This window comes from Prunus mume, linkage group LG1 (genome assembly GCF_029339155.1).
Source record: "Prunus mume cultivar Tortuosa linkage group LG1, ASM2933915v1, whole genome shotgun sequence".
Taxonomy (NCBI): domain Eukaryota; kingdom Viridiplantae; phylum Streptophyta; class Magnoliopsida; order Rosales; family Rosaceae; genus Prunus; species Prunus mume.
In genome coordinates, this window is record NC_142698.1 from 27,686,037 (window position 1) to 27,827,542 (window position 141,506).

The following is a 141,506-nucleotide window of genomic DNA, read 5'->3' on the forward strand; positions in this document are numbered from 1 at the left end:
AGATTGTGGGTCTCACACATGTCGCTGGCAGTGCCGGTGTGTGAGACACTTCCCATACGTGTCGCTGGCGTGCCGGCGTATGGGAAGAGTATGTATATTGCTTAGTATTATCACACACGTCGTTGGCGGTGCGGTGGGGTGATGATACTTGTCTGCGCGCATAGGACTTGTTATGAGATTTGTGAGCTACACGTGTCGTTGGCAGTGGCGTGTGAGCTATGGAGTTCCGTCCCCCGGTTGGACTACTCATCCCTGGATGCGGGTTAGTGCTCGAAATTCATGTACCAGCTAAACAATCCCCCGGTTGGATTGTTTTCCCGGTACATTAGTATGGAGAGAAGTATATATTATATTATAGTTATATATATATATATAAGTGTTTACGGGTTGATGAGAGTTGCATATCTTTGGGAATGGACTTGTGATTTGAGATTTGGAGATTTATTGGACTTTGGGATAATGTGTTTTGAGTATTTGGTTTCTGAATTGTGAAACTGCATGCTAGAGCATTACTTTTACATGGTGGGGTTATTATGTTGTTTTAAAATGCAAACTTTATTTTTGTCCACTCACATATTTCTATTTTGCGCCCCCAGGCAGTAGTTGCTCTTGGAAGCGCTCGAGCAGATTGCGAGCTCCGAACATTTCATCCGTATAGATAGGACTTGTGCAAATTCCTTCTACTCAACTGTTTGTTATAAACAAATTCTGTTAGATGCTCTGTTATTGCCCGTGTTAGGTTGTTACTTGAGGCCGGATGCCACTTTACTTTGGATTGTTGTATGTTGAAAGCATGCTGGCAGTTGAGATTTATATTATGTAAATTATGCAGGTTGAATGTTGTTGGGTTTGAGCATTTTACAGGGGAGATTCTGCCAAAATTTTGGTAGGATGTCTTGGGTTTTACTAAGTGGGCCCGGCATCGGCATGATGTCGGCACAAGACGGGGTCCGCTCGGTTTGGGGAAATTCTGGGACGGGTCTGTCAAATTGACCCACAGAAAATGACTGAATAGTCACATGCACTCCTTGCTGCCAAAGTAGGGCAAGACCCCTTGATCTTCCTTTGTAACTTACACAAAACACCCCGCCACCCCTAACTGTTGTTGAATCATTGCCATGTGTCATGTATTCTTTTTTGTTTCAAATAAATAGACCACACAAGCTTTCTTTGCTCTGATCAAAGCATTCAGAGCTCAGAGTGTCCATGGTGAACCTAAACCACGAACATTCCAACAGAGGATCGCCATTTCTAGTGATAGGCCCTTAACTAGGGACCCATTACGAATTCCCCAGTATTGCCAAATCGTTTAGTAGACTGTACAACCCCTTATTGTTCTACACTACCCCTTCTTAGGATGTGTCTGGACGAGCTCCCTTATAGGAACCCCTTTCTTTTGCTCAAACTGCTAGTTATGGTGGATAGAAGAAATCATGTAACCCAAAATCCAGACCTAACTTACCACCCTTCAAAGTGGATTCAGCTTCCCCACTCAAAGAATCACACAGACTCCTTGAACATGGACTCCTAGCTAGCTTGAAGCATAGCTTGAATGAGACCTCACTCAAATTGGCATTCACTGCTTCCAACCTAGTACGATACCACCATTAAGCTGTAGCCACCTCCAATCTACGTTTCTCATTTCACTGTGGAGACATCACCACCCTTCAGCCGCAGCCGCAGCCACCTTCATGGAAGGGGTGGCCGCATCAAGAGAATCAAAAATCACCATATGAGATCTACTAAGCCCAATAATATTAGGAAAAGGTTCATGAACTTTTGGTCTTAGGGTAGTATCACTCCCAAGTCCATAGCTAACCGTCTTTAAACCATTCTCTTTTTGTATACTGTATACATCATTCACCACAGTTTTTCAACGTCCATATTGTTCCTCCACCACCGTTCCTTGCTTTTTTAAGTTCACAATTATCCCTTACATGGTCGAAAAAGCCACAGAATCGACAAGAATAAGGCAACTGTTTATATTCAATCTCATACTACTTGGCTGGCTCATCCGTTGCAAGATGTAGGGTAATACAACTTTTGAGCAACACAAGCACCTGTAGCACGACCCAAATCCTGAGAAAATTGCGCAGAAAATCACCATTCAACCCCTAATCAATCATAACAAAACTTCCAAGAAAGTTCACAATCTTCTCCCCAATAGCTGGCGTCATAAAAATGGGAGGAATACACTGAACCTTAATCCAGAACCCTTGTTGTACTAGTTGAACCAACATTGGATCGACACATCCATTTGTTGGTGTCAATAGCAAGAGAGCCCAATCAAACGTCCACGACAACCCCTTAAAATCTTCCTTCTATCAAACTCGATTTAAAGTAGAAGAGTAGACACTTTGAATCCTCCAAAGGGATTGCTGTAAAACTCTCCTTTGTGTGCCATATAGTTCGCATAGTACCAAGGAGCACATCTTTGTGAAAAGGGTTTACTCGAGAGCAACCTTCCCACAAGCAAGAATCGCTCGGCTCTGAGATGTTCGAGTTCCTCCACCCCCAACAACCTCCACCGTCTAAGACTCCAATAGCGCAAGGCTATTAGAGAAGTTATTCACAATATTATCCATGGATTCCATCACTCACTCCAAACTGCGCAGACTCCAATATAAAAAATGAAAAGGCCAAGGCAGGAGACCACTAGTAGTCACCACCCCCCCACACATACAAGAGAGGACCTTTAGGTGACCAACCGTACCTCACAAGGAAGAGACGGCGCACCAACTGTGGAGAGAAAAAGACGAAACCCTAACCTAAGGGGACTAATGAAGCTAATTGTTGATTTTGGAACGAAGCACTCAATTCCTATTAGTTTATTATTTTCAGATCAATTTATCTTTATTTTGGCCATAGAAATTGTGTCAAATAACTTAATTTAGACACAAGCTAGGTCACTTGTTGTCTTTTAAATAAAAATATACTGTAATCTTTGTTTACAATTACAATAATGGTTAGTCTTGTAATTTAAACCAAAACGATGGATGAAAAGTTCCAACTTCAAACTATGGAGGTTCCAAGTCGTGTGCCCTTAATTATTATTAATTCATGATAAATATGTATGTATGTTAAGTATGGTGTATAAAACATTTATAATAATAATAATAATAAAAAAAGAGTCAGCTTTAAGTCTTTAAACCGAGCAAGCAATGCAAAAAATCACAAAATAACTTTTTCAGTCCAAATGGAAATTCATTAAAGAAGAACAATACAATGGAAAGGATCAAAATAATGGACAATTAACTAAACTACACAATAAATAAAAGCGTATGCTCCTAACTAACAAGTAACAAAAAGAGGCAAGCTAGCAACATCAAAATCAAATTCTTTAAAAGTGTGCTCCACTCATCTTCTCTTCTATCTTCTTCCTTCTTCTTCCATCTAGCAACCTTGGACCATAAATAAAATAAATATTACCAAAAAAAATATTTGAAGAACGAAAGAAAGAAAATGAAAAATGAAAAAACATACTTAGATAGTGGTATTCGAACACCGACACAACTAGGTTCCAGAGACAGCATGGAATAACGAACAATAGATGCTTTATTAGGAATTCTTTATTTGTGTCCCAAAATTATGGTGTCTTTATCCTCAAAATCACTAGTTGTGGCAAAAGAAAATTAAAGATCGTGCACATCGGTGCCCAAAAGTATCTTGCAACTTTTGCTCATAATATTATCCAAATAAAAATTAGAATCCCCCACAGTATTCCATTATAGGGAAGATTACAGCATATCACTCACCACACAAACATTATGGTAAGGCTAATAAAAAGGGAAACAATGACAAAGATGGGACAACAGGAGCAATGATGGGCTCACAATGAGAATCTTAGGAGGATACGTTTCAAACTCTTGTTTTGCATACTAGCTCAGGTTAATTCCCACAACAAATAAGACACTCACTAAGGCTACTAAAATGATGAGTGTGAGCAATATTAACTTATCTTCTATAGATGAATAGTTATAACACTAAGCAATGAGAGAAATATGAACAAGAATGTGGGGAATGTGAGTGGGAGAGGGCTCCTAATTAACAAGCAACAAAAAAAGACAAGCGAGTAACATCAAAATCAAATTCTTCAAAAGTGTGCTTGACTCATTTTCCCTTCTTTCTTCTTCCTTCTTCTTCCATCTAGCAACCTTGGATCATAAATAAAAATAATAATATTCGAAGGAGGAAAGAAAGAAAATGAAAAATGAAAATACATATCTGGCTCGAGTTAGTTCTCACAACAAATAAGCACTTGCTAAGCCCACTAACACGACGAGTGTGAGCGGTAATAACTTCTCTTCTATAGAGGAATAGTTATAACTCTAAGCAATGAGAGAAATATGAACAAGAACGTGGGGAATGTGGGGGCTGTGGGTGGGTGGGGGCTCCTAACTAAAAAGAAACAAAAAAAAGGTAAGCGAGCAACATCAAAATCAAATTCCTCAAAAGTGTTATCCACTCATCTTCCCTTTTTTCTTCTTCATTCTTCTTCCATCTAGCAACCTTGGACCATAAATAAAATAAACATTACAAAAAAATAATATATGAAGAAGGAAAAAGGAAAATGAAAAATGGAAATACATACCTGACTCGGGTTAATTCTCATAACAAATAAGACGCTCGCTAAAGCCACTAACACGACGAGTGTGAGCGGTAATACATTCTATTCTATAAAGGAATAGTTATAACGCTAAGCAATGAGAAAAATATGAACAAGAATATGGGGGCTGTGGGTGAGTGAGGGCTCCTAACTAAAAAGCAACTAAAAGAGGTAAGCGAGCAACATCAAAATTAAATTCTTCAAAAGTGTGCTCTACTCATCTTCTCTTTTTTCTTCTTCCTTCTTCTTCCATCTAGCAACTTTAGACCATAAATAAAATAAACATTACAAAAAAAATAATATTTGAAGAAGGAAAAAAGAAAAATGGAAATACATATCTGGCTCGGGTTAATTCCCACAACAAATAAGATACTTGCTAAGCCCACTAACACGGCAAGTGTGATCTGTAATAACTTCTCTTCTATAAAGGAATAATTATAGCGCTAAGCAATAAGAAAAATATGAACAAGAATGTAGGGAATATGGGTGGGTGGATGGGGGCTCCAAACTAACAAGCAATAAAAAGAGGCAATCTAGGAACATCAAAATTAAATTCTTCAAAGCAGTTCTATACACCCTATGTCATGCTTCAAATTCCCAGCTTCGGTGTGTAGAGATATAAATGGGGAGATGGCACGTTTCTGGTGGAAAAATGGAGAAGAGGGATCAAAGATTCATTGGAAGGCTTGGGAGAGCTTATGTAAATCAAAGGACGAGGGAGGCTTGGGTTTTAGACATTTCTCTTCTTTCAACATTGCCTTACTAGCTAAACAAAGTTGGAGAATCCTCCAAAATCCAAATGCAAGCTGGGTGAGAATTTTGAAAGCTCGTTATTACCCGGATTGTGATTTCCTAAAGGCCAAAAAAGGTTCGCGTGCCTCCTGGGCGTGGTCTAGCCTCCTTGAAGGAAGGGATGCTTTGATCAAAGATTCTCGCTGCCAGATTTTTGATGGGAAAAATACGAATATTTGGAAAGACATTTGGCTTCCCCTCCCCATGATGGGATTATCAAAGTTAGGCAAATTGTTCCCCCATCAGCCCCTCAGCAAGTTTATGAGATTATGGAAAAGGAGACACATTCTTGGAAGCTAGAGTTGATTAAGCCGTATGTACAACCTCGCACTTTGGAGATTATTCGATGTTGTACAATTGCGAATACTGAGAGACAGGACAGAGTGGTGTGGCCCTGGACAACTAATGGTGCCTACTCAAAATCAGGATACAGAAGAATTCATTCCCGGTGTTCATATCTAATCCATGCAACAGGTTCGACATCCCACTCAATTCCAAAAGAGGTCTGGGTGTGCATATGGAAGATTGAATCTTTGCCAAAAATTAAAATGTTCCTCTGGAGGGTATTATCTAATGCTATATCTACCCGTTGGAATCTCTATAGAAGAAAAATTCTTGACTCCCCGGTGTGTCCAATTTGTGGGATGGAGGAAGAAACAATTGAGCACCTTTGTTCTTATGTCCCTGGACTAATGTTGTGTGGTTTGGCGCCCCTTTGAACTACAAAGTTGATTTGAGGGGTTTCTCTTCTGTTGATAGATGGCTTAAGGGAGTAATTAATTTTCAAGGTGTAAGCAAGCGGGAAGTTCAGTTTCTGCTTACTAGTATTAGCTTCATTTGCTGGGAGATATGGAAGACTAGATGCAATTTTATCTTTAAGAGCAACCACATTGATCCCCGGCTCACTATTGATCGAGCAATGCAAAACTGTAGGGAGTTTTTAGATGCTAAGGTCAAATCTCATGTACCTTTTGGGGATGCTTCAGTTGTTCCAAACATTCTTGCCCAAGGGTGGAGGCCTCCAATGTCTAATTATGTGAAAATTAATTTTGATGGAGCATGGAAAAAGGACTCATTTGGCAAGTTGCTAGAGATGCTATCGGATCCTTTTGTGGTGGTTTGGCGGTTCCATTGCAACTGGCTCTGGTCGCAGAGGCTGCTGCTGGCCTTTGTGCTCTCAAGTTTGCTCTTAATCATAATTTCACCAACATTATCCTTGAGACAGATTCGAAGATTTTGGTGGAAGGAGTTAGAGGTGGAGGAAAAAATGGTGTTTGGGCTATCCAACCACTTCTGGATGAGTTTAAGAAGATCTCTGTGTGTTTTAGATCGGTTCTTTGGAGCTGGGTGCCAAGGAATTTGAACCGCGCAGCGCACATGGCTGCAGCTTGGAATCAGAGCGGAGCAACTGGAAAGTTGGGCTGTCAGGCCACCTCCGTCTCTTGTGGGAGTTTTACTATCTGATGGCCTCCCTTGTCCTCCAGGGAGGTTTTCATAAATTATTGTTTATTTAGTTTTGCTCTTTTGTGACTTAGGCTATTTGTCTCGGCTCTCTGTTTGGAGCTTAGTTTAGCCTTTGTCTTGTTTGTTGTATTTTGTTGGCGCTGTTTAGGCGTTTTGTTAATGAAGATCTTATTCAGACCAAAAAAAAAAAAAAAACTCATGTTCCCTTCTTTCTTCTTGATTCTTTTTTCATCTAGCAACCTTGGACTATAAATAAAATAAACATTACCAAAAATTAATATTGGAAGGAAAGAAAGAAAATAAAAATTGGAAATACATACCTGACTCGGGTTAATTCCTTCAACAAATAACCTTTTTGGTCCAAATGGAAATTCATTAAACAAGAACAATACAATGGAAAGAACCAAAATAATGGACAATTAACTAAACTAAACAACAAATAAAAGCATATGCTCATAACTAACAAGTAACAAAAAGAGACAAGCTAGCAACATCAAAATCAAATTCTTTTAAAGTGTGTTCCACTCATGTTCCCTTCTTTCTTCTTTCATCTAGCAACCTTGGACTATAAATAAAATAAATAATAACAAAAATTAATATTGGAAGGAAAAAGAAAAAGAAAAATGGAAATACATACCTGGCTCGGGTTAATTTCTAAAACAAATAACTTCTTTTGTCCAAATGGAAATTCATTAAACAAGAACAATACAATGGAAAGGACAAAAATAATGGACAATTAACTAAACTAAACAATAAATAAAAGCATATGCTTCTAACTACCAAGTAACTAAAAGAGGCAAACTAGCAACATCAAAATCAAATTCTTTAAAAGTGTGCTCCACTCGTCATCCTTTATTTCTTCTTCCTTCTTCTTCCACCTAGCAACATTGGACCATAAATAAAATAAATATTACAAAAAAAAATATTTGAAGAAGAAAAGAAAGAAAATGAAAATTGAAAAAACATACCTAGCTAGTGGTATTCGAACCTCGACACAACTATGTTCCAGAGACCGCATGGAATAACGAACAATGGATGCTCTATTAGGAATTCTTTATTTGTGTCCCAAAATTGTGGTGTCATTTATCCTCAAAATACCAGTTGTGGCAAAAGAAAATTAAAGATCGTGCACTTCGGTGCCCAAAAGTATCTTGCAACTTTTGCTCATAATATTATCCAAATAAAAATTAGAATCCCCTATAGTATCCCATTATAGGGAAGATTACGGCATATCACTTACCACACAACCATTATGGTAAGGCTAACAAAAAGGGAAACAATAACGAAAGATGGGACAACAGGAGCAATGATGGACTCACAATGAGAACCTTGGGAGGATACGTTTCAAACTCTGCTTTTGCGTACTAGCTCGGGTTAATTCTCAAAACAAATAAGATACTCGCTAAGGCTATTAACACGATGAGTGTGAGCGGTATTAACTTCCCTTCTATAGATGAATAGTTATAACACTAAGCAATGAGAGAAATATGAACAAGAATGTGGGGAATGTGGGTGGGTGGGGGCTTCCTAACTAGCAAGCAACAAAAAGCTACAAGCGAGCAACATCAAAATCAAATTCTTCAAAAGTGTGCTCCACTCATTTTCCCTTCTTCCTTCTTCTTCCATCTAGCAACCTTGGATCATAAATAAAAATAATAATATTCGAAGAAGGAAAGAAAGAAAATAAAAAATGGAAATACATACCTGGCACGGGTTAATTCCATAACAAATAAGACACTCGTTAAAGCCACTAACAAGACGAGTGTGAGCGGTAATAACTTCTCTTTTATAGAGGAATAGTTATAACGCTAAGCAATTAGAGAAATATGAACAAGAATGTGGGGAATGTGGGGTTGTGGGTGGGTTAGGGCTCCTAACTAAAAAGAAACGAAAAAAAGAAGGTAAGTGAGCAACATCAAAATCAAATTCCTCAAAAGTGTCCACTCATCTTCCATTTTTTCTTCTTAATTCTTCTTCCATCTAACAACCTTGGACCACAAATAAAATAAACATTACAAAAAAATAATATATGAAGAAGGAAAGAAGGAAAATGAAAAATGGAAATACATACCTGGTTCGGGTTAATTCCCATAACAAATAAGACACTCGCTAAGGCAACTAACACGACGAGTGTGAGCGGTAATAACGTCTATTCAATAGAAGAATAGTTATAACGCTAAGCAATGAGAGAAATATGAACAAGAATGTGGGGAATGTGGGGGATGTGGGTGAGTGAGGGCTTCTAACTAAAAAGCAACAAATAGAGGTAAGTGAGCAACATCAAAATTAAATTCTTCAAAAGTGTGCTCCACTCATCTTCTCTTTTTTCTTCTTCCTTCTTCCATCTAACAACCTTGGACCATAAATAAAATAAACATTACAAAAAATATATATATATTTGAAGAATGAAAGAAGGAAAATGAAAAATGAAAATACATACCTGGATCAGGTTAATTCCCACAACAAATAAGATACTTGCTAAGCCCACTTAACACGGCAAGTGTGAGAGGTAATAACTTCTTTTTTATAGAGGAATAGTTATAGTGCTAAGCAAATAAGAAAAATATAAACAAGAATGTAGGGAATATGGGTGGGTGAGAGCTCCTAACTAATAAGCAACAAAAAGAGGCAAGCTAGGAACATCAAAATCAAATTCTTCAAAAGTGTGTTTCCACTCATGTTCCCTTCTTTCTTTTTCATTCTTCTTCCATCTAGCAACCTTAGACTGTAAATAAAATAAACATTACCAAAAATTAATATTGGAAGGAAAGAAAGAAAATAAAAGATGGAAATACATACCTGGCTCGGGTTAATTCCTTCAACAAATAATTTTTTTGGTCCAAATGGAAATTCATTAAACAAGAACAATACAATGGAAAGGACCAAAATAATGGACAATTAACTAAACTAAACAATAAATAAAAGCATATGCTCCTAACTAACAAGTAACAAAAAGAGGCAAGCTAGCAACATTAAAATCAAATTCTTTAAAAGTGTGTTTCACTCATGTTCCCTTCTTTTTCTTTCTTCTTCTTTCATCTAGCAACCTTGGACTATAAATAAAATAAACATGACTAAAAATTAATATTGGAATTTGGAAGGAAAGAAAGAAAATGAAAAATGAAAATACATACATTGCTCGGGTTAATTTCTACAACAAATAACTTTTTTTGTCCAAATGGAAATTCATTAAACAAGAACAATACAATGGAAATGACCAATATAATGGACAATTAACTAAACTAAACAATAAATAAAAGCATATACTCATAACTAACAAGTAACAAAACGAGGCAAGCTAGCAACCTTGGACCATAAATAAAATAAATATTACTAAGAAAAATATTTGAAGAAGGAAAAAAAGAAAATGAAAAATGAAAATACATACCTAGCTAGTGATATTCGAACCTCGACACGACTAGGTTCCAGAGACAACATGGAATAACGAACAATACATACTCTATTAGAAATTCTTTATTTGTGTCCTGAAATTGTGGTGGCTTTATTCTCAAAATCACTAGTTGTGGCAAAAGAAAATTAAAGATCGGGCACATCGATGTCCAAAGTATCTTGGAACTTTTGCTCATAATATTATCCAAATAAAAATTAGAATCTCTCACAGTATCCCATTGTAGGGAAGATTATGGCATATCACTAGTAGTACCCACCACACAAACATTATTGTAAGGCTAAGAAAAAGGGAAACAATGATGAAGATGGGACGATAGGGGCAATGATGGGGCTCACAATGAGAATCTTGGGAGGATACATTTTCAAACTCTGGTATTGCGTACTAGCTCAGGTTAATTCCCATAACAAATAAGACACTCGCTAAGGCTACTAACACGATGAGTGTGAGCGGTAATAACTTCTCTTCTATAGATGAATAGTTATAATGCTAAGCAATGAGAGAAATATGAACAAGAATGTGGGGAAGGTGGGGATTGTGGGTGGGTGGGGGCTCATAACTAATAAGCAACAAAACGAGGCAAGCGAGCAACATCAAAATCAAATTCTTCAAAAGTGTGCTCCACTCATTTTCCCTTATTTCTTCTTCCTTCTTCTTCCATCTAGCAACCTTAGATCATAAATATAATAAATATTGTCAAAAAAATAATATTTGAAGAAGGAAAGAAAGAAAATGAAAAATAAAATACATACTTGGCTCGAGTTAATTCCCACAACAAATAAGACACTTGCTAAGCCCACTAACACGGCAAGTGTGAGCGGTAATAACTTCTCTTCTATAGAGGAATAGTTATAGCGCTAAACAATGAGATAAATATGAACAAGATTGTGGGGAATGTGGGGACTGTTGTAGGTTGGGGGCTCTTGATTAAAAAGCAAACAAAAAGAGGCAAGCGAGCAACATCAAAATCAAATTCTTCAAAAGTGTGCTCCACTCATCTTTCCTTCTTTCTTCTTCCTTCTTCTTCCATCTAACACTCTTGGACCACAAATAAAATGAACATTACCAAAAAATAATATTTGAAGAAAGAAAGAAAGAAAATGAAAAATAGAAATATATATCTAGCTCAGGTTAATTCCCATAACAAATAAGACACTCACTAAGGCCACTAACACAACGAGTGTGAGCGGTAATAACTTCTCTTCTATAGAGAAATAGTTATAACGCTAAGCAATGAGAAAAATATGAACAAGAATGTGTGGAATGTGGGTGGGTGGAGGCTCCTAACTAACAAGCAACAACAAAAAGAGGCAAGCTATCAACATTATAATCAAATTCTTCAAAAGTGTGCTCCACTCATGTTCCTTTCTTTCTTTTTTCTTATTCTTCCATATAGTAACCTTGTACCATAAATAAAATAAACATTACCATAAATAAAATAAACAATACCAACAAGAGGATACTGCTAAAATATGAAAACTATGAGAGAATTTTGTTTGTGGGAATTTTCTATGTATTCTTCTCCTTGTAGGAGGTCATATTTATAATACAACAAAACCTGAATGGGCAAGTAAATAATAAATTCCTAAATCTATTTACAGTAGGAAATCAGGAATTAAAGTAAATCAATTACAAATAAAATAGGAATCCTTGGTGTGTAAGGAAAGTAAGTCAATGTCCACAAGTCACCCAACAGATCTAGTAATTTGAACCTCTTCATCAAGACCTTATGAGTTTATCAATATCCCACCGACCTCCCTAAAGAAGCGAGATACATGACAATTCAAATAAGAGATAGAAGCCTTACCATGGTGCTTAAGCAAAGGCTCATCATTCAACCATTTATCTTGCCAAAACTTCACTTGATCTCCATTGCCAATTCTCCACCCTATACCCTTCACTAACAGATCAACACCATGAAGGATACCTCTCCATGTAGAAGAAGAGTCAAGCCTTAAAATCAATGAAGGATCCATGATGTCCTTACCTTGTAGATATTTAGCCTCATAAATTTTAGCCCACAATCCGCAGTCTTTATTATGAAGCCTCCACCCAATCTTGGCCAACAAGCTCTGATTCATATGAGTTGTTAGCTTAAAACCTAAACCACATTTGCTCTTGGGTCTTATAGGCCAAATTCCATTGGCATAAATGGATTTTGTTTTTCTTTTCACTGCCTCCCTAGAAGAAGTTACAATTAAGCTTATCAAGCTTCTCACAAACACTTGCAGGCAATTTAGTCGTTTGCATAGTATAAATTTGGATAGAAGCAATAACCTCCTTAATAAGAGTGGCTCACCCAGCTAGAGAAAGAAGTTTCCCTTTCCATCCAATAAGTCTTCTATGTACTTAGTCAAGAAGCCCATTAAAGGTAGCTTTCTTAGGCCTAGAGTGTAACAGAGGCATGCCCAGATATTTGCCCAGATTATCAGTAAAAAATGGACCCATAAATATTACTGATTTCCTGAGCAATCTCCTTACAAGTATTAAGAGAGCATAAAATAGCAGATTTATCAAAGTTAACGACTTGTCCCGACACTTGGCAAAAACCTCCAAACAGTCTTTCATGATCTTTGCTTGTTGGAGACTAGCTTCAGCAAAAAGAACAAGTCGTCAGCGAAAAAGAGATGGGAAGCAACTAGCCTAGACTGAGAAGATTTCACAAGCTTCCATACACCCATGTTAACAGTATCAAATATAATGTGGGATAATTTCCTAATACATAGTACAAACAAGTAGGGTGAAAGAGGATCCCCTTGCCTTATGTCATTCTTTGGCACAAAAGTCTCAGTGATCTCCCCGTTAATACAAATATGATAGTGGACAGACTGGACACAGCTCATTACCAATTGAAGAAGCATGTGAGGTAACCCGACCTCACCAAGTACTTGCTCAATGAAGTCCTAATTGAGCCTATTATAAGCCTTTGACAGATCGATTTTCCAAGCAATGAAACCTTTTTTGCCTTTGGAAATTTTGAATTTATACATAAGCTCTTGAGCAATTAGAATATTATCGTGATATGTCGACCTGGGACAAAACTAACTTGGTTGGGACTAATGAGGCTAGATAAAACAAGTCTCAGTCGAGCAACAATCACTTTAGAGATAACTTAATAAAGTGTGGAACATAAGCTAATGGGCCTAAACTGAAATATACTATGAGGATTCTCCACTTTAGAAACAAGGGTAATTAAAGTATTATTGAGCTTTGCCTGGTAACCTACAATGGAAAGCATACAACACCAAACTAAAAATACCATTACCACATTGAGTCCATTGAGTCTAATAGAAACATGCAGGAAAGCTATCTATTCCATGAGCCTTCAAGCCACCAATCTGAAAGAGATTTTCCTTCACTTCCTCTAGTTAAACATGATTACTAAGAGAGACCATATCTGCAGCATAGATGCTAGGAAAGAGCTGAGGCAAAGAGTTCGAAAAGGACTTGCAGAGGCATTGAAAAAAAGGTTCATGAAATACTCTACCGCTAGAGCTTATATACCTTCAGATGCAGGACCCGCCCGAATTTCAAACCGGGCGGACTCGTTTGGTGCCGACATCATACTGATCATGGGCCCACTTACTAAAACCCAAGACATTCTACCAAAATTTTGGCAGAGTCTCCCCTGTAACATGCTCAAACCAACCATAAACAACCTGCAATAATTTACATCAATATACAATCCAACTGCCAGCATGCTTTTAACATACTACAATCCAACACAAAATGGCCTCCGGCCTCAAGTAGTAGCCTAACATGGGCAATAACAGAGCGTCTACAGAATTTATTTACAACAAACAGGGGAGTAGAAAGAATTTATACAGACCCTATTAATGCGACAAGTTCGGAGCTCGTGACTTGCTCGAATGCCTTGGAGCTACTCATCGGGGGCGAAAAAAGAAGATGTGAGGGATGAAATAAAGTTTCACTTTAAAACAACATAGTAACCCCACCATGTAAAAATAATGCTCTAGCATGCAGTTTCACAATTCAGAAACCAAAACTCAAACACAAAAATCCCAAAGTCCAAAACATCTCCACATCTCAAGCTCACAACTCATTCCCAAAATATATGGAACTCTCAACACCCGTAAATACCCATATATAAATATACATATAGCTAGGACTCTAGTATAGTATATATATATACTCCACTCCAAACTAATGTACCGGGGAGACAATCCAACCGGGGGATTGTTGGCTGGTACGCAGGATTTTCGAACCAGAACCCGCGTCCGAGGATGAGTAGTCCAACCGGGGGACGGAACTCCATAGCTCACACGCGCACGCGCCAACGACACGTGTAGCTCACAAATCTCATAACAAGTCCTACGCGCGCAGACAGTATCATCACCCCACCGCACTGCCAACGACATGTGTGATGATACTCAAGCAATATACATACTCTCCCATACGCCGGCACTGCCAACGACACGTATGGAAAGTGTCTCACACACCGCACTGCAACGCCATGTGTGAGACCCGTAATCTCATGGCCTTCCCACCCCACCGGCACTGCCAACGACGTGTGTGGGAAGCCTAGTAACTAGGGAATGGTACTCACCTACCATACTCATATCTCACAACCAACCATCAAACTCCTATCTTTCCACAATCTCACCACAACAACCTCTCATACTCTATACATAGACAATATAGATAGCCATCCCAAAATCCATATCAACATAATCATCATACTCAAATATATATGTCTATACTCAAAAATATATAGCCAAGACATATAAACATATTCAAATCATCAACCAAAGACTTATTAAATCAAAGTCACCATCATTTAAAGTATATGCACAAAACTTTCATAATTAAAACCATGCATATGCTTAAAACAAAGTCCACTCACAAGTAATCCCAAGCTGCCCGGCCCTGTGAGGGTCCCTGCAGTGATCAACCGAAGTACCTATTCCAAGATACAATTCCTTGATTAACATCACGTACTTCCAAAACGGAAATTCACGAAAGGAAATACTTAAATCCCCAAGTTCCCGGTGCGCTCACGTCCAAAGGAACATCCTAGGTCCTTACATGATTGAAATCGCTTCCCAATCGCACGGTGATCGCGATTTCGCTAAACTTCACATTATTGAATCGAACATCCGGGGCTCCAATTCACGATCCGCGAATTCCTACAGGTTTCTAAGAGTACCTAAATCAACATACTTCAATTTGGAAACGATCCAACGGTCGAACTTATCGAACCCTGATAACGCACAATATGCGTAAATCCGTTCGATAGTCAAACGATATCCAAATTGAGATCCGCGAAATCCTACGCACTCGTGACAGCCTAAGGATCTCAACAGGACGAAAAACAACTTCACCCACCTTGCCCACGCGCGCCACACGCGGCACGGCGTGGGTGTGAGAGATTTCCACGGAAAATCTCCAAACCAACGCTCACCCTTCCAATCCTAGATACTACTCAAGAGTGGAGCAACTTTTTCAACTACGGCAACATCCAATTGGACGGCAAGTGGCGAATTTCAAATTGAAATCCGCCAAAACCTAGGTTCCCAATTCCGGTTCCAAACTTCAATTTCGATCCAATCCTAACCCAAAATCAGCTAGAACACGTAAGAAAGAGAAGAAACCTCACCTTGCCGGCCCGAAATGGTGGTGGAGGTGAGAAATCGAGCGCTGGAAGTTCCAACACCCGCCACGACTCGCATTTTCCGGCGAGTCCCGAGGGTTTCTGTGGGCCGGCCGGGAAGAGAGAGGGAGAAGTTGCGGTTCGAACGGACCGGTCTCGCTGGACGGGTGGTCGGAGGTGGCGGTGTGTGGTGGTTTCCGATCGGTGAACAGTGACGGGAGGAGAAAATCGCAAGGAGAAGAAGAAGACGCGGGAGGAAGAGAGAGAAAGTGAGGGTAAATGTGAAAAATCAGATTTTTACCCCAACTTACTTCGAAATAATTACGGTTCTGCCACCGAACAAGTTTTGATCGCCAAAGCTTCGTTAAATCTCCGATTCAGGCTCACTTTGTCTACGGTTTCGTCTCAGTACCACCTACGCAACCACACCACTCACGGTCCCAAAATCTTCCCGGATAAGAAAGTGACCAAAATCACCCTTAACCCAGGAATAATTAAATATTTTCCCTTAATTAAATTAAATAGGAAAATAAACGGGGTCGGGGTGTTACATTCTACCTCCTTATAGAAATTTCGTCCCCAAATTCACATACCATTGTCAATGGAAGAGATAAGGATACTTGGCCCATCGCTTCTTGGGTTCCCAAGTAGCTTCTTCAATGCTTGGCTTCTCCACAAAACTTTCACTACGGGATGGATCTAGAACGCAACTTCTCTTTCCTATCCAAGATCTGTACTGGTTGTTCCTCATACGTCAAATCTTCTTCCAATTCCACAGGTTGGTATTCTAATACATGGGAAGGATCTGGCATGTATTTCCGGAGCATAGATACATGGAATACATCATGAACTTGAGACAGTTCTGGAGGTAAGGCTAGTCCAGAAGCCACAGGTCCAGCTCCGTGATCTCATAGGGTCCAATGTAACGAGGGCTTAACTTCCCACGTTTCCCAAATCTCATCACGCCCTTCCATGGAGATAACTCAGGAACACCTAATCCCCGATGTAAACTCAAGATCCTTGGACCTCGTTATCTGCATAACTCTTCCGGTCTTGTGCAATTTTCAACTTCTCTTTTATAATCTTCACCTTCTCATTTGTTACTCGGATACTATCCACTTTTTCCAGTTTCTTGTCACCCACTTCATTCCAACAAATAGGAGTCCTGCGCCTCCCGATAACGCCTCATAAGGAGCCATTCCAATACTCGAATGATAGCTGTTATTATACGCAAACTCCACCAAGGCAAGGTGAACATCCCATGCATCTTTAAATCTGTAACACAGGACCTCAACATGTCCTCCGTAGTCTGGATAGTCCTTTCCGATTGTCCATCGGTTTGTGGGTGAAAAGTCTGAATTGCAATCTAGTACCCATAGCTTCTTGCAAACACCTCCAAAATCGAGAAGTGAATCTAGGATCCCTGTCCGATACAATGGATACAGGTGCTCCATGCAATCTGACAATCTCGTCCACAAAAAGTTTTGCCAACCTTGTTAAAGGATAGGTCTCCTTGATGGGTAGGAAATGAGCAGACTTGGTAAGTCTATCCACTATCACCCAAATTCCATCATGACCCTTTGAAGTACGTGGAAGCTTAAAAACAAAATCCATAGTAATACGCTCCCACTTCCATTCAGGAATCTGAAGTGGTTGCATGAGTCCCGATGGCTTCTGTAAGCTCTGCCTTCACTTGTTGACATATCAAACATCCGCTCACATATTTAGCAATGTCCCCTTCATATGCGGCCATGAATAATATGCCCGTGAAGCGTCCGTACATCTTCGACTACCCGGATGCATGGTGTAAGTGGCAGTTGAGCTTTTCCATGATTTCTTTCAACTCAACATTCTTACAGTACACATAAACAAGCTCCTTTACCAAGGCTCCGTCTCCCCTTATAGCATAATCCTTCCGCGTTCCATTCTCTACTTCTCCCCTTATCCTACAGAGTATAGGATCTTCCAACTGGCCTGCAATTACCCGTTCCACCATAATGGGTCTCACATGCAAGCTAGCAAGGATTCCACCTTGTTGAGTCATCTCCATTTCTACTCCATCTTTCCGTAGTTCCACCAACAACGGAAGATAGGCCGCCTTAATATGGGCTAAGTTCACGAGTCTTCCTACTCAATGCATCTGCAACCACATTAGCTCGGCCGGGTGGTACTCAATCGCATAATCATAATCCTTGATCAATTCCAACCAGCCCTTGTCTCAAATTCGTTCCTTCGGGTAAAGAAATACTTGAGGCTCTTATGATCCGTGAAAATCGAGGTCTCACCATACAAATAATGTCGCCAAATCTTCAGAGCAAACACTACTGGGCAAGTTCCAAGTCATGGATCGATAATTTCGCCATGCTTTTGAGTTGCCTCGAGGCATAAGCAATCACCCGGTCATGTTGCATCAAACACATCCCAATCCCTGTAAAGATGCATCACAGAGATCACAAAGCCCCGAGTTATCGGGAAGAGCCAAAACAAAGTGTGGTCAACCGCTTTCAACTCTGAAAACTCGTCGCACTCTTCCGTCCACTCAAATGCAACGCCCTTCCTTGTCAACGCGAGGGTGTCGCGTATCAAGAAAACCCTTCCACAAATCGACGATAGTAACTCGCTAACCCCGAAAACTTGACTTCAGTTACACTTGTGGGTTGTACCCAATTCACAATAGCCTCAATCTTCTGTGGGTCCACATAAATTCCTTCCGTTGAGATTACATGTCCAAGGAACACCACTCTATCCAGCCAAACTGACACTTGCTAAATTTGGCATAGAGTTGCTTCCTTCTTAAAGTCCTCAATACCAACCTCGGTGCTTTTATGCCCTTCCAAAGTCTTAGAATAAACCAAGATATCATCTATGAACACAATCACAAAGTGATCCAAATAAGGTCGAAACACTCTGTTCATGAGATCCATAAATGCTTTGCTGGAGCATTCGTCAATCCGAACGGCATCACCAGAAATTCATAATGTCCATACCGCGTTCTGAATGCGGTCTTGGGACATCCTCTTCTCGATCCTCAACTGATGGTATCAGACCTCAGATCAATCTTAGAGAAATACTTGGCATCCTTCAACCGATCAAACAAATCATCAATCCGCGGCAAAGGATAATTACGCATCGTCACCTTATTCAACCGCTAATCAATACATAACCTCATGGTCCCATCCTTCTTCCTCACAAACAACAGGTGCACCCATGGGGATACACTAGGTCGGATGAAACCATATCCACTAATTCCTGGCAATCAATCTTCAACTCCGGAGTTCAGCTGGTGCCATCCTATAAGGAGTTAGATAGATAGGATTGGTGCCCGGAAGAAGTTCAATAGTGAACTCAATTTCCCTTTCGGAGGTAACCCGGAAGATCATCCGGAAAGACATCAGGAAACTCACTAACAACAGGAATATCTTCCAGATTCAAGGTGATCTCTCGTGTCGATGATATGAGCTAGAAATCCTTCACACCCTTTCTCGAGTAATCTCTTAGTGTAATAGCAGAGATAAGGCAAGTAGGGAGAATTCTACGTTCCCCGGAAAATTACTTTAGGCTGTCTCGACTTAATGTCACTTCCTTCCAGGTAGCAATCCACGGACGCATGATGCTTCTCTAGCCAATCCATCCCGGATGATATCCAAATCCACCAATTCTAAAGGGATCAAATTGGCTTCCAACCATGCATCTTCTACTTGAACATAGCATTCTCTGAATACCTCTAAACATGACTTCGTGGGTAGAGAAATACTAAAACTTCTGCATGGGTGTCGGCCTCACACCGACATAGGGTACGAAATTGTGTGCTACGAAAGAATGTGTGGCCCCCGGGTCAATTAAAACACGAGCAAGATAGCCGAAAATAGGGATCATACCGTAATCACATCCGAGGGCTCGTGCCTCCCGGGTCATAGAAAACACCCTAGCACGAGTGGTAGAACGCCAGCCGACCCTTGAATTTCTGCCACTTCTTCCCGAGAAGATGACGGTGCCACATGGAAGATCCCCGCTGCAGAGGAAGTAGCACCACTCGACTGGCGATCTTGACCCATAGTACCGCCTCGCTGGGCTCCGATCCTCGTGACCGGTACATCACCGGTAAAGGGCAAAACCTCTTGGTATGCCTGCCGCTCCACAAAAATAGCATCGGGCCGCCGCTGCTTGGTTTACCCTTGAATGGAATGGGGCAATCTTTGCAAAATGCCCCACCTGTCCGCAATCGAACATGTCAACCAGCTCGAGGGAGTCCTAGTGCTGATGCAGGCCGCTTCTCAAAATCGAGTCCATGCCGACGAGTACCGGATCTCCCACTACGTAATCGGATCTCGCCCACCCGACCATCCACCACTAGCGAGCTGAACTAGATCCTCCTCTCTTGATGGACTCGACTTGGGCCACCCAAACCTGCGCATCTCTCCGCGCCTTCCTCGCACTCCAAGGCACATGTCCTAGATACTGCTGCCAGCTTTGAGCTAAAGCTCATGTTAGGATACGTGCTAGCGAACTACGCATCAATCTCCACCATAGACCGCCTTCAAAACGCTCGCACCGGTCCTCTTGAGCTCACCAATTCCGTGCAAACCTCGATAGCTCATTAAACTTGTGCTCATATTCGCCACCGACATAGACCCTTGCTTCAGTATATAAGAACTCATTTTTTTGGCATAGCGATAGGAAGGTGGATAGAACGATCGTAAAAGATCCTTTGAATTCCTCCTGTAATTGCACTGGATTCCCATAGCCCTCTTTGCAGCCTTTCCACCGCTGATAGGCATTCCTTTAATGTAAAGGTAGCTAAACGGACCTATCTTCATCAGACACTCCAGACTCTAAAATCCGCTCCACATCAAGAATCCAAAGACTCACGCAGGATCTCGACCACCCATGAACTCTTTGGCTCCGAGCTCTTTCACCCTTTTAATTTCCGAACTTTCAGACTACGCCTCCCCCGCAAAGCAAGATAGTCATGGTGCGGGTGAATTGACTCAAGACATGGCGCAAGTCCAGGGCATTCTCTCCGGCAGGTGGAGATGGTGGAGGAGATGGAACGGAGGTGAAGGAGGTGGTGACGGAGATGGTGGTGGAGGATTTGGGCCCCATCTTTGACCACGACCTCGTGTTCTCGGTCGGCTGTTGCCATGGTTCTACACAAAGAAACCATCGAATCATTAGATCAACAATGCAGCAAAAGTGCAAGTGTCGAAGGAAAATGAACCTAATGCTCGATACCAAGCTGCCGACAGGACCCGCCTCGAATTTCAAACCGGGCGGACTCTGTAGTGCCGACATCATACGATGCAGGCCCACTTACTAAAACCCAAGACATTCTACCAAAATTTTGGCGTAGTCTCCTAACATGCTCAAACCAACCATAAACAACCCGCAATAATTTACATCAATATACAATCCAACCACATGCTTTTAACATACTACAATCCAACACAAAATGGCCTCCCTCAAGTAGTAGCCTAACATGGGCAATATGAGGCGTCTGAATTTATTTACAACAAACAGGGAGTAGAAAGAATTTATACAGACTTATTAACAGACGACAAGTTCGAGCTCGTGACTTGCTCGAATGCCTTCAGAGCGACTACATCTGGGGCGCAAAAGAAAGATGTGAGTGGACAGAAATAAAGTTTCACTTTAAAACAACATAGTAACCCACCATGTAAAAATAATGCTCTAGCATGCAGTTTCCACAATTGAAACCAAAACTCAAACACAAAAATCCCAAAGTCCAAAACATCTCCACATCTCAAGCTCACAACTCATTCCCAAAATATATGGAACTCTCAACACCCGTAAATACCCATATATAAATATACATATAGCTAGGACTCTAGTATAGTATATATATATACTCCACTCCAAACTAATGTACCGGGGAGACAATCCAACTGGGATTGTTGGGTGTACGCAGGATTTTCGAACCAGTAACCAGCGTCCAGGATGAGTAGTCCAACCGGGACGGAACTCCATAGCTCACACGCCGGCACGCCAACGACACGTGTAGCTCACAAATCTCATAACAAGTCCTACAGCGAGCAGATATCATCACCCCACCGGCACCGCCAACGACATGTGTGATGATACTCAAGCAATATACATACTTCCCATACGCAAACGCGCCAACGACACGTATGGAAAGTGTCTCACACACCGCACTCGCCAACGCCATGTGTGAGACCCGTAATCTCATGGCCTTCCCACCCCACCGGCACTGCCAACGACGTGTGTGGGAAGCCTAGTAACTAGGGAATGGTACTCACCTACCATACTTATATCTCACAACCAACCATCAAACTCCTATCTTTCCACAATCTCACCACAACAACCTCTCATACTCTATACATAGACAATATAGATAGCCATCCCAAAATCCATATCAACATAATCATCATACTCAAATATATATGTCTATACTCAAAAATATATAGCCAAGACATATAAACATATTCAAATCATCAACCAAAGACTTATTAAATCAAAGTCACCATCATTTAAAGTATATGCACAAAACTTTCATAATTAAAACCATGCATATGCTTAAAACAAAGTCCACTCACAAGTAATCCCAAGCTGCCCGGCCCCGTGAGGGTCCCGCCTGCAGAGTGATCAACCAAGTACCTATTCCAAGATACAATTCCTTGATTAACATCACGTACTTCCAAAACGGAAATTCACGAAAGGAAATACTTAAATCCCCAAGTTCCCGGTGCGCTCACGTCCAAAGGAACATCCTAGGGTCCTAAGCATGATTGAATCGCTTCCCAATCGCACGGTGATCGCGATTTCCCTAAACTTCACATTATTGAATCGGAACATCCGGGGCTCCAATTCACGATCCGCGAATTCCTACAGGTTTCTAAGAGTACCTAAATCAACATACTTCAATTTGGAAACGATCCAACGGTCAGAACTTATCGAACCCGGATAACGCACAATATGCGAAATCCGTTCGATAGTCAAACGATATCCAAATTGAGATCCGAAATCCTACGCACTCGTGACAGCCTAAGGATCTCAACAGGACGAAAAACAACTTCACCCACCTTGCCCACGCGCCGCCACACGCGCCGGCAGCGCGCGGGTGTGTAGAGAGATTTCCGGCGACGGAAAATCTCCAAACCAACGTCACCCTTCCAATCCTAGATACTACTCGAAGAGTGGAGCAACTTTTTCAACTACGGCAACATCCAATTCGGACGGCAAGTGGCCGGAATTTCAAATTGAAATCCGGCCAAAACCTAGGTTCCCAATTCGGTTCCAAACTTCAATTTCGATCCAATCCTAACCCAAAATCAGCTAGAACACGTAAGAAAGAGAAGAAACCTCACCTTGCCGGTCTGAAATGGTGGTGGAGGTGAGAAATCGAGCGGCTGGAAGTTCCACAATTCGCCACGATTCGCATTTTCCGGCGAGTCCCGAGGGTTTCTGTACGTTGGCCGGGAAGAGAGAGGAGAAGTTCGAACGGACCGTCTCGTCGGACGGGGTGGTCGGAGGTGGCGGCTGTGTGGTGGTTTTCCGATCGGTGAACAAAGTGACGGGAGGAGAAAATCGCAAGGAGAAGAAGAAGACGCGGGAGGAAGAGAGAGAAAGTGAGGGTAAATGTGAAAAATCAGATTTTTACCCCAACTTACTTCGAAATAATTACGGTTCTGCCACCGAACAAGTTTTGATCGCCAAAGCTTCGTTAAATCTCCGATTCAGCCTATCACTGTCTACGGTTTCGTCTCGGTACCACCTACGCAACCACACCACCCACGGTCCCAAAATCTTCCCGGATAAGAAAGTGACCAAAATCACCCTTAACCCAGGAATAATTAAATATTTTCCCTTAATTAAATTAAATAGGAAAATAAATGGGGTCGGGGTGTTACATTCAGATTCCTCAACCCATGCACCATCATCCTTTTAAGTCTTTGAATTCTATTTCTTCTTCTTTGGATCACAGTAGTGAGGTGAATTTTTTTTGTATTTCTATCACCTTCTTGGAGCCACCCCAGCCTAGACTTTTGTTTCCAAAATAATGCCTCTTGATCAAGAAGAGTATTGAATTCTTCAATAAGAGACAACTCAAGCTTACTGAGAAAAATATTAGATCCTTGACAAAGAGCTTTTTGAATACCTTCAAGTCTAGCCAACAATCTTGCCTTCCTTTGCTTCAAATGGCCAAAAAGAGTAGAATTCCATTATTGAATAGGCTCTACCAGCCTATATGTTTTATCCAAAGCATAACCAGTAGAACTCCCCCAAACCTTAGCCGCCAACTCAGGGAATAAAGCATGCTGTAACCATATGGCCTCAAAGCGAAAGGGCCTCTTCAGAGGGTCAAGTGCTAACAAAGAGTTGAGATAAATCTTAATTGGAGCATGATCAGATTTTGTCCTAGGTAGATGTCTCACATGAGCCTCATTGAACATTCTTCTCCAACTAAGATTACAAATTGCTCTATCCAGTCTTTCGAAAACTTGTTGGTTGGTCCAAGTAAACTTAGGGCCAGAGAATCCTAAGTCCACCATATCATTACCATCAAACCAATTTTTAAAACCTCGGACCCTCAAAGTAGAAGCACCTCCGAACTTATCCTCAATACTCAACATTTCATTGAAATCCCCAGCCAGTAGCCAAGGTAAGTTGTGGCTTCTAGCCACAAAACTCATATAATCCCACAACTGAGCCCTCTTACTTCCACAGGGACTCGCATAGACTGCAGTGAAAAGCTAAGGGGCTCGCTTTAGGCGACAAACACAAGCAGAGATAGACTTATCATAAGTCCCTACAATCTCCACTTTAACCTTATGCTGATCCCATAGCATCCACAGACCACTAAAAAAACCCACAGCATCAACAATCTCAAAATTAGAAAAGCCTAATTTTTTTACAACGGACATAGCTTTCTCACCACTAATACGAGGCTCATAAATGAAAAGGATATCCATATGATGAGTACGAATTAGATTATCAACATTAGACTTGAAACTGGCGCACGCAGCACATCTCACATTCCAACAAACAATATTCATAAATTCAGGTAGAATTATAGCGAAACCCAAGGCCTAAGCCCTTAAAGCCCAAGATTCATCCCTCCAATAACGGTGGAGGTATTGCCATTACTTTTCTACTAGAGGAATTGTCATGACCTTCAGATAGGTCCATGCTTTCATCTCATTCATAGCCAGATTAGCAGGAGCAGAAATAGTTAACTCACCGTTCTCTCCCTCGGGCTCATAATGATCATCCTTGGTACAATCAGATTCAGGAATATCAAGGGGTTGATGGCCAAAGATGTACACCCCTTTTGATATTGTAGATCTTGACCATTCACCCAATTATTAATTTGCGTTGGGACGGAGTTAGTAGCCCCAACCGTTCTTCCACTAAGTATAATCTTCCCCTTTCCCTTTGAAGCACCAATGGTATCCTTTAAAACTGAGATAGATTTCCTTGAATTGTTATCATCTCTAGAAGTCACTTTCATATTAAGATTAGAAATATTATTCCAAGCATTTCTCTCCACAGATTTAGTGGACTTAGACTTAGTCCAGACCTTGGGGCCCAACTCCACTTTCTCATGAACATGATTAGCTGGTCTACTATTGATCTGAATATTACCGAGCCTGAAATCTGCTGCATTATTCCCCAACTCCTCATTGACTTGAGCTAAGGCATTAAATCGAGACCCTCATAATCTATGTTATACCAATTATCATTAATCTGAACAAACGCATCCAAAGGCCTAGTTAAATCCAACTCCACACATAAGCCGGCAAATTTACCACGATTTTGAGAGGTGGTAAGAGCATCAATTAGCTATTGAAATATTTTTATATTATATTTTATTCAAAACACCAACATATATAGCCGTTGGTTGACAAAAATACTCCACACACACACACCAGACCAGATGGCTCTCCAACATTGCAAATTGAAATGAATATATATGGATAAGCATTAGGAATATAGTACCTTTGTTTTCTTCGATACTTGTCTAGAACCTTTGTGTAAAAATTCTAACTAGCTAATATATGCATATGCAGCTTTACATTTTCCTTGTAATTACATTCTTTCCTCTCTATAGCTAAACTCTGAAACTTTCCTTCTATGTGAAAAGCTTTTCAATTAAGGGCATACTCACGCAAGATATATATATATATATATATAATAAACCTACATGTTTGACAAGATCATTTGCCTATATATATAATAAACCTACATGTTTCGACCAACCGAGGCCGAAATAGATTGCAAAATAGTAAACTAGACTATAAACCCTACGAGCAACAGCAAAATGAAATTCATCGTCTTCGAGCAAACACCCTTCATCGAACTCGGGTACTCATATTATCAAATGTACTTGCATCTTGCTCATTTACGCATAACCATCAAGGAACTATGATTTGTTTGTAAAGAAAATTATAATTCGACTTAAAAGAATATAATTCAGTGTATAACCTAATCTATACCTATACCTATACCTATAGGTTGATATTATTTTTTTATTTATAAATAATATCAAATTACAAATTACTGAGATGGAAAATCAATCCTAATGATATAATTTATCTACAATGCCATGCCCCCAATATCAAATTTTGATTGAATAAAAGAAAGACTTCTTCTTGTAGCTGCCCTGATTTGCAACCTTCGATGTAAAGCCATATATCTTGTCGTTGAGAATGAATTTTGGGATACAATAATAATCATGGTTTGGTTTCGCTAAACCGAATTAGAGTCATGTCATCAAGATGATTAAGGCGGCAGGTTCCGAGAAGATACTCCGGAGGTGTATTTGCCTGTGCAGGCAAGAAACATTGAGAGTCAAGCATGTAAATGGAAGCAGTCAGTCATCAAAGAAAGTCGTTTCTTGTAATGACAGTACACCAACATTCGTAATAAACCAAGATTTGTCATATTACGAATAATCTAACCAAGATCTGCCTACCTTTAGTAAAGATATTTCGTTTCTTGTGCAAATTATATCACTTTCATAGTCTGCTGGGAATTTTTTTACCCTTTTTTTACCTGAAGTGAATAGACACATCAAGATCACTATTCTTGTTAGATGTGTGGCTCTACGATCGTGTTCGGGAATTATTTTTGGAAGATCCACAGATTGATTTTTACCCCCTCATGTTTTTGGTAAACACCTTTAAATTGTTATAAGACATTTTGTATTCAAATGTGTGGAGGTTCCCAACTTGTGTCCATTAATTCATCAGAAATACGCATAAACATTTTAAACAAAAAACAGACCAAGAAAGTGCAAAAAAGCACAATACAAAGGGACCAAATGGAATTTCATTAAACAAAGAGACCAGCAGAACGAATACAGAGGACCACAGATTGCAAAATAGCTAAATAAACTAGAAAATAAAGATATAAACCCTACAAGCAGCAAGGCAGGCAAGCTCCCCACTGATCTTCTCTTCTTTTTCTTCTTCTTCTTCGATCCAATACCCTAGGACACTGCCAGACACAGCCATCAGAGAAGTGGTTTACCCCTAAACCCAAACTACTGGACGCAGGCACAGGGACAGGTGAGGAGCATCCCAAAAATGCCCCAGAAAATGAGCAGAATCCCCCAAAGGACTGCGAAGTATGGATTTTGGTGGGTAATAATTTCCGGAACCCCCCACATAAAAGTTAACCCTAGTAGAGAATAACTATAGACTGATGGGAAGCTGACATAAATGAGGACTGCTAAGCTGGCGTGTACAAAAAATGCGAGGGTGAGAGGCGATAGCCTCATTTCTTCGGGCTGAGGCGGTGGTGCCATAGTAAGTAGACTGGCTATGAAGAGGAAGATCTTCCTCCAGATGAGAAATGAAAAGGAATGCGGGCGTGGGTCGGTGGGGTATCTTTTCTTTTATAGTAGAGTTTAGCTAGCTAGGGTTTCTATTTTCTTAAATGTTGATGCCAGCTAGCTAGCTAGGGTTTAAGGGAAAGGCAGATACCTTTGATTTGGGCACCCCCCCCCAAAAAAAAAAAGAAAAAGAAAAAGAAAACAAGCTTTACAAGAGTAGACATATCTCAGACCGCTAGCTGAAAAGACTGAAAAAACCTCATTCAATTATAATGTTTGCTTTAATTAGGTGTAAACCATATATAATTCGATCAACGCGCACAAACTTAGAGGCACAACTTGTAAGTAATAAAATTCATGAAAGAAATACTATAGAGTTTATTTCCAACTTTATTTTTTGGGTTCATATGTATCTGATTATGTGACTGAAGAACCAAATTAAGGGTGGCCCGACTGCCTTGACTTGAGATAATTTATTTAAAGGGTTTTAAGTTTGAGACTTTGAATTGACATAATTCAGTTAGGATTTTAAAAGGAGGACTGAAATTTTCAGAAAAAAAGAAGAGGATTGCTCAGCTAGCTAGGATTTTGAATGTGGATTGTATTTTCATTGTCTCAACGTCTCTCTTTTACATAGTGTATATTTTTCCTATACAAGAAGTCTCTAGAATAAGAATAAAGAATGCAAAAATGGATAAGCATTAGGAATATACCTTTGTTTTCTTCGATACCTCTCTAGAACCTTTGTGTAAAAACCCTAGTATATGTATATGCATCTTTGCCATTTCTTGTAATAAGAATACACCCACATTCTTTCCTCTCAAAACTCTGAAACTTTCCTTTTATGTGAAAAGCTTTCAATTAAGGCCTAAACCTACATGTTTGATCAGATTTGCCTATATTTTTTCTCTACATTATGTTACCAATATTTGTAAGTTATTCATAATTAATAAAAGTCATATTATTAATTAGTACTGTATATATAGCCTAGGCCTGAGCATAGGATTGATTTGGAGCGGTCGAGGGCTCTTTCATTAACCAAAATAAAGCCTTTTAGACCAATTTCTCTTCCATTAACCAACCATTAGAATCTTTAACTATTCGGATCAATTAACCGCTTATTCGATTTGGATTAATTCAGTAAGCGGTACTGCCATTTAACAATAACTCTTGAGAATAAAAATATTTATTACTAATGCTAGTTCAAAAACTCCAACTCAACATTTAAGAAAATGTCCAATAGACAAAGATGTCCACCCCTATATAGCCTATAGGTTTGGCACTTTACCTACATTTTTACTAATTCTTTTCCATATATTATATAAGTATGTAAACTGATTTACCTCTATTTAATATTGACATCATTTTCCCTAAGGTTTCATATTTAACAACATAGATAGAGAACCATTATTTTCTACAATGAGCATAGGAAATACCGAGGCAGCCGCCTGAAACGTGTCTCCTCTTGTATTCTTTTACAATTGAATTAAATAAAAAGGCTTGCTTTTTCTTAAACCTGTAGTAAAGATATTTCGTTTCTTGTGTAAATTCTATCACTTTCATGGTCTGCTGGGTTTGTTTTCTTTCTTTTTTTACCTGTGAAGTGAATAGACACATCATGATCACTATTTTGTTAGATTGATTTTACCTCCTCATCATGTTTTTGGTAAACACCTTTAAATTCTTATGGTGGTGGTAGTGATCACTTGTTTTCTTCTTTACAGAGTCCAACTATGGAGGTTCCCAACTTGTGTTGTGTCCATTAATTCATGAGAAATTTGCATAAACATTTTAAACAAAAAACCGAGCAAGAAAATAAAATAGCAGCGCAAAAAAGCACAATACAAAGGTACGTACCAAATGGAATTTCATTAAACAAAGACCTGCAGAACCAGTACAAAGGACCAACATATATTGAAAAATAGCTAAATAACTAGATAATAAAAGACATAAACCCTACAAGCAGCGAGCCAGGCAAGGTAGCAACAGCACCAAGTCCGTACCAAACTAATGGACGAAAGAAAAAGAAAAAAGAAAAAGAAAAGACATAGCTAGCACAGAGAACTTCTTTACCCCCAAAATTAATGGACGCAAGGGCAGGGACAGGGATAGGTGAGGAGCATCACTATAGAGCCCAATAGAAAGATCAGACCCCCCCAGATTATTAGTAAGTATGGATTTTGCTGGGTAATAATTACCGAAACCCCGCACAAAATAGCTAACCCTATTAGAGAATAACTATAGACTGATGGGAAGGTGAAAAAAAGGACGGCGGCTACCACCAAAAATGCGAGGGTGAAACGCGTTAGCCTCACTTGTTCTTCGTTATTAGGCGGCGATGGTGGTGCTACTTGGTTATCGTTATCGTTGGCCATAGTGTAAAGTAGACTGGCTAGGGAGAAGGAAGGGAGAAATGATAAATGGAACAGGAAATGTGGGTGGGTGGGTGGATGGGTGGGTGGGGTGGCGGCTTCTTTTATAGTAGAGTTCACCTAGCTAGGGTTTCTATTTTCTTAAATGTTGACGCCAGCTAGCTAGCTAGGGTTTAAGAGGAAGGCAGCTACCTTTCATTTGACCCAAAAAAAATAAAAAATGTTAGCTTTTATCAGGTGTAAAACATAATTCGATCAACATGCAAACTTAGAGGCACAAACTTGTAAGTAATAAATTCATGAAAGAAATAGTATAGAATTTAATTCAAACTTAATTGTTTTATTCATATACATATATGGATCAGATCAAAGGACACATTTTTGAGACGTGATATATTGCATCCCACACTGACCATTTTTCTTTTTTTCTTTTACCCTGTAGTAAAGTGGACGCATGCTCGGCTCTGCTGCAGGTGGCAGGTGGCAGGGGCAGGGAGGCAGGCAGGGTCACAGACTCACAGTATCGCAGGCTAAGTGGCATGTGCAGAATATATAGACGATCTGCAGACTGCAGGGTGGCAGGATTGACTGTGGTACGTGGCTTGCATGTCAATTGGAATTTGTATTCATTTTATAAGGCTGGCTCTCTCCTTGATAAGTTGGGAGTTGGTTGGCTGTTGGAGTTAGAACTTGGAAAATCTATTAGGTTGATATTTTTTATTTATTAATTTTTAAAAGACTAACTATTATATATGTGCGTAAACTGATTTACCTCTATTTAATATACATATATATATTTACATTATTTTACCTAATGATGATAATTATAGGAAATACTCAAGGGAGCAGCCTGAAACGGATTCCTTTACACACAAAAAACCGAGTAAGAAAGTTTAAAAGAAGCACTACTAGAAGAAAGGGACCAAATGGAATTTCATTCATTAATAAAAGAGACCAGCAGAAGAGTACAAAGGACCAATAGACTGCAAAATAGTAAACTAGACAATAAACCCTACGAGCAACAGCAAAATGAAATTCATCAAAAGTCTTCGATCCAACACCTTCAAACTAGACAATAAACCCTACGAGCAACAGCAGGGACAGGACATTAGCATTTCAGCAGTGCCCCATAGAAGGAGCAGAGCCCCCCAAATGATTCCACAGTAGGGATGTAAGTAGTTGAGAACCAAAACCCCCGAGAGAAACACTAACAATAGTGCGGAATAAGTATAGATTGATGGAAAGGTTACAAAACAGAGGGTTACTAAAGTTAAGAAGACCATAAATGCGAGGGATACCCTCACTTTTTCTTGGTTGGCCATAACGAGTAAATAGACGAGGAAGAGAAGAAAGTAGACTGGTTAGCTAGGAAGAGGAAAATGGAAGAGGAGGAAGCCTAAACAAGGAGAGAAATGAATTTATAGTAGAGTTGACCTAGCTAGGGTTTCTATTTTCTTAAATGTTGATGCCAGCTGGCTAGGGTTTAAGAGAAAGGCAACCTAGCTTTGCCCCAAAAAAACCAAGAAGCAAGCATTACAAGAGGAGACATGTTTCAGACCGCTAGGGTAGCTGCTTTGAGTCGTATATATATCTTATGATACAGAGACTAGTTGGGATTTGGCAATATATAGCTTTCCCAATTTTTCCGTAAATATTGAATTGAATGTATAGCAGCTAGGGTTTTCTTTTACAGAATTTTCTCTCTTACATTAATTTCATTTTTTATTTAGTAGTCGTTTTTTATTTGTGGAAAAAGAAGAATAGTCTAGAATTCAAAATAAATGGATAAGACTTTGGGTCTCTTGAGCTCTATGACCTAGCTAGGTTTAATTATGTTTTCACAAAACCATGAAATCAGAAGCTATAAAAGCTTTTTGTTGCCTTCTTGGATTGTGTAGTAAAAAGTTGATATCATGATATCCAATGATCCTCCTAGGTATTTTCTTTTATTTGACCTGTAAAGTGGACGCATGCACTGCACTTGGCAGGCACCAGTAAAACGACATCTGCTCGGCTGCGGGGGGGCAGGATGCTCTGCAGACTGTAGCTGACATTTTGTGTGCAGAATTGATCATATGTTGATATTTTTCATTTATTACTTTTTAAAAGACTTCTCACTATTGAACCACCAGACTGATCATGGGCAGAAATTGATAACAACTAAAAATGATTTTAAGTTTCATATCCATTGAGCAGGATGACAATCTTCTCTCACTGAAATTAGAATGAAAACAAACTAACTGAATCGAAGAATTAATGAACACTAATGAGAAAAAGAAAAAAGCCATCTTTACAAAGGTGGAAAATCAATCCTAATGATATCTACAGTCATCATGCCTTGTTCCCAATATCAAATTTTGATTGAATAAAAGAATGACTTCTACTTGTAGCTCTAGCTGCCCTGATTTCCAATTTATGTTTTATATATGTTCAATTCAACAATATGGCCACCTTCCATGTCAAGCTATATCTTGTCGTTGAACTTGAGAATGAATTGGGTTACAAAAATAATCATGATGGTTTCGCTAAAACCGACTTAGAGGCATCAAGATGATTAAGGCGGCAGGTTCCGAGAAGATACTCCGGCAGTTCTTCTGGTGTATTTGCCTGGGCAAGAAACATTGAGAGTCAAGCATGTAAATGGAACCAGTCAGTCATCAAAGAAAGTTGATTATTCTAAAGCAAGATGATTTTTTTTTTTTTTTTTTTTTGTTACTTCACTTTTTAGCAAACTCATCATTTTGAATATGAGCTTTTTGCTCACACAAGATATTAATGTGCAAAGGGATATCTTTGGAAATGAAACAAACTGGAGTATTAATTGTTACAATGTGATGAACTAGATGCTTACCTGTATCAAAAATGCCATCTCAATGACCAGATTGTTTAGGTACCCAAGGACAAGACTAACCACGCCCCTTGCAACGGTGGATGACCCAATGTCAATACCAAGCTGAATGATAGCCAAATATTTCAGAATTAGTTATACAATGAAAAATCTACACAAAAAGGGGAGATGTAAACATTTAAACCCCATCCCCCACACACCCCAAGTAAAAGAAAGAGCCCCTCTTGCATCATTCTATATCCAGGGGGATTAATATGTGGGGTAATTTCAAGAATCCAAGTAACAATTTTTAATGTACATCCATAACAATATCTTCAAATTTACATACCTCCAAGTAGTTCTTCCCATGGAAATAATTAATTTCAAGTGCTTGACCAATGAGGCACGCTTTCTTTCCCACACTCTGCTTAACTAACCATGAACCCTGGGGACAGAAGAATCATCTCATGAACACATAATATCATAATCAGGAACTTTTATGAAGAATGAAAGTACACTGTTTTTTAAGTAAAGATAAAACTAAGATGAATGGCGGTGCATTTGTTTCACAGATCAAAAGATTTTATGTCAGATTCAAGATCATTCCCTACGACTAAATGATTGAACACATAACTTAAAAGATATAAACAATTTACGTAGACAGGAATAAATGGGATGATTAATGTTAATATCCTGGTTTCAGGTTGACAATAAACAAGCAACAAATCAAACTTTGAAAGAAAAAAAAAGTACTTGGGAAAAGATAGGATGCATATTCCTATTCAGCAGAAATATAGTTAAACAGAAACAGAGGGAGGGGAGGGGTTGAGGGTGTGGAGAGAGAGAGAGAGAGGTTAAATATTGTGTTTTCTGAACAACACCCACCAGTAAAAGTTGCATCTTTTTCAGGTAGTGTTACAAGTTGTGTGTTTTGTGTGCATTTTCACAAAGATGAGGAGATAAAGAATGAGTGTTCCATTCCAACTGGATTGCAACAATCATTACATATACTAACCTTAGATATATATGGTATGAGCTTAAACCTTGAATTTCTATATGCATCATCCCCCTTGATAAAACTCTCTAACAATGGTGCATCTTCAACTGGAGAATTCATCATATAGTATAGCACTAGGCTATACGTGGTTGAACCTGGGACCTGATTCACATAGATAATGTGGTAATTATTGACAAGCAATAACATGCAAAAACTAGTAGAAAAGTCACGGAAGACTGGATTCACCTGAATGTTCACAATGAAGAAGAATTCTCGCCCACCCTGAGCTGCATATTTCTGCAGAACAAAAGCTTGTAAAATTTTGGAAATTAAAGCCATCTTTGTGCTAATTCAATGATATCAATAAACCTCATATGTGATAGGTGGCCAGTAAAAATCTTAGTGATAAGGAAATCAAATTTCAGTTAATTAATGACCTGAACAATGCTCCCTGGACGGCCTCCAAGATCATCTTCACGCTTGTCAGATCTTAGCCAATCCGCAGCCACCATTTGCATCAATGTGCCCTTTGCCTTAACCTGAAAAATGGGGAGGAAACAAAAGCAACAAAAAGAGAAAGTAAGGACAGGAACACAACTACAACTCCAACTGTTCTTGAAGTATCAATAACATTCAAGAAGATTAAGAAAAAGAACATGTAAAGAGATCAGGATTAGAAATTCCTAGCAACTATTATAGGAAATTATTTTTAAGGAAACTGTATCTCTATTGGGGAAGGTGGTGGCAAAACACTAGTTTCACATTTACAATGAGCTAGAAAAGATACTGATATTGGAAAAAATTATGACAATGGACACATAAAAACCAGTTATCACAAAACAACACAATCAGGATTCCAAGAACATGACATCCGAAATGAGCGATTAAAATTTCAAAGGATACACAATCCCGTGCTTGACAGCAAAATATTGTGTAATCTCAATCTTTGGGTACAATGAGCACAATTGGAACATGTAACAAACTTTTTTTTTCTAAAAGTACTCATGCTAGACAACAATATCACTAAGACATTTCTGTTCAAACCTTCTTATTGTCTTCCAGATAATTTTTTCCCCGAATTAGAAAAGTAGAAGGATCTGATGCAGTCCAACTGCAGGCCAAATTACAAGTTGAATCTTTTGGAAGAGTGGAACCGTAGTAGCATGACATACTGTCTTCCCTTGCCATCTCTTGGAGGTCCACATAGCCCCTCTTCTGAACTGCAGCACATAATCACTAGCCATCATTAAATCATAACTACATCAAGAATACCAGTTAGAAAGCCATAAATATTATTAAACATCCTACTAACCTGCAAGATCATGCAATCTTTTCACAAAACCGGCAGCTGTTGATAACTTTGGATGATGCATGTCCTGCAACTCAAACAGTGTAAACAGAGCCAAGTTAGAAACTGTTAGATTATAAGATAATTGTTGGTCCACATCCTAACCGCTAAAGAAAACTAACAAACTTTATCATGGTACCAAAGCAGAAGATCCTGAGTTCAAAGTCCTGTAATTGCAACCTCCCAAAATAAGTTCAATGCCACATGTGAAGAGTAGTGGCAGAATATATAATAATTGTGCGTCCACATCCTAAAGACTTAAATTTTGGGAATAGAAGTAAACCAACCAACTTTTTAAAATATAAATAAATAAATAAAAGGCTACAATGTTAAAACTTTTAGTAGTTAAACAAAAAAAGACATGAGCAATAAATTACAAAATTGTAGTTAAGCAGGTCAAAATTTCTGGTACAAGTGCAATGCCAATGCGTAGTGGGCTGAAGTATGTGAAACTGTGTAAAGAGGAACCCAATAAAAGTTTAGCCAAGCTAAAACATTGAAAGAATGAATACACAAACAACTGCATACACTCGCATGAGATTTACACAAACAAATACATGCATGTGAGAGGGAGAGAAAAGGGGGGTAAGGGGGGGGGGTTGTGTTGAAACCACAAGAACCACCCAGTAACTAGAAAAATTCTTGGAGTGTCTACTGTAAATTATATTATGCAACCACCTAACGGAGCACAAAAGTGAAATAATTTTCAATATATAAGACAAATTTAATCTCACATCATTACCTGTGAGTACATTTCAGAGCCAAAATCAGGAGTCCAGTCAGTTTCTGATTGATCGCTGTATGGTGGTTCTGGAACATCAAAGAATTCATCTGAAGCATCATTCAGGCTTATAAGACTAGCATGTTCAGAAGGTGATTTTTCCACTTCTTCAGCTATATTTTCCTTAGTCCTCTCATTCCCCGTTAGTGTTGGAACATCAGCCTCACCATCCCCTTCACTCTGATGCAACCTAAAATTTCTCCTTAGTTCTCCAGATGAAAATTCTGAGGAAGAATAATTTCCTAGTTTTGCTCTGAACAATTCTCGTAGTGCTGCAAGTACAGAAATGAAAAGTAAAAATAAATTCTTTTGATTGACCAAGTAGATGTCAAAATAATGTGAAGAAAAAAAAAACATAGAAAGCCCTATCAATCAACAGTATAAGACTACCAGCAACTCTCCCTAGCATTTTGATGGTCATAGATCGAGCTGAAGAAGTTTGTAGATAAGATTTCCAGAATTTCCAATCAATCGCAAGCATGTGCTTCACAACTGATTGTTTCCCTTGGTTCACAGGCGATATAACATATCCTCCACCTGCAAGAGAGTGATAAATTCCTCAAAATCTTCTATTATTAACTTTCAACTTATGCACCTCCCACAGTAGAGATGCAATAAGCTATAACCACTAGAATTAACGATTAAATGTTAAACAGGCAGTTCCATGCATTTACTTTAACAGGCAGTGCAAGGAAAATATAGTTGTGCCAACTTTGGAGGCATCACAACCATGAAAATTGTATGCCATGCCACCAATGTTCTAATACTACCATGCTGATGCTGCATCAAGTCCAACACATGCACACACACACATGCAATTACATAGAACGAATTAATACACCGATGCACTTTACTCATATTATCAAAGGTCCAAGCTACAGAAACTATCCTATATTAAACTCTTCTTGTAAGGTCTAGGAGATTTATAAAAATTTCAATTTCTAAGCATACATTACTTTTAAGGCAGGCACGGACGTAGCCTTTCTGAGGTGGACACTTCTTATGAAACACAGAATGGTACAGAATAACTGTGACAGAAGAAACCAAAGGAAGTCAGTTTGTGCATCAATACATTTGCTATTAAATGCAAATATAAAAAACAAAAAATTGCCTCCATTTCAATACTACCATATGTTCCGTCATCTTCTCTTCTCCAATAACGCCGCAACAAGAGATCTCTCCGCTTCATTCCCCTGCAAAATGTGATACAATATAAGACAACCATACAAAAGAGATTTAGACAACTGCCACAGAACATAATTCGAAATCAAAATAGGCCAGGGCCTGACCATGGTAACCAATCGCTATATAACTGCTTGTGAATGATATCAGTATGACCATCAAGGTGTTCGACCACATTGCCCTTATAGAAACAAAAGTCCCATCTACAACAGAATTTGTCAAAGTTAATTTTAGTTACAAGCAAGCTTCATACATGACAATTTAGATAATTGTGGATGCAAGTGTAATGCAGATATGCATCAACAGGAGCAAATACAAGACAAAAGGCAGAATGCAGGTAATATAGAAGGCTAAGGAGTTACGATGTAGCCTAGACACTTTCTGCTATTACCATACTTATGGTTGAATTCAATTAAAAAATTTGAACTTCCATATTAGGTTTGTATTGGGGTTTCCATATATGGATTTGTATGGCCTCAATAAATAGACCTCATTGTCATTGCACTGGACAGTTTTTTAGCATTGGCAATTTCAAACAATTATTGTTTCAATTTGATCTCTATCTTCCTAGGATTTCTTCTATTTAGCTTAACTTTTTCATCCTTCTACTCCCAGAGTCTACATAAAGTTCTCAGCAAACTTACTCTGATCTCGAGGGACCAAGGGACATAAGTGTCTGGAAAATGGCTTCGGAAGTTCCATCAACCACACCCACAGCCATGATCGCAGGATGATCATCCCACTGCTCATGATAGGAACATAGTCAATAATATGAATGCCTTTCTTACAACCAATTAGATGGTCAAAATTAAACCTACCAACCTTCCCATGAGAATCCCTATCTTTGGCTTCTTTAAATAGTCGTAGACCTGCATAATAGCAACAAAGTTCAACATGCGGTTTCATAACCTCCTCAAAATGCACAAGGTAGGAATAACTCTCACCATTCTGACAACCAAAGATTGTCCAAGGTGAAGGAGCAATTACATCGGATGTCACAGCATCTGTTTGTGTAGAAGAACAAAGACTCCAGTCTATAGAATTGATTCGACTTCTCCTACTAGAACCACCTAATCTGCGTGCATGAATACTTTTAAGTACCCATACAATAATAGAAACAAGAATAAAGAATCATATCAGAGCCACAAACATAAACCATAACCCACAACCAGTATATTACCCAAGCTGCCAAGCATTATTAAACAAAGTTACTTCCAAATTAAAAAAAAATCACGCCAATATACCTAAAGGACTGCCATATGTTATTGGAACAATCCACAAAATTATCCCCAAGATCTGGACCACCCTGCACATATGCATAGGCATTAAATTCATATTTAGCATAACCGTCCGGAATAGATTGAGAAAACTGAGCATTTTAGACCTTTAAAGCCACTTCCTGAAAGGAATGAATCCATCTTGCTGCTTCTTCTGGACTGCTTGCTCCCAACTATGAAAATAAAGTTACATTATTTTGACATTAACCTGTAACAGAAACAAATTTTTGAGGAAATAGTTACCACACCTTAAGTTGATCGTTGTGATTTGACGTATTATACAGTGTGAATATGAAGAATACCTACAAGTTGCACAAACAACAGTTACTAAATACATATCACAGCCACTAAAATCAGAAAACATGAATAAACTGGCACATTGCTGAAGTAGGACACTCTATAACAATTCAATACTTTTCTTTGAATGCTCTCACGTCCATTGTCTGTCACTCGAATGCAAGAGTCTATGATAGCGCTTCTTACAGGATCCTGATACACAGAAAAGGAGGAAAACATTAAGGTTCTGATTTGTACTTATACCTACCTAATAGCGTTGTAATCTGTAAAATAAAGTGACAGAAACAAAGTTGCCACTCAGAATGTTTGTAAGCCAGATAATTACTCAAGGTTCCTCATTCAGCTTGTGTTAAAATAGAATAATCAAAGACACTAGTTATTCATGTTTCTTGAATTAATTATGGACATAACTTGTGCTAAAGAACAAAAGATGATGGATAATAAATGAAAAACTAAAAAAAAAAAAAAAAATGAAAAGGACAGTATAAAACCATAATACATAATTTTTTGCACAAATTTCTAAAAGTAGGATTCAAACGGCCAATTTCAAACAAGGACATCTCCAACTTCTGCAAGCCATGGTCATTGAAAAAAGCATTTACAAGGAAAGAAAAAGGAAAAAGCAACTGAGCCAACCACAAAAGTGACACATTTACCTTAGACAAGGTCCTGCAAGATTCTATAGATCTTTCTTCTCGCTTTAGGATTTTCAGTCCAATCTTTTACAGGAAGATATTTTCCTCGTAATTAAAAACAAAACTTATATAGGTTTTTTTTTTCTAAATATATCCATAGTTACAAATGAGATGTAAAAAAATTTGTGAGGGGACCAAAGGGAAACTAGCAATCCTACTAGTTACCACATCAAACAAGCTGTAATTAACCCACAAGGTAACATTTGGAAAACTGAAATGTAGATTCAATATATGCCATCCTCAAAAGCTTCTTCGTTAAAGTAGTTAATGGAATAAGAAACTCAAATAATCACTATCATCCTCACAGTTTGAAGCCCTCCCAAGATGTACATACATTTTAACACTCTTCAACTATCTCGGATGCTCATATAATCAACTGCGCAAGCATCTTGCTCATTCTAAAGCAGTTTTCGGTATGTGTACACACTATAGGCACACGTACACACTATAGGCACACGCACACACACATTCGAAACAACAATTTGGAGGGAAGTTTTCCCACTATCAATACAAAGATAATGATCCAATGGAAATTAAAGAAAAATGCAGATCATTCTTCAACAAAAGTGAGAAAGATACATCATTTTGATGGATCAATAAAAAAAACTTCCAAACAATGCATCCCAGAAACTCAATAAGCAAACCTCTGATACCATTTTACTAATATAATTACCATATAAGAAATCAAATAAATTCTCAAACCCCAAAACTCACCCAATTACTTCAAAAAGGGGGAAAGAAAAACAGACTTCCAAATAAATTTCATCAGTGATTTACTGTTTTTAGTTATTTATTTTTCCGGAAAGCAGCATTAGCTCATTGAAATGAACAAAAATGGAAAGGCAGTAGAGCATGAACCTCATTGTTAGAAACAGGAACTGATTTGAAGCTTTTGAGAAGGTGACCTTCAAGAACAAAGTAGCGTTTGCGCGAGTACTGTAGCCCAATCCGATTAGAACGAACGAGATAAAGCCAACCCTCCATTCTTTGATCAGTTTGCGACATACCTATTTCACAAAACCTCTATTATCAACAAACCCACTTCTGTAATTCGCTCACTTCTCAGTACCTCAACATCCATGCATAGCTGGGCCCCGATTATATGTGTGGCTCGTACCCCTTGGTTCCTTCTAATGGCAGAGTGGAAATAAAGATTGAAACGCGGGCGGATGAGATAGCGGAATGGCGATCCTCTGAACTCAACCCACCCAGCTATTGAATACAGAGAATCATGGCGTTCATCTTTGGAATTGTAGGTGGGATTCCCTCCCTCTCTCTCTGTTTCTCTCTGTTAAAGCAACTGAATGAGTGCATATAAGAGACAAAGATTGCCAGGTAAATAATACTATGCCGAAATTACTGTTTTACCCTTGAGTTGAATGGACTTTGAACCCATCATTCGTAAATTAAAAATTAACTGACTCTGATACTTTTCTTGTGTATCAGATTAGTGTATAAAATATAAAGATGTCAAATGTTGAAACATCAAACATAATCAGCTATGGGGGCAAAAAGTTTTTATTACTACTAGAAAGAGTACGTCGGAGTAAAGCCTTACTCCGATAACTATTCTTGACTAGAGTATCATCAACTGCTCCTTAACATCTCATGAAACATAGAATTTCTTTGCTCGCAATAAAGGGTTTTCTCACACCGCCATTCAAGTTTCCATTAAATTACATCATTGATTTACCATAAACACACCGTTTTGGACCGCCTCCCTTAATTCTCCTAAACTTCACAATTGATTACGAACTTATATTTTTTTAAAGAGGTTTCTTAAAATTTATGTACTCCTTTTATATTTCACATTGGCAAAATTTATTTTTAGGGGAATGCTACCTACATTCTTCTTTATACCTTCCTCTTTTACCTTCTATTATTCCGCTTTCATCTTGCAATGTGATTTGATGATCAGAATAGTCTGTATTCTAGAACACCATTAAAAGACCATCTCACTCACTAAAATCAATCAAATAGGAAATCGTTTAGTCATAATAATTGTTATCAAATTAGTAGAGGCGGACCTAATATTTTGATAAAATACATAATTATCACATTTTTAATCAAATGACTAAATGATTTTCAACTTGGTTGATTGTTTAAAGGAACAATTCTTAAATGATGTTTCAAAAATGAACAATTTCAATTATCATACATCATTGCAGTACGGGAAGAAGGAAGAAGGTAAAAGAGAAAGTTAAGAAAGGGAATGTATAGTATTATTGACTTTTGAAAAGCAAGAAAGGAGATCATGTGAGAGAAATAAAATCATAAAATTAACACTAGCCTTTATTTAATTTTGATGATAAAAGATTACATAAGTTACTAATGATTTGTATAAAAAGTCAATGTCAGCAAAATATTTTGCACATATCGTCACGAAAGAGAAAGATGCGAGAGAATATTCTTCGATTAACCCCAAAAAAAAAAAAAAGCTGCACAAAGGAAAAAAAAAAGGAAGAAGAAAAAAGTTAAGCATAGATTTTAACCTATGAAACGAATCTCTTGATTTTGACCGTAATTATGTTGTGGATCAAATTTAAATAAGTTTGTTTTCTTTACCTCATTCAAAAACGAAGTTACTTCTCTCTGTTGTTTTCTCATGGATTAGGGTGAGGTTGCCTTTGCGTCACCAATGATGTTGGAGTCTTGGAAAATCTACAACAGACCAATATACGTACATCAATTTTTTTAAAAAAATACAAGCAATAATCTAATCCACGTCTGCTACACTACATTAATTTTTTTATTCTAAATCAATCAATCTGTTTATACCAAATTCGGTTATTGCACCAATTAATAAATATGTTTAAGCAAAAAAAATTAATTTTTGCAGCTTTTGTAAATTAAAAAATAAATTTTTTTTAATGGATATGTCATTTGTTAAAGATTTTAGCTAAAGATATCAGTGAAATCAGTTGCTTAAAACCTGCCTTTATCCGTTACCTTAAGAAAACAACGACAATATGTATGACTTTGTTTTCAATCTGAACCCGTTTTTCTTTGTTAGGTAAGATTTCTGGATAAGGAATGCGTATTAAAACAGAACAACAAAACACAAACCCACATATAATTTTCCAATTATCTCGAAAGTTGTGTTAATCTTTCAAAGCCACATATAATTAAATGAATAATATATATATATATATATATATATAGCAAAAGGCAGAGAATGGTGAAACATTCAAAATACCATAAAATACCCTTGGTTAATTCAAACATTAAGAATTGAAATTATTAATTAAATGAGGATAATATGGTAAATTCATATTTTTTTAATTAAAAAAACTTAAAATAAAAAACAAAATAAGATAATAGATCCTACTTTTATGGAACATAACTACCCATGCTATATTTTCATAATTCTAAAAATAAAAGAAAAAATAAAAAAGAAAACCAATTGGCAAGCATGTACCAAGGGGCTAGTATTATATAAAGGTTGAAATATATCAATTTCAGAACTTGTTCAAATAATTATTCAGAATATGAATACCTCTAATCAAATTAAAACCAACGGCTGCTAGTAATTTCTGTGAAAAGTTTATCTATGTTGATGTCAATGTGATTGCTCCGAATTTGAAACATACTGCTTTAATGATAAATATGCAAGTGAGGTGTGAAGATGCATATAGACAGATTAACAGATTTTTTTTATTTTTTATTTTTTGATCATTTTATAAATAGGCCCATTTTAATATGACATTTTACGCAAAAAAAAATTTACAGTCTATTTGGAGAGAAAAACCCACATATAGCCATTTGTCATTTTCTAATTTATTCTTATTGTGTTACAATTTCTTAATAACTAATTTTGCATAAAATGTCATGTTAGAATGAGGCTATAAATGAAAAGGGAATTTTATTTATTAAAAAAAAAGCATTTTTAGAGTGATTCAATCAAGAACTTGACTTTTTTAAGCAATTGTTAGCTTTTTTAATTTTTTGATATATTAGGGTTACGGTTAAGTTGGGGTAAGGAAAAAGTAAAAAGGAATGAGAAGAGGTAGGGGGCAGTTTGGGAACAAAGGAGGTGAATTGAATAGATTTGCATTTGAATTGGGCATTTCATAAATAGATCCATTCTAACATGATATATTGTACAAAACCTCTTATAAAGCCTATTTGGAGAGAAACCTAAAACTAAACACTTGTCATTTTCTAATTGGTTCTTAGTGTGTTAAAATTTTCCAAGAACCAATTAGAAATTTACAAGTTGCTAGTTTTGAATTTTTCTCTCCAAATAGGGTTTATATGGACCTTTGTATAATAAGTCATGCTTGTTGACTATGGAGAGGAAGAAGTGATGAAGAATGAGAGAAAAGTAAAACTATTCTAAGTTGTTTATATTCTCAAAAATTGTATTTTTACATATTTTTATGATGAAATGAACCAGACTCTAGCTTATATGGCTGTGTAACGATGACTTCTTTACTAATCTGCTTAAATTGTGAGTCAGACTAACTAATCACACTAATAAGCACGTGAAGAGCTAACAAACTTGCCACTTCAGCAAGGACACGTGTCAATAGTAACATCAGCTAACAATTCTAAAATGAGTTTATTTGTAAAAACTTTGTAAAATTGGAAGGTTGGAAAATATGAATGGTGGGTGGAAATAATGCCACTCAAATAAAATAAAAATTCAAACACGCACCATAGATGAAGGAAAAAAGAAAATTGGAAAGATGCCAAATTGAGCCTTGGGAAAAAAAAATGGTAAAGGCTTCAAACACGGAATGTAATGTATAACATTCTCTTCTTTTTTGTGTGAATAGAGCTCGGAATTTTTCTAACATTGAGAATAGAAATATCATTTTTTTTTAGAGAACTGAGAATCGAAATATCATTTTTCTTTAGAGAATTAAAAATAGAAATATCATTAAACTAAAAGTTAGTTGATTTTAACCTTTTAAAATTTTATTTTATTGCAAAGACAGCACAAAAGTATGAGAACTATTCTTTACTTTGTGTTCGATCATTTACATTAGAAGGCACGCTATACGTTCATTCAATTTGTTTTTGGTTGGCCAATCATTTTTCGTTTTTAGAGGGTGGCTTTATATGATTTAAGCATGCAGATGCAGAAAAAGCCAGCCCACTTCGGAAAACACCAAAATAAATTTCTCCAAATTCTATTTTGCTAATTATTTATATGAAAATGACAAACACCTCTCTCTCTCTCTCTCTCTCTCATGTTCTCCTTTTACCATAGAGATAGCGAGGAGAGACATAGGCAATTTAGTCTTTTTCAGAAAAATAATTACAGAGCGCTTTTCTTTTCTACATCATCTTCCGCATTTGAAAAGCTATGAAATTGTTGCTTCGCATGCATGTACAATCAAACTCATCGTCCACCATGCACTTCTTTTGGTCGCAAAAGATGATATGCATGCAAAAGGAAACAACATTAAATCTGCAGCCGACCACAAAAGACATTAAAATTGCATGCATCAATTATTTTAAATTCAAACTGTTTCCTTTAAAGTGTTAAAGGACCACTTCAGATCTTTATATATATACAGCTGCATTGCATGTATAAATATTAACAACCTAAAGCTCTCTCTTATTTACCTCTCTCATGCTCAAAGTCCTTTAACAAAAGGTGAAGCTAGCTTTAGGTGCTGCTACCTCTCTAAGTATGTACCATTAACTCTCGCATATATACATGCGAGATAACGAATAACAATTATACATTGAAAATTTACGCTTTAAGTTAGTTATACAAGATCTTTTCCATGAAGAAATTATTGCATACAATGAGAACATCTCCAACAACCTCATCAACAGCTTTGAAATTTTAAAATAGATGAGCCACATCAGAAAAACTCTCTCCAACAGCCTCTTCAACCTCCGTCATCAAAGTTGTGACTCTTTCTCTCTCTTCAGGACTGGTAAGTTGACTTGGCTCTTCAAACATTTAATTTTACTTTGAAAAACAAAACCTACCTTGAAAATGTTAAAAACATGTAATTTTTTATTTTTCATATAATAAATGCATAGACATTTTTCATTTTTTTTTTTTTTATGATATTGCATTAATTGAATTGAAGAGTCTATTGGAGTAAAAATTATTCAAGTAGCTAACAAGGCGTCTCAAATTGCCATGTAAGTCAACAAACTTAAATTTAATAGTAGGCTTTTCAAATTTATAAAACCCTACTTTTTGTTCCTATAAATAATACCCAATTTGTTAAGGACTAGGATCCAACTCAGCAAGTTGCCTAATAAATGATACATAAAAATTAAGCCATTATTGCATTCCCTAGAATGTTAATTTTGAAACATTTTTTAAAATTTAACAATAAATTCAAATTTAGTCGGTTTGTTTAGTTTACTTTTTATGGATGTTGAATAAAACTGCATAGTTGAATTGTACCTGTTTGTTTTATGAAAAACCCTCTTTATCTATTCCAAATAATGTACTATACACATTTAGATATATTGTAAAATAATTTACCCTTATTGACCTATTTTTAATTATGTGCAAGTAGCCATTTTTATTTGTATATGGTACATTATTGGATATGTAATTTACAGTTTGTTTGTTTGTAATTTTAGGGGGCAGATGTGAGAGGGAATGACAACTAAAAGAAATGGTAGGCGCTGTACTAGCTACGACCTCTTATATCCTACTAGTTATTTAAATTTGAAATTGGGTTTTACACAGCTAATTGTCCATGATATTTATTACTACTATTGATGTTGCATTGGTGCATACGCTATACTATCATTTTGTCATGTACTAGCTGTGCAAGTTTTCCATGATAGATGTTGCATTGGTGCATACGCTAACATCATTTTGTCATTACTGCTAGGTTATGAATTTTGATGATAAAGCCTTGCTATTTAATTGGTTTAATCAATTATGGATCAATAATGCTAGAGGAGATACCAACTTTTAGATACAAATTGAGGTATGTATTAGTTTTTTATTTGCTGTGAATAAATAAAGATTGTGAAACACTGCCACATTAATTAGCGTCTAAAAAATAATGTAATAAGTTGATGTTTTTAATATCTCGAGTTATGAATTTATGAGTTGTTGAGAACACGACATCAAATTCAATGGCATATGCAATCTTCTTGAGAACATGACATCAAATTCAATAGCTCAAAGCCTGTCAAGCCCATACATCTAGCAACAATTGCATGCCAACTAACTTTGGAGCTTCTTTTTGCCATTAATGTTCTTCCATACCTCCAAAATCCGTTGTGTTTTTATCTTGGCTGGCATGTTGACAGATAATCATTAATGTCTGAAAAATGTTCGCAACGTGAATGGGTACATGGATAGAGAGGGCAGGCTTGATGAGGAGAAAAAAGACAAAAAGTCATATGACAAAGATGAGGAGAAAGCTGGCTACATGGGCTTTGATGTTTTAGGGAAAACAAAGGTCTTCGTTTTTGTGTACACGCCATGATTTCCCGAGTTGGGTCAACTGTAATAATACAGAAATATTACACAATAATGTGATGAGTTTCAACGACATTGGCAACTTTGGGGCACCCAATAAGTTAGCATTGTGCCGTGCTGCTTTAAAGAAAAATAATAATAATCAGTTTATTTTTAAGGAAAATTATTGTATATGATGGTAATACATTGTGACATATTAATACATTAATAACACATATGTTGCAATTTATGGAGTTATCAATTCAGGTTTAGTTAGAGTTAAGATATATATTAATGAATTATGACACTAATATGCACGACACTTGATTTTTTTAATCGCATGACACTTGGTTTAGTAGTATTTCTTTTTTCATTAACCTTTAGAAATTTTTTAAGGTGTGACTGTTGCACCATCAGCTAATGCTACTAATTCATGTATTATAATATAGGTAGACATCATAGTTGATATGTTATGAATCTTGAGTATAGAATTAATATATCGATACATGTGTTATCCACTCATTTGTGATAAAAATATAATTATTAAATAGACAGTATAAAAGCTTGAATTTGTTTAAACATGGAGAGCTTCTATTTACACTTGAAAAAAATCATCCACCCTTTGCACTTTTTTGTATCTTTACACTTCAAAAAAATGTCTTATATTAGCTAACATAAAGATATTTTGAACTTTTAAAATTGCATTTTTTTTTTTGCTATAACTTTCATGAACCCTAAACCAACGGCCGACATGTTGTATCATCAGTACTTTGATAAAGTGAGTTTTTTTTTTTGGTTTTGCTGCAATAATTAGGCTGCACAACTTTCCTTTTATTAAATTCTTTGATATTTACTCTATTAAAATCAAATTCGAAATACCTCTTCTAGCACATGGAGGCTAAAAATGAAGGGTTATAATGAGGAGGTCCTTAATAGTCGTTTGATTAAGTGCAAAGCTATTATTGGACTGTTGAATTGAACCTCTGTAACCCCTCAACATAGGCGCAAGAGCTGGGCAATGCTGAGCCTCAAATGGCTTTGGGTTACCCTTGGTGCAAGAAAGAATCAATGGGCCAATTTGTGTATTCACAAATTAGTCCATTTTAGGAAGAGTCCGAGCCCAATTACATAGTAGCCCAGCCCAATATATAAAAGGCTTCAATTAGGCAAGTACCCATATCTCTATAAAGTTATATTAAAAAAATAATTATAAAAAATTATAATTTAAAAAAAAAAAAAAGGGGCTTCATAATTGAATTTGAAAATGGCATATTTATTAATTCAAAGAATAAAAAACATTTTGTGGGATTTCTGACTCTAGTAGTAGAGCACTTTACCCCTACACCCACAAGAAGATTTGAGTCTTTCTCCCCTCCACCTCTAAAAAAAAAGAATGAAAAACATTTACACCCATCAAAATGTCTTGAAGACTGAAAATTCAGAGTGTAATGAACACATGAAAGATAAAACCATGATCAAAAGTTCCCTATCAATCAAACAAGAGAGTTCTTGGTTGATTTCTTAACCTCATGACCATCTTTATCTATACTCAAAAGTGGAATGCCATCCTTATCTTTAATCTGGGAGCCCAGAGAGAGGTCACCGGCTTGCTTCTTTTTGTTCTCCTGTAAGCAGAAATATGAATACAATCCCATCCCAAAAATGGCAACCAGAATTCCAATTATGTTCCTGTAAGTGAAAGGGTCATGAAGTAATGTGTAGCCAAAGCCCAGAACAAGGCATGTCTTGAGGTGGCCTAGAACTTGATATGTGACAGGGGATGTCTTGCCAATTACTAGAAAGGTGCTGAAGTTCACAGACACAGCTATGAGGCATGAAAGTATGATGAATACCTGCACATGTACAATTGCTTGAAAGATTGAATCACATTCATATATGTACCATATGACAATAGCATGTAATATACGCAGCTATGAGGCATATAATAATATGTCAACTTTTAAGGTATTTAACATGTTATGTTGTTAGATTGCCAACTTTTCTGTTTTTGTGAAAATTGCGGATTGTTAATCTTAAGTGACACATGCATTGAACAAGAAGTCACGTAATTAATGATACAGATTCACGGTTTGACAACATAACATGTCAGACTGTCTGATAAGAGAACATTATGTGGATGTGAAATTTTTTCTTGTTGATCAATCAATACCATTAATTATGTAGATGTTTGATCAAATGTAGGGTCAAAATGGTGATAATTTGAGAGCATAATATGCCATGTACTACAATAGCGTCTAACTAGAGAACATTACCCATATGTATGATATATTAATGAATTGATAGATGAAGAAAGGGAGATTATACCAAGACTATGGAAGAGTATTTGTGGGCAAAGACATTTTGCTTGGTGAGGAACTGGTCCACCAAAGGGCCTGACACAAAAAGAATAGCTGCTTGAAAAGGGGCGGACTGGTAGAGTAGCTGCGTAGAAGATACATTGAGCCTTTTCTGAATTGTGTTTGTTAGCTGAATTGGAAGCTTAGTTAGGGATCAACCTGTTGTACAACCAACTAAGCCAAAGTACCTACCCAAAAGAGACTTGAAAACAGAAGGTAGTTGGAAAATAAATTAAGTGTAAGATTAATAAAATAAAATAAGGAAGGATACAATTTGGCCAACACAGGTTGTTATGATGGCTAGAAGAGAGAGAATGGTCCCAACAAAATTGAGCTGGAGGTCTGTCACAGAAGCAATCCCAACTCCAACAAGTAATAGGAAGAGAGAAAACTTTATCTTCTGGCTGCAAGAAGTAGAGGACCAAAAAAAGAAAAAAAAAGAAAAGGATCACTGAATTTATTGACCAATATTAATTTTTAAAATATTGTGCAATTTACAGTTGAAGAAGCATTACCTAAATTGCTTTTTAAGGAAAAGAGTTTCCAATAACACAGTGAATGGTATAATTGCAAGCTTGGTCATCTGCCAAAAAAAGAAAGAATCCAAAATGTTATACAATTGCGTAGAACATATGACACGATGTGAGACGTTACATGTACTATATTTACTGGCCCAGTATTAGAAAAGTGGAAAGAGTTTTTACGTGAAAGTTGTCTCATTTTCCAAATGAACAAATAATAAATTGAGACAAATAATTACCTGGTAGAACCCAATGGAATTGAATCCCAGGCTCAAGTTGAGTAAACCAATTGAAATACCATTTAGAATGCCAAAGAGCATGACAGTCTTCATGTCAATCGACTTACTCTCGAAAAAATTGAGACGTTGTGCCGCATGAAGAGTGCAAAAAGTTACCATCAGATGCCAACTGGTAAGTGTTGTTGCTACCAAAAAAGAAAAAAAAATGATATAGACTTGTGTATAAATATTCCAGTAAAAGTTATAGAAATTAATCTTAGGAATTTTCCAAATTAATTTCTTACCAAATGGGAAGCCAAGATTGCTCATCAAAGCTTTGTTGCATATAACAATGGAGACAGATGATGCAACTGAAAGAAACAGTGCACCAATAACTCCCAATTGGAAGCCAGTCATTTCTCCCATGATGATCTTCAGTGATATATTTTCTATCATAAAGAAAAAAAAGAAGATTAATAGAATATATTTTGTCCAAGCCATGCCAAATGCTACTTCCAAATAAAATTTAGATAACTAGTGATAAAAAAATTTAAAAGTAATAATAAGACTTGTCATATATGATATATAACATAACGTTGCCAGCTTACATGTTGTAAGTTTTTGTCCTACTAATAACCCTTGAATCTCCATTCTGAATGGCTTAGAAGTGTCTGAGCTCTAGGCATTTGATCAAGGTTTCAATGTGCGGCGTTTCTTAATTTTTGCTTATGACTCATATCATTTTTTTGTACATACAAAATACAAAATTGTTTTTTTTTTTCTATCATTCCTAACCCTCCACCCTCTCCACCCCATGCAAGTCATGAAGCAACATGTAGAACTAATGTTATCATACGAAAAATATACGATCGTATGCATGTACGAGTTTCTCCATTTGACTGTTATATATACATACTCTACGATTAAAATCGATAAAAATATTAAAATTAAAGAAAAAAGAGATATATGGGAAGCGTACCTTTTCAATGAAATGGAAAAACCCAGTTGGGAGTTTAGCAGCCCTGAAACCTCACCAAGAAATGATCAACTTCTTGATGATCAAAATGTGCTACAACTCCATGCAATCGCCACCAGCTCCAACCGGCAAGTTTGAAGCAAATTGTGGCTTCAAAACTGATCGGAGTTGGAAATATATGAGAGAACAAAAGATGGACCAAGTTTTGAGTTCTGAAAACTCAGGGAGGAAGAGAGCTAAGATAAAGAGAATAGTGTGGTGGTTATGATTGGCTTGGCTTGTATGAGAATGTAAGGCTTTTGCGCCCCTTTTATTTTAGGTTGTTTTTGTGGTTGGTGCCAAACGGCGTTAATTTTTAGAGATTGTTTCGTTTGGATCTTTTTTTATTTGTCACGACGTGGCTCCCTTCCTGATTTTCCAGAAGCAAGTTAACGGCAACTACAAGCAAACTTGGCAACAAGACAGTTAAATTCAAGTGACCATTAAGATGGTACGCTACAACCTCATATCAATTTAAATTACCAAAAACACCCCTTCCCACTTCTTCTTTTTTCCCTAAATTTTGTTCACCATTTGTTTAATTTATTTATTATTTATATACTTTTTACATATACCATGATGATGAGTTTTAGCTCAAGTCACATGAATTGGAGCCACTGCATTCTTGGTTAGTTATAAGTGATTTTGTACAATTATAATATCTTTTCATTAACGCGATGGTAAAATTTGAACTCGGAACTTCTTTCAATATTGGTTTACGAAATATCACTAAATTAAATAGTAAGTTGGTGGGCAAAATATAGTTAGAATAAAAATCCACCTTTGCTCTTTAATTGAGTTGTGAAGTGTTGGCATGATGTAAATTCACAATCTACCATGGTCTATTCTTCTTTGACATTTTTGGGTCAACAATTGATGCTGCACCACCTTAGTCAGTCAGTGATCCTTATATTTGGTGTGAGGAAAGGGTATTTTAGTCCAATTTGATATTCTTGCATAAACTTGTTTGCACACCGTAACTATCATTTTAATATGAAATAAGTCTTGGTACACAAGCCAGGAAGGTGAGGTGAAACGTTTCTTTTATGAGGGTGGGGTTTCTGCAAATGCAAGCAAATGGTTTGGCGCCCTCAACCTCAATTAGTGTTTGGTGAAAGAAGAAAACTTTAGTCTCACTCCAAATTTTAAAAATAAAAAATAAAAAAATTGGCCCATTGTTTTGTCGCCTTTTTATAGCACCCACCAGGCATAATGGAACAAACCCTCACCCCACCCTTGTAATCTTAAACTTCATCCATTTTTGGAAACGTGAAAGCCATAACATTTTATATGTGTTTATGCATAGAACAAACGTCGATCTTTTGAATTCTAAGCCAGTCTTGTAGGATCAGATATGCTTGCTAGATTACTTATGCTATTCGGGTAAAGATGATCGAGATAAGGTACGAATTAAAACGGCAATCATTCATTTGATTGAGTAGCAACTTCGTTGGAGGTCCTAAATTTAAATATCATGACCGATAATTGTTAATTATTAAAATAAAGTGTAGGATTAGAACTTTCTACAAACTTTTATTTAACAGTACCTTTGAAAATGTTGTATTGGGGTTCTTTTCTCATTCATTATGCTCTAAAATCGAACAAAAGTAAGATATGAATGAAAAGAACCTCGAATCTATCTTAGAACAGACTGGCCAAAAAAAAAAGTTGGTGGATACTACTAAATTAATCAAATGATGTGGTACGGTTTTCATTATTCAAATTTAGGGTTCTAAGATCATCAATATATGGAAGCTAATAACACAAGTACTCCTAGTTCATCTACATGATAATAATGATGAAAAGGCCTTCAAGAATCATCACATCAGTACTCCTAATTTTATATGTTTGGATTTTGTTTTAACTTGCACCATAAAAAGTTCTTGGTAGCTAGTTATAATCAATTTTGGTTAATGGTGTTCCAAACACAGAGCTTAAACATTCTGATCTCCATACTAGCTAGTGCCAAATATCTACAGTATTACTATTATGAAAACCCAAGACAAAGTATTATTATTCTTTTTCCCATGAGCATCTCCAGCAGACTCTCTATCCTCTCATTCCTAGCTACTTTAGCTAAAAAGAAGGAAAATCATCCTTCTAGCAGACTGGTTGGGTTTCTACTTTTCTTTTTAATATATTAGATTTGCAAGAGAAAGAGGGAGAAAGAGAAAGAAAAAATAATAATAAAATATTTCAAATTAGCCAAAATAGAGAACATTGTTGGAGGAAACATTTTTTAAGTGGTTTGCTATAGTAGTTTTCTAACTATTTTTGTTTGGGCTAAAATCTTGCGCACCCAGCCCAACACCGATGAGCCCAGAATGATAAAACAAGCCACAGGACTCGAGCAGTATGACCTTTGCGATTAAACAAAAATCAAGGGCCTAAAATCCAAGAAAGCCCAGCCCAGGATCTATCAAAACACGACAAAATGTGGGCTTCAAAAAAAGAAGAAAAAGAAGGAAATTGGCCCATAAACTCCAAAAAACTCGAACAGGGCGTGGCATGATTTACAGAAATGAAAAAGCCCAAAATTAGAAGCAAACCCACGTGGCCACCTGAAACTTTGAAAAGTCAGCAATCTCAACTGAGTCGATGGGAGTTAATGGAAACAGGACTTGAAACAGGCAAATCTCCAACCTTTTTTTCAAAAGAATATCAAAATCCCTTTCTATATTTAGAAATTTTTTGCTCCAGAGCATGTACCATTTCCAATGAATAACCAGGCTATGTTTTCTAAAAAGATAAGTGGGAAGCAGAGAGTTGTTATCTGGAAGATCAAAACTAACCATCACGGCAGTTTTTGAACTCTTACAAGAGCAGTTGGAATTAAATAAGGGTTAGGTTTTCTTTGAAGAAAAACAGGGAAGTGATTACCTTAGGAACTGACTATTGAGAGCTTATCTACCAGAATTGATAAAACCTCATTTTTCTTTGCATATAAAAAGAAAGATATTTTGAGAATTTTTGCCGCCCATTATTAAAGAATTAGAAACCCCACTCCAAAAAAATTTCTTATAAATATAAGAGAGTGTGAGAAGAGCAGAGGACAATAAAAAAAACCAAAAAACCAATCAAAGACAAAAACTCAAAATGATCACTTGATCTCAAAAACCTTCAAACAAACTGAAGCAACCTAAAGTTTATTGAGCCACAAGAAAGAAGCCAGCTACGAATCATAAACTTCCAGTTTCAAGACTTAGAGAAAAGTCATTCAAAACGAGATTTCTCTTGTTACAAATTTGGTTCAGCAAAAGCCAAAACAAGCAGATTCTGGGTTTTTACAAATATGAAAACTGATGAACAGCTATCAAAGGCCTAGGAATGATGCATATGCCAATCATTACAATCCAGGATGGAAGGATCATCCTAATTTCAAATGGGGTGACAATCAGAATAATGCAAAACCATTCCAGCATGCCGAAAAACCTTAGTATATTTTGGTTAATATTTTGGAAGAATTTTGATACTTTGAATTATATTTCCAATATAGGGTTTTCGATTTCCTCCGGAGCAAAACATAATCAAATGGACGAATTTTGGAGTAATTCCAGTTGGAGGACGTTCGTGAGTCACTTAGCTTGATCATGTCAGAATTTCAGACTTTTCCACCAAGCGATGATTTCCTGGCGAATAAATAAAGGAGCAGTGCGCCGTGCTGGAATAGTGACGTTTTGGGCTTTTATTGCGATTTTAGAGCCCAAGATGACCTCGGATGGGTTCATGGCCTTCTGGAGAAGTGTTCGGAATATTTTTATCTTTAAAACGAGCTATCTTGGGCCAGATTTGGAGGAGATTTGAGACCAAAACGTGGCTGGGCAGATTTGGGCAGATTCTCCTAATCCAATTTGGACTTTATTTCCTAGTCTTATTTTATTTTAACTTAGTTTCCTTGTGGGGATTGGGTAGCTAGGTTTTAGGAGGTATTTAAGCTTCTTTTCACAGCAATTTAGGGACTCCTTCTAGAACTTCTTTTCGGCTTTGGGAGCAATTGCTAGGGTTTTGGATTTTCGCTACTTTCAGGTGTTTTCATTCTTACTCATTCGAATGATATTTTCTTGGATTTCAATTATGATTATGTGTAACTAATTCCTTTTGCTAGGGCGAGGCCGTAAGCCTAGCATGAATATGTAGTTTTATTAATTTGCTTATGAATGAATGCATGTTTGCTTTGAATTATTAATCACTGTGTTTAAAACTATCTATCTATTTTAATGACTGATCACCATTAGGATATGTATTTTAGTTATTAATTAAGAGTTAGTTTAATTACAGATTAGTCAAACAATCTTTGGGGACAACGACCTTGCATGAGCATTTATACTACAATTACCTTGTATTCTTGCAAGTATTTTCAGTGATTTTAACCCTGTTTACGCAGGTACTAAAAATCATATCAAAAACCTCAACAAATTTATGGAGAGCCCTAACCAAGCAGAACATGTACCATAGTGCAATTCCAGCTTAGTAATCCTCAAGTCCAGCCACTTCTGCCCTTTCAGATCAAGAGGCCGCAATTCTGCCCGTTCAAAAAGCCTTCCAGAGCTTGAAATAAATTAAAGCTCTGCCAAACTTGAATGTTGATATCGATTTACAACTGAAGCTTAGCAGTTGAAGTTGTTGACAGTCTATTCTAGCACAAGCATACCCAGTCCAGCCAAGATCAGAAGCATTTATCCATGCATAAATGGAAGTTCAACCTTCTTTTTGTCTTTCTAGAGTTGGTTTTTCCCTCTTGAGTTTTGTAAAAGGCAGTTCCGCATGAAAACAATTCATTTTCTTACTATTTATTCTAGTTAGAACTACCAACCTCATATTGTGAAAAATTATGAAGTCCTCACCAGTCTGAGGCAAGAAAAGAACTTACTTGGGGAGATATTTCTCACCCAAATTCACATTCGCTTGTTTAGAAATCAATAACTTGGGGAGCAAGTTATCTATTCCAGAGTCTGCTAGGATTTCTCATTGCTAGCAGTGACACGCTCGCATACTAAAGAAAGTTGACTTGTTGACCAGTCAATGGTTTTCAAGGCAATGAGGAACTTTACCCTACCATCACAGGAACAAACATCAAATAGGTGAACAATTTTAGCTAGAATTTAGCTAAATTTTAGAGACTCTGGAGATGCTCTATCTAACACTAGTACTCATAGTTATTGTTTTGATTTTGTGATTTTGGCGGCTGAGAAGGAATGAGAGGCCATCTTCATGGAACAAGAGAAAGAGTTGAGGCTTGTGTTGATGGAGCACTAGAAGCAGCAGCTAACAATAATCAAAGAGTTTAACAACACATGTATCTATTCAATTCTAAGAGAACATTCTTTTTGCATTTTTCTGTGGTTAACAAATATTCTTTTTGCTTTCTCTACTCACACACGATTCAAAGATATTCAAGAGAAAATGGGCATTGTATAAAAATAAAATAAAAACAAGGGCATGGTTATCTGATCATATCTAGGGGCGGGCATCGGGACTAGAACACCGGAAAACTAAACCGAATCGATTGAAAAAAATCAGAAGAAAAAAAAATTGATTGACCAAAAAAGTCAACAAATTGGACCTGAACTAGATCGAACCGGTTCCAACCAATTTTGGTTTCAGTTTCACACCGCACCAATTTGGACCAGACCAGATCAGACAGGTTGTATTTTTATTTTTACAAATTTTTTTAAATTTAATGCTATATTTTTAATTTTATAATTAATATTTTTCCAAGTTCAACTTCAAAAAATTTCTCATTGTATGAATTGGATCATTTGTTAATTTTCAACCCAAAAATAACTTATTTATTATAATTTTTATTTTCTAAAAATAATAAATTAACAATTCGGTTCAAAATCGAAACTGGTCAGAATGGACCAATTCAGGCAAAACCAAACCGGTCGATTTTTAAATTTTTTTTGCCTGAACTAGACCGGTTACATAGTATTAGTTTTTAGTTCCAATTTGAGGTGAAAATCGAACCAAATCGTACCCACCCCCTAATCATATCTTCAATCCACAATAACAAATGCAGTGCAAAGTCTTAACCCATAAAAAAAAAAAAAAAAGTAATGCACTGCAAAGTCATTCCTAACTTATGTTCTCAAAGAGGGGACTAGCCTAGAGAAGATCATATATCAGTGGCTTTTTGAAAATTGATATTGTTTTATATGTTTTTTTAATATTTTATAATTTGCTAAAAATTGTCCACTATAACAACTTATTTGTTGTGTTAATGGACTCTAGCCTAGTAGAAATGACCTTGAATTAGAAACTAGATCTCAAGATCGAACCCATCCTTTAAGACACTTTGAGAATACGGGTGAGAAAACCCCCTTCCCCAATATCATGTATATCAAATTAAAAAATTACTGTTCTTTGTGACTATAATGATATGCAATTACAAGACTAATCTATTACCACGGATTATTTATCATTCAGTAGTAATTCCCATAGTAGAATGTTTCTATACACATAATAAACGACACAAATTTATACACATAATAAATAAACTCAACCCATTTATTCTCCTAAAAAAGAAAAAAAAAACTCAACTTATTTATTAATTAGCAACTCACACTCGCTCCTAATTAATAATAAACTACACAAAAACAAACCACGAACCTTTTTTTGTCTTTTTCCAAATCCAGTTTTCGTTTTAGTTATTAAATTCTGACACATCCAAACTATTTACAGAGCAAAGCAAAAAACCGAACACGGCATCGTTCGTTCGACTACCTATTAGGCTCCAAATCCCGACCCGACCCGAACCGATATGCGAATTTGAAGAGTCAAGAGCCACCACTGGAACAGAGGGTGTGGTGCGGACAAACATTGATACTCCCAACGGCTAATTTTACTTTTCCTTCATTTGTGGCAAAGTAGTTTCGAAATCCTCCAATCCGAGAATTGTAATTAATGCATTTGGGATCTAATTCAACAATCAGTTGACTCACTCTGACTATAAATATAAGGTCTCTCTCTTCTAAGTTTCTCCACATCTGATAAGGAAACAACTCGACATCTCAAATTGAAACCCTAGTTCAGCTTAGCTTTCCTAATCTCTATATTCTCATCCATCTCGTAGAACCTAGGGTTCTATATTGTTGTTGATAATAAGGATATGGCCGACTCCAATGATCGTGTCGGCTTCCGCTTCCGCCCCACAGACCTAGAACTCATCAACTCTCTTTCTCTACAAGATGGTTGTAGAGAAAAAGGCTCTAATGGCAACGTATGACACCATTATCCGGAAGTTCAACATTTTTGGCACCGAGTTCGAACCCTCCGAAGATTTGGAACGGCTTTGGAGGAGAGCAACTCCATCCCCATGATCAAGAATTGTATTTCTTCTCCGAACTCAACACGTTATCCTCCAAAGCGGGTTCCCGAAAAATCAATCGCAAGGTTGGGCTCGGAGGAGGGACTTGGAGTGGCGAACGTTGTGATGCTGTTTATGATGAAGAGGGGAATGAAATCGGACATAAACGAAAATTCCGCTACGAGAATGAAGGGTCCGAGGAACACAGTGGGTGGTTTTTAGAGGAATATAGTCTTTCTGGTGAGGGTTGCGCTTTCGATTATGTGATTTGTCGGCTGAGAAAGAATGAGAGGTTGTTCGGAAACAAGAGGAAGTGTTCCTCATCATTATCAGAACATCAATATCCAAAGAAGAAGATGCTCACCAAGCCCAAGCCCAGTCTTACAACAAAAGGCAAAAAAGTGAAAAAAATGAGCAAGAAATGGGATCACAAGAAAATATGAATCTGGAACCACAAAACTACCACTCTCCTACTACTCTTGTGGTCTCTGATGATGAGAAAGGTAATAACCAGTTGACTTATAATAATCATGATGATCAGTTCATAAACAGTAATTACTTCCCTGATGATAATACCATGATGATCAATGATATTATTACTCTTGATGATATTAACACTCTTGATGACTTATCCAACCGGTTTTGGTTTCAATTTCACACCGCGCCAAATCAGACCAGACCAGTTGCTTTTTTATTTTATTATTTATTTTACAAAATTTCTAAATCTAATACTATATTTTTAATTTTATAATTAATATTTTTCCAAGTTCAACTTCAAAAAATTTCTCATTGTATGAATTGGATTATTTATCAATTTTCAAACTCACAAAATAACTTATTTATTATCATTTTTATTTACAGACTAGATCTCAAGATTGAACCCAACCTTTAAGACACTATGAGAGTACGGGTGAGAAAACCCCCTTCTCTAATATCATGTATATAAAATAAAAAAATTATTGTTCTTTGTGCCTATAATGATATGCAATTACAAGACTAATCTATTACCACTGATTATTTATCATTCAGCAGTAATTCCCATAGTAGAATGTTTCTATACACATAATAAACGACACAAATTTATACACATAAATAAACTCAACCCATTTATTCACCTAAAAAAGAAAAAAAAAACTCAACGTATTTATTAATTAGCAACTCACACTCACTCCTAATTAATATTAAACTACACGAAAACAAACCACGAACCTTTTTTTGTCTTTTTCCAAATCCAGTTTTCGTTTTAGTTATTAAATTCTGACACATCCAAACTATTTACATAGCAAAACAAAAAGGGAGCTTTAGTAATATACCCAAAATAGGAGCTGAAATTATAAAAAAACCCTACATGAAATTCAATTTAGAATCATACCCAAAAATCATTTATTACATATGAAATAAGTGTTGAAGTTACTATAAATTACATCTCTGCCATTGATTAACTTAAAACAAGCCAAATACAAAAAAACTCAAAAAAACCCAAAACAAGCCTAGCAAGCCCAAAGTACATTGTTAATACCATGTTATAAAAGTACAGTGTTAATATCATGTCATAGAAGTACATTGTTAATACCATTCCATAGAAATACATTGTTAATACCATTTCATAGAAGTACATTGTTATAGAAGTACACTGTTAATACCATTCCATAGAAAAACATTGTTAATACCATTTCATAGAAGTACATTGTTTATACTATGTCATAGAACTATCTTGTTATTACTATGTCATAGAACCATCTTGAGTCCTTTCCAAAGGCATAAACTTTCCCAGCATCACTGATCAGCATTGTCCTGCCAACCCCAGCAGCGAAGAATACTAGTAATAACAAGATACCTCTACAAAAAAATATATATATACTGTTAATACTACGTCATAAAGTACAATGTTAATGCTATGTCATAGAACTATCTTTCTAGTAAAAATCACATTTTGCATATCATAAACTTCAAGTGAATGGTATGGAGTTGTACACTTTTATCTTACCTATTATACAAATGAAATGATGTAGTTGTTAACTTCCAAATAATCCTCATGATACTGATGACTTTCCAAATTCTAGCATAGGGTGCCAACATGCCAACCAAAGCAATGTCAACAGCTATTCCAACCAAAAGTTCAGCAGCGTACAACTCAAACTCAGCCTAGAAATCCTTTCCCTTTTTCTGAACTTCTGCAAATGTTGCACAACAAGAATTTATGACTATTTGCATTACAAAAGAGTTGAGGAAGATAAATTTATTCAATATTCAACAAGATCAACAACTATCAAATGTAATGGTCTAATTTGAATGCAAGGTATATTTAATGGAATTCATAGGACTATCACCAATGCAAACAATGACCCACAAACTCAATTACTGATATTTACAATGAAAAATGCAGAGCTACAATTCTTTCACGAGCACTAATGATTTACAGTCCCTTGACTTGAAACACAAATTACTCAAAAACATTATTTACCAAAAAGAAAGATCACGAAAACAAACCTCTGTCCCAACTTTAAAAAGAAAGGAAGGATCAGCCAGTGGCCAAATTGACCCCTGAAATTCAAACAGCCCAGTGGCCAAATTGACCCCTGAAATTCAAATATATATGTATATATATAAATTAGAAACTCAATAAGCAACATAGCAAAAACCATATATCTGAACCATAATAGGAAACCCAAAGTCATATCACTACCTGATATGTCTTTCAGGAACTTTACTCAATAAAGCATTAGTAACTAGAGAGTTATCATTTTGCATTCAAAACAAGACAGCAAAACTTGCAGGATGCAAGGAACAAGAAATAGACTCATTTTAGTTCAGTGTGTTTAATGAAACACCAACTTTGAAATTCTTGATAAACATGTTATCTTTCTAACATCTCCTTGAATAGCACCGAAATTAGGACAAAATGCATTTGCACGCAAGCAAGCAAGGCCATCACACATATTGGGTAAAGCATCATAGCCAAGGAACCACAAAATATCTCATGCTAATTGGGAAACGAAGTGTATGCAAAGGGAGAAAATAGAGAATTAGAAAATGCAATTTCTGATTATGGCAAAGAAGGACAGTAGATACAAAGGGGCCCTGAGAATCATCAGCTTGGGAAAGCAAACATTGTCTCTGCAAAAGTTCCAAGGGCGGCCGCGTAAAAATTTAAAAAAAGAAAAACCAACAGCAACTAACAAAGAGACTCACAGATTGCCAGATGATTGTGTATAAGTTCAATATATTTTCACATTAAAAAATATATATATACAGCAGCAAAACCAGGCTAGATAAATTATAGGTCTCAACTCGCTGAAAGATCAATTTTAACAAGTAAATAACATTATTATCCTTTGGTAATAACAAAAGCAGTGGTAAGACTGAAACAAAAATTGCAAACGAACAGTAGCTTAGCATTACATCATACAAACAGTAAATGTTTATGTAGAAGCTCAACCATTCTGCTAAAAACTAGAAAACAGTGTAGAACTAACACAAATAAGCAAGCAGAATTTTCAGATTTTTTATAATCAATTTATTTATCGCAATTTGTAAACGAAATGCAAAACGGGAAAGAACCGTAGACATGAATCACAAAATCGTATAATGTGGATGAAAAATGGTCTCTTCGTTCTTCTTAAGCTCATCCTTGCAGAAAGTCGAGAAGGCTTCTTGAAGAAGAACCGATAAGAGCGGAGAGCATCGAAAGGATGGTGGAAGCTATGCTCCACGAGTCATGAGCGCATGCATCGTTCAATGCCCTTCTTCTTCTTATTCCTCTTCAGTTATTAAATAAAAGATTTAAATATAAAAAAATTTAAGTCGGCTGTTTCTCAAAATTGCAAAAGGGCAAAACCGTAATCCAAGATAACTGTTGAATTGATCGATGGGTGTGTTTATATACATTAAATAGATAGGGTTTATTTATAGTTTTATATCTAGGAATGGGTATTTAACGTATATTACCCATAACTCTTGACCTGCCGGGCCAAAATCACAAAATCAAAACCATAACTAATGAATATTTGAAAACCTCCCTTCCAAAATTTCTTATACTAAAATAAAAATAAAATCTAACCGGGCAGCCAATAGGTCGTGTACCCGCCAAAACGACATTGAATGAATTCCATGCTGTCATGCCCTCCCTTCCTTGTCCAAAAATGAAAAACTGCAAAGAGACGCAAATGCTGAACGAGATGTGACTCTCTCTCTCTCTCTCTCTCTCTCTCACGAGGATCTTCTTTTCTCATTCTGAGAGGAACCAAAAATGGCGCGATCGATCTCAACCCCTACGGCGACGATGCATTGTGCTCGTCTTTACGCTCGCGGTGTCGACGACCAAATCGAAGCGGCCCTTCAGGTTCCTAGGTTCCCTTTCCTCAGTCGTTTCGTTTGTTAATTGTGTTTGGTTGCTGAGAAAATGTTACAAAGAAAGACCGGGAAAACGAAGGTTGAGTATAATGTGATGAAATATGCAGAAAGTCGAGAAGGCTTTGACGGAGAGTAGTTGGGCTATGGAGTTGCAACGAATTGGAGATTAAGGCTCGATTTGTGGAGGAAGCTCCTAAGCTGCCCAAATTGGCTCAGAAAAAAGGTGAACTCAAATCTGTGTTTTTAAATTTTAAATTTCATTTTTGTTTTTTCAATTGTTGTGTTTAAATTGAAATTTTATGAAAGATGCTTGATTAGATATGATTTGGTGAGTCCCATTCAATTCTGCCAGTGATGAGAATTTGTGTAGAGATTAAGTGTGATAATATCTCCAAATTGATGCCATATTCTTATAACAATGATTCTGAAACAAGAGTGCTTCTTGTAATGGAACAAAACAATCTTCATCAATGAAATAGGCTTACTGTAGCAAAATCTGGCAGGAACAAGACTAGGAAGTTGAGGTTGGGGATTTTATTTTATTTTTTCCAAGATAGGATACAGAGGAAGCTAATTGGAGACAATTTGATTCTAAAACGATTGGCATAAGAATTGGGACTCTGAAAATCCTTGCAGATAAAAGAACCCAAATTTGGTGATTTCTTAGTTGGTGGAATAGCATCAGTTTCTCTAACCCTAATGACCTAGCCTGTGTTGATTCTCCGGCTTGATATTGGAGGTCATTTACTTTTCTCAAAATTTACAATCTCTGCATTCTGAGAAAAAATACAAATTTCTGAGAAGGGCTTCATGTCATCTGCTTTTAGTTAATTCCTTCCACTATATACCATTTCATTTTTAATGCTCATATTTGACCCTCAAACAACCTTTTAACATGTTACCCTGCTTCAAAACTTTACTTGCCACCTTATGATGTTTCCACTGCGCTGTTGGTAGCTGATGTGAATTTTGCTCCGATAACAGAAATTGAGTCATACTTGGGTCAATTGTTGATCCCTAATTTATGGATATTTAAGTCATACTTTCCGATCACTAATTTATATCAAGAGCTGAAATGACTGTCAGGGGCAAGATACTAAATGTACATACCTAGACTTATATCTTCAAACCTAGATTTGTTGATTTCTATCAACTCTATTATGTCTTAAGACATTGTGTAGAATCAATTTGTTTTGCATGCTGTCCAAAGTTGACAAACTCCACACTTATAACACTAAGCCGTTTGCTTATAGTTTCAATGCCGCACAATAGCAGGTTACAGGGCTGTCAAAAGAAAAACTAGAAACTTGTAATGACGTCGTTCTTTTCCTGCCTGAGAGGATTCAAGAAATACCATATGGAACAAAAAGTGCAGCCAGAAAAGCTGGGGGATGGAGAACTTCAGCTTCTTATAAGATAAATGTGTCATATGTTGGAAATTAATTTCAGCATTTCCTTATGTGACTGTAATGATAAACAAGGATACAGAACAAATACCAGGCTGGTGTAATGACCCACATCTGACTTCTCGTGCCGCGTATGCTCTCTCTCTCTCTCTCTCTCTCTCTCTCTCTCATGTACCTTTCTAAGCATGCACTTGTGTTCACATCCATGCTGGGTGTGTGCATGCATATAGTAAGTGTGAATTCGCCTGCTCTAAAACAATGTGTGTATATCTTGTCTGGTGCGCTCTGGACAATGTGCCCATTTATGCGCAATGCTATTTTTTGTTTGTTTCTTTACTTTAATTGTTCTATTCTTTGGGTGCTTCCTGCTAAAATTTTATGAAAATGGTCAATTTTGTAAATATGGGGTTTATTCTGTTGAAAAGTTTGAAAAGTTTACTAAGTTTGGACGGTAAACGTACTTGAAAGTTTTGCAAGATTAGAAAGCAACTTTAGCTTGAAGGAAGATTCAATAGCTGGAAGGAGATGATATTTGTTCTTTCTCTTAGTTTTTGGTCTCAAATTGTAGTCATAATGATTCTAACAGTTAAAACTTCCATCTGAGTATTGTTCAGGTTTATGGAAATGATGACCCTTGTCCTTTCTCGGGAAACTTGGTGTTGCAGGGCATATGATTCAGGTATGGTCTATCGTTAGAATTCATACATAATCACTTGCAAACAAGATCTTTCTGAATCTCACAATCTTCTCCTCTAAAGGATTTTTATTTATTTTTTCTTCTTTAACTTCCTTGCAATTGATAATGAAATGCTTTGTTGTATGCTTGTAGAATGATTTAGTGCATGGATGAGGATTGGATTTTTCTCTCAGAAGGTCTATGGTTAGCTGTTTTTTCATTTTGTTGTTTGTTCCTCTTCTTCGTATTTTCTTTTCTAGGATTTTTGCTGCTATGATATTTGCCTTGAATAGTTGTTTATGTTTCAATTGCTCACTTTCAGACCTGCACTAGAAGATGCTTGCTAGGACAATCGTAAAGACGTTGTTTAGTGATACTCTTGTTACTTATGAATAAAAGTTAAAAGCTTAAGTTTCATTTAATGTCTGCAGAGGATTTCCTTGAATTGAAAGAAATGAAGTATCAAGTATCGACATTAAGTTGGACTTGCTTGGACTATGTGCATCAACAGGAAGGAATTTGAATATAAGTGCCAACTCAATTCCAGTCTAAATATTAAGCAACAGAATCATGTCTAAATTATTTGTTGGATAGATCGTTTGTTTGCTCTCTATAGGAATGCCTGTCATATATGAACATTTTATTTGACATGTTTATGAGACAGAGTAGTTCAATGTGTGGATTATAAAAAATGTAGCCCTGTCTAATTTTTGGAATGCAATTCCTCTAGAATGGTAAAAAAGGCATGGTAGCCTGTACTATTCACCGAAGTGTTGCAACTGTTAGATGCGCTAAGAATCTTGTTTTGTCTGTCTTTTTATTTTTCTCTCACCAGCGCCCACATGAAAAATTGGCATGGTTGATTCACAGTTGATTGTTCATCAAGTAATTCCTTCTGATGGGAGCCAGGTGAGTCATTATTGTTGTCTTTTACACCCATTATATGCAAATTGTACATAAACATGTACCTATCCTGTGAAGGGTCTAGTAAAACTTAAGCAAGGGGTACTTCTTGCCTTAGTTTTAGAATATTATATGAAACGTGAATGAAATGCTTTATTGAATGCTTGTAGAATGATTTGGTACATGAATGGGGATTAGATTTTGCTCTCAGATGATCTGTAAAAGTTTGTAGTTTTTCCATCTTATTGTTTGTTCCTCTTCTTGTATTTTCTTTCTAGGTTTTTGCTGTTATGTTATTTGCCTTATATGATTGTTTATGTTTCAATTGCTCACTTTCAGACCTGCACTAGGCAGTACTAAAGGTTGATATTTAGTTTAGAATATTATATGAAACGTGAAAATGTCGATGTGTGGTAAATTTTTATCTTATGTAGGGATAGATATAGGTGTGACTGGGGGCAGAATACTAGGAAAGATTTTTCTACCTTGAAACGTCATAGTGTGGGGTGAAAGTAATCATATCATCTTGTAGCCACGACGGGGGTGAGTTGAAGTAGAGTCCAATTCCTACAAGTTTACATGCAGAAGTTAACTGAAAGAAATAAAAAATTAAAATTAAATTACGTATACTAAATAAGAAAGGAGATTACAAAGTGTCAATACAATTATTCAATGTTTCACCCGTCCAGCTGTTGTTAGAATTTGTCTATGTTTGTGTGAGGTTGCCTGCACACAAACAATGTGGATGTATCTTGCCCGAAATCTAGTGCTTATCTTGACAATGTGCCCGTTTATGCAGTATGCTATTCACTGTTTCTTCATTTGCTTATTTGATTCGAGTTGTGGTGTGCTTCTTGCAAAACTTACAGGATATATAGATAATGGTCAATTTTGTGCATATGAGCTTTATTCTGTTGAAGTGTTTACTAGTTGTTTGTTTGGTCGGTACACTTACAAGTTTTGCAAGATTACATAAACAGCGTTAGCTGGAAGGAAGGTTTGTTTGCTGTAGAGTGATGGCATTTGTTCTTTTTCTTAGTTCTGGCCTCAAAGTTTAGTCAGAATGATTCTAACATTTTACACTTCCATATGAGCATTGTTCAGATTTATGGAAATAATGCCCCCGGTATTTTCTCGGGATGCTTGGGGTTGTGCATGGGAAATGATTTGGGATGCTTGGTGCTAATGAATTTGCATGCAGAAATTAACTAAAAGAATTAAACAGTTAAAGAAAAATTACATATATTCATCGAGAAACGAAATTACATAGTGTCAAAATTTTGGTACAAATATTCAATGTTTCATCTCCTTGATACAAATTAATATTGAGTCATCTCCTCTAATATTTATGATAATTGAGCCGATGATCAATGGCCCATTAACTCATCCACAAACGAATAGTTGGAGAAGCGGTTGATGTCTTCTTCTAAAGGTTGGTAATTGCCCATATTCTGGAAATGACTTGGATTACACTAAGCTTCCATTTCTCCTCCATTGGTTGATTCAGCACCGACCTCAGAAGTTGGAAATGGCACTTGGCTTTCATCTGTAGCAGCAATCTGTGGCATTTGTGGCAATGGCCATTCCCCAACTAGGTCTGGAAATAATTCGTCCATGTCGTCGCCAATGGTCGGAGAATTGATCAAGTATCCTTCTTCATCACTAGCACCCAAGAATATCAGAGTGTCATGAGGACATGTCAGTGTTGTTTAGCAACTGATCCCGATGTTCATCAGAATTATTGTTGCCCATCTGATTATCATTCACCAAATTACTTGGCTCACAAGCTTCTATTACGCCATCAACAGAGTCGGCACCGACCGAAGAAGCTGGCAAGGGCACATGATTTTGATCAGCAATCGTGGCAGATCTGGCAGTGGCCATTCCATCTCACTGAAAATCATCTTAGTATCATCAAGAGTGTTAATATCATCAAGAGTAATAATATCATTGATCATCATGGTATTATCATCAGGGAAGTAATTACTGTTTATGAACTGATCATCATGATTATTATAAGTCAACTGGTTATTACCTTTCTCATCATTAGAGACCACAAGAGTAGTAGGAGAGCGGTAGTTTTGTGGTTCCAGATCATATTTTCTTGTGATCCCATTTCTTGCTCATCTTTTTTCACTTTTTTGTCTTTTGTTGTAAGACTGGGCTTGGGCTTGGGCTTGGTGAGCATCTTCTTCTTTGGATATTGATGTTCTGATAATGATGAGGAACACTTTCTCTTGTTTTCGAACAACATCTCATTCTTTCTCAGCCGACAAATCACATAATCAAAGCGGAACCCTCACCAGAAAGACTATATTCCTCTAAAAACCACCCACTGTGTTCCTCGGACCCTTCATTCTCGTAGCGGAATTTTCGTTTATGTCCGATTTCATTCCCCTCTTCATCATAAACAGCATCACAACGTTCGCCATTCCAAGTCCCTCCTCCGAGCCCAACCTTGCGGTTGATTTTTTGGGAACCCGCTTTGGAGGATAACGTGTTGAGTTCGGAGAAGAAATACAATTCTTGATCATGGGGATGGAGTTGCTCTCCTCCAAAGCCGTTCCAAATCTCGGAGGGTTCGAACTCGGTGCCGAAAATGTTGAACTTCCGGATAATGGTGTCATACGTTGCCATTAGAGCCTTTTTCTCTACAACCATCTTGTAGAGAAAGAGAGTGATGAGTTCTAGGTCTGGGGCGGAAGCGGAAGCCGACACGATCATCGGAGTCATATCCTTATTATCAACAACAATATAGAACCCTAGGTTCTACGAGATGGATGAGAATATAGAGATTAGGAAAGCTAAGCTAAACTAGGGTTTCAATTTGAGATGTGGAGTTGTTTCCTTATCAGATGTGGAGAAACTTAGAAGAGAGAGACCTTATATTTATAGTCAGAGTGAGTCAACTGATTGTTGAATCAGATCCCAAATGCATTAATTACAATTCTCGGATTGAAGGATTTCGAAACTACTTTGCCACAAATGAAGGAAAAGTAAAATTAGCCGTTGGGAGTATCAATGTTTGTCCGCACCACACCCTCTGTTCCAGTGGTGGCTCTTGACTCTTCAGATTTGCATATCGGTTCGGGTCGGGTCGGGATTTGGAGCCTAATAGGTAGTCGAACGAACGATGCCGTGTTCGGTTTTTTGCTTTGCTCTGTAAATAGTTTGGATGTGTCAGAATTTAATAACTAAAACGAAAACTGGATTTGGAAAAAGACAAAAAAAGGTTCGTGGTTTGTTTTTGTGTAGTTTATTATTAATTAGGAGCGAGTGTGAGTTGCTAATTAATAAATACGTTGAGTTTTTTTTTTCTTTTTTAGGAGAATAAATGGGTTGAGTTTATTTATTATGTGTATAAATTTGTGTCGTTTATTATGTGTATAGAAACATTCTACTATGGGAATTACTGCTGAATGATAAATAATCAGTGGTAATAGATTAGTCTTGTAATTGCATATCATTATAGTCACAAAGAACAGTAATTTTTTAATTTGATATACATGATATTGGGGAAGGGGGTTTTCTCACCCGTACTCTCAAAGTGTCTTGAAGGATGGTCTTGTGGGTCGATCTTGAGATCTAGTTAGTAATTCAAGGTCATTTCTACTAGGCTAGAGTCCATTAACACAACAAATAAGTTGTTATAGTGGCCAATTTTTAGCAAATTATAAAATATTAAAAAACAGATAAAACAATATCAATTTTTCAAAAAAGCCACTGATATATGATCTTCTCTAGGCCAGTCCCCTCTTTGAGAACATAAGTTAGGAATGACTTTGCAGTGCATTAATTTTTTTTTTTTTATGGGTTAAGACTTTGCAGTGCATTTGTTATTGTGGATTGAAGATATGATTAGGGGGTGGGTACGGTTTGGTTCGATTTTCACCTCAAATTGGAACTAAAAACTAATACTATGTAACCGGTCTAGTTCAGGCAAAAAAAATTTAAAAATCGACCGATTTGGTTTTGCCCTGAATTGGTCGATCTGACCAGTTTCGATTTTGAACCGAATTGTTAATTTATTATTTTTAGAAAATAAAAATTATAATAAAAAAGTTATTTTTTGGGTTGAAAATTAAAAATGATCCAATGCTGGAGATGCTCTTTGTGTTACTATGAGATGGATTGAGGCTTGCACTATTCACAAGTATCTAAATTCTATTATCTCAGAGTCTGATGAATTGGATCATTATCATAACTCAGCAGTAATTCCCATAGTAGAATGTTTCTATACACATAATAAACGACACAAATTTATACACATAATAAATAAACTCAACCCATTTATTCTCCTAAAAAAGTAAAAAAAAACTCAACGTATTTATTAATTAGCAACTCACACTCGCTCCTAATTAATAATAAACTACACAAAAACAAACAACGAACCTTTTTTTGTCTTTTTCCAAATCCAGTTTTCGTTTTAGTTATTAAATTCTGACACATCCAAACTATTTACAGAGCAAAGCAAAAAACCGAACACGGCATCGTTCGTTCGACTACCTATTAGGCTCCAAATCCCGACCCGACCCGAACCGATATGCAAATCTGAAGAGTCAAGAGCCACCACTGGAACAGAGGGTGTGGTGCGGACAAACATTGATACTCCCAACGGCTAATTTTACTTTTCCTTAATTTGTGGCAAAGTAGTTTCGAAATCCTCCAATCCGAGAATTGTAATTAATGCATTTGGGATCTGATTCCATATATGATGAGCAAACAATCAGTTGACTCACTCTGACTATAAATATAAGGTCTCTCTCTTCTAAGTTCCTCCACATCTGATAAGGAAACAACTCCACATCTCAAATTGAAACCCTAGTTCAGCTTAGCTTTCCTAATCTCTATATTCTCATCAATCTCGTAGAACCTAGGGTTCTATATTGTTGTTGATAATTAAGGATATGGCTGACTCCGATGATCGTGTCGGCTTCCGCTTCCGCCCCACAGACCAAGAACTCATCACTCTCTTTCTCTACAAGATGGTTGTAGAGAAAAAGGCTCTAATGGCAACGTATGACACCATTATCCGGAAGTTCAACATTTTCGGCACCGAGTTCGAACCCTCCGAGATTTGGAACGGCTTTGGAGGAGAGCAACTCCATCCCCATGATTAAGAATTGTATTTCTTCTCCAAACTCAACACGTTATCCTCCAAAGCGGGTTCCCAAAAAATCAACCGCAAGGTTGGGCTCGGAGGAGGACTTGGAGTGGCGAACGTTGTGATGCTGTTTATGATGAAGAGGGGAATGAAATCGGACATAAACGAAAATTCCGCTACGAGAATGAAGGGTCCGAGGAACACAGTGGGTGGTTTTTAGAGGAATATAGTCTTTTTGGTGAGGGTTGCGCTTTCGATTATGTGATTTGTCGGCTGAGAAAGAATGAGAGGTTGTTCGGAAACAAGAGGAAGTGTTCCTCATCATTATCAGAACATCAATATCCAAAGAAGAAGATGCTCACCAAGCCCAAGCCCAGTCTTACAACAAAAGGCAAAAAAGTGAAAAAAGATGAGCAAGAAATGGGATCACAAGAAAATATGAATCTGGAACCACAAAACTACCGCTCTCCTACTACTCTTGTGGTCTCTGATGATGAGAAAGGTAATAACCAGTTGACTTATAATAATCATGATGATCAGTTCATAAATAGTAGTTACTTCCCTGATGATAATAACATGATGATCAATGATATTATTACTCTTGATGATACTAAGATGATTTTCAGTGAGATGGAATGGCCACTACCAGATCGCCACGATTGCGATCAAAATCATGTGCCCTTGCCAGCTTCTTCGGTCGGTGCCGACTCTGTTGATGGCGTAATAGAAGCTTGTGAGCCAAGTAATTTGGTGAATGATATTCAGATGGTCAACAATAATTCTGATGAACATCGGATCGTTGCTAAACAACACGATTACATCGTCCTCACGACACTCTGATATTCTTGAGTGATAGTGATGAAGAAGGATACTTGATCAATTCTCCGACCATTGACGACGACATGGACGAATTATTTCCAGACCTAGCCGGGGAATGGCCATTGCCACAGCCATTGCTACTACAGATGAAAGCCAAGTGCCATTTCCAACTTCTGAGGTCGGTGCTGAATCAACTAATGGAGAAGAAATGGAAGCTTATTGTAATCCAAGTCATTTCCAAAATATGGGGAATTACCAACCTCTAGAAGAAGACATCAACGGCTTCTCCAACTATTCGATTGTGGATGAGTTAATGGGCCATTGATCATCGACTCAATTATCATAAATATTAGAGGAGATGTGACTCAATATTAATTTGTATCAAGGAGATGAACATTGAATATTTGTACCAAAATTTTGACACTATGTAATTTCGTTTCTTGATGAATATATGTAATTTTTCTTTAACTGTTTACTTCTTTTAGTTAATTTCTGCATGCAAATTCATTAGCACCAAGCATCCCAAATCATTTCCCATGCACAACCCCAAGCATCCCGAGAAAATACCGGGGGCATTATTTCCATAAATCTGAACAATGCTCAGATGGAAGTGTAAAATGTTAGAATCATTCTGACTAAACTTTGAGGCCAGAACTAAGAAAAAGAACAAATGCCATCACTCTACAGCAAACAAACCTTCCTTCTAGCTAACGCTGTTTCTGTAATCTTGCAGAACTTGTAAGTGTACCGACCAAACAAACAACTAGTAAACACTTCAACAGAATAAAGCTCATATGCACAAAATTGACCATTATCTATATATCCTGTAAGTTTTGCAAGAAGCACACCACAACTCGAATCAAATAAGCAAATGAAGAAACAGTGAATAGCATACTGCATAAACGGGCACATTGTCAAGATAAGCACTAGATTTCGGGCAAGATACATCCACATTGTTTGTGTGCAGGCAACCTCAAACAAACATAGACAAATTCTAACAACAGCTGGACAGGTGAAACATTGAATAATTGTATTGACACTTTGTAATCTCCTTTCTTAATTAGTATACGTAATTTAATTTTAATTTTTTATTTCTTTCAGTTAACTTCTGCATGTAAACTTGTAGGAATTGGACTCTACTTCAACTCACCCCCTTCGTGGCTACAAGATGATATGATTACTTTCACCCCATACTATGACGTTTCAAGGTAGAGAAATCTTTCCTAGTATTCTGCCCCCAGTCACACCTATATCTATCCCTACATAAGATAAAAATTTACCACGCATCGACATTTTCACGTTTCATATAATATTCTAAACTAAATATCAACCTTTAGTACTGCCTAGTGCAGGTCTGAAAGTGAGCAATTGAAACATAAACAATCATATAAGGCAAATAACATAACAGCAAAAACCTAGAAAGAAAATACAAGAAGAGGAACAAACAATAAGATGGAAAAACTACAAACTTCTACAGATCATCTGAGAGCAAAATCTAATCCCCATTCATGTACCAAATCATTCTACAAGCATTCAATAAAGCATTTCATTCACGTTCAGTATAATATTCTAAAACTAAGGCAAGAAGTACCCCTTGCTTAAGTTTTACTAGACCCTTCACAGGATAGGTACATGTTTATGTACAATTTGCATATAATGGGTGTAACAGATAACAATAATGACTCACCTGGCTCCAAACAGAAGGAATTGCTTGATGAACAATCAACTGTGAATCAACCACGCCAATTTTTCATGTGTGGGCTGGTGAGAGAAAAATAAAAAGACAGACAAAACAAGATTCTTAGAGCATCTAGCAGTTGCAACACTTCGGTCAATAGTACAGGCTAGTATGCCTAATTTACCATTCTAGAGGATTGCATCCCAAAAATTAGACAGGGCTACATTTTTTATAATCCACACATTGAGCTACTCTGTCTCATAAACATGTCAAATAAAATGTTCATATATGACAGGCATTCCTATAGAGAGCAAAGCTCATAAACGATCTATCCAACAAATAATTTAGACATGATTCTGTTGCTTAATATTTAGACAGGAATTGAGTTGGCACTTATATTCAAATTCCTTCCTGTTGATGCATACAGTCCAAGCAAGTCCAACTTAATCTCGATACTTCATTTCTTTCAATTCAAGGAAATCCTCTGCAGACATTAAATGAAACTTAAGCTTTTAACTTTTATTCATAAGTAAAAAGAGTATCACTAAACAACGACTTTACTATTGTACTAGCAAGCATCTTCTAGTGCAGGTCTGAAAGTGAGCAATTGAAACAAAAACAACCATTCAAGGCAAATATCATACAGCAAAAATCCTAGAAAAGAAAATACGAAGAAGAGGAACAAACAACAAAATGAAAAAACTGCTAACCATAGATCTTCTGAGAGAAAAATCCAATCCCCATCCATGCACTAAATCATTCTACAAGCATACAACAAAGCATTTCATTATCAATTGCAAGGAAGTTAAAGAAGAAAAAAAATCCTTTAGAGGAGAAGATTGTGTGATTCAGAAAGATCTTGTTTGTAAGTGATTATGTATGAATTCTAACGATAGACCATACCTGAATCATATTCCCTGCAAAGCCAAGTTTCCCGAGAAAGGACAAGGGTCATCATTTGCATAAACCTGGACAATTCTCAGATGGAAGTTTTAACTGTTAGAATCATTATGACTACAATTTGAGACCAAAAACTAAGAGAAAGAACAAATATCATCTCCTTCCAGCTATTGAATCTTCTGTCAAGCTAAAGTTGCTTTTTAATCTTGCAAAACTTTCAAGTACGTTTACCATCCAAACTTAGTAAACTTCTCAAACTTTTCAACAGAATAAGCCACATATTTACAAAATTGACCATTTTCATAAAATTTTAGCAGGAAACGCCCAAAGAATAGAACAATTAAAGTAAAGAAACAAACAATCAATAGCATTGTGCATAAATGGGCACATTGTCCAGAGTGCACTGGACAAGATATACACACATTGTTTTAGAGCAGGCGGAATTCAGACATACTATATGCTTGCACACACCCAGCATGGATGTGAACACAAGTGCATGCTTAGAAAGGTACATGAGAGAGAGAGAGAGCATACGCGGCATGAGGAGTCAGATGTGGGTCATTGCACCAGCCTGGTATTTGTTCTGTATCCTTGTTTATCATTCCAGGCACATAAGGAAATGCTGAAATTAATTTCCAACATACGACACATTTGTCTTATAAGAAGCTGAAGTTCCCCATCCCCCAGCTTTTCTGGCTGCATTTTTGTTCCATATGGTATTTCTTGAATCCTCTCAGGCAGGAAAAGAACGACGTCATTACGCGTTTCTAGTTTTTCGTTTGACAGCCCTGTAACCTGCTATTGTGTGGCATTGAAACTATAAGCAAACAGCTTAGTGTTATAAGTGTGGAGTTTGTCAACTTTGGACAGCATGCAAAAAAAATTGAATCTACACAATGTCTTAAGACATAATAGAGTTGATAGAAATCAACAAATCTAGGTTTGAAGATATAAGTCTAGGTATGTACATTTAGTATCTTGCCCCTGACAGCCATTTCAGCTCTTGATATAAATTAGTGATCGAAAAGTATGACTCAAGTATCTATAAATTAGTGATCAACAATTGACCCAAGTATGACTCAATTTCCGTTATCGGAGCAAAATTCACATCAGCTACCAACAGTGCAGTGGAAACATCATACGGTGGCAAGTAAAGTTTTGAAGCAGGGTAACATGTTAAAAGGTTGTTTGAGGGTCAAATATGAGCATTAAAAATGAAATGGTATATAGTAGAAGGAATTAACAAAAAGCAGATGACATGAAGCCCTTCTCAGAAATTTGTATTTTTTCTCAGAATGCAGAGATTGTAAATTTTGAGAAAAGTAAATGACCTCCAATATCAAGCCGGAGAATCAACACAGGCCAGGTCATTAGGGTTAGAGAAACTGATGCTATTCCACCAACTAAGAAATCACCAAATTTGGGTTCCTTTATCTGCAAGGATTTTCAGAGTCCCAATTGTTATGCCAGTCGTTTTAGAATCAAATTGCCTCCAATTAGCTTCCTCCGTGTCCTATCTTGGAAAAAATAAAATAAAATCCCCAACCTCAACTTCCTAGTCTTGTTCCTGCCAGATTTTGCTACAGTAAGCCTATTTCATTGATGAAGATTGTTTTGTTCCATTACAAGAAGCACTCTTGTTTCAGAATCATTGTTATAAGAATATGGCATCAATTTGGAGATATTATCACACTTAATCTCTACACAAAATCTCATCACTGGCAGAATTGAATGTGACTAACCAAATCATATCTAATCAAGCATCTTTCATAAAATTTCAATTTAAACACAACAATTGAAAAAACAAAAATGAAATTTAAAATTTAAAAACATAGATTTGAGTTCACCTTTTTTCTGAGCCAATTTGGGCAGCTTAGGAGCTTCCTCCACAAATCGACCCTTAATCTCCACATTCGTTGCAACTCTATAGCCCAACTACTCTCCGTCAAAGCCTTCTCGACTTTCTGCATATTTCATCACATTATACTCAACCTTCGTTTTCCCTGTCTTTCTTTGTAACATTTTCTCTGCAACCAAACACAATTAACAAACGAAACGACTGAGGAAAGGGAAACTAGGAACCTGAAGAGCCGCTTCGATTTCGTCGTCGACACCGCGAGCTTAAAGACGAGCACAATGCTTCGTCGCCGTAGGGGTTTAGATCGATCGCGCTCATTTTTGGTTTCTCTCATAATGAGAAAAGAAGATCCCTGCGTCAGAGTTAGAGAGAGAGTCACATCTCGTTCGCGCATATGCGTCTCTTTGTCTTCCTCTGAGTTTTTCATTTTTGGACAAGGAAGGGAGGGCACGAGACAGCATGGACTTCATTCAATGTCGTTTTGGCGGGTACACAACCAATTGGCTGCCCGGTTAGATTTTTATTTTAGTATAAGAAATTTGGGAATGGTGATTTTACACAAATATTCATTAGGTGGGTTTCGAAACACTGTTCACATGAGTGGAGGTAGAAGAGTTCAATTAACTTAGTTATAACACACTAAGAGCAACTCCACCCATTTGCCCTTAGCCATGGCAAAGGGGGAGCTAGGCAGCTACTATTCATGTGAATAGTAGTTGCCCTTACAAAATCCGAATTTTGTGTTTTCACCCTTGCTATAAGATTATTCATTTTTTGTTTTATTCACAATTTTTTTACCTCAATAATTAATTTGGATAATATTTTCGGATAAGATTTACGGGTTCCTACGTGTCAAGACTATTCATAATCGGATAAAATTTCGGGATAAGATTTTTTTGTTCAAATTTCGGATGAATTTCAAAATTCAAATTTTAGATTAATTTTTGGGTTCAAATTTCGAAAGAATTTCAAAATTCAAATTTCGGATGAATTTCAAAAATCAAATTTCGGATGAATTTCAAAAATCAAATTTCAGATAAATTTGGGTTCAAATTTCGGATGAATTTCAAAATTCAAAATTCAGATAAATTTGGGTTCAAATTTCGGATGAATTTCAAATTTCAGATAAGATTTTCATCCAATCAAATCAAGCCACGTGGCATCTTTATCTTGCCAAATTTTTCTATAAAACCAGAGGCTCACCTCATACCTCTCACACCACATCTTTCAATATTTTCATTTCTTAGAGTTTAGAATTCATACTCCATTCATTCTCAATGGAAGAATATAGGAGATGCTTGGAGAGGCATGAGAGAGAAAGAAAGGAGAGAAACCGTAGAGCCGATGAAATCAATGAGTTGCAGAGGCAAGTTGATGAACAAGTTCTCATAGCAGTGGCAATGGAAGAGGAAGAGAACCAAGGTCGCCGCCGTGGTTCACAAGTCGGCCGTCGCGAATGTGGATGATATAGGCATTCTCGGGGTAAGAATCTTTTGGAAGATTATTTTATCCCAACTGCTTTGTACTGATGTTGATTTTCGAAGGCGATTTAGAATGCAACCTCATTTGTTCAATAAAGTCATGCATGATATTTGCAATTATGATGCATACTTTGTTCAAAAGTGTGATGCTACTGGGGTTTTGGGCCTTCTTCCGGAGCAAAAGCTTACAGCTGTTATACATGTTGGCGTATGAAGCATCTGCTGATCAGGTGGATGAGGTTGCCCGAATGGGGAAGTCCACTACGTTGGAGGCTTTGGTAAGATTTTGTGATGCAGTTGAAAATCTGTACACTAGGGACTACCTGCGTAGACCTACTCCCAGGGACCTCCAACGGCTTCTATAAAAAGCCGAAGCTCGAGGATTTCCAGGAATGATTGGTAGCATCGACTGCATGCATTGGCAATGGAAGAATTGCCCAACTGCCTGGCAAGGTGATTACGGAAATAGAAAATGCACAAAAAGTATCATCCCGAAGCCGTTCTGGCTTCGACACATGGGTTTGGCATGCTTTCTTTGGAGTTGCCGGAGCCCAAAATGACCTCAAAGTCCTGGGTCAATCTCCGGTTTTCAACGATGTTTTGAGCGGCAAGGCCCCAATATTACCTATGAAGTCAACAATACAGTCTACCAGACGGGGTATTATCTAGTTGACGGTATCTACCCAAGGTGGACCACATTTGTCAAATCCATTCCGAATCCCCGATCCCATAAGCAAAAATTATTTGCTACTTATCAAGAAGGATACAGGAAAGATGTCGAAAGGTGTTTTGGCATCCTTCAAGCTCGATGGTTGATTGTTCGAGGTGCGGCCCGTATGTTTGATGAGGAGATCCTCTGAAGCATTATGATGACTTGCATCATCCTCCATAATATGATTGTGGAGGATGAGTACGATTATGATGCTGGAGAGGTCTATGAACCGGATCCAATAAACACGGCCTTGACCCGGATTTATGAAAGGCCCATGGGGCCAAATGGAGAACCGTTTGAGCCGGAACCGTTGGTGAGGGACGATCGTATGATGACCCGGATGATAGATCGATATACAGAGATGCAATCTTCGTATATTCATGAAAGCCGTCAACTTGACTTGATAGAGCATTTATGGACGGTGAAAGGGAATGAAGATGAATGATGGAGCATAGATGCTTTGGTTATGTTTTAGGCCTTATGTTTTGGTTGTGTTGTTTAGTATTGCTTATGGTTTGGTTGTGTTGTTTTTTTATTTATTATTGTGCCTTGTTTGTAGTTTTTGTTTTGATTTTAATTATGTTTTGTTTGATGTATGGAATATGTTGAATAAAATTGTCTTTTATTGAAGGCTTTGTTTATTAAATAAAGAAATCCAATACAAGTCATTAAGAATTACTACTACTAAAATAAAAAACATGAAGTACACCAACTTTAATAGAAAACAAGAAAAATAAAAATACATAAAAGGTATGCCAACTAATTTAATGGTTTTGATCATTTAACCAATCCGTGTTGCTAGGCCCATCATCCTGGAAAAGTCTTCTTCTCATAACATCCCTTCGTTCTAGCTTCCAATATTGTTTTGTATCAGGGGACATATGGCTTGTATCCATCGCCATAGTTTCCCAATCCGTCTTCTCCATATCTTTTTTGCGCAAATACTCCTTTTCTCGTGCACACTCGGCTTGAATTGCCACCTCCATATCTTGGCATTTTTGCTCCATTTCAATTCTTATGCCGTTTTGCCTTGCAATTTCCTCCAAAAACTTTGAATTATGATTGCTTGAATTACCCGCTTTTCTTTGCCTTCGCAGCCTTCGGCCAATGGGCCTCAGGTTCCTTTTGGATGGGTGAGTCTTCACTCATAGGGGAATCGAGAGGTGAATCCGATGTCGTTGTATCACGGAGAGGCGTCTCGTTTAACACAACGTCGGGACCCGTGGGAATAATATTGAAGCGTTTACAATATTTCACCACCTCCCAACATTCATGATGGGTGAATTTTTTTTTGCCACCCCCGGTTGCACCGAACCACATCTGTGCTTGAATGAGCTATTTAACAAAAAAATGGAAATGCAAGAAATATTAACAAAATATTTGAAATGCAAGAAATATTAACAACATATTGAAAATGCAAGAAATATTAACAAAATATTTGAAATGCAAGAAATATTAACAAAATATTTGAAATGCAAGAAATATTAACAACATATTGAAAATGCAAGAAATATTAACAAAATATTTGAAATGCAAGAAATATTAACAAAATATTTGAAATGCAAGAAATATTAACAAAATATTGACAATGCAATAAATATTAACAACATATATATATTAGGACATTAAACTTAATAAAACGAAAATTACAAAATACTTACCTCGTTAGTACGATTTTCCCCACTTCTATACAAGTTCATCGCTTTTGCCAAGGCATCTCTCCATTTTGCCATCTCTTTGTTGAGAAGTTTCCACCTACTCGACAAAGCCATTTCCGTACGAGGCGAGTCCGGAATTTTTTCGCAAAATTCGGCATGAATTTTTTTCCACATATGGAAAAATTTCATCTCATTGCCTGTCAAGGGACAATGACAAACTCGGAGCCAAGCCTCACACAAAGAAACATCTTCCATGGTGCTCCACGCCCCTCCGGTTTCAATAGAAGAAGCCATAAAAATAAAAAATAAAATTACAAGGTGAAAGAGATGAAAATGTTGAGTGAAGAGTGAAGAAAATGTTGAGTGAAGAGTGAAAACAATGTTGAGTAATTGTAGAAGTAAAATAAAATGTATGAGAATTGGTGTTGAAAGTGAAGGGTATTTATAGGTATTTATAGGAAAAAAAAATCAAAATTTTTTAGGATTTTTTAGTATTTTTTTTAAAAAAAAATTCGATTTTTTTTCATAATTTTATTATCCAAAAATCACCAGCCGTTGGATGAACATTTGGAATCAAATCGAGCGCTGGGCGTGCCACGTGTCTTCCACCCGTTGGGCTGGCGTACGACGTCAACAAGACGCGTTCAAATTTTTAACATTGGCGCGTGCATTGCACGCGCCAACGGTAAAAATTTGAATTGCACGCGACGACGCCACCGACGTCGTCATGACGCCACCCCTACCGCGCTTTTGGACTTGGCGGAAGTTGCCTTGGGCCACCGGGTTGGTGGGTCCCACACCCCGGGCCTGGGCTTCTCATTGGAACGAATTTTTTCCCCCTCGGCCGGGCTGCACCGTGGAATAGCTCTAAGGAGTCGCTGATACGGAGATTGTCATGGACTGAATTAAGTATTAATACGTCTTGGATTGGCTTGGCCTGGCATAAGCTGAATAACATTTGTACTATGTTTGGTGTATGTTTGATTGACTAGGACTTTTTTTTTTCTTCTGAAAAGTTAGATTTTTTTTATATTTTTTTGACTTTTCTTCTCTCTCCATCTCTTTCTTCCTCTCTGCATCTCGTTTTTTAATTTTTGGACGAACCTCTCTGCATCTCTTTCTTCTTCTTCCCCTCTGCATCTCTTTTATCTTCTTCGTCTCCATTTTCTCTCCTCTACTTTTGTCTACTTTTCTTTTCTTTTCAAAAAATTTCTCCCATCTTCTCTGTTTTATTCTAAAATTTTATCTCCTCTTCTTCTCCATTTTCTTTCCTCTTCTCCTTCATTTTCTTTCTTCTTCTCTATTTTTTTCGAAAAATTTCTCTCATCTCTTCTTCTCCATTTTCTCTCATCTTCTCTGTTTTGTTTTTAGAAAATTTTATGTTCTCTCCTCTTCCTCTTCTATTCTGTCGTCTCCTTCTTGGGTGGCTGTGGCTAGTGGTCATGGTGGGTGGTTGTATCTGGTGGTTGGGGATGGTGGTTGTGGCTGCTGCGTGGTCGGTCGTTGGTTGTGGGCTATTGGGTGTGGTTGCTAGTTGCTTGGGTCGTCGGGACTGTTAGTCCCTCCTCTCCAGACGGGTTTAGCTAGGGGTGGTTGCGGTTGGGTAACCGTGAATTTTTACTCAAACCGCAAACCGACCGACTATTTGCGGTTTGGTGATTTTTGAAACCGCAAACCGACCGCGTTTTGCAGTTTACCGCATTGCGGTTTAAAACCGCGAGTTCTCAAACATTCACAAAAATATAAATTCACAACCTAAATAAATAAATACACAACCTCAATTTCTCAAACATATATAAATTCACAATCTCTTCAACTTTTCAAGCATTCACAACCTAAGAAAATTAAAGTTACAATTCCAAGCATTCCAATTAAAGTTAAACTTCTCAAGCATTCCAATTCCAAATCCTTTAACGTTATAAACCAAAAGGAAAATGCAAAGCAAAATGAATTAAAGTTACAACAAAAATGAAAAATCCAATTCAAAGTTAATTAAAGTTACAAACTAAAAGGAAAATGCAATGCACCAATGTTACAAACTCAAGTGTTGGTGGTGAGTGGATTTGAAGAACCCCGTTGTGTTGTTTGAGCACCAATGTTATCTACAAATAAAACAACATAGTTTAGTATATTTTATTATAAGAAGAAGCATAAATAACATTAGCATAAATAAACTAATTACTTACAAGTTGTCATATGTTCCATTTCCTTGTAAAATTCAACTTCATCATCCGTGTGGCTATACTTTGCGGTTTGCCGTAACCGCAAATTTTGAAAATCAAATACCGCAACCGCAAATGCGGTTCGGTTCTTAATACCGCAAATGCGGTTCGGTTTACCGTGATTGCGGTTTCATTGCGGTAAATTGTCGGTTGGTTTTTGCGGTTTTTCGATTTTTGCGGTTTAAAATGCCACCCCTAGGTTTAGCTACCTAAGGAGGTATTTTTGGTGGACCCAATATTAGTTAATCCCATTTAAAATTAGAACAGGGTGAAACAAACATGGGAGAAACTTTAGCCAGTCCAGTCCAAGCCAATCCCCTGTACCAAACGAGCCCACTCTTTTCTTCTTCTTTCGTTGGTCTTAACTAGACATGTCATTAGTTCGATTTGAGTTTGTACAACTTACTAAACCCAAAAATAAAAAATTCGCTAATTTATAGTGTTAATATTTTTTCAGTTTAGTCATTTATATTAACTTCATTTTTTTAATATATTTTTATTTTGATTTGATTATTTTCAGATTGTTTAGCATCAGTTTCTATAGAATTTTATGAATATGTATTCTAGGAACTTTTTTTGTAGGCGCATTTTTATCACTCTTAAAACATTACTACAAACGGGGTCTAACTAGGAGAAAGGGTATTGACTTATAGATCAATGGTCTCATGTTCGAACCCACATAACACCCTTATAGTGTGTGTGAGAAATTTCTTATAGTTTAGACTATCACTTGTATTAAAAATAAAATAATTAAAAAAAACCATTACAAGACTACTTTGGTGCAACTGCCAAGAAATTTGAATTTAACTACTACAAAAAAGATGTTGAGGAGAATGGAAACCCTAATTCCTATCAGGAGAAAAAGAAAATTCGATAAACCATAGAAGTACATGTAAAGTGTCTTTAATTGTTTGTTCTTCCTAGTTAGTGTCTGGACGCAAGTTCATCAATGTACTGACTCTTTCGTACCGATGAATAAACTCAAAATCGATTTTGATTCAAACAGAGGACTTTGAGAGACCTGAGAAGCAAAAGCAACCAGCGATATTGAAAATGTTGGCATTGATCGATGTGCTGTATTGTATATAAATAGCTTACTTCCAAAATCAATACAAAATTGGCCTTTGCAGACCACAATTCCCTCTATGAAACGCACAAGGTAGATACTCAACAAACTCTATCTCAGGCAGGGTAAATTTCTCTCCTCTTACAAAACTAACAACGTGTAAGATACATAGAATTCGGCTTAGCAAAGGGAGAAAATATTACAGTCGGAATTGCACTCTTCTTCGACACACCCCACCCCCTTTCTCGCCAAGTGAAAACATGTACAAAATGAGAAAAGGGGTGGGTGTGGGTTGGGGTGGAGGCTTTTGTTTAAGGGGATAAAGTTGTATTTACCCCCTTCCTCTCTGAGAAAGGTATGCCTGGTCTGCGCCAAGGAGGCGAGCCTGGAATTCAGCCCACTCATTTTTGCACCGTGTTCTTACCTGCATGAGGAACACCAGGAAAGAAAGTAAAACGGTCAAATGGAAATAGTTTTCCCCAACAATTACGAATGCAAATTTTTTAACTCAGAAGTATGAAAAGGTTAAACTAGTAAACCAGTAAATGCATTGAAAAAAGCGGATGAAATCATGGGTTATAAGTCTACCATAACGATAAAGACATACATTTCAATAATCCAGAACATAGCTAAGAAGAAGTGTAGAATGTATGATAAGAACTTAATATACCATGTCACGTACCCCTTCCCATGGAGCTTTTCCATCCTCAGGATCTCCCTGAAAATTGATGATGATTTAAGAATGATCAAGATTAACAGGTTTTCATTAGGGAAATAAGACAACGTGTTAAACATAAGAAAAGTAGCTACAAGATGATATGAGCACCCCATGCAAGGTAGAGACATCCATTGGCTTTTTACCAACTTAGAAGTAGAAAACTAGTTGATAACGACCTCACGCCAAACAAATTGATAACACCATCACATAAAAAGCATGGTCCTGTTCTGCCCAATAAAATAAAATAAAATAAAAGCAGGGTCTTGGTCCTTACTAATATGCTGCGCCATTCCACCTATATCTATCCCTACATAAAATTAAAAATTACCAGATATCTATCTTTTCACATAATTTTTTAAACCTAACCAAAGCAAGACGTACCACTTTCTTAAGTTTTACTATACCCTGCCTATTCTATGTATGATTTCTTTTTGTCATTGTCTACATACGATATGCTCATAAATGTGTGTATGCATACATGGGCTATCTCTCTAGAACAGATACCAATGATCACTCACCTGGCTCCCAAGAGAAGGAATTAATTGGTGAACAATCCACTGTGAATCAACTACGCCAATCTTTTCATGTGCAGGCTGGTGAGACAAAAAAAAAAAAACAAAAGTCTTAAGGTTTTCTCAGAGTAGAAAGGCATAGCTCATCTAGCAATTGCAATGCTTCAATTAATAGTACAAGCTAACACATGCCTACTTTACTACTCCAGATGAATTGCATTCCAAAAATAGATAAGGCACTCACATTGACAGCGTAGCTCATAAATAATCTATCAAAGAAATAGGTAAGGCATAATTTTGTTTAATATTTCATGCTTGTATTTTAAGCATTGAACTATTTATCATTTGGAATGGAATTGGGTTGGCATTTATTTACAAGTTCCTTGGTGTTGACACATGCCCAACAACAAATCAACAATCATTGCCTGCATTGATTCAATACATTGTTTCTTTTGTTTCAAGGAAACCCTCTGCAGACACTATACGAAAATTAAGCTTTGAACTTTCAGACAAAAGAAACAATAGTATCATGAAGTGAACTTTCAGACAACAGTTAGAATAGTATCTCTAAACAAAGTTGTAAAAATATGTTTTTGTATTAAAAAGTATTTTGCAGGTAATGAAATGGAGGGTGGCAGTAACCAATCAACAAAGACATGAAATGAAACTGTGTATTTCACCAAGCCTTTAAAATTGATTAATTGAAACATAACCAACCATGTAAGGCCATCCTAAAAAATACGAAGAGGAACAATAAAATGCAAAGACTGTCTACCTCTACACATCTTCTGAGAGCAAAATCCAATCCCCATCCATGCACTAAATCATTCTACAAGCACAAACAAAACATTTTATTATCGATTAAAGGGAAGTTAACAAAGAAAAAGAACATAAAATCCCTTCAAAAGAGAAGATTGTGAAATTTGAAAAGATCTTGTTGTATGTCATCATTCTGTATGAATAACCCAGCCGGAAATTAACAATACACCATACCTGAATCAAATGCCATGCACACCGCCAAGCTTCCCGAGAAAAACCGGGGCCATTATTTCCACAAATCTGAACGATGTTCAGATGGAAATGTTAACTGTTAGACTTAGAATCATTCTGACTAAATTTTGAGACCAGAACTATAAAATAAAATAAAGTTGTTTATTTAATCATGCAAAATATTTCAGTATAACCTTATTAACAAAGCTTAACCTCCAAACAACTTAATAAACACTTCAACTGAATAAAGCTCATATTTACAAAATTGATAATCTCCTCAATTTTTTGCTTGAAGCACCCAAAAATTTGAATAAAATGTATAAACAGTAAATAGCATAGCGTATAAATGGGCACATTGTCAAGATAAGCACTAGAGTACCAGGCAAGGCATATCCACATTATTTTAGAGCACGCGAGCTCACACAAACATGGATACATGCATGAACACAACAAACATGTTCACACACGTGGCTGCTCATGGTACATGAGAGAGAGAGAGAGAGAGAGAGAGAGAGAGAGAGAGCATACGCAGCACATGGAGGGAGATGTGGGTCACTACACCAGCCTGGTTTTTCTTCTGTATCCCTGTTTATCAACCCAGACATAAAGAAATGCTGAAATTAATTTTCAAAACATGGCGCATTTTATAGCTGCATGATGATTTGAGTCAGTGTATAAGGGGAAAGGGGTGTTGAGTAAGAGAGGAGAGAGAGTACTTGTGAGCTTCTCTGTCACCTCTCCTCTTTGTCATCTCCCATGTCAGTCCATTATTGGGCTCAAGACCAGGTTGAGAGATCTCCAAACCATATTTCTTGACCAACTGAATATACCTGGTAAATCACACAGAGCATCAATTGGAGAATAAGGTAAAAGGGAATGAGTAAAAAACATGAATGGTAAAATCAAGACTAAAAACCATGATTGATGGGTGAACAAAAAAAAATCCATGTTTGATGAAAGAGAAACTTACTTCTCTCCATCGAAGTGCTCAAGTCCCAAATCTTCATCCCAAATGAAAATATATTCATAAGCTGCTACAATATCAGGATGCAAAAACCTTTTTGCATACCACCTGCAAACATTGAAAAGTATTTACATGACAAAAGGCTGCAAAAGCTCGATTCTGTAAAGAAATTAAAACTGACTGCAACTAGTTTAAAATGATTTCGGATTGGAAACAGTTACACAAATGAGAACTTTAAACCATGAAAAACACCATTAAAACTTACCATTTTGCTTGTCTCTTCACACTAACATGAATTGCCCTCTTTGACCACTCAAACTCATCCCATTCACTAGTCCGACCATCATAGTGAAAAAGCAAGATTGCGAAGTTCTCAGAGAACTACCAAAATGTGAGAATGAATGAACATCAGTACTCTTGAAATCAAATCAATAAATGAAAAAGAAAAAGAAAATAGGAATGGCACATTTTTTAAACCTTTTTTACTGCTGCATCAATATTTTTTTTCTGATTAATACCAACTGTAAATGATACCAAGTACTTAGGAATTGTTTTCAGATCCTGCAGAATTCAAAATCGTTATTACAAGCATTTTCACAGACAGATAAATAAGCAACATGCAAAATCAACAATGGTCCCCAAGCTGGAGAGTAAGTGTAGGACTACTACTAGTTGGAAAACTACTCCAAGGTTACACAGTGATATAGACGCATACAGACAATATATGCATCCGAAATTTGACTAATTCGCCCAACTAATCTTTCCTTCCAATACCATCTCCTGACTTCCTCCTTTCCACTCAAAAGCAAAACCCATGAATCCTAATTCATTCAGACATGTGGCTACTTCATAAAAATAAATAAAATTATTTTGAAAATTAAAAGATGTGCAACACTGCTATTTTGAATATAACCATTAAATATCATACCGCACTGGGTTCACCCCATAATCTACGCAGATAAAGATCAGATTGTGGAACAATAATTCCAGGAGGTAGTGTTTCCGCACCACGAGGGTTTGTTGGAACATATATCTGTGAGAAAATTAACAAAATAGTATGAAGCACGATTACTTAATGCAATGGACATGAATTATGGCACCATCACTAGCACCAGGAACAAAATTTTATTACAATAAAAATCAAGAACCCCAACTACACTAAATTCAGCAACATGCAACAATATCAATCGGAATAATTTCCACCAAGGACAAACCTCTAGGAAAGAGAGGGCTGTAATAGTTCCTTTTTGTGGTGTGATGACAATAAACATGATAGATGAACAAGGATCAACAAGTATGATTTTTCACTTAACTAATTTTTTAAGAAAGGATTTTCATAACCCAAAATCAGTCATCTAATAGTCAAATTCAATGCCTGTACTTATCTGAATTATAAAGTTCAACAAAGAAAATCAGACGAAATTTATTTGGTCAGACAACTAGTACACATATGAAAATGCGTTGATGAACATATGCTATATGCTATATAGGTCTAACAAGTTTGGGAACTATTTATTAGAGGAATTTTAGTTAACTAATGGCATAGTGTCCTTTGGTAGGATTATAAAAAGTACTGTGCAAAACAACACATTCGGTCACCAATATTAATATTGAGTTCCTACAATTATCACTATCTTCTACAACAAACAGTATGAAAAATCAACAATAAACACATATATTCAGAGTGAGCACAATAGGCACCTTAGGGACACCCTCTGATCCTTCATCTTCAAGACTTCTGTTTGAAGGAGGAGGATTAGGTCTACGTAATTCGGTGAAGGCTACATCAAGAGATGTTATAATGCTTGACGGAAACCTAATCTGTGGAGTTTAAAACAAATCAAATACATATGCACGTCCAATTCATTTTAGACACACACTGATGAAGGCCAATATACCTTGGTTAGAGAAACTGCCGGTAATGATACGCCAATGAAAAATCCAAAGACAGCTCCCAATGTCGTAGTGAAAATTAGCCTGGCACTGTCATTTGATTTTTTACCAACCCCACTGAAAATTAAAATAAATAAATAAAGTTCAAAGAAAAAAACTGATGAGGAACAGAGTGTAAAAATAACAATCTTTAGGAAGCATCTGGCATTCTGCATCAGTTTATTAATACGCACCTACGATGTACATTGACCATATTGGTGTTGTCTCTGAGACTCAACTCAAAAGCTCACACTCCCAGAAAAAACTCGATTGGTTCAGCAACTTCTTCAGCCAATATTGCATTCTTCAATCTCACAATCTTTTATCAAACTAACAAGCCCCGAAATTGACTCCTAAATCAACACAAAACCACAAATCAATTTCACCATTCATCCCCTGCTCCTTCCTCATATCACATTCGCATTCTTCATCAACATAAGAAAAGATCAAAATTTCCAATGATCCCAACGTTCGATTAAGCAATAAAATTCAATTGCAGCATACGAAAGTATTGAAACCAACCGAAATGAACGAAAACGAACAAAAATGAAAATCATATTGTCTTCGTTCAACAAACAGAAAATTTGAAATCAAAATTCAAAGACATGAATGGCATTGCAGAGGTTCTAGGGTTTGAAACTTACGCGCGTCGCCGATCGTATCGGAGAGAGAAAGAGAGAATGTACTGCTACAGCCTACAAACACCTTCGCGGCTACACTTGGTATTTTTATGGTTTTGGTTACCAAAAAAGGTTTGCTCCAGTTTTGTATAGGCTGATCAAATTGCCGCTTTGCTCTTGGTTCGAGCTTTGATAAACGTACCTGCTCTTCATTTCTCATCTTTTTTTAAATGCGCGCCACGTACGAGACTTAACATTGCATTTTAGGTGCACACGCCAAACTCTCATGACGCCCTTCATTTCTCTGTCGTATACTTGTTCTTTTGTGTCTATATGCAATTTTCCACACACAAAAATGATAAAAATACCTAAGATAGATAAAGAAATTGTAAAAATACCAAAATTTGGCAAAGACACCCAATCCTTGGTATGCCAAACGGCTGGCATTTATGTGTATTAACCATGTAACAACACTTGACATGTGACAATTCACTCAAATTATAGAACGTTATGATAATTAATATTAAATTTAAAAATATAAACTCTACACTCAACACGTGTGATAATTTAAAGAAATTCGTAAAAATAAGTTAATATGCCACATTGTGTTACTGCAAATCTTTAAATTTTCCTGCCAATATGGTTTCTTGTGTCATATTTGATGGGGGAAAAAAAAGAGTCTCTCTCTCTCTACAATGGGAGCACCCTCACCTAGGTGTGAGAAAAATTTCCCAAATCAAAATCTGGTTTTGGGCTCACAAGCACTTTCGTCAAAAAAGGTACGGGCAAGGGTCTTAATGAACTTCACTCTGTATGGGAAACAATCCACACTTGGAAGGCAGATCTCTGACAATTGTAGATCTGGAGGGGAAGAGTCAGTGGGAGGAGTAAATGTTGTCCAACTACTGGTTTCTAGAGGAGTAATGGCGAGTATTGGCTCTCTGAAGTTGCTTATTTGGGTAGCTTTTCTAGCCTTTTGTTATCAATGCTCGTTTCTTTTCTCCCATCCAAACAACCAACAAAACCCCAGTATCTGAGTCCGCCCACAAATCAAGTGCTCAAAACTTTGCTTTCCCAAAACCAAAAAGCCCAACACAAAAACACCATCAAGAAATCTTTACCTGGTTTATGCTCCGAGGGTGGTGTTATATGATGGCCAAGCCCGCATGGAAGATTTGGTTATAAGGTTGGAGGAGTTGCTAGGAATTTCGAATTTAGAGAGTGGGCCAAAACTGGCAGGAGCAATCATCGCAAGGAAAATTCCAAACAGAGGAGCCATTAAAACTATTCTTCAGAATGCGTGGGCTATTTTCGGAGAAGCAAAAATTTCACACATTAGGGATAATCTCTTCACTGTGGTGGTACAAGATGAGGATATGGCTGATAAGATTATAAATGAAGGTCCCTGGTCTGTAATGGGTTTCTGCTTTAATGTCCAACGATGGCCAAGCAACATGGCCATAGAGGAACTTCCACTCCATAAGGTGGCTTACTGGATTCAAGCCCATGGAATCCCTTTGAATTTACTCACAGCGGGTAACGCCTTTAAGATTGGTGAAAAGTTGGGAGAGGTTAAGGAAGTGGAAGATCCCTGGGAAAAAGGTTCAAGAGGATTTTTGCGCATGAGAGTTCTGATTGATTCAAAAAATCCTCTTCCTCAAGGTTTCTGGCTGCCTCGTGCGGAAGGACAAGGAACATGGGTGGAGTTCAAATTTGAGCGGCTGCCAGACTTTTGTTTCAACTGTGGTAAACTTGGTCATCTCCAGAGAACTTGCTGCTCCAGAGTAGTCAATAGGAAAACTCTGAACCCACAGCTTATGGTGACTGGATGAAACCAGAGCAATCCGTGATGCCAGGCTTCAATCAACACACAAGCTCCAAGAGGAGTTCGGAGGCGAGGGGACAAATAGGTGTGATTAACTGTGTGTTGGTGGCGTGTGGGCCAACCCGAGAAGAGAGCAAGGGTACGCCTCACCTTACACACCACCAATTGGTACAACCTGAAGCTTTGGAAATGGGCTGATGCAATGCAGAGCTTCTCATCGCCAAAACGCTGACACAACAGATCCTTCCTAGCAAACCAAAGCCACCAAAAACGTATGTCGAAGCAAAAGGTAAAGGAGCATCTGCTCTCTACTTTAAATACTGATTTGCAACTTTTCCATTGGAACTCGAGGTGTCAGGCGTAGGTAGGCGAGATAGAATAAGGTTATTTTGGTGGAGGAGAATGTCAAGTCGGTGGCCATGGCCCATGGGAGAATGGGCCTATTTCTTTGAGGACCATCTAAATTGGGCCAAGACCCAAATAGTTTTGGAAAACATTTTGTCACTGATAGGGCAGCACCGGACTCAGAGAGAAAGGCAGACGAGGAGAACATGGGCTTCACAAATGAGATAGCCGTTGAGCCCATTTTTAACAGCCCTTTTGACACAATTTCAGCCTCTGCTTTTCAGCACCCATCATAGAGAAATGGATGAGGCCTTTGTAAGGATGGGTATTAAAGGGATGCTAACCTGGGTGGCAGAAAAATAAATCAGTGTTTAAAAGGGCAAAGTCTCTAAACGTGAGGCAAGTGACAAAAACATTTCAAGAAAGAAAATACAGTCGTGAGGGAAACCCCAAGTCCAGTGAGGCTCTCTTATGATGACTTCTCGAGGAAGGCTTAACGGACATCCATGTGGGGTGGTGGCGACGTTGGAAAAGGAAGGACTCGCAAAGGAGAATGCAACATCTGGTTCAAGAATTATGTGACGGCTGGCCAAAAACAGCCGCAAATTTGCCATGAGTTATTTGTCTTGGAATTGTCAGGGTCTAGGGTCGGACCTGACAATTCGATCTCTAAAATAGATCATAAAAAGATACCGACCTGCTATTGTGTTTCTCATGGAAACAAAGGCGAATCACAATAGACTAAAGAAGTGTGGCCAAGATATGGGTTTTTCTGAAAGTTTTTGTATGGAACCGTTAGGTCAGGCTGGAGGTTTAGGGCTTTGGTGGGACAACAGCGTGGAGGTTCATATTCTGGATTTTTCAAAAAATGTCATTAACTCTGAAGTAACGGAGAAAGGTGGGGATCGTAGTAGGCACATTTCTTGGATATACGGTACTCCCTATAAGGAAGAGAAGTCTGATTTCTGGAGATGGATTGGTACTTGCCTTCAACCAGGAGAGTTCCCATGGATGTGTATAGGGGATTTTAACGAGATTATTTGGGAATTTGAGAAGAAAGGGGGGAGGGCTTTTAACCATAAGAGCAGAAGATACCTCCAGGATTTCATGAATCAAATGCAACTAATGGACATGGGGTTCCAAGGGCAGGCCTTTACTTGGAGAGGGCACAGGGCGGAAGGGGTTTTGGTCCAAGAGCGCCTTGATAGAGGGCTGATAAATTATAGATGGCAGGAGGCTTGGCCATGCTCTGTTGCAACTCACCTCCCAGCTGTGGGTTCTGATCATTGTCCCATTCTCATCCAAACCGAAGGAAGACAGGAAAAAGCCTCTCGCCGGTTCAAATTTGAAGCTTTCTGGGTCGCTGATCCAGAATGTGGAGATATTATTCATAAGAGCTGGACCATGAATAATTGGAGGGGTATAGTGGCTTGTAGGAATATAAAACAAAGAAGGTGCAGGTATGAGTTAAGAAAGTGGAGTCGAGGAAAATTTTCAAATGCCAAGTTGAAAACAGATGCGTTATCTGTTGAGCTTGTCTTTGTTAACGTGATCGGGAAGCAAATGAGAGAATAATTGAGCAGATAAAAATGGAGCTAAATGAGGTTTGGGGGCAAGAGGAGAGTTTTTGGAAACAACGATCGAGAATCCAATGGCTAAAGGAGGGGGACTCGAACACTGCTTTCTTCCACCATTGTACCCTCCAACGAGAAGGATAAATAGAGTGAGCAGGATTAAGGCGATGGATGGAGTCTGGGGAAATCGACGGTCAAGTCCGTAAGGCTTTGAAGACTACTTCAAAGACCTTTTTCTGCTGGGGTCAAGAATTTTGGGATGTCCTTGCTTTCATATCTCATGTGATCACTTATCAAATGAACAATGATCAGGTCTCCAAAGGTCGGATGAGGAAATTAAGGAGGCCGCTTTCCAATTGGGAGCAAGTAAGGCGCCAGTCCCGATGGCTTTTCTGGAATTTTTTATCATCATTATTGGGAAATAATCGGTGAGGATTTATGCGCGATGGTTAAAGATTTTTTCAAAGGAGACTCTACTGCAGGCTTAAACATGACTGAGATTGCTTTAATTCCTAAGGTACCAAACCCTGAAACTGTCACTCAATTCCGGCCTATAGCTCTATGTAATTTCACTTACAAGATCATCTCTAAGATTCTTGCTAATCGCTTGAAGCCAATTCTAGCTCAGATTATAACCCCGCAACAGAGTGCTTTCATCCCAGGAAGACAGATACAAGACAATATTTTGCTTGCTCATGAAGCTTTTCATGCTCTAAAACTCCGGAAAAAGACTAAAGTTTATGAGATGGGACTAAAGTTAGACATGAATAAGGCTTATGATAGAATCGAATGGGATTTTGTGAATGAAGTGTTGTTGAAAATGGGGTTTGATCATTCGTGGGTGCGTCTGGTGATGAAGTGTATCACCTCGGTCCGATTCACTGTGCTTTTAAATGGGCAATCAGGGAACCCTTTCAAGCCGTCCCGGGGTATTAGACAAGGTGACCCTATTTCCCCATATATCTTCATCCTAGTCAGTGACGTTCTATCAATTATGCTAAATAAAGCTGTGGAGAGGGAATATGTGCAAGGGATCAAGTTCAGCAGTGATGCCCCTACATTGTCCCATTTATTCTTTGCGGATGACTCTATCCTTTTCCTAAAGGCCGCTGAAAGAAATTGTGCTGCTGTTGAAAATATTTTGAATTCATATTGCAATGCATCGGGGCAAGTGGTCAACTTCGAAAAATCAAGTGTTTATTTCAGTCCTAATTCTCCTCAACATCTCAGAGAGAGTGTTGGGTACATTCTGCATGTTTCTCCAATGGATAACCCGGGGAAGTATTTGGGGCTTCCAACCATGTGGGGCAGATCAAAGCGTGAGGCGATGAATTTTGTCAAAGAAAGAGTGATGAGGAAAGTGGAGGGATGGAAGCAAAAGCTGCTCACTCATGCTGGCCGTGAAATCATTACAAAAGCTGTGGCACAAGCTATCCCCATCTATCCCATGTCTGTGTTCCTCTTTCCAGGGGGTCTTTGTAGAGAGCTGGATGGGATGCTAGCAAAATTCTGGTGGGGGGTCTGAAGAAAAGATAAAATCCATTGGATTAGTTGGGCGGAGCTGGGCATGCCAAAAATGGAGGGAGGTATGGGATTTAGGAATATTCATGATTTCAACCGGGCTTTACTTGCTAAACAAGGCTGGAGACTACTGACAGATCAAAATTCTTTTTGGGCTTTGATGATGAAAAGCAGATACTTTCCTTCTTGTAACTTTATTCAAGCTAGCAAAGGTGCTCGAGCATCGTGGGAGTGGGCTAGCTTGCTGGAGGGCAGGAAAGTGATCATAAGGGGGTCTCAATGGCAGATCTTAAATGAAACCAGGGTAAGGCTATGGGTTGATAAATGGATTCCTGTGTCGCCAGATGGCTTACTTCATCCTATAAATGATGAGATAGTGGACGAATATGCATTAGTGTTTGAAATCATTAACCCCGTCACCAAAAGTTGGGATTTATCATCTCTCAATGGGAGAATCTCGGTTCTGTGATGCTCGAAGGATAAAAGCCATGCCTGTTGGAGGCGAGTGAATCTGATCGCTTGATTTGGCCTTTTAGTGTGTCCGGCTGCTACTCTGTTAAATCTGGATATAACTTGATTCATCCTTGCCACAGTCCTTCTCAAAAGCCTTTGAAAGCCTCGGGATCTCACTTTGTTTCTAAGAAGGTGTGGAAGCTCATTTGGTGTTCCCCTCTAACCCCAAAAATCAAAACTTTTTGTGGCGTGCAGTCAAATGGTGTCTTCCTACAAGGGCTCTCCTTTTTCGTAGGCATTTGGGCTTATCCCCATTGTGCCCGGTCTGTGAAAATGAGCTAGAAACAATTGAGCATTTACTGTTTTTCTGTAATTGGACCGCAAGTGTCTGGTTTGGAAGTGTGCTATGCTATCGGGTTGATAGGCAAAGTATCACCACTATCGATGAGTGGCTGCTTGGAGTGACTAGTAAGTTGTACAAGGAAAATTTTAATTGGGTGTGGTTTCACATCAGCATTTTATGCTGGAGTCTATGGAGAAGCAGGTGTGCCTTTGTTTTTGAAGGAAAAAATGTATGCCTAAAACAAACAATTGCTTGGGGCGAACTCTAGCAGTAGAACTACTGGAGGTTGTCAAGCTACATAGGCATGGTGCGGAGGAACCTAGCTCGCGGGGGTCCGAATCTATTCAGAGGTGGCTCCCTCCCCCAAGCTACTCTTAAGCTAAATGTGGATGCGTCCTGGGACAAGAAGACTTTATTCACAGGTCTTGGGGCGGTCATTCGTGATGAGCATGGTGCTTTTATTAGGGGAGCGGGAAAGTTTAGACTAGCCTTTTCTCCTATTGAAGCTGAAGCTTTTGCAGCTTTACATGGTCCGGAGGTCGCCTCAGATTTGGGTTGTATCCACCTTGAGTGTGAGTCTGATTCAAAGGAGCTGGTTCAAAGTGTTAGTGGTTGTTTTCAAAAAGGTAAATGGACAATCTACCCAATCCTTGCTGCTTTAAAGGAGAAGAGTAGACTGTTTGGCTCTTGCAACTGGAAGTGGATTCCAAGGAAAGCAAACAGAGCAATGGATGCTGCAGCTTTAAGCGAAGAGGAAGATGTGCGATGAGGTGCGGATCAGTCGACCCCCATCCTCCCTGGTTTTCGTGCTCCATAACGATGGTCTTCCTTGTCCTCCACACGTGTAATGTTTTTGTCTAGTTAGGATCTAACGCTTGCCTTCAGGGTGGCGTCCTAGTGTGTTTTGTCCTAGGATCTTAGTGTCTCTTTTTGGGTTGGTGGTTTAGCACGCTTTGTTTAGTAGTTTTTGGAGGTTTGTAGCTTCGCTCTGTTGTGGTTTTGCTTTCTGTTGTTTCCTTGGGTCGTTTGTTTGGCTCTGTGTATGGTTTGTCCTTTCCCTTTCAATGAAAGTGTGTTTCGACCCAAAAAAAAAAAAAAAAAAATTTGATGGGGAAAAAAAGAGCAAATGTTTATCCCAATACAAGAAGATGCATTAGAGATTTTTTTTTTCTTTGACATGCTAAAAAGTGGGATTGGTACTCCAATGTTATTTTTTTCCCCGAAAAATCATCCAATGTATAAAATAGTTTTTTTTATTTTTAAATTTTAAATAAAAATTAATTTTATACTCGTGGAAATACACTTATAGTTACCCTTACAATATTACATAACATATTATAACTTTTTATTCAAAAGAATTGTTTTAAATTGTGTTGGAATTTTAAAAAGGTTTTAAAATTTTAATCATTTTATTTATTTAATCATTTTAGATTTTTATTTTATTTATTGTGGGGTTATAAATATTTCATATTCAGGTTTTATTTATATATTGAATGTTTTAATTTTCTGGTTGGTGAATGTTATATGTTCTTGGATGCTTATAAAAGGCCACTCATTCTTCACATTTGTAACAACCACAATACATCATCAGAATATCACATACCACAATCATCACCACACTTCTCTCATTTTCTACTTTTATATATATTCTCTACTTTATATTATTATTTTGGCAATGGTTCTGTGACTTGGATATCTATATCCGTCTATGAACGTGCTCATAGCGGATCTTAAGTTTGTGTACAAGGGGTCGTATTTTGGAATTTTGTAGACCGTATGTATCTGCACGTAGGGAGGTTACAAAGACTTTAGGGCAGCATCTTTGACGTGCTTCACTGTACCAAACTTTCCTTCTTACTTATTATTTATTTTGCTTTTACTTACTTATTATTTTGTTTTCTTCAATTTCATTGTACCTTAAAAGCTTTCCAATTTGTTTATAAGTTATTTATAATATAAATATTTTTGTATTTAGCTTTATGGAAAAAAAAATTATATATTTTCATAACAAATTGTTCCTTGGAATAAATATTTTTACTTTAAAAAAAGTTCAATTAAATATTGAGCCTTCTACCGTTTGGCAAAAAATAAATAAATAAGGATTGAGCCTTTTCTAAAGGACCTTTGCTTAAAACGAGCCCAAGGCATGTGCCTAGCTGATTGGGCCGGTCTCACTGTAAACGGGTTTAACATGGTTTAGCCGGTTGATAGAATAAAAAGGTAGAATGAAGATGGTCGTTGATCCGTGTCATGGCTTTTTGTAGAGATTGGCTGGTAGTGAAGAAATTTTTATACGTTCAGAGTACACCACCTGCTTGTTGTATTATTCAATACATATAGGACATGCGGTAGTGGGTTTTTTTTGTCATACTGGTAGTGGGTTTTGTCAAGGTTGTTTTGTGGAATGGACTTCTTGATTCAGGCCTCAAGCCCAAAAGAGTGGGACTGAAGATGAAATAAGTAGAAAAAAAAAAAAAAAAGAGTCTCACTAAAACACCCAAAATGGGGACTGAAATTATAAAAAAAACCCAACACCCAAAACACTTTATAAATACACCCAAAACTTATCATTACACATACTCAAAACTCATTTATAAACACACCCAAAAAATATACAATTGTTGATTTTGGGATTGATTTTGAGTGTGTTTCTATGTTTAAATAGTGTTTGAGTTTTTTTTTATAAATACATGTCTAGGATTGGGTTTATTTATAAATTTGTAATTAAAAAATGGAAATGGAAATATGATACATTAAAAGATCCATGCACTCGAAGTTCTGTGTTTGAGTCCCTTATACTCTAATATTGCTTGTATGAAAGAAAAAAAAAGAAAAAGAAAAGACAGTCAACCATTTGAGAGAAAGGGAGAGTTTACATTCATTGAACAATCTTTTCCTTTGCTTACAAAGTCACATGAACCACTTTTGGTTACTCACAAGGTTTTTATACAAGCCACTTTGGCTGCATTACAACATTAGCAATGTAATCCCAATTCTACTTGCCAAAATTCTATCCTCACCACCTAATTCAGCACTGTTTCCTCCACCAAATTGCTCTTACACCAACCCCACTCACATAAAGTTAAAAGAAAAAAAAAAGGAAAGAAGGAAATTACAGAAACATTTGTTTTTTGTATAAAAATAAAGAATAACAATTTACAACAATTCAATTTAAAATTTGGCACACCTTGATGGCAGACCTGTTTGATGATCAACCATCACTATCTCTGTGGCATTATTGCATCCAATTACATCCTGCCCCAACTTGGCTCCAGCTGCCTTTAGGCCCTTAAGGGAGACTGGCTGGTTGAAGAGGTTCAAAGATGGCAACCTTGAGGCTGGAGGCAATTTGCCACCTGGCAAAAAGTTTCTAAAGTCTTCCTTCAACAATGGCACTTCAAAATCTGACTTGTCATGCTTCAAAACATTGTCCTTGGCACTGATATGAGCCCCAGGCTCCATATGATTAGTGGAAAAGCTTGCCTGGTTTGGAAAATTGGGATAAAGAGTCACATATCCTCTGAGGTACATCATGTCTATCAGAAACTTTTTCCATGAAGCTTGCCAACCATTGGTCCTAGACCTGGGAATTTGAACTGGGTTTTTCTTGGCATCTTCAGTGAACCTCATGTTCATGTAGACATAAAATTCTCTCCATTGCTTGGGGAAGAAGACAGCACCCCAACTGCAGGGCAACTGATGGAAATAAGGTGTATTTGGATGGATTTTCTTGAAAAACTCAGTTGGATTCCATTTAGGCCTTTCTTTCACCACTTCAACCAGCCTGGGGGTGTAAAGAGAAATTGAGGATAGCTCAGGGAGAGAGACTTGTGGATCATAATGGTAGGCTAAGAGGGCATATTTGATCCATAGATAGTAGTAAGGAGAGACTTCGATATCGTCCTCAAGTAGCAGACCAAAATCATCATCAGATGAAGGGTACCAACTCTCACTGACAGCTCTAATAAGCCCCCCTTGGATGATTCTCCTTTTGAGGGTTTTAGGTCCATGAGGCCATTCGAATGAACTTACTAGTCTAATAGTTGCCTCATCCACTTTACTGTCCATGTTAAAGCTGATAGGTACCTCATCCCCAAGATAGTAGGCATCACTGAGAGACTTGAGAAGCCTTGTAAGTGAATGAACTCGGTTTTGGGTGATGATGTTGATAGAAATCCGCATTCGGTTCCAATCTGCATTCGATAAATAGGTTGGTTAGATGAAAGAGAATCAGAATGCAGTTTGAAAAAAAGGAGGAAAGGGTACCAAATGTTACTGATATATTCTGAAGCGAAGTTTCAATCAACTAATAGAAGTTGAAAGGTATCCATTAAAAGTTTGTATAGCCCAAATTAAAATGGAAATGAATAACAGAAAAGTTACTATTCTTACTTGCCAATGCTGTTGTTCTAAGATCAGCCATCCAGAGAACCTTTGGAATTGAAGGCCTTGGTAAAAGAACCAATGTTGTAGCATTCAGATTAGTCTCTGCTGCCATTTTCAATGCTTTCTTCACATTAGGGTCAATGTCAGCCACTGTGATCACCACCCTTGGGTTGTGAATTTTGATCAAACCCTTCATGCTAGAATACACTCCTTGCAGCACTACCACCTCCGAGTTTGATACTCCCGAAAGAGCCCCCACAGCCAAATCGAATATCTTAAACCTTCGCTCTTTGCAGACCAACTGAGGCCATTTTAGAGCAGTTGCTGCATCTTCACAAGCGCAGTAATTGCCTCCGGAGACAGCAATATAGGCTTTCTTTCCAACAGTAGACCTGAATTTCTCAAGAAGGGGTGCGAGTGCCTTAACTTCATCAACAGAATGAGCATAGAAGAGAGCATCAATTTTTTGAGGATACATTGCAGCCCACTGAGTGATATAACCAGTTGATAGTGCTTTCCACCATTGATCATCTCTGACTTGAACAATATCTTTGAAAATTACAGTGGTTTCAGACACATAAGCAAGCCTATGTTCACTGTCACCCCAAGTTTCCTTGTCATTCGGGTCAACTGGTAGAACAAATGAGCCAGCATTTCTGTACTTTTGTAGCTGATAGCTGCATTTTTGCCAAGAAAGGTAACCATTAGAAACTTATTCAAATGGTATATAATACATAGCAAATATTTTGAAAACAGTAAAGTTTTGGTTAACACTTGGGTTTAATCAAAATCCAATCATATCCCAGGATGAAAATCTAAATATCCATTTTCTTTGTTCTTGTGCAACGAAATTCTTACTTCTCACCACAATATACATATATATATATATATATATATTATTCTTGTGGTAGCTCAGAATTTAACATCCATTACCTTATTAATTGTTTTTTCCTTTGTTGTAAACCAATGTTCCAAATATTTTTCAGGGGAATATTTAAAATTCTAGTTGTTAGTGGGGGCTCTGTGATCTGCAGCTTAATAAAATATTCCATTGATTTGTTAAATTCCTAGCACCCTAATGGAGTTGAGTATAATAATCCCATAATGCTATAGGGAATCTCGAAAAGGGAATTTGGCTGACTCTTTCCCAGAAGTTGTTGCTTCATTAAGCAAAAGGAACATGTACAACGTGAAGCAATTGGATCCAGAAAATCAAACTAGTGGAAACATGGCAAGAGAAAATAGCCATATTAAAAGGAAGATATTATATTTTTATCTATAGCAGACAAGTTGACCGCAATGTTAGTGCAACAGTCTTGAAATTCCTTCACACAAATTCATCCCATCAAGAAAAGAAATCTAATTTAAGTACGGAATTAGAATTTAATTGAAAGTCCAATTGGTTACGGACTCGATCTTCAACTCTCTAGTCTCTACACTAGGATCAAGTTTGTTCCCCATAAAATATTTCTAAAGCATACCTGAATTAATGTGATTTGTTAAACATATTAATATTTTAGTTAAGCCAATAACTTTAGTAAAGTTCATGGGAGTTTTAACTTTTATTTCCTCTAGTGAAAATATAGCCTATATCAAGGTAAAAACTTCAATTCAGACATGGCCTTAGCCAAGTTGGTTAGATTGGATGTGCTCCCCATTCTGCACCCAAGTTCGAATCCCCCTTCCCGTAGTTTAGATTAGATTAAAATAGATTATCGCTTGTATTAAAAATAAAAATAAAAGTAAAAACTTCAACAAGATGAAAAATAACCAAAACTGTAGAAGGGTTTCAATTGAATTGGACATACCTGAGGTGCAGATCCTCACCAGTTGAGAAGGTGAAGGGTGTCTCAATGAAAAGTGTCTTAACAAGCTCTGCAGACAAGAACCAAGAGCTGGAAAGAAAGTCCACCTGCACAATTTTATCCAGTGTGATGTCATAAGCAGGGTCAGGCAAATAAAGCCCTGCCTCCTTAGACCTGAACTTTCTGTAGCTTGGAAAGGTAAAGTCCTTTTGCCTAAATGGCAAAATCCTCCCTATGCTGCCCAAAACCGCGTTCTTATACTTCTCTGTTCCGGCGACATGTGACAAAATCTGCAGCATTTTCTTACCAGGAATCATGTCATCATCAAGAATATACACAAGATCGGCTTCGGTTTGTAAAGCCATTTGGAATCTTCCATAGTACTTGAAGTCATAGCTTGAACTTATGAAGCTTATCCTCGAATCGTTATAGCTATCTACAATCCTCTTCAAAGAGAGCTCATTTGGGCTCCCAAATGAAAGTACCCAAACATGATGGAAAGGGAGGGTCTGCTCAAGCAAGGTGTCAAGCTGAGCACAAAGTGTTTTTCTCTTGAAGTGGTTTAAGATCACAGTGATTTTTGGTCTGTTGGGACCTTTCAAATCCCACTTTGATTTCATTGCCATCAGCTGAGCAAGAGTTTCTGTACCAATGGACTTGCTCTGAAAGTCCAATAGCTCTTTATAAAGTTCTGTCTTCAGCTTGATCATCTGTGCATCATTGGACTTCTTTTGCATGAAATCAATCTTTTCTTGCTCACAAACGTTTGAGGGTGTGATCGGTTGGATTTCGGCTCCAACAAGAGAAGAGGATACTTGGTAGTGATTAAGAATGTGGGGTGGGATTATGAAGTCTTTCCACTGCTGTGCAATCTTGGTAGCCCATGCAAAATCTGGTTTGGTTCGTAAATCGATCGAAGGACTCATGTAGTAGAGTAAGAACGTTGCATAAACAGCAAACGCAAATTGGAGACAAGTGAGAGCAGTGACAAGCCTAGCAGAAGTACTCTTATGAGCCTTCAACTTGGCCTTCCCTCCAACATAATCATTTAGCATTCCTTCCAAGTAATCCCCGCTTCTCGCACTCTGGTTTCGAGCTAGCCCCGTCATTTGAATTCAAGTCCAGATCACTCTAACACCTGCAAGAAAAAAATACCAAGCACATTCATAATCAGTCAGCCAACCTTGGATCTTGAGCTAAAAACCTCGAACTTGTAAACCAACCAAAGCTTGGCACTTACCAAAAACCACAACCCAAATGAGTAAAAACAACAAATGTGAACTTCGTAGACCGCTAGCTGCGAAACAAGTAGAGGTTGGTATTCTATCAGAATTTTCAACACTAGGACTTCACCACCAACCAAGATGAGGAGTCCAAGTTCACAACGAAAAGAAGGAGAGGCCTTGGCTTCGAATTGAGCTGGTCCTAATTGTGTTGACAAGCAGAGGGCTCCTGTAGTTATATATAAATATAGAATTATATATACAAGTAAAAGGTAAAACAAAAGTGTAGGGTAAGGGAAGCCCCCATGGAAAATGCATCAAAGGTCACATGGTATGCAAAAAATTAAAAAACTGATGGGATTTTAATAACAAAGAGCTTAAGTGAATGCGTTCCCTTCACTACAACTCTTAACATTTCCACCCTTAAGACACCATTTAAAAGCCGGCTTTGCTGCCGTAGAAAAGGGCTATCCCTGCGTTTTCGGCACTGCTTTGTAAACCCAAACTCCCTCTCTTTCTCTGTCTCATTCATATTTTTACTACACAATGGACCCCAGAAACCAATCAAGGTCCTCAATTTCTGAACCTTAGAAAGTCCTTAATCATTTTTTAAAACAGAAGTTCAAGAGACCCAATTGGCCAAATCCCCATATTTAAACTAATAAGATTAAGCCAACAAGGTCTAGTCCAGTGGAAAAGGGCCTTAACTTGTAGATAAGAGGTCTCAGGTTCAAACTCTCATGACATCTTGGTTGTGTGTGTGTGCGTGAGAAACTCCACTCCCCCATAGTTTAGAATATCGCTTGCACTGAAAAAAAAACTAATAAGATTAAATTTGTCTACCCCAATTTCCAAGAAATTTTTTGATTTGATTTTTGTCCCATGAAGTTCAATGCATGTACCAAGGAAAAGAAGAAAAAAGACCGTATATGTATGTGGACCAAAAGAAAAAGAAAGACAACATAAGGGTCACATTAGCTACCTTGATAATCAAGGAAGTGAATTTAATCAAAGAGTAGAGAGAACAGAGAGGCTTCTTTTCCAGCTTTTCTGCTTCAGCACAACAAGCTAAAGCTAAACCTCAATTTCACACCACCGCAACGAATAACGTCAATGAAGAGCTGCCGCGTTTGGTTACAGAGATTGGAAGCAAATGCACTTGGAAATAAAGATTGAGTGCTAAAGAGATAACTAGCACCCAAAAAATAAAAATCTTCATGTGTATGTGAAATATATAGTTTGACCTTTTGCATGAAGATACCTAATCGCGCATTGCAGCAAGCCTGAATTTGTTTATGGTTTTTTGCCAAACTTTGACAAGTTGAACGCAAGAAACCCATGGACTGAATTTGCTTGATGTAAGGAGAATCCAAATGGGTTTGGTTTGGCCTTTTATTCAAGGAAAATCAGAATTTAGAAAGAAAAGTTTGAATGGAAAAATATATATTAATTTCTTTTGTTACATAAATTGGTCAAGTCGTGTTTTTGTAGGTGAATTGCCATTAGAGTTGCAGAAGCTGAGAAAGAAGAATGAGATATTAGGTTTATTAACATTTCCAAATGAGTAATGCTACGTGTACACGTTTGCTCACTCACATCGGTACAAATTACAATGGGGTCGGTCATTCAATGTGCTACAAAAGCTTTTATTCTTTCCAAATGAAAAATATAAATAGATATTGTTTGAAAAATTATGTAGATAATATTTTGGTGAAGTAAGAAGTAACAATTAATGGTTTTAAGAAATTAATTAGTTCTATTATGAAAACCTCATTATTACTTTCTTTTTAGTACAAGAGATTGGGGAAGAGAGTTTACATAAAAATTCTCAACCAATTGACTGAGTTATACCCCACTGGCCTACCTTTTTTTTAAATACAAGTACAAGGAGGAGGGGTTTCTCATACGCATCTGCCAATATGTCATGAGGGTTCGAATATGAGACCATTGGTCTACAAGTTAATACCATTTTTCATTGTGCATATAACCCTTTCTAAGCTTTCATAGACACAGACGTGGGTTATTAGGCCATAACAGGGAACCCACCCCCTTGCACCTAAATTTGAATTCCCCATCCTCTAGATTAGACTAATTTAGAATAGAAATTTTAACTGAACTTATTTAATACATATCTCTTTGATATTCCATGTGTGCGGCCGAAGAAATAAAAAAAGAACTTATTCCATGTTGGCTGGATAATTACATATCGTGAAATTATAAAATTTATAAATTATAAAAATAAAAAAAAATAAAAACTAGTTACATTCTGTCCTTGCATTTTTTTTTTTTTTTGTTGAAAAACGAAAATATGCTTATGTAATCATTAAAAAAGAATTTAAAAAAAAGAAGGCATGCTTGAGCAACTCCTCCGTATTGAAGTACATGCAGTTCTAGAATAGGATCAATCACTACCTAATGATGATTATGAAATTATGCCATAAACCAAAATTGATGACATTTTCTGAGGAATAATCTGACCTAATTAAACATTTCCATAAGGGTTGTATTAACATTCAACTGTGTGCAGCCTACTACTTGTTGTGGAGATGCGTCCCACATGACTAAGCAATTTTCTCATTGGATAAAAGCGATCCAATAATATATATGAGTGAATCATTGGACAAAAATTATATGCCAAATATGAGAAGCAATATAAAATTAATATAATTCCCTTCGGTTTGAGAATCTCTTTTATTCTTTTATCCTCACCTTCACATTAAAATATAAAAAATGGAATTATGCTGCTCTGTTTTTCTTTTGGCCTTTACTAAAACCTAATGTAATTATTGATTAATTTTTTAGATTTCTCTTAATTTAATTTTGTGTAATATCATTGTTTTCATTTAAAACGTTGTAATTTAATTACTGAATATTATTTCTAACAAATAGTATTATATTATGCTCATCGTGTCCTTTATATAACATAATCAAGAAATAGTGACGCTTTGGTTACCGACGAGCGCTTCCAATTACTCGAACTAACACAAAATTAGAAGGTTTGGATTGATCATTTTTGCTCATAAACGGGGCCATGAAATATTGTCAACCGCGGGGAGTGTTGACAATTGAAGCTATTTTAAAATAGTTACAAATTTCTTAACGTTGACATCTCTTTTATATGTATTATGATCTCCGGGTCCAGCCTTATTAATAATCTTCAAAGGATTTATGCTAGCCTCTAATCACGGACGTGCACACGCCCCATACGTATTATTTTTAAGAAAATTAAATTAACCATCATGCATTTGGCTCTTCACCACGAGATTAGATCTTAACCTCATAAAATTAAGTAAACATATACACCAACAATACTGACATAATATATTTTTATCACCCTTTGTCATAATTTCGTATTAATGATGCAAGGTCAAAACCCTACATGTACACCACAAAAAAGTCAACCTTGATGGTTGTCTGTGAGTATGGAAATCTTGAAGAAGAAAACGCTGGTTTGACTCTAGCCGTGTATGAATGAGGTGTATCAGATTTGGACTGGACAGGGGCAACGAGAATATATATGGATCCAGCTAGTGGAAGCTACATAAGCAAATATGTACAAAAAAGGACTTGGTATTATACTTTATAGCTAGTTTTGTGTGACCTAACAATACCAACCAAAAAAAAAAGTGGCCAAGTACATATAGGATGACCCCACACACACCACCGCCCTCCCCTCCCTCAAAATATATTTTTAAGAGGGTATTTCAATTCGTACGCAATATTTCTAAAATGCTACGTCCGTTAAACCTACTTTTTATTTATTTAGAAAAAGATAGATTTTCATTCCATTAGAGAGTGGAAAACATCGGGCATGTATTATGTGGCCTTGTCCGTTAAACCTACTTTATCTCTCATTATTATTGCATCGGAAAATATTAATTACGAATAGTTAGCCACAGTTATTTGACATAACACGTTTCAAGTGTGAGGTTCTCATGATGAAATGTCTAACGGATGTATCGTTTTTAAAAACGTCAGATACAAATTTGAAATACTTTAATAATTATCTTCTAAAGATTGCTTGAAGCCAATTCAATGACTCAGAGACTTGCTCGTTTTGCCTTAACTTTAATTAAATCATCACACATAATGCTTTAGTTTAAGATCTTGCGTAATCTTTTCGTTCTTAATAAACATCAATTTTCATATTTAAAAGAAGTTGCTTAAAGCCAAAAGAAAAAGGAAACCAAAGAAATTGCAATATTCATCAAAGTCTTAAGGATCTCTCCATGTGAGCTTCTTTTAAAATTACAAGCATACATACCCTTGTGCCATTGTGGTTTGTCCTTTCACTTAGTCAAGGGTTGGGGAAGATTGTGGTCTTAGTTTGTGGGATTTTTAAGTGGAGCAACACCTAATAGATTTCCTCGAGGTAATTTCACGTGGTCTAGAGAATTGGAAGATGAAGAGATTTTGAAGGGATTTAAATCCACAATTCCCATAAGGTGTACGAAATAATTCAAGTATACATTCTTTTTGGTGTTGACTTATCTAGCACATGAAAATTCTAGAGTTGATCTACTTCACAAGGTCTTCAAATGTAATGAAAATCACTTTACTAACCAAAAACAAAACCAACATATTTTCATTGTCTAATAATTAAAGACATTAAATAAGGATTTTGTTTTTTAACCATTAGATTAGAAATGGTCCCATGATCTCAACTGTTGTTTTTTTTTAGTTGTATCATCTTTACAAATAATTCATCCTAATTATAGTACTTAACTGGTAGATGGAAGGTATGCTTCTGACCAAAAAAAAAAGAAGAAGAAGGAAGTATGCAAGTTGGACAACGTTACACTTTTTCCAACAATTTTATTTATTTATATTTTTCTGAACTAATAGTTGGTCTCTATAACATAGTTGGTTTGTCCAATAAAGGTTCGACTAGGTTACACATATAGGTCGAGAAATGAAAATTGAGAGAAAGGGTTAGACTAGTAAGGCGCTATTTAGTATCTTATTCAAAAAAATAAATTAAAAAATTATGATTTTTATAAAAAAAAATATGAGTTGTCAAACAATGATTTTAAGATCTAAAAACTTGTTTGGTATTGAACTCCAAATTATTTTTAAGATTTAAGAAAAAAATTTGAAATTAAAATCAGAAAATTAGAAACCCTAATCCCTAAATTGAAATTAATAAAAGAAAAGGAAAAAGATGTGGGGCATAAAAATCCTATCAATTTTGGTGGTGCGCAAGAGAGAGAGAGAGAGACAACATAGGGAGGAGAGAGAGAATGTAAAACCTCACTATTTTTTATTTTTAATAATAGGGGTGTTTTTGAATTTATTTTTGGGTTTGAGTTTTTAAAATTGGGCCTACCAAACAAGTTTTTAGGGCAATTCTGTTTTTGAGTTTATAAAATTAGATCCAAGTAGGATACTAAACGGGCCCTAAGTATTTTCCTTGTACATTATATTGGTGAGTACTAAAATTGAAATTACATGCAAGTTCAACGTGGTGTCATTGTTACTTTTTTTGTGTGTGGAGAAATTTTATAATTGCATTCATAATTCAGCCAAAAAAGCCACTAGCCATAAAGGGTCAATACAAACTAGCCACAAAAGGGCCTTTAACGGAGCAGTCTAACATTAAAATTAAGACAATCTGGTGGGCCTCTACTAACGATCACGCAAGATCAAAGAAACTCTGGCATAGACATCCCAACTAAGATTGCAAACTTAAAATAATAAAAAACTGATAAAGCTTTAAAAAAAAAAAATTTAAGCCATAACAATACAAATAAAATTCTCACAAAGGAGATATGAAAAGCTCTCACAAAGGAGAGGTGAAAAGCTCTCACAAAAGGATAGGTGAAAACTACAGAGAGAACCTAAAGAGTCTGTGCAACTTATTCCAAACATAAAGAAACCGCAAAAAAGATGGTAGTGGAGATCTGACGCCAAAACGGAGGTGGAGATCCAATGCAGAGACGCAGTCATCTGTGATGGTTGGATGAAAATCATAACAAAACGAAAACAAATAGAGAAAACCATTTGTATCTAAAAATGGGGGAAGAGGTGAAGGAAAAGGCACATGAAATAATAAAATTCTTATTGTTAGATATATCTACTAATAACACAATAAACAGACGCATGTAAGGTTGAACATAGAAGAAAATGATAGAAACCTCTATATTACTGATACGTAAATATAATGGGAATGAGAGGAAATGGAATGATTTACATTCCTAACTTTTCCCACGTTTACTTGCAATTAAGAATGAAAAAAATACGTGGACCCCACCTCAAAATCTGTAATCACATCTCCTCAAAACCAAGAATCATATCAACTAGGAGGAGTAGTTGATTTGATTCCCATTCCTTTTTTCACTTGCTACCTTCCAAAAATACCCTTACCACTTTACGATAATTCTAAAAGAGATCAACTTGTTTGGCATTGAACTCCAAACTATTTTTAAGATCTAAAACAAATTGAAATTAAAATCAGAAAATCAGAAACCTTAATCCCCAAATTGAAATTAACAAAAGAAAAGGAAAAAGATGCGAGGCATAAACCCTATCAATTTTGGTGGTGAGAGAGAGAGAGAGAGAGAGAATGTAAAATCTCACTTTTTTTGTTTTTAATAATTGGGGTGTTTTTGAATATTTTTTTGGGTTTGAATTTTTAAAAATTGGCCTACTAAACAGGTTTTTGGCGCAAATCTGTTTTTGAGTTTATAAAATTGGATCCAAATAGAATACCAAACAGGCCTTGAGTATTTTATGTGTACATTATTGGTGAATATTAAAGTTGAAATTACATGCATGTTCAACGTGGTGTCATTGTTACTTTTTTTTTTTTGGTTGTGGATTGCATTGGAAAATATTAATTACGAATAGTTAGCCACAGTTATTTGACATAACACGTTTCAAGTGTGAGGTTCTCATGATGAAAGGTCTAACAGATGTATCTCTTTTTAAAAAGTCAGATACAAATTTGAAATACTTTAATAATTATCTCCTAAAGATTGCTTGAAGCCAATTCAATGACTCAGAGACTTGCTCGTTTTGCCTAACTTTAAATCATCACACAAAATGCTTTAGTTTAAGATCTTATGTAATCTTTCGTTCTTCAAAAACATCAATTTTCATATTTAAAAGAAGTTGCTTAAAGCTAAAAGAAAAGGGAAACTACAGAAATTGCAATATTCATCAAAGTCTTAAGGATCTCTCCATGTGAGCTTCTTTTAAAATTACAAGCATATATACCCTTGTGCCATTGTGGTTTGTCCTTTCACTTAGTCAAGGGTTGGGGAAGATTATGGTCTTAGTTTGTGGGATTTTTAAGTGGAGTGACACTTAATAGATTTCCTCGAGGTAATTTCACATGATCTATAGAATTGGAAGATGATGAGGAGATTTTGAAGGGATTTAAATCCACAATTCCCGCAAGGTGTACAAAATAATTCAAGTATACATTCTGCTTGGCGTTGACTTATCTAGTACATGAAAATTCTAGAGTTCATCTCTTTCACAAGGTCTTCAAATGTAATGAAAATCACTTTACTTATCAAAAACAAAACCAGTCAAACAATATGGGTAGAATATTTTTTAGGTTGTATTTCATTCTCCAAAAGAAGGTATTTATAGTACAAACTAGGAAACAAGATAAAATTCTAATTACACAATATTTGTACAAAATGAAAGAAATATAATCATAATAAACTAGAAAATAAATATCTTAATTAAGCTAGGATCTTGCTAACACTCCCCCTCAAGTTGGAGCAAAGATGTCACGCATGCCCAACTTATCAAGCGAGTTGAGAAAGACCATAGTAGACACATATTTCGTAAGAACATCTGCTAGTTGATACTTGGATGATATAAACGGAAAAGAAATAATTTTAGCATCCAACTTCTCTTTAACAAGATGTTGATCAACCTCCACGTGCTTTGTACGATCACGTTGCATAGGGTTATGCGCAATTGCAATTGCAGCTTTATTATCATAATAAAAATCCATGGTTTTCTGGAGTTCAAACCCAAGATCTCTCAACAATCTTCTCAACCACAGTAACTCGCACACACCTTGAGCCATCCTACAGTACTCGGCCTCGACACTAGACCTAGACACCACTTTTTGCTTTTACTCCTCCAAGTAACAAGATTACCACCAACAAATGTGAAATACCCAGGCGTAGAATGTCTATCAGTGACTGAACCAGCTCAATAAGCATCCGTATATCCTTCCACATCTGTATGACTATACTTGCAAAACATTAAGCCCTTTCTAAGAATTACTTTCAGATACCTCAAAATGTGCATCACAGCACCCATATGATCTTCACTAGGATAATGCATAAACTGACTCACTACACTCACTGCATATGCAATATCAGGACGTGTATGAGATAAATAAATCAATTTCCCCACAAGTCGTTGATAACGCTCTTTATCTGTAGGGACTTGATCATGATACAACCCCAACTTATGATTCTTTTCACTAAGGGTATCAATTGGTTTACAATCCAATATTCCAGTCTCTGCGAGTAAATCCAAAATATACTTTTTTTGAGACAGAAAAATACCATGTTTAGATTTGACAACTTCAATCCCAAGAAAGTACTTCAAATCACCCAATGACTACATCTCAAACTCGGAAGCCATATACTTCTAAAGATTTTACATTTCTGCTTGATCATCTCCAGTCACAATCATATCATCAACATAAATAATTAAAGCTGTTAATTTACTTTTATGACGCTTTAGAAACAAAGTATGGTATGAGTTACTCTGCGCATACCCAAATTTCATCATAGATGCTGCAAATCCCCAAACCACGTTCTTAGAGACTGCTTCAATCCATATAAAAACTTCCGCAGCTTACACACAACACCCTCCTTAGAGATTACAGGAATACTAGGAGGGAGATCCATGTAAATCTCCTCCTTGAGGTCACCATGTAGAAACACATTTTTGACATCGAATTGTAATAAGGGCCAGTTGCGGTTAGCAGCTAGGGACAATAATACATGCACAGTATTGAGCTTTGCCACTAGAGCGAAGGTCTCCAAATAATCCACTCTATAGGACTGAGTATAACATTTTGCTACCAATCTAGCATTGTAACAGTCAATGGAACCATCAACTTTATGCTTCAAAGTAAACACTTATCTGCATGCAACAGCTTTCTTCCATCGTGGCAAAGGAACTAAATCCCATGTTTTATTCTTGTTTAAGGCATCCATTTCAACATTCATGACATCCATCCATTTGGGGTTAGATAAAGCATCCTGCAGCTTAGTTGGCACATATATACTAGATAATTGGCACAAATATGATGCATATAACTTAGACAAACGATGAGTTGACACATAATGACTAATGAGATATTTAGACTTGACATGTATATCAGGAGAATATTGTACTTTAGGTTTCTCACGAGTGGCTCATGGGGATAACTACTAAGTTGACACATATAAATCATTAGAAATTACCTCACTTGATTCACTATCACGAGTAGATTGGGGCACTGGCAGGGCAGAATGGGGTATTGCATCGAACTCATCAATACAAGAATCACTGTCATTATTTTCATATACAGGTGACTAGTCACTTACTTTAGTGTGATCGGTCGTTTCGACACCAAGAGCACCTGTTTCATCCCCAAATATGGGCGATCGATCGAGTTCCAAAGGGTGATAAGTCATTTCTTTACAGAGACCACAAGTTTCATCTTCAGATATGGGCGACCGGTCACTTGCTTCAGTATGACAGGTCGTTTCCTTCCCGAGAGCAATTTCTTCAAACACATCATTCTCCAATCCAAGACTCTCCAATTCACTCCATCTCTCCCCCTAAATTGGAGAGGAGAGAGAGACATAATAGGGCACTTCTTCATGCAAAGTCACGTCCAAAGTAACATGCACCTTCTGGGTAAGTGGATGATAGCACTTATAACCCTTATGAGTAGAAAAATAACCGATAAAGACACATCGTAGAGCACAAAGATCAAGTTAACTCCGTTGATGAAAGTAGACATGAACATAGGTAACACACCCAAAAACTTTAAAAGGCAACTTGGAGTCTAAGACAGGGGAAACATGGTCACCAAACACATCATGTGGAGTCTTGAAATCAAGAACCCGGCTAGGAGTTCAATTAATCAAATAGGCAGTAGATAAAACAGCATACCCCCAAAAAAGATGGGGAACAGACATATCCTACATAAAGAAGTGGGCAACTTCAAGTAACTGACGATTCTTGCATTCAGACACACCATTCTGCTAAGGAGTAAATGGGGTTGTATCCTAGCTTAATTAAGATATTTATTTCCTAATTTATTAGGATTATATTTCTTTCTTTTTGTACAAATATTGTGTAATTAGGATTTTATCTTGTTTCCTAGTTTGACCCTACTAAGGTTACATGCATCCTTATACTATAAACACCTTCTTTTGAAGAATGAAATGCAACTTGAAAAATATTCTACCCATATTGTTTGACATGGTATCAAAGTGAGTTGATTGACTGGGTTTGAATTGGGCCTTTACCCTAACCCAATATGTGGTGTTCATATTGAATGTTTACCCCTGCCTCTTACCCAATACGTAGTGCTCACGTGCTGGGCTTGATTGATTGATTGACTCCGATGTGGACTTGGCTCCACTTGTGGCCCACTATATGGTGGTCCCATATGAGGGGGCGTGTTGAAGAATATGAGTCCCACATCAAAAACTTGACTAAATAAAATACAAAATATAATAAATGGTTCTACTACTAATAATACTGAGGCCTTTTGTGATAAAGCCCTACACATATTGAGCTTTGTAGGTGGTTAAGTTAGGGACAATATTGATGTTGTTAGTAGTGAGTCGTTGGCCCGTCTCTCTGAAATTTAACAAAACCAACATATTTCTATTGTTTAATAATAACACGAGGTAGGGTAATTTCATCTTTTTAGCTTCTTGGACACGAAGTAGGGTCTCTAACTTTTTCCCTATGATTAGACTATATCACTTTTAATCTTGGTGGATATTGTTAGGTGAATATCATCATTTTGTTTTATGATTGTTTGTTGAGTATTATGTGATGTTGGATGAATATTACTATCCATGTGATTAAATTTGAAATATTATTATTTTTGTTTGAATTATTATCATTTCGCAAAGATTAATAAATGTTTGAGCTGCATTACATATGAATCATAAATACAGTTGTGTTGGGTTTGTGTGTAGTTTAAGGTATATCTAAGGGGTGGGAGAAGGCTTTAGATATATCTGAGTAAGAAAAAAAGGTAAAATATATTCAAGTGACAGAAGCAGGACTTGAATATATTGAGGTGATAGGAGCAGGGCCTCTAATGAAAAGTGAAAGTTGAGAATTTCGTAAACAAAATAAACATGGGGTAAGGGACGGATTGTCACTAGTTTATATTTTATGATATTCAGAGCCACAGTGGTAAAATGCATAGTATGGGACATGCAAGTTTGATGCCTTAAAGATGAATTAGTGGGTTTAGAAGAGAGTGAGTTCATGACATCATCGCATATGCATAACACTTTTATCTTGTAATTGTTTAAAGCATGTCACTTTGATGAGCGGTGAAAACTGGCTTTGAGAGGGGGGAGAGGGAATGTTACAGTACTCTACTGGGCATTAAAATGCTCACACCCTAATAGATGTTCTAGGTTCCAATGAAAATCCTGAGGGAAGAAGAAGTTCCACCAGAGGACTAGTTCAGTGTCATTAGTCACTGTTTGTAAAATTATTAAGGAATAAATTGTTGGAATATGACTCTAGTGTGTGTAACTAACTTTGAGCTACTGCGACTCTGACTTTGTATTTATTAAATAAGTTTGTAATATTATTGGCTTTATTTCTATCATATCATAGTTATAGGAGATGGTTTATATAACTATGGTATGATTCATGCCTTAATTCGGAGATAATCCCTACTTTTGAATCGGGGCGTGACAGCAAGAGAGAGAGAGAGAGATGACATAGGAAGGAGAGAGAGCGTGATGAGAGAGAGAGAGAGAGAGAATGTAAAGCCTCACTTTTTTTGTTTTTAATAATAGGGGTGTTTTTTAATATATTTTTGGGTTTTGGTTTTTAAAATGGGCCTACCAAACAAGTTTTTCGAGCAAATCTGTTTTTGAGTTTATAAAATTGGATCCAAGTAGGATACCAAAAGGGCCATAAGTATTTTTCCGTGTTCATTATATTGGCAAGTACTAAAGTTGAAATTACATGCAAGTTAGCTAGACTTGATCTAACCCAACCTCTGGAGGCTTTTGTCCAAATTAATCAAAACTGGTATAATGTTGAATATGAGGGGCTGCCTGAGATTTGTTTTATGTGTGGAAAATATGGTCATAAAAGGGAGGCTTGTGATATGAAAGTTGTGAATTTGTGGAGAGTAATGCAGGGGTTTCTGATAATGAGGGAGTGGATCATATGGCCACTGACTCTGGCACTAAAGATGCTAAGGATATCTTGTGGAGAGTGGGTTAAGTGGTCCATGGATGATTGTTCAACCTAGAAGGAATGTCAAGGCTTCTTTTAGAGATGGTAATGGTAAGGGTTATAGTGCTCAAGCTAAGGGGTCCAGATTTGCTGCTCTTCAACAAGTGAATGATGATTTTAGGAGAGCTTAAGCTAGTAGTGATGTGGAGCCAATGCAAAATTATTCCAAACCAGCTAGTTCTTCTGCTCCTGTTATTGATTTTAGTCCCAAAGTTTGGACTAAATTGCAAAAGTCTAAGAATGTCTCAAGACCTGTTTTGAATGATATTTCTAACCATTCTGTTCACATCCAACGTAAGGGTGGTGAGAGTGGTAGGAAAATTGTTAGTGGAAATAAAACCCCCTTTGGAGGTATGACTATAAAAGAGAGATTTGAGACAAGGGGAGAAAAGGTTAATACCAAGGGTATTGTAAATGATCAGATTACTAGTTGGGTTAATGAGAATGATATATCCAAAGAGAAATAAGTTTATTTCTTTGGACATAAGTCACCCAACATACAGGAAGAGGAAGTGTCTGCGAAGGGTAGCTCTAATTCTGATGATGATGAGGAGCAACTTCTCTCCTCGATTCTTGGAAGCCAAAATAAAGTTGAACATATAGATTTGTCTAAAGGGCAATGAAATGTTGCTAAAGAGCAGTTGGCAGATGATACCTTCGACAATGTTGGAGGTATGCCTCTTGGTTGTTAAAGGGTAAAGCCCTCATGTTAAGTTTTTTGTTGTTAACTCATTCATTATGAATTTAGTTTGTTGGAATGTTAGAGGTGCTGCTAGCACAAAATTCAAAAATAATATGATGAAGTTGATTCGTACCCATCATATGGATATTTTATTTTTATGTGAGCCTAGAAATAGTGGTGAGAAGGCTTTGAATATTGCTACCTCTCAAGGGTTTGCTTGTGTTGAAATCGTTGATTCAGTTGGGTTTTCTGGTGGTCTTTGGTTGATGTGGGATGATAGCAGAGTGCATTTGGATATCATTGGGACTTCTGATCAGTCTATTACAGCCTGTGTGTCTTGGAAGGACCAATCTACTTGGTTGTTAACTGTGATTTATGCTAATTCTAGTGGGTTTAAAAGGGAGAAGCTTTGGGAGTATTTGGATTTTGTTGCTACCTGTCATCAATTGCCTTGGTTACTAGCTGGTGATTTCAATGAAATGCTAGGGGTTGATGATAAGTTGGGAGGTGCTTCTGTGAATAGGTTGAAAGGGTTTAAAAGGTGGTTTGATGATAATAATATGATGGACTTGGGTTTTTATGGGCCTAAGCTTACTTGGAGAAACAATAAAGTTTTTGAGAAGTTTGATCGTGCTATCTTTAACATGAAGTAGAGACACTTGTTTCCTGAGGGTCATGTTAGGCATTTGCCTCGTACCACTTCTGATCATAATCCTATCAAGGTTTCTTTGCAGTCTAATTTTTGTACTTCTCCCTCTCTTAGGCCTTTTAGATTCGAGGCAATATGGCTGAAGCATGAACACTTCAATGATTTAATTGCTGCTGTTTGGTGGAGTTCTAGCTCTACTATACATAAGACTTTGAATTTGATTGAACCTTTAAAAAATTGGAATTCTACTGTCTTTGGTCACTTAAGACAAAAGCATACTAGACTTTTGGCTCATCTTGATGGGATTCAGAGGGCTTTATGTCGGGGTCCTAATCTTTTCCTTAAGCAGCTAGAGATTTCTCTTATGGATGATTTTAATGAAGTCCTAGACCATGAAGCGTTGTTTTGGAAGCAGAAATCTATGATTAATTGGTTGCAAGGGGGTGACAGAAACACTAAATTTTTCCATCTCACTACTGTGATTAGAAGAAGAAGGAATAAAATCGAGCGGCTTAAAAATAGTAATGGCTTGCTTGTTAAGGAGGCTGCAAGCATCAAGGCTCTTGCAGTGGAGTATTTCTCGGGTCAGTTCAACCAAGTGTAGGTGGTTGTCCCTAACATGGTCCTCCCTAATTTGTTTCCTAGTATTAGCAATGATGATTTGGCTTTGTTGGGTAAGAATATTGAATTGGATGATGTTAAAGAGAGCCTTTTTAATATTGGAGGTCTTAAAGCACCTGGTATTGATGGTTTTCTAGCCTGTTTTTACCAAAGTCAATGGGATCATTGTGCTTTCGACATCTATGCTATGGTGATCAAAGCTTTTATTGAGTGCAAGGTTCCTGAGAAATTAAATTACACCGTTATTACTTTGGTGCCTAAAGTTACAAATCCTTAGACTATGGTTCAGTTCAGGCTAATTAGTCTTTGTTCAACTCTCTATAAAGTCATTTCCAAAATTATTGTTGCAAGGTTGAGACCTATCTTGCCTTGCCTCATTAGCCCCAACTAGGTTAGTTTCGTCCATGGTAGGCATATATCAAATAATATTCTTATTGCTCAGGAGCTTATGCATAAATTCAAGCTTTCTAAAGGAAGGAAGAGGTTTGTGGCTTGGAAGATTGATCTCTCTAAAGCTTATGACATACTTAATTGGAATTTTGTTGAGTGTGTTTTTACTGGAAGTGGGGCTTCCTACAATTGTTATTCAACTAATTATGCATTGTGCCTCCATGGTGAGGTACCAGATCTGCATTAATGGTGAGTTAACTGATTCTTTTATGCCTAAGAATGGTATTAGACAAGGTGATCCTCTCTCACCTTACCTCTTTGTCTTGTGTGTAGAAAAGTTATCTCACCTTATTTTTGACTTTGTTCAAAAATGGATTTGGAAACCTGTTAAATCCTCCCATAGTGGTCGAGCTGTTTCTCATCTGTTTTTTTCAGATGATCATATCCTTTTTACTGAAGCTAGCTTTAAACAAGCGCATGTTATGAAGAATTGTTTAGAGATTTTCTGTTAGGCTTCTGGGCAAGTTGTTAGCTATGATAAGTCTGCTATTTTATGTTATCCTAATACCCTAAGGCAATTGCTAAGGAGATTAGCTTTATATGTGGTTCTCCTATTGTTGCAAGTCATTATCTTAGTATGCCTCTTTTACATTCACGACCAAATTATACTACTTATAATGGGTTGATTGATCGAGTGACCAATCGTTTGGCTTCTTAGAAAAGCAAGTTGTTATCTATTGCTGGTAGGGCTACTCTTGTTCAAGCTGTGACCTTTTCCATTCCCATTTATGCTATGCAAACCGTTAAACTTCCTACTAGTGTTTGTGAGCATCTAGATCACTTGAATCATAATTTTTTTTGGGGAGGCAGGGAGGAGAAAAATAAAGTCCATCTTTGCCAATGAGATTTGGTATGTAGGCTTAAATGTAAGGGGGAAATGGGGTTCAAAAAAACTGCTGCAATGAACCAAGCGTTGTTATCTAAAATTGGGTAGAGGGTTTAGAATAAAGACAATGGTTTATGGGCTAAGATTTTTGAGGCTAAGTACTTAAAAGGTGCCTCTATTTTGGATTCTCCTAACTCTGCCAAGAAGTCTAGTTCTCACACTTGGAAAGGTATTGCTTATGGTGTGGAGTTGCTTTTGAAAGGTATGAGGTGGAGGATTGGTTTGGGTGATCAAGTAAAATTTTGGAAGGATAACTAGTGTAGTGACATACCCTTGCTGTATTAGGATGGTGTTTTGAATGTTTGTGATGCTAACTGCGTGGTCTCGAGCTTTTTTCTTCATAATTGGTGGGATATATCCAAGTTAAGAGAAGCTCTTTCAGAGGATTTAGTTCAACAAATTGTGAGTATTCCTGTGGGTGTTCATGGGTCTTTATTTGATACTCAAATTTGGCACGCTTATTCTAATGGTGTTTTCTCTGTTAAGACTGCTTATAAGTTGTTCTTTGCTGGTCCTTCTTGGCCTGAGTCTAGCTGAGCTTTCCTTTGGAAGTTGAAAATTCCTCCCAAGTTGCAAATCTTTTTTTGGCTTGCTTCCCAAAGTAAAATCTTTCCAATGAATATAGAGTTAGGCATCAGCTGGCTATTGATTCTTCTTGTGGGTTATGTGATTGGCCTGTGGAATCTGTGTTGCATATTTTCCGTGACTGTGAAAGGGCTCAAAGTGTTTGGCATGCTCTTTCTATTCCTAGATTTGCTCCCCATTTTTTTAAGCAGGATTTCATACCTTGGCTTAAAGTTAATCTGCTTTCTAAAGCTAAATGGGGTGGTGGTCTGCCTTGGTCAGTTGTGTTTGTTTTTACTTGTTGGTACTTGTGGAAATGGAGGAATATACATATTTTTCTCCCTCTTGATAAGTCCGTTGCTGACCCTATTAAGACTATCTTAATGGCTGTGAGAGAATGGGTAAGGCTTCTCAGGCGGGTGTTAAGATGAGTCCTAAAGCTCAACTTTTACTCAGTTGGGAGCCTCCTGGTTTAGGTATGTTTAAACTGAATGTGGATGATTCTAGGAGAACGGCCTCAGGTTATATTGGTGCTGGCGGAGTGATCTGTGGGGCTAATGGCAATTGGATCTGTCGTTTTCTGTGAATCTAGGCAAGGGGCAGATCCTTGAGGCTGAGTTTTGGGGCTTGTATTTTGGGCTGCATTTGGCTTGTGATAAAGGTATCTCTAATCTTCTTATTGAGATGGATGTTGCAGTTGTTGTTTCCCTTGTTCAGCAAGTTGGTACCTTGAGTTGTCATCATTTTGCTGCGTTAATTTAGAGCTGTTGTGTTCTTATGAGGCGTATTGGCAACTGTCACCTTGCTCATGTTTATAGAGAAATAAATGTTGTAGCTGATCATATGGCTAACTAAAGCTTTAACTTGGATTTATGGGGTTAGCTATTTGGATGAGGCCCATGCTTGGGTTAGCTCTTTTTTAGAGGATGATTTTTAAGGAGTTGTTAGGCCTCGCTTGATCTGTACTAGTTAGTAGTTGTTTCTTTTTGGGGTTTGTCCCCCCTATTTCATCAAAAAAAATTACATGCAAGTTTAAAGTGGTATCATTGTTACTTTTTTTTTTTTTTGGTGAGGAGAAATTCTATGATTGCATTCATAATTCAGCCAAAAAAGCCACTAACCATAAATGGTCAATACAAACTAGCCACAAAAGGGCCATTACAATAACGGAATGGTCTAACATCAAAATTAAGACAATTTAGTGGGCCTCCACTAACAATCATGCAGGATTGAAGAAACTCTGGCATAGACATTCCAACTAAGATTGTAAACTTAGAATAATAAAAAATAGATAAAACTTAAATAAATAAATTAAGCAATAACAATACAAATAAAACTCTCACAAAGGAGAGATGAAAAGCTCTCACAAAGGAAAGATGAAAAGCTCTCACAAAGGAGATGTGAAAAGTTCTCACAAAAGGATATGTGAAAACTACACAGAGAACCCAAAGAGTCTGTGCAACTTATTCCAAATATAAAGAAACCGCAAAAAAGATGGTGGTGGAGATCTGACGCCAAAATGCAGGTGGAGATCTAATACTGAAACACATCCATCTGTGATGGTTGGATGAAAATCATAACAAAACGAAGACAAAAAGAGAAAACCATTTGTATTTGAAAATAGGGGAAGAGGTGAAGGAAAGGGCACATGAAATAATAAAATTCTTATTGTTATATATATCTACTAATAACACAATAAACAAACGCATGTAAGGTTGAACATGAAAGAAAATGATAGAAACCTCTATATTACTGATACGTAAATATAATGGGAATGGGAGTTAATGGAATGATTTACATTCCTAACTTTTCCCGCGTTTACTTGCAATTAAGAATGGAAAAAATACATGGGCCCCACCTCAAAATCTGTAATCACATCTCCTCAAAACCAAGAATCATATCAACTAGGGGGAGTAGTTGCAAACTTAGAATAATAAAAAAGAGATAAATCTTTAAAAATAAAAAATAAATGAAGCCATAACAATACAAATAAAACTATCACAAAGGAGGGATGAAAAGCTCCCCTCATAAAAGGAGAGGTGAAAACTACACAAAAGGACTTTGCAACTTATTCCAAACATAAAGAAACAGCAAAAAAGATGATGGTGGAGATCCGACGCCGAGAGGCAACCATCTGTGATTGTTGGATGAAACAACAAAACGAAGACAAATAGGGAAAACCATTTGTCTATGAAAATGGGGGAATAGGTGAAAGGAGGAAGAGAATAGGGGAGAGGGGAGGAAGAACTCCCTGCTGAGGTGTTGTACTACCGATAGCTTTTAGGGTGCAAAGAAGCTTGGCTTCCTCCACCCACAAAGTGAAAACAGCTCTATGAGTGTTTTGGAGAAAGGGCACATGGAATAATAAAATTCTTATTGTTAGATATATCTACTAATAACACAATAAACAGACGCATGTAAGGTTGAACATGGAAGAAAATGATAGAAACCTCTATATTACTGATACGTAAATATAATGGGCATGGGAGGAAATAGAATGATTTCCATTCTTGACTTTTCCCATGTTTATTTGCAATTAGAAATGAACAAAATATGTGGCCCCACCTCAAAATATATAATCACATCTCCTCAAAACCAAGAATCATATCAACTAGGGGGAGTAGTTGATCTAATTTTCATTCCTTTTTTCCCTTACTAAATTCCAAAAATACACTTACCACTTTATGATAATTCTAAAACACCCCAAAGCATTAAAAAAATTCAATAATTATTTATTAATCACCGTGGTTGCTAACTTCTGCTTGTCTTGTTATGCTTCTTATCACTATGTCATTTTTTTTTCCTATTGTATTCCTTATATTATTATATACTAGTTTTTTCATCACTCGACATATAGTATATTATATTATACATTAATTATAAAATAAAGTTTTGTCAATTTTCTTTTTTACAAATTACTCAGGTGAAAAATATATATTTATATGTACATGACATTTTAGTAATTAAATTAGTTTATGTTATAATTCATGAGGATTAGAAAACAATAACAATGAGATTCAACTCCATGCTGATTCCATATGGTTAGTAAACAACTCAATTGAAATTATTCTTCCCATACCGATTCATTACTTCCCTGATTCCTAAATTTCTCGATTCCTTATTTTCTCAATTCTTGATAAGTAAACGGCTTCTAAGGAGTTTCATGAAAAAACAAGTTGGACCGAAGTTAATAAAAATGAAATGAAATGAAGTATTAATATCATGATGAATTTGGGTTTCATTGGATCCCATCTCTTTGTTTTCTTTTTGAACCTCCTCATGTGATTTTGGAGCCTATTTACATAAAAAATTTCACTTCTCTATAAAAATTTGGGCCCTTCAATGCAAGGCTCGGAGCAATGGCCCTTTAACCTTTTTTAAGGTTGGACCTAAAATACACACTAGTTGGGCGGGAGGAGCCAGTGTCTAAAACTTCCATGCTAAACTTGTTTTCCATATTAATCCATTTTTTTATTTTTCTTTTTTAAAGTTGCAGCATTAATGAATTTGGTGGAAGAAAGTCTGAGGATATATTGAGCAAGTTCATCTAAAGTTGTGGATTTTACGGAAGGAGTTTGTAATTCAAGTGGCTAAAAATATTTACCTATGCATCCGAAGTTCTAGGTTTTGATTCTCCCTTCCCTAATATCATTTGTATAAAATATAAAAAATTAAGTTGTGCATTTTCTATTGCCCTTAGCCCAACCTTTTTTTTTCCCTCTGTGCCCTTAGCCTAATTAAGAGGGCCCATTTTAATTCTGGTTCTCCACCTTTTGATCCATCAAGGTTCATCAAGTGCAATTTAATGCAAAATGTATTTAAGAAAGAGTGTTGTCAAACAAACTTTAAAATTAACTGAATACACCACTACCAAAGTATTTATTGAATTACTAATTTACCCTAATATAAAATGATCAAAAAGGATATATGGAATTGTGAAATAAATATAATTTTAATAAGTACACCCCACTCACTATATTCAACCCTAACGTAGAGAAGTTTTCGTATAATTTTAAGGGTCTTTGATGCTTCAATGGCTTAGAGATTCCTTACAAACACAACGAAAGACAAGTATTGGCATTTCTCCATGTACTTAATTCTTCCTGATGTAAAAGATGGGCAGCCATATTTGAATGAAAAAGTTTGTTCCAATCTGACTTCTTAGCTCAACATCATCCACACAATAAAGTTGAAGTGGATGACTTTAAAATCCCAAGGTTTAAACTTTTCTTCTAACTTGGAAGCATCCAAAATTCTCAAGGATTTCAGCAGACTGGTAATGATGCATTTCACTAGTAATTTGAAAGAGATGTTTGAGTTCCCTTCACATAGTTCGAATAAAATCACAAGGATTTACAAGAATCAAGCTTCAAATTGTAGGAGCTCACAAATCTACTCCCACAACAGCTTACGAAATTAAAGATTTTGATGTGAACCTCAAATCTGAAAAGAGGGTACAAATTCATGTAAAAAGAGAAACCTAGTTTAGAATTAGTATAGGTTGTTGTGTGATAAAGTGTATTAGGGTGTACCAGGGTAATTTTTGGTAGTTAAATAGGGTGTACTTTGTTAATTTTACATTTTGATTAAAATATTAGAGTGTACTTAGATCATAGGGTGTACTCAGTTAATTTTAGGGTTCATTTAGCAGCACTTTTTAAGAAAATATCAACATAGTCAAACGACATATGATATGAATTTACAGAAGTTCCCAAAAAGCGATGAAAAAGAAAAGAACTTTACAATATCATTACACAAATCATTTCAGCATAGATTGAACATTATAACTAAAAACCAAATTCCAAATTGAAGACAGTTGTAATTAATCAAGCTACATAACTTGTTGAGGTCAATTAATTTTTTTTTTCATTTTTTTGCAGTTTACACTAACAAAACAGGGAAATTACAGAAAAATGGAATTCCCAGTTTGGGGAAAGGTTTCAGTAATCTAAAATTAGTTTCCTTTCAACAAAGAAGAGGTAGCTGGCCAGTCTCTGTCTGCCCAGGTCTTAATTTGCTCATCTTGAAATGTCACATATTGTGGGGTAGCTTAGCTGTTCAATTTCCCAGCTTAGCTTTGAAGCAACTCTTTCATGGCGTGGGAAATATTCCTAAAAAAAATAAAAAATAAATTTACGCAGGACCAAGTTTAGTCAAATACAGTAGACCAAATAATTTTTCTTAAATTAATATTAACAATTTACAAACAGACAAAATAGAAAGTTGGAAGAAATTTTTTAAAATTTTGTACCTCCATTTTCTTCACTAGCTCCTTAGCAGTAGGGGCAGAAACAATTATGTGTCGCGCGGTTGGACTAATGAAACCTTCTTCAACAGCCTTGTCAATAAACGACAACAACGAGTTATAGAACCCGTCCACATTCAACAATCCCACCTGCACAAGAAGAAGAAAAAAAGGACATTTTTGTTCAATAATATTCCACATTTTTGTTTGATTATCCTATCGCGATGTCGTTTGGTAGTCACAAGACATTACTATTGCTATTCTAATTCGATTGAACTAGTGCGATGTCTCCCTCCATGTTTGATGCTCTCAATAAAAGGTCGGATTCGACTCATCAAATTGGATTCCTTTCCCACTTTCTCATTTCTAGTGGTGACTCGCGAGACTCTATGGGACACGATGTCAAGTTCAAAACTCAGTTAGGTGATGTCTTAGACTGACCCACCAAACGGGACTCATCAAATTGGATAGACATAGTGCTTACAGGCTTATCATGGATTCCCAGCTGGGCCCATGTGATCACTTCAAGAAGTTCTTCAAGAGTCCCATAACCACCTTCAACATATAAAAAAATTAAAATTAATAATAATTATAAAAAATTAAAAAATAGAATCAGATATTCTACTGGCAATAGTCAAGCTTTCATAGTCCAAGGTGAAAGGCAAAATTGGCTAATTTCTTCTTCCTTTAAAGGAAATGGGCTGACCCAAGATGACTGTCCAAGCCTGAACCCACTTGAACTGAAACTTCAGGCCCAAAGTTAGGCCCACAAAATAAAATAAAATTAAAATAATAAAATAAAAGAAGGAAAACTTGTAGGTCCACGGCTGGCTTATCAAAGGACCATTTTGGTAAAAGTGTCATTTTCTTCTTCTTCTTTTTTTTATTTTTTTTATTTTAGTGAATGGGTGGGAGTGGGACAGAACTGCTAGTACAAACCACAGAAAGCGAGAGCTCCTTAGGATGTCTAGTTTTTGGTACAATAGGGTGATGATAAATCAGAAATTAACGAGGGTTATTAATAGGGTTTGAATGGCTACTTTCCGACTATAAGTGTCAGATTCTTAGGCATAGATATTAGGTGTAGTAAAACATTTCAACAATGTCACACTCAACGTAAGAATTCGACTCTCGTTGTCTCATCTTTTACATAAAGCAAAAGAAGAAACAGAAACGAACTATCACAAAAGTTATAGTCACGCATTCTAAATGCTATATGCTTGGGAATAAATAAAATATACCAAAGTGAAGAGAGAAATTTTCTTTTTAGAAATCATTTGTAAAAAGTAGTAGAAAGATGCTTATATAAGGAAGGGCTGGGGAGGCAAATGTTTTTGGCCAAATCTAAATCCCTCCAGGAATGTGGTTGACAAGGCCAAGCAGCTTTCCAGCGTTGACATGACACATGCATAACAGTACCTTTGCAGCTTTCTAATAAGCCTAGACTATACAGTCTTGTATATTCCTGCTAAATCCCACTACTGTCTGTCACCTTCATCTTTTATTGACTTTGTTGAGGAAGAGAGAGAAGAAGGTTAGGATGAAACATTTTTTTAATTGAAAAATATAATTTCAAAACCAACTTCCATATTAAAGACTTAAACAAGGAGAAATGCTCGTGTGAAACGCGATAGACGTAAACCCAGTTATTTGGAACTGCACAGAAAGCAAATGAGACAAGTGGATATGTATGAGTGTGTGTGTGGGGGACCCTTAACAGGGATTTGACAATATATATCTTGACATGGGGAATATTCTTTAGCAAAAATTTTAGTAGGATTTACATATTTTCAAAGGCTCTTTTTAGCTTGGTGTGTATATGTATGCCTTACAATATGGGCCATGTCAACTCAGTTGACTCTGGGAGGGAAATAATTTCTTTAATGTGAGTGCACTTTGAGTAAATCATACATGTCATGTTGTTCCCAATTGAAATTAGTGTGTTAAGGTGTGTGTTTAGTATGAAGTAATATATGCCAAGTTTTGTACCAACCAGGTAGGGCAATAAAGGCATCTGAGTGCTTAGCCATCTCTGCCTTCCTTTGGTGCATGTCTGCTACTGCCTTCACTTCCCCCACTGTTTCTCCAGTTATCTGAAAACGCATCCAATAAACACAAATTGGTACCAAAGGCAGAAAAAAAGCACAAACAGACAGCAACTGAGAGAGAGAGAGAGAGAGAGAGAGAGAGAGAGATTTTTCATAGTGTTGGGTACAGAGAAACAATAATGAGGGGTACACAGTGGTGGGCTCAATCCAAACTCACACCAGGGGCAGGCAAAAAGAAAGAGGAGGAAGATACAAGAAATTACTGGCATAAAAGGTTGATATTTTTTGTTTCATGAGAATCTGAGTTACTACTAGTGGGTGTATAAAGCTAGTAGAGAAGGACAAAAATGTTGAAGGACCTAGACTGGCCATGTGGATTTAGCGATGAATTCAAACAGTTCCACATGTGAAAGCTGAAAATTTGGGGGACCAATCAAATGTGAAGCCAGAGAGCCCAGCTACTTGAATCTTGAATCTTTAAAGAGACATGTGAGAAAACCCAGAATTTTAAGATAACAAAGATAAGGTAGAAATTCATCATTCATGTAAATGTGGCCACCACAAACAAGATGAATAAAGTACTCCATATCTAAAAGAAAGGGAAAAAGAAGTAGATAATGCTCTCTCTCTCTCTCTCTTTCTGTGTCCTTCTCTCCCTAGTTGTATTGTATGGTCATTTTCAGTTTTTGATGTCACATGGAAAATTCTTGGAACAATTTAACATAAACAGAGAACATACCTCTCTAGGCATGAGTGTCTTGGGGATAACTCTGCAGAGACAATAACATGACAAAAATCAGCTTGAGAGACTTGGGATGAAAGCCAAAGTCAATAATAATATCAATGAAGAAAGGCAAGGAGAGAAGTAAGGAGGAATTGAGATACTCACCCAATGACATGTCTACCACCATCATAAACAGCTTGGGAAATCAACCCCATCAAGCCAACACTCCCTCCTCCATAAACCAAATCAATGTTCTTTGAAACCTTTTACAAACCAGACAACAAAGAATACTCAGTAAAGGGAAATATTTCCAACAGGAATCCATTTGAGAGAAAGAGAGAGAGATTCATCCATTAAACTACATTTGGTTGTTCCATGAAAGTGGGAGGAAGGATGAAATGATTTCATTGTTGATTCAAAACCTTCTTTACGTATATATATATATATATATATATATATACACATATGGATATTAGAGACAGAGAAAATCATATGCAGGGGTTTTGGAGACAGAGCAGATATGAAGCAGAGGCTTGAAATTGAGCATTTGAAAATATAAACCAATGATACATACATATATTTATATAGAACAACAATGACGATCAACCTAGTTGAAGTTCAGCTAGATAACCCACAACTCATTTTGCAAATTCACTGGAACATAAAATCAAACACAAAATTCTCAACTGGTTTTGGCTTAAAAACCTACAACTCACAACAGTTCATGCAAAAACAAATGACAAATAACCAGTTCCATAAAAAAACCCAACTTGGAAACTCAAAGAAGAAGTAGAAAAAGTAAAAAAACACAAAAAAAAAAGCCAAACTTCAAATAAACAGAGGTATTATTAGTATAAATAGTATTACCAATTCTTCTCCAAGCTCAATAGCTGCCTCCTTATAACTGCTTTTCTTTCCTGGGCTACTTCCACAGAACACACAAATTCTCTTGAATTTGGATTGCTTCATTTCCTTCTCCATATTATTCTCTCTCTCTCTCTCTCTCTCTCTCTCTCTCTCTAACAGCTTCACAGTTGGGAAGAGGTGTGGTGTGGTTTAATGGGGCTGCGTTTGCACATATATATAACGATACACCATGTAGGCGTATTTTAGCACGCGCAGTTCCATACTGAATAGTCCATGTACACTTTACGGACCACACAGAAAGAGAGAGAGGCGCATTTTATCACCGAGTTGTATCCAATCTATCTTTACCCACCAATCAGAATTAGACTTGAGACTCTCTGTTTTCCTGCGAATTTTAATATATGTGATGTGGTGAAAAAATATTAATAATATGTACTTTTTCTTTTTCTGAAGACGTTTATTAAGAAATTAGCCCCTTACCGACCAAAAATATATATATATTAGCCCCTTGGCATATGCATGAGTTTGTATTAATTGATTTTTTTTCTTCTTCCAATTCACTATTAGGGAAGAAATAATTAGTTTGCTTGTGTCTCATGAAAATAAGACCCACGTTCTCATTCAGTCACACTTTTTAATATTTTCATTAACTGTTGGCATTTTGAATGTTTCATTTTTGAGACCAAATGTTATAGATGAACTCCCTATGTTACACTCGACATGAATAAAATGTTTGCTTTATTATTATTTTTGCAGTTTAGTTTCTCATTACTTATTACTTAGTTATTTATGTCAAGTTCGTGCAAATTCATGTCAAATTTGTACTCATTTGCAGTCAATGTTTTACTTCAAACATGACACAAAACATGGTGTCATGCCAATATTTCATACTAATTTTGTGTCGCAATATCGTGGCATTATCAAAATTTTCACCCCAAGTTAATAGACACCGCACTGCAAGAACGTTATAAAACGTATTGGGGTTAAAAAAAAATTGCTTTTATTTCAGAATAACAATTTTTTTGGGTGTAAACTGGGGCCGAAGCCTTTTTCTGTTTCTTTTTTGGTGAACTGGAGGCCAACTATAAATTTATATAAATGTAATAAATTATATATATATATATGTATAAAAATATATTTACCATATTTTCTATTTAAAAATGTATAAAGGAATATAATTATAAAAACAAGTAATGTAGATCCAATTCCAGTGGTTGTACAATTTAGTCCAAAACTACTTGACACACCATACACATTCATCAGCCACACTATTATCCTTGTGAATTAAGCGCATATATATAGAGAGTTTTTTTTTATCTTAAGAATGTCCTTGTGAGAAAGTGCCATATTCCTTTTAGACTATCCAACAATGTATTTCAATAATCGGAACTATTTATATTTTTGGTTATCCTTCAAGGGTTATCTTCGCAAAAAGAAAAAATCATCTAGATTAGAAGTTGTTTGGTAATCTAACATGTGCACACACACAAAAATGCAGTTTGTTTGATAAAACTTAAATGAAAATGTGGATAATCAAATAAATGACCAAGTCCCTATGGTACATGTGTATGTGAGGTTCCTCCCTCCCCTTTCTAACTTCGGCTCGGACTGGGTCTGCAGCCGAACGCAAGATTCAAGCGATCAGGTCCAAGTCGGGAGCCCTCAAATATCGACTTTTAGTAATTGAAGTGCAATGTATGTGTGGTGATGTAAAATTGATGAATGAGAAAGGAGTGCTAAAACAACTGAAAACTGAAGCACTTTCAATTGCCAACGGGGTCTAACTTAAGTGAAAATGGTCTTGACTTGCTCGTAGACCAATAATCTTAAATTCAAAACCTTATGTCACCTTAGTATATGTATAACCTATACAAGTATAAGCTCGCATGCTAAATGACTAGCATAAATCATTATATAAATATAGATATATATATATATATATATATATATATATATATATATATAAGGTGTGTATGTGCATGTTGATCACATGAGGGAAGCCATGACCCCATCTTAGATGTACCCTGAACCACCCTCGTTTCCTAGACAAAGCTGTTGTATGCGTAGGAAACATTTATATTTGTTACATACAAAAAGGAACAACATCCCTCCATATTTGCCCACATTCTCATTCTCATCTCGACCAAACCATGCTGTCTTACTCCCAACCCCCTTGGCCTACCAAAATTCTTTGCTTCCTCCACTCTAAAACTTGAAGGATTTTTCCCCTTTTAACGACTTAAATATGTGCCAATAGCTCAGTAACTTTTGTGGCTTTTTATTTATTTATTTGTGATATTTCATTGCCTGGATTATTGGAACTGTACCCTTTGCCCTTAAACTAATCTTTGTTGTAATATTATATAAACATCTTCTTTTCCCACCTCAAGTTGTCAATAATTTATTCACTAATTTGATTAGGAGGAGGTTTGTTTGATCAGTAATTAACAGAACATGTACGTACATTTGATTGGATATGGATCCTTTTTCTAGTTCATCCACACCATTATTGGAAGCTACTCTCTGGTCTACTACAATTATTCTCCATTTCCTTAGAGTCGGCTGGTCCACACTCAAATTAAGTGCACGGAATTGCATTCTAATCCTATGAAATGAATTGACTAAATCTACAAATAATAAAATTGGTTTGTTACTGACAAAAAAGAAAGAAAAACTTGAGTGTCTTACAGTTTTTTTTTGGGTGTCCGAAGGAGTGTCACTTGAGTTTAGATAACCTTTTTTTAAAACCATAAATAAATTGTTTGTTAAGAACATTAAAGTAAAGATAAGGGTCAACGGGGCCTAACCTAAAAGAAAAGTGTCTTGATTTGCAGTCTCAGGTTCGAATTTATATGACATCTTAGCAGTGTGTGTGAACAAACCCCCGCTTCGTTTGTGTTTTTATTAGTGGATGTGTGACTAGCTTCATTAGTTCATATCCCAAACCCTAAACCTCAGCGCCTCGCGTCTCTTTTCATTTCAAACATACGCATAAGTTTGGTGCAGTTTTGTCTCTGAAAAGTTGGGATGCACTTGCAGGGGTAGAAAGATATTTTTAGTCCTACCAACGCCCGACCTCTCCGTTTATTACCTTCTTTTTCCCAATAGCAGCTTCTCTCGACTTTTATATGACTTTCTTCAGATTCTCTAATGCAGTATGTGACTTTTAGTAAATTAGATTGTCATCTTTTTACGTTAATATTGGTTGTCAGATTTGAATTTTAGTCATTTTAGTTATGAGTAATATTTTAAATAGAAAATTCGGTATAAGTCCAAAATCGAAAATAGAAGTCAGATGCAATCCTTGTATTTGTTGTTATTGATACAAGTCCTTTGACTTTTGTGCCACGTATGATTACATTCTGTTTTTTGTTTTGTTTTGTTTTTTTGATATTTACATATTATTTTTTTCATTGTTAAATTACTTTGTTATTCCCATCATGCCCCTAAAATTAAATAAGGTAAGAAATTAATTTTTGTCATAATAATTATGATATTGTCAAAATGATACAAACGGAAAATACTGCCACAAATCACATCACGTCTCCTATAATTTTTGAAATAGCTATTATATTTCAGTCATGCTCCTATATGAACATTGGCCTGTTGTGGCTTTGTATTCTTGCACTACGGCAACCTGTACACAAGGTACATAAATATTCTTTTACTCTTTGCCACAACTTTTGTTATTCACTGATTTTGTTTGTTTGTTTTCTTCTTTAATAATACAATTCCTCGCTAATTTTGTTTGTTTGTTTTCTTCTTTGATAATACAATTCCTCATTGTTTTACTTTTGATTTTGTTTAGCTCACTTTTTTTCTTCACGTTTTTGTTGCTGTAAAGTTCATTCCCACCTAATATCTTGAATTAAGATGCAATTAACCATTAACACAAGTGGGTTTTGTGTTTTCCCCCCACATCATTTTCGATTCCTTTGTTCCTTGATAGTTAATTATCTTCCAGTTTTTCCTATTTTTTCCATGTTTTTGTTGTGGCATTTTACGATTATTGGTTGTATCACTCAAATCCACACATTTTATCTAAAATATACATGTTTATCAGGTATAGTAGAGTATACTACTTATGTGTTAGGTACATTATTTTATATTTACCCAGTATTTAGCTACATTATCTTATATTTACCTAGTATTTAGGTACATTATCTTATACTTACCTAATAATTAGGTATATTATATCCTATTTACCTAGTAGTCAGGTAAATATTTGTTGGGAAGATATCATCAATAATTCTCCTATTTTCATTGTTTTATATGAACTTCTTTTATGTCATGGCGGCAATAGAAGGATTCAAAATTCAAAATATGAAATCTATTTAGAAGGAAAGAATCGATAGATTAATTTGGGTTTTCAATTAATATTTTTTCCTTATTTACCTCAAATGGTAAAATTGACACATGAAAAAATTAATAAAAATCAATGGACCCAAATCTATAGCAAAAAAGGTGTGGACTATGCCCAAAGAAGGCTAGGAATTTTGAACTTAGAAATATATACGCAGTACAAAATTGTAGGCACAAACTATTAGTAAATACATTGATATACCTATATAATGTAGGTATTAACACAAATATACTTTATAGCTTTGTTTTAATTTTGTTCCGAAAACGAACTGCACTTACAACGAAGCTCATCATCTATGGATCTTATAACCATATTAATCAAATTTAAACCTAAATAAAATATCCATAGGAGAGTTACTAAACCAAATACAAGTATTTGTAGAATAACTTCTTCACGAAAATATCAGATGTCATATTAACCTTACGAAAAATATGTTTAACGGATGCTCGGACACTTCGTTTATGTATATATTCAGGAAAACGTACCTAATATTAAAATAATAACATGAAGTTTTGATCTAATATTTGGCTTTAAAATATTTACTCTCTCATTAGGTCAGGGGCCTTCTACAATGCAAAGCCATTTGTGTTAGTATCTTGACAATGTATGTTGTATCAGTGGACTTTTCTCATCCATTGCATTTGCTCCAACGACCAAGCTACAGATGCCCTCTGTGAACCAATCCCGGAGAGTGCGTGACAAATTGGATTTTCTAATTGTGGAAATACAAAGACAACTCTGCTTGCCCAAAGCGAGCAGATAGTGACTTTAAAAGACCATGTTCTTATGATCAGTACATTTCACTGGTACAGTTTAGTCTTATCTGTTATGAAACAAAAGGAATTTATATTATTAAAGTACAACTAAGAAATTGGCAAAGGACCTACTTGTGTGCGGTTTGGAATAAACGCTTCTCTAAGAAAACGGAATATCGAGACCTGTTGGTGGAGCTCTCTAAATTTTTTCCAACCTCCATCCCATTTTCTAACTAGTTGTAATTATTTGTTATGAGTTAATGCCAATGTCTCGGCTAGCTAGCAAAAGAGAGAGCATATATAAAAGGATTAGTCAAATATGGCTTGCTAATTAACATTTCATAATTCTGCTATCTTTTTGGTGGAGGCAGGAATTTATAAAATGGTTTCGCTTTAAATCACTTTCCTTTTACGCTTTAGGAATAATAGGGGGATATGTCCTTGTTTGTTGGAGTTGTCGTCAAATATTTGAGACTAAAATGATGGAATTCCAAATCAGAATAAAAAATATATATATTATTTAATATAAATAAATAAATAAATAAATAAAACCTTTCCACTTTCGTTCATCCCCCACTATAGTCACAACCCCTGCTGCTATATGCTATAGACCTAATGAATTAATTATGACCAAATATAAAGCCTACATAAGAAAGGTCTTAGATTATGGCCATTTTCAAATTCCACTTACAAAACATCTATTAACCCGTGATCACGTTTTGTCCCCTCCTATCAGGAACATCAATCTTCTTCAACTTCATGCTTTCCCTCCTTTTCATCAACCGAAACTGCTTACATTATTTTCAACTCTCAATGGGCGAGGTAGGTTTCTAAGATATGAAATATAGATTCAATCCAAGAATCTGATCTAGATCTAAAAGATGTAGTTTATGAAACTCTTAGTTCAAAAACAATTTGAAAATCTCATTTTGGAAATCTTGACCTTACACATCTTGAAAATGCAAAGCAAGAATAAATTCTAAAAAATTCTCATTCATGAAGTAGATTTCAAAAACCAGAAGCAAATTTCAAAAGTATTTTGAAAATCTCATTCTAAAAAAAATTCAGACCTCACTTAGCTCACCATTTGCAGAGAATGAGAAGAAGAGGACTTTCTCTCTCTCAAAAAGAAAAAGTAAAAAAAAAAAAAAGAGATGAATGAATGAATTGAAGGCTACCCAAGCCTTGGCCCCATTTTTCCCAAAATTGAGAAATAATACACTTGTCGGTTCATTATTGGAGATGTAATAAAACAAAAATCGTTAGGACATAAACCCTATAGCTGACAAAAAAAAAGAGGGTTAAATGACAGCTGTTAGTGAGCTGGCAGTAACACATTCATTCATCTTTCTGTAATCATCTTGAGTACAAACTTAAACGATGACTAGTTATAACAACTTTCATTCTCTCTCTTTCTGTAATCATCTTAAGTACAAACTTAAACTAGCCTAAATTTCTTGAGCTTGATTGATTACATACGAGATTACAAGTTTGTTTTGTCCTTGAAGCTAGTGCTCATCAATTGGTACATTATGCTTTGTCAATAATTTTAGAGTTTTGTTTAAACAATTTGAGCAATCACCTAATTTTATTCAGATGTGTTGCTCTAGAATGATTGTAATTTCAACTAAATTTCTCTCACTAAAATTGCCGTATTTTCTATAATAATAATAATAATAAAAGAAATTGGAGTTGCATTGCAGGATTCATGGGGATATGTAGTCAAGCTTTGCATATTGGCATTATTGTCAAATGAAGATATAATGCTAGTCAGAGGCTTTACCTTTACTCATAAGGAAGAGACATCTCTTTCAATCACTTTATGCGTTTGTTAATTTGAAGATGCTGTGTCTGCAGAGGACCAACTCTCTAGAAATGGGATCTCTTAACCGAATAATATTGACATAAACCAGATTGGAATCATAAAATATTATGCCTTCAAAATTCCTCAAAATTGCACTTTTGGAAGAACATTCAATTTTTCTGACCATCTTTATGCATGTTTGATTATGAAAGTGTGCATGAATTTTCAAACCCAAGCTATATGGGATCATTCCAATCCATCATAAACCGCCTACTGCACTTTCATTAAAATTTTCGCAAAAGCTCTCCCCTTTCTGTGCACCGCCATTCAAAAGCTTTGCGCGTGGAATCTTGCTGCTTTCTTGCCTATGGGGCTCAATTCAAACCATCATTTTTAAGGTCTTAAAATGTGCAGACAGTTACTTTCAATTTAATTTTATCCACCAAAACCCAATCTTTCCACGGCAGTGATTTTTTTTATTTTATATATTTTTATTTTGTTTTTGTGAATTGTATTTTTTTTTCTAGAATAATACTTGCCGCCACAAGTTGTACCTCTCATTACCCCTCATTCACTAATTATCCATCATTAAAATTCTTAAAGGTAAAAACAACAAGAACTGTTTCGCAAAATAAGAAGGTAGTAGTGTAAATGGCTTGTAACTCAAACTGTTAGGAGTATTTACTCATGTATTATGTTCGATTCTTCCTTTTCTAATATCGCTTGTATAAAAAAAATTAAAATTAAAAAAAGAGGCAATAACTCAGGTCTTTTTATTTTACCAAGTTAAGGAAGAAGAAATGAATGGATTGGAGCACCCTACGTGTACAAATTATTCATCATTCCAGGAGTAGTCCCGGGGGCCATATTAGCTTAATGTCGGCGGATAATATTTTGTTCATATGAGAAAAATCAATCCGTAACTTTCACCTGTCCAAGCCAGTAACAAAAGAATATGGAAAATCTGTATGGAAGTTTATTGTTTCGTCGGCTAAGATTCTGTTCAGAGGTTTAGATGTGGACTGTATTCTTAATTCAGAAAAGTGCTCTATGTATCAACTCTTTCTCTTTCTCATGGAGAACGACACCCACCTATCCAGCCAGCGCAAAAAACCAATCTGCTGATTAAAAATGTCAAAAACTATGCACGGTTTGAAACTTTCGTTTAATCTTTCTAGTATAAATCATAAATACGAAACCCTAACCTTAAAACCCTCAAACTCCAAATCGACGTCGTCTTTCGATATGTAGGATCCGAACTTAGGTTGTCTTTCAACGTTAAAAAGAGAAGTAGTTCTATAATAATTCCTCAATCAATAACTATATAGTTCTAAACATAATAATTATAAGTAAGTTAGAATTGATTAATGATAAGAAAATTGAAATAAAAGAAAAGTAAAGAAGAAGACAGAGGGTAAGTGTTGGTGATTTAAGTGTACCATCATGGCTTACGAGGGAGGGTAGAGTGGGTTGTCAACTTTTTGACAAGCAAGTTGTTCCAATCCGGACCAAAAGGTGACCACCGACTTCTTATTTGTCCACAGCGGACACATCATTTGCTTTTTCTTTGGCTGGTCAACATCACAAAGAAGCTTCAAAATTAGCCACTAATGTTCAAATAAAGGCACAAAAAAGAAGCAAAAGCTATGCACGTAATTCCATATGACTTTGGCCCTGTGGGTTATTAATTCATTAATTCGTTATGTGCGTGTAAATGTGATCAAACATGTGGCCTAGTCTTGTCTCTACGACTTATTTTGGAAATGGCATGTTCATACGGAATTTCATGGATGAATATGATTGTTCAGTTATAGGCCAACAAAGGATAAGGAACAGAAAAAATACGAATTATATACGTAGCTGTGTTCTCTAATCAATATGTTCTCTGTTTCTATTGAAAATGACTTAAAAGCTCATGCATATTGTAATGTTCTATTTATATATTGAACTCACTATAAATACGTATTATTTTCGTATTTATATGAGTTAAACTTGAAATCTTCTCCAACCAGAAAAACAAAACTGTCACTTCTCAATTTGTGTTTGATGGACTAGAATCTTGACAATATGATGAAAAACACAACGATTTATTTACCTTTTTGCTAGAATTGTTCTCTTCAACATCCATTCTCTTGTTGTTTTCTTCTTCATAAACAATTTGATTGAATGAACAGAAAAGAGAAGGATTGCTTGAGAATTGAGTTCTGAGTACAGAGGAGTCATAAGAGCAATTGAGGAGTTGTACACTTTCTTCTTCTTCTTCTTTTCATTTTGTCAATGTAACATCTCACATCGACTAACTGAGAGGGAGTGATGTACTTTATGTATACATGCTCACCTCCATCTAGCACGAGACCTTTTAGGAGCTCACTGGCCCATGACTCCGAAGTTAAGTGAGTGGAGCTAGAGCAATCACAGGATGAGTGACTCACTGAAAAATTGCTCGTGAATTCCTAAAAACAAAAGCATGAGGGCAGAGAATGGGGCCCAAAGCGGACAATATCGTGCTACAGTGGAACCCGACGAGGACATCAGACCCTTAAAGTGGGTGGATTATAACATCCCACATCGATCAATGGAGAGGGGGTGATGTGTCTTATGTGTACATGCTCACCTTCATCTAGCACGAGACTTTTTGGGAGCTCACTGGCTTTAGAGTCATGTGAACTCCGAAGTTAAGCAAGTTGGAGCTAGAGCAATCCTAGAATGGGTGACTCACTGGGAAGTTGCTCGTGAGTTCCCAAAACAAAACCGTGAGGGCAGAGAGGGGGGCCCAAAACGGACAATATCTTGTTACACAGAGCCGATCCCATATTGTGATGTGACAGTCAAATAATAGAATAGGTGGGTTACGTGAGTTGAGGTTTATTTTTGTAATATAACTAAAATGATGAAATCAGTTTGTCTTTAACACCACAAAGTTATAATCCCGATAAACTGATATTTGATCATTTTACAGAAGTAAAACAATTCATGTGTTGTTTAATTGTGAACATAACAAAAATATCAAACATATATCTCGGTCCGTAGTTGGTGAAGTATGTGTGTATGTATATATATATATATATATATATATTCTAAATTTATTTTCACATGTTTACTTTTATCATGGAAAATTGATTTTTATGTCATACTTGACAGTACCTATATTCAAGGATATGTAAAATGCAAAATATTAAGTTTAGATTTGACAGCCTATGTTACAAATTGACACTTTGTAAATTTTTTAATCATCTTAAATGTCAAATCTATTATTTTATTATATTTTGAAAGAAAATAAGACTCATGATAATTAAAGCTTAAAAAAAATAATGGGCCCAACAAAGAAAAGTATCAAAATAACATCTAACTCAAAGACATATATAAATTTGAATACTTGGTTGAAAAAAAATTTCATTCAATTCTTATCATTTCAATTCACAAGGTGGACATATTGTGCGGAGACATGCACATTCAAAATATCAGTAAATTCACACTGATTAATATGTTTAATGAAGTCAACGAGGGTTGATTGAGTTAGTAAAGATCGTTCTCTTCACTATTAAGGTCTAGATTCGAGTTGCGCTGTCGATAATCTCTCTTTGTGGGTAATCTATAAAAACCAAAAATGGGCTAAGACCCCTCTGTAAATCCTCAAAGAAACTTTGGTATACCATGACCCTAGAATGGGGTAGCCTCCCCTCCCCTCCTCCTAAACTTTTCATCACAGATAATATGTCTAATAAATTGTCCTTAGTCGCATGCTGTATATTAATATGTCCAATGAATTGTCCTTAGTCGCATGCAATGAAAATGTCCTAACATAATCTCTGTCAGACAAGAATAATCATTGTCACTATCATTAGTTAATTGTATTATGAATTAAGTTCATCTCCTTCACGTGAATGAAAATGAAATTGCCTTGCTCTGTTGCTCATCAATCATGTGCTTTCCCTAATTGATAGATCGCCTAGTCTAAACTTTTTCATAAATGGGCGAATGGACTTTTCTAATTCTATGATCAAATTAATTCTCACAAACAACAATCAAAATTAATCAATTATATTTGGACTATAACATATTCATAAAAAATAATTAAATAAACATTTAATCAAAATATTATTTAAACAATATATGGCTGTCCGTTCAATAGTAATTGAATTAAAAAATTCATTTGACATGTTTAAGTTCGTCCATGTACGTTGTTCTTGCCATGGAGCACCTAATCCTGTCAATTTGTATTAAGGGGCTCGAGGAGTAGGGAGGATAGGAGAATTAACCCTTGTTTTTGGACGTTGTTTATGACTAATTAACTGAAAAATAGTTCAATCAGTCACGATCGCCTTAGTTAATTATGACTGAAAATTAGTTGTTTATTCTTACTATTGGTATCTCTATAAAATGTCAACGTTATTAGTCGTGAATATTTTTGTAACGTTCATGTGAAAACCGACAAGTTGGTAGAAGATATTTAGAGTTGAATTGAAATCTTTTCTGAGTAAAGGAAAGAGAAGTCATAATACAACTATTACGTGCATGAAGTTGCTCTTATCTATACAAAAATGTTTCTGAGCTTCTCCACCTATTGTCAATTGAATTTTGACTAAACGCTTTAATTTGGTCAACTTTTATGAACCAATACGAGAATTTAATTTAGTAAAACGAAACACGTAGCCTTTCTTTTCCTTTTTCCTTTTTTAACTAGACAATCGAAAGAGTTGGACTTTGGAAGATAAATTTAACCCTAATCTTATAGCTAGCTCATCAATCGATTCATGAGTACGTGAGTGTTATGCAATGTATCACCTCTTTCCCTTTGTTGCTATAATTTATGGAGTTGAACTTTGTTGCCTTCTCACATGGCAGAATGAGCAATTGTGGGGCTTGGCCATAATGGGGAACAACTTTTTAGAGTGATCTAGGTTTTTTGTATGCCTTCTCAGAAATTGAAAACAATATGTGTCCCTAAATTGTTATCGTTGATAGTAGTAGTTGCAGGGTCCAATCACTCTATGTCTACAGAGCAACAGAGACGCATCATACCCTTCATTAATTAATAATTATTGATTTATCACCGGCCTTTGAAATTGAGTGTGCTGTTGACCTTGCCCCTGGGAATCTAACTGGTGTGGCCAAGTTTTTTTTGGGTCAAAGTTTGGAATGGAGAGGGATGTGTCATTGGAGTTCAAACACGAGATTACTAATCTACAGAAAAATACTCTTACCAATTAGCGAGGTACCTGTGGGCGGTGTGGCCTATAGTGCCGTCCTATTGAACATAGCAACCTATATTCTGGGTTGCTGCCGCTGCCATGTTGTTGAGTCAGAATCCCATGAAAGGCAAAATAAAATCCTTTCTTATTTTTGTTCAGAAGCAAATTGGGATGTAGACAAAATCAGTTTGTAATACAGTTAGGGCTAATCCATTTGTAGTGGTGTGTGCTGGTCACTTGGACAAAAGAAACTCAACAAAGCAATAGATTGCTATCATTTTTTATGTTGGTGGGTTGTTTCTTCTTTTATCTGGTGATTATTATTGTTGTCTTTAAGACTATGGAAAAGGAGAAGAAAGCAGTCAAAAATTTACAAGCAGATGGACAATTGGAATATGTTAATGTGCATGCAAGTTCTGCAATTGTTTGTTATTAGTAAAAGTCAAAGGAGTTAGTTGTTCTGGAAGGAGGGAGAGGGAATTAATTTTCAAACACTTAATCATGGAAATAATGATTATTGCACTTCTTTCAACAAATGACAACTACTAATTAGGTGTTTTGGGTTATTAAGTAGGGTGATTAGGAGGACAATTAGGTCAGCAAACCCCTTTTGTTTTGTTTTTTCTTAATTAACTTTCTTCTCGTCCACACAGTCAATGCCATAATTCAAAAGCCAGAGAGGTGCTTTAGTTAATTTGACTTTAATCACTTAACTCAATTGTCATATCCAATGCTAATCAAGGACATGCAACCTCTTTAAACTTTTCTTTGTGGCACACAAAACTAACCCCAGATGGTGAAATCATTAGCATAGTTGTTATATGATTGTTTATAACTTTGTTCTCATACAATTTTGTTGTGAAATAATACCCTATTTTTCTCAAAAAATTATCCACCTACACTCCTAACAAGCCAAGCTAGGCCGATGGTCAAAGTGGGTCCATTGTTTCATGACTAGGTTCTCACCAAGAGGAATGATTTTCTCTAGCATGACTAGGACAAATGGACCCATAAAATGTCCCTCAAAGGGAGGTTAAGATGTCTTAGAGGAATATGGGATTCTGACTAAGTCCTTTGGGACCCGACTTTTGCTTCCCTTTCATTGATTTTGTCCCCCTTTTTGAACTTAATTTATGTTTCATCTCATGAATTTGTCCACCAAACTCTCAAGTATGAAGACACCCTACCTTTGTCATGGCCACCATGACCAATTGTGTCATCTACCAATACATAAAGAAAACTGCAAGAGACGTGACCTGAAGCCTATCTCAAAACCCACTTTGTGCCATTCTAATTTACAATCAGTGAAAAGAATATAAGAGACATAAGTTATTAGTTCTTTATGCATACAAGCGATATTGGGGAGAAAGAGAATCGAATCTAGGACCTCGAGTGCATGGGTAAATATTTTTAACCACTTGAACTACAAGCTCTTTTTATTAACTTTCTTTAAATTTATTATTCAAATGTAGCACAATTTTGTTTTAAGTAATCTGATGCAGGTTGGATGGGAGTCAAATATTTTGGCTTTGAAAGTGCATTGAATTATTGTTGTTATTCTATTTGTCTTAAATCACTTTTATTTATGTTTAGGTGCAAATGTCATGCAAAAGCACGTATGCTTTCCAAATCGACAACATGGGTTTTAACTTTTGACATGTTGTAAACTTTAGACATGGTTTGGGTACAAATTCTTGTTAGCTTTCCGGCTGCACTTTGGTTTTGGATAAATTAGGTTTTGTACGGAATTTAATCAATCTTCATGTTATTAATTCTTCAAAAAAGTAATTCACATTTTTAATTCATCGTGCCTTAGCTCAGATAAAATTCATTGAAAAATAAAGTGGTTTTT

The 141,506-nt window shown here is 36.6% G+C and overlaps 8 protein-coding genes, 2 long non-coding RNA genes and 1 pseudogene across 14 annotated transcripts; 2 read left to right on the forward strand and 9 right to left on the reverse strand.

Moving 5' to 3' along the window:
• Positions 1 to 24,080: 24,080 nt before the first annotated feature.
• LOC107881946 (uncharacterized) lies at positions 24,081 to 24,551 on the reverse strand. The gene has a single exon (XM_016797041.2). The coding sequence runs from the start codon at positions 24,549 to 24,551 to the stop codon at positions 24,081 to 24,083; it is 471 nt and encodes a 156-aa protein (XP_016652527.1).
• A 7,756-nt stretch (positions 24,552 to 32,307) lies between these two features.
• Positions 32,308 to 40,780, reverse strand: LOC103343403 (Pleckstrin homology (PH) and lipid-binding START domains-containing protein). 4 transcript variants are annotated; one of them, XM_089049896.1, is made up of 21 exons: positions 40,329 to 40,780; positions 38,893 to 38,967; positions 38,727 to 38,780; positions 38,586 to 38,651; positions 38,446 to 38,507; positions 38,146 to 38,276; positions 38,024 to 38,070; positions 37,846 to 37,943; positions 37,309 to 37,404; positions 37,148 to 37,212; positions 36,976 to 37,047; positions 36,410 to 36,556; positions 35,981 to 36,291; positions 35,203 to 35,266; positions 34,935 to 35,110; positions 34,328 to 34,429; positions 34,137 to 34,187; positions 33,909 to 34,052; positions 33,243 to 33,338; positions 32,918 to 33,019; positions 32,308 to 32,673 (listed from the first exon to the last, which is right to left on the reverse strand). In XM_089049896.1, exons 1-21 carry the CDS (start codon positions 40,473 to 40,475, stop codon positions 32,578 to 32,580), a joined length of 2,202 nt encoding a protein of 733 aa, XP_088906022.1. In that variant the 5' UTR covers positions 40,476 to 40,780; the 3' UTR covers positions 32,308 to 32,577. The 4 variants fall into 4 exon arrangements, with proteins under 4 accessions (XP_088906022.1, XP_008245285.2, XP_088906025.1 ...); XM_008247063.2 differs by having other exon boundaries at positions 38,146 to 38,291; XM_089049899.1 differs by having other exon boundaries at positions 38,146 to 38,291; positions 38,446 to 38,497; positions 40,329 to 40,757.
• Positions 40,781 to 48,118: 7,338 nt separating this feature from the next.
• On the reverse strand, positions 48,119 to 51,222 carry LOC103325480 (Nucleotide/sugar transporter family protein). The gene is made up of 7 exons (XM_008227650.2): positions 50,942 to 51,222; positions 50,268 to 50,411; positions 49,984 to 50,168; positions 49,739 to 49,806; positions 49,495 to 49,627; positions 49,192 to 49,353; positions 48,119 to 48,719 (listed from the first exon to the last, which is right to left on the reverse strand). The coding sequence occupies exons 2-7, from the start codon at positions 50,386 to 50,388 to the stop codon at positions 48,360 to 48,362; spliced, it is 1,029 nt and encodes a 342-aa protein (XP_008225872.1). The 5' UTR covers positions 50,389 to 50,411; positions 50,942 to 51,222; the 3' UTR covers positions 48,119 to 48,359.
• A 6,495-nt stretch (positions 51,223 to 57,717) lies between these two features.
• LOC148921489 (uncharacterized) lies at positions 57,718 to 58,850 on the forward strand (annotated as a pseudogene).
• Positions 58,851 to 67,898: 9,048 nt separating this feature from the next.
• Positions 67,899 to 68,354, reverse strand: LOC103327095 (uncharacterized). Its single transcript, XM_089048955.1, has one exon. The coding sequence runs from the start codon at positions 68,352 to 68,354 to the stop codon at positions 67,899 to 67,901; it is 456 nt and encodes a 151-aa protein (XP_088905081.1).
• Positions 68,355 to 73,012: 4,658 nt separating this feature from the next.
• On the reverse strand, positions 73,013 to 76,460 carry LOC148921490 (uncharacterized). 2 transcript variants are annotated; one of them, XR_016128528.1, is made up of 6 exons: positions 76,205 to 76,460; positions 75,970 to 76,086; positions 74,657 to 74,917; positions 74,126 to 74,190; positions 73,933 to 73,983; positions 73,013 to 73,305 (listed from the first exon to the last, which is right to left on the reverse strand). It is a non-coding gene; the product is annotated as an uncharacterized LOC148921490 (long non-coding RNA). The 2 variants fall into 2 exon arrangements; XR_016128529.1 differs by having other exon boundaries at positions 74,657 to 74,920.
• Positions 76,461 to 81,763: 5,303 nt separating this feature from the next.
• Positions 81,764 to 82,115, reverse strand: LOC148921491 (uncharacterized). Its single transcript, XR_016123283.1, has 2 exons — positions 82,018 to 82,115; positions 81,764 to 81,933 (listed from the first exon to the last, which is right to left on the reverse strand). It is a non-coding gene; the product is annotated as an uncharacterized LOC148921491 (long non-coding RNA).
• Positions 82,116 to 83,100: 985 nt separating this feature from the next.
• LOC103325487 (trimethylguanosine synthase (DUF707)) lies at positions 83,101 to 89,080 on the reverse strand. The gene is given in 16 exon segments (XM_008227672.3): positions 83,101 to 83,543; positions 83,802 to 83,837; positions 84,356 to 84,430; positions 85,125 to 85,178; positions 85,343 to 85,386; positions 85,389 to 85,408; positions 85,868 to 85,924; positions 86,056 to 86,169; positions 86,310 to 86,411; positions 86,569 to 86,684; positions 86,781 to 86,864; positions 87,232 to 87,336; positions 88,005 to 88,124; positions 88,202 to 88,313; positions 88,430 to 88,588; positions 88,880 to 89,080. Coding segments are annotated over 15 exon segments (1,152 nt in total). The 5' UTR covers positions 88,450 to 88,588; positions 88,880 to 89,080; the 3' UTR covers positions 83,101 to 83,450.
• An 8,713-nt stretch (positions 89,081 to 97,793) lies between these two features.
• Positions 97,794 to 103,460, reverse strand: LOC103325510 (glycosyltransferase family protein 2). The gene is made up of 5 exons (XM_008227691.2): positions 103,313 to 103,460; positions 102,348 to 102,559; positions 101,111 to 102,245; positions 99,309 to 99,979; positions 97,794 to 99,109 (listed from the first exon to the last, which is right to left on the reverse strand). Exons 3-5 carry the CDS (start codon positions 102,214 to 102,216, stop codon positions 98,088 to 98,090), a joined length of 2,799 nt encoding a protein of 932 aa, XP_008225913.2. The 5' UTR covers positions 102,217 to 102,245; positions 102,348 to 102,559; positions 103,313 to 103,460; the 3' UTR covers positions 97,794 to 98,087.
• An 11,496-nt stretch (positions 103,461 to 114,956) lies between these two features.
• Positions 114,957 to 116,739, forward strand: LOC103327111 (uncharacterized). The gene is made up of 4 exons (XM_008229402.2): positions 114,957 to 115,196; positions 115,308 to 115,420; positions 115,569 to 116,135; positions 116,250 to 116,739. Exons 1-4 carry the CDS (start codon positions 114,957 to 114,959, stop codon positions 116,737 to 116,739), a joined length of 1,410 nt encoding a protein of 469 aa, XP_008227624.2.
• Positions 116,740 to 123,570: 6,831 nt separating this feature from the next.
• On the reverse strand, positions 123,571 to 127,737 carry LOG1 (Putative lysine decarboxylase family protein). The gene is made up of 7 exons (XM_008227702.3): positions 127,541 to 127,737; positions 126,839 to 126,936; positions 126,689 to 126,719; positions 125,895 to 125,994; positions 124,386 to 124,456; positions 123,908 to 124,051; positions 123,571 to 123,767 (listed from the first exon to the last, which is right to left on the reverse strand). Exons 1-7 carry the CDS (start codon positions 127,652 to 127,654, stop codon positions 123,675 to 123,677), a joined length of 651 nt encoding a protein of 216 aa, XP_008225924.1. The 5' UTR covers positions 127,655 to 127,737; the 3' UTR covers positions 123,571 to 123,674.
• Between the last annotated feature and the right edge of the window lie 13,769 nt (positions 127,738 to 141,506).

Excerpts from the sequence above, each read along its gene's own strand:
- LOC107881946 (XM_016797041.2), bottom strand. The coding sequence starts at position 24,551 with ATGAGTTTTGTGGCTAGAAGCCACAACTTACCTTGGCTACTGGCTGGG.
- LOC103343403 (XM_008247063.2), bottom strand. The coding sequence starts at position 40,475 with ATGTCGCAAACTGATCAAAGAATGGAGGGTTGGCTTTATCTCGTTCGT. Across the intron at positions 38,781-38,892 it reads GTGAGAGCATTCAAAGAAAA|GTATTCTTCATATTCACACT; the intron begins GTATTGAATTGT and ends TGCAACTTGTAG. Across the intron at positions 32,674-32,917 it reads AGATGGCATTTTTGATACAG|GCAAATACACCAGAAGAACT; the intron begins GTAAGCATCTAG and ends TTTCTTGCCCAG.
- LOC103325480 (XM_008227650.2), bottom strand. The coding sequence starts at position 50,388 with ATGGGAGAAATGACTGGCTTCCAATTGGGAGTTATTGGTGCACTGTTT. Across the intron at positions 50,169-50,267 it reads CAATCTTGGCTTCCCATTTG|CAACAACACTTACCAGTTGG; the intron begins GTAAGAAATTAA and ends CTTTTTTGGTAG. Across the intron at positions 49,354-49,494 it reads CAACCTGTGTTGGCCAAATT|CTAACAAACACAATTCAGAA; the intron begins GTATCCTTCCTT and ends CTTCCAATTCAG.
- LOC103327095 (XM_089048955.1), bottom strand. The coding sequence starts at position 68,354 with ATGACTCCGATGATCGTGTCGGCTTCCGCTTCCGCCCCAGACCTAGAA.
- LOC103325510 (XM_008227691.2), bottom strand. The coding sequence starts at position 102,216 with ATGACGGGGCTAGCTCGAAACCAGAGTGCGAGAAGCGGGGATTACTTG. Across the intron at positions 99,980-101,110 it reads GGTGAGGATCTGCACCTCAG|CTATCAGCTACAAAAGTACA; the intron begins GTATGTCCAATT and ends GCAAAAATGCAG. Across the intron at positions 99,110-99,308 it reads TAGAACAACAGCATTGGCAA|ATTGGAACCGAATGCGGATT; the intron begins GTAAGAATAGTA and ends TATCGAATGCAG.
- LOC103327111 (XM_008229402.2), top strand. The coding sequence starts at position 114,957 with ATGCAAAATTATTCCAAACCAGCTAGTTCTTCTGCTCCTGTTATTGAT. Across the intron at positions 115,197-115,307 it reads TTGAGACAAGGGGAGAAAAG|GAAGAGGAAGTGTCTGCGAA; the intron begins GTTAATACCAAG and ends CCCAACATACAG. Across the intron at positions 116,136-116,249 it reads CGTGCTATCTTTAACATGAA|GCCTTTTAGATTCGAGGCAA; the intron begins GTAGAGACACTT and ends TCCCTCTCTTAG.
- LOG1 (XM_008227702.3), bottom strand. The coding sequence starts at position 127,654 with ATGGAGAAGGAAATGAAGCAATCCAAATTCAAGAGAATTTGTGTGTTC. Across the intron at positions 125,995-126,688 it reads AGACACTCATGCCTAGAGAG|ATAACTGGAGAAACAGTGGG; the intron begins GTATGTTCTCTG and ends ATGCGTTTTCAG. Across the intron at positions 123,768-123,907 it reads AGCTAGTGAAGAAAATGGAG|GAATATTTCCCACGCCATGA; the intron begins GTACAAAATTTT and ends TATTTTTTTTAG.